Source organism: Paralichthys olivaceus, chromosome 8 (genome assembly GCF_024713975.1).
Source record: "Paralichthys olivaceus isolate ysfri-2021 chromosome 8, ASM2471397v2, whole genome shotgun sequence".
NCBI lineage: Eukaryota > Metazoa > Chordata > Actinopteri > Pleuronectiformes > Paralichthyidae > Paralichthys > Paralichthys olivaceus.
The window spans coordinates 12,253,345-12,393,528 of NC_091100.1; the positions used below are offsets into that span (position 1 = coordinate 12,253,345).

A 140,184-nucleotide genomic window follows, 5' to 3' on the forward strand; every position below is an offset into this window, starting at 1 on the left:
AAGCACTGTAGAGGCATAAAAATCAATGAGTCAATCCCTCTTCATTGTTAACATGGGCCTGAACTAAGAGTTTACGTCCAGGACACGTTCAAGTGTGACGAGAGGCCACATGTAAACTTCTTTTTAATCAAACCAGTAGTTTTTTCCCAAACTCCGACCACTTCTGTGGAGAGTCTGACAGTCACAATTCAAACTACCTGAACTACTCACACAGACTCACACACACACACACACACACACTGTGATCAACAGTCAGTCAGAAAAGACTAGAACAAGAGAACAAGCCTGATAACACCTTTTCAGAATGGACCAAGTGACTTGTGTCTTTGGGGATTAAATTTGTGAACAGAAGCACACACACACACACACACACACACACACACACCAGCACCACACGGTGCCACAACACCTCTTTCTCAGCTGCAAGTATAAAACCACATTGACAGGAGCCTTGTCGGCTCTTGTTGAATGGTCACGCTGAAATGTTTACCTTTACATACAAATAGCCTGGTGTCATGTTGTGTCACATAATGTTTCATGGACAAATAATATGTCCCATTTCTCAATCCGCCCCACAGACCTTAAGCCCCCGTCCAGCCTCTATAGTCGCAGCAGCAACTCCCCGACACCTCAGCTGCAGAAAGGGAACCTTGTGTCCCAGCAGTGAAGTAACACCCTGAATTACATTGCAGGGATACAGAGGTGAGCTCACTCAGCCCTGCGGCTCTGAGTGTTTCGAGGAAAGCAAAGGCATCAGCACCAGAGGAGAGCTTAATGTAAGTATTAGTACATATTGGTTTGTCTTAATGGACTGAGAGGTAGATAGAAATTAGAGATGTTTGTCCCATAAATGAGTACTGATGAAACTGTCCATGATGAGCTTCAACCAAAAGAGTTATAGAAACATTAAACCTTGAATTGGGAAGATTTACTCATGTTGATTTTTTTTTAAATACAAGTAACAAAGTGCTTCACAGTATAAAGGATAAGAAGCAAACTCCACAAGTGCAAGAAAAATATAATTATCAAAACAGAATTAATAATGAAAGAACAAAATATAGGTTAGGATTTTTTATTTTGGAAGGACTGATGTGTGAGTGGTGGAGTTTAGGACCAAATACGACAAATGCTGCTTTCATTCTCAGCCAAATTCAGATAATGTTGGTAAAGGGCAACTGTCAATCATACAAATTCTGTAATAACTGAATTGTGGGAACAATAATGGAAAATAACAAGTACATGTACACAAGTACTGCAACTAAGTAGGATTTGGACCTTTGCACTTTTTAATACTTTTACTTCAATACAATTCAAAGGGAAATGTTTCACATTCATACTCTATTCTTCATTTAATAGTTGCACTTTATTACAATATATTATAATATAATAAAAAATCTTACACGTTATTGTATTAATGAAATTCAATCAATCAGATTGGATACATATATATATATAGCCCATATTTACAAATTACAATTTGTCTCATGGGGGTTAACAAGAAGTGATCCATCCTATGAACTGTGAAAAAACTATAACAGGGGGAAGAAGCATAGAAACCTCAGAGAGAGCCACATGTGAGGGGTCAGTATCATGTGTATAATAATATAAGACACACAGTGAAGATATAATAACATATAAAAGCACCATTCTGCATAATAAATACCTTAATTCTGGATCATTTATATTTTCCTCATTATTTTGTTACTCTGAAGTAAAAATCAGACTTTCCCCTGTAATGAAGTATTCCTTCTGGTCAAATAAAAGTGTTATGTTTTAATAAATGCTCTGCACACTTCCCCCATGAATATAAGAAAGAAGGTGGTCATGTGATTCTTTAACACGTCCACTCATCTTTTCTCTTGTCTTCTTCACATAATGTTTTATTGGTCCTCACACACTTGGTGTCTCTAGTTGACAGTGAATGGAAACGGTCTGCTGGAAGCCAAAGGTCCCACAGAGACAGAGAGCATCTCCTCCTGTGTTTACGTGTTTACTTATTGTTCCAATCGCCCCTTTAGTTCTTCTGTCACTCGCTTTAATGCGATTCTTTCCGGTTCCGCTCGGTCAGAGCTCGGGTCAACGATCCAACTACATCCCCCCTCACATTCATTACATTAATTAGCACGAGGGGGGGAAACAAACAAGTGATGATTAATATCCAAACTATGGCGAATTCTTTGAAAGAGGTTTTTATGGGCAAAGTAAATGTGGAGCGACATGAACAGACCTCAGTGACAATGCAGGAGACAAATATTATACAGGATGTTAAATACCAAAAAATATATTTCTGAACTAATGATAATAATAATAATACATGTGACAAGATATTAGAATTGTATAAACCTACTTTTAGATTATAGAATTGTTGTAGTCAAAATATGATTTGCATTTTAGCTCTTAAAATAGGAAAATAATACATGAGCTGTAACTGCATTAATTCATGAAACTGACAACAATCATTATTATTATCATTATTAATATTGTAGATATGACTAGATATTACAAAAATGTTGCAGACCATATTTTAGGATTTATAATTGTTTTAGTCTATGTATAGGCCAAATGAGAATTTGATCAGAATCGTTAGAACTGTGTTGTTCTTCTAAACTTCATGATGTTCGTGTAAAAAAATAAATGTTTGATTTTCACGTTGACACCAGAGTGACAGATTACCAGGCAAAACAAAATTAAAAGCCTTATATTATTAATCGTATTCTCCTCAAACTGAGTCCATTTCTTATAGGAAACAAATTCTTAAATCTTCCTTTTCTTCACCTAACAGGACAAAAAAATGAAATCTTCGAATACAATAACTTGGTGTCTGAATAGCAGATGATTGCACAGTCTTCCCTGAGAGCTCACACGTTTAGGAAATGCGCTGAATAATCCGCAGCCGTGGCCTTGCATACAGATTCAACTTTTGGGCCTGTGGAAAGATAAGGATGAGGCAGGTCTGCAGAGGCTTCACGATCTTGTAAGTGCCGTGGAGAGTTAAGACTGTGACTCCATCGTTTCTACGGCTGAAAGAAGCTATAAGAGCAAAACAATAGGTCTGTATATCAACATAAAGTAGGAATCGACAACAGGGGGATAGACGTTATAAATATGAATCTGTAATTTGTAGGTAAACAACTCACTTTATCCACGTGTCTAACTGGGAACACTCTGTAACCCACCTTGCCAAACATCAAAAATGAGTTAAACTTAAATCCCCTCCTGTGATTTCCGCTCTAACTTCAGTCTAAATCCTTGTCTTTATTCCTCGGGGTGGATCTGTGGCCTGAGGCTCAGATGAGCTGCTCCAGCGTCAGTGTTTCTCCCGCCACCACAACAGGAAACGTCAGTATGTATGTTGTGATGTTGTGGGCGCGCGCCGGAGGTCAGGGTCGTAGTGTTGCAGCGCGAGGCGACAAGCAGAGTCAAATGGCTCCATGTCTCGCGCTTTGTTCCGCACTCAATTGTCTCGGGGCTGCGCGTGAACCCTGAGACCGCAGCTGTCTGGAGCGCACACACACACACACATGCACCGACATGCACGCAGGGAAAGAAGGAGAAGTTACACACAGAGTAAAGACGCACAACCACTGTAAAAAATATCTTTTTGTTGAGGTTCTGTCGGAATTTGTGATGAATATCTCCTCCTTCCAGTGGTTTTGATTTCTGAATCAACTCTTATCTTAACATCCACCCCTCCCCCAGCAGCAAGTTAGGTTTAATTTTGCTTTGACCTTCCCACATTTATCCCCCTGGTGTGTTCACAAACTCATCCTCTCTGTTCGTTGAGATCTAACTGAACGCACTCATGCCTATAACTAATGAAATGTTTCCACCAAAGATAAACTTCTGCAGTTCTTCTTTCAGCTTCTGTCTTACACTGAAAAGCACAAATACTCACACATAGCAGGCAACACTCAGCGGCTCATGGTTGGATGTGATTACCTTTTTAATGGGTAAACGTGTTTTTTAAATACATTTAGTTTTTAACTTTTACGCATGTGTGGAGTGTGTGAAACCAAAAAGATAATTTGTTAAATCAAAGTGTGAAAATCGAGGTGACGAACTATTTCTACTGATTCACAATGAGGTTAGAGTCAAAGTTGTTTTATTTTATTTTTGAAGGGTTTAGCCTGTGTTAAACTATATGACTACTATTGGACTATACATCCGAACCAAAAGGAGTAAAACCTCCTCACTTGATCTAAAACGAGCATCTTCAGTGGATATTTGCTTTAATAAAACGAAAGAGCCGGAGAGAGCACACGTGCTCATTGTTCCGCCACAGAATAAAGATATGGGTAACAACCAAAAAAAGCGGTGAGTATCGGTATGAGTGGAAATTTCCACTCGGCAAATTAATATTTAAATGAAATGTTACACGTGCACAGGTGAGCGAACAATCTGAGCTGGCGAACTTTCCTTTTTGTGGCAAAGACTCGAGAGGAAGCGCTCTCCAATTTCAGAGGTGAAGTTGAAGTTGTTGGCCTGTGCACCTGCTCCACAGTCTCTCAGTTCGTGCGTAATGCGTAAAGATCACCGTGCGTATTAAGTGTATTCTGGGAGCGACGATTAGAGAAGTTTGGAGAAACTCCTTTCAACGTGTTTCGTGAAGGTTGCTAACAGGAAACCAAACATACATTTACTGAAGAACCAACCTTCTCTCGTTTATAAGTTACTGAAAACTAACCCAAAACCGGCCCTGACATTACGCACGAGCATTGGCTAATTTAATGTTACCTACCAACCTGCACAGCAATCTACGAGACATACCCCATTGGAAATGAATCTGACATACAAGAGGGGGGAGAGAGAAGGGTCTGATTGAGGGGTGGGGGTGTGGAAGACAGAGAGGGAGATTGGGGTGGGGGCGGGAAAGTTTAGTAAAGTGGAACTTGGGAACAGATGCGAGTGAGAGGGGCGCGGCCCTGGAGGGAAAGGTGCAGGTTGCATGTAGTGTGTATGGATGCGTAAAAGCGCGCGGGTGCATGCGTGTCGATACGTGCACGCGGGGTGTACGCGCACTGGGCTTGTGTGCGCAGCTCGTGCAGGAAAAAGGACATGAGCGCACATCGAGAGCGCGGCTCTTTTACTCGGCGTGATCATTTCACGCTTCCCCCCGAAGCCCTTTTTCCACCTAAAGCGTTTAGTTGCAGCTGACTGAGCACTTGCAGGGAGTGCAATAGGGAGCGGAAGGGTCGAATTATTTCAACCTACAAGTCGCCCCAAAACTACTGTAGGACGAAAGAACAAAAGAGAGAGAGGGAGAGAGGGGGGAGGAAGAGAGGCAGACAGTGCGAAAAGTTTTTGTTCTTTTCCTTTTTTCTTCTTCCATCGCCTCCCCCTGTTCTAACGGGGTAACATGGACCAGGGGCCCAGGAGTCCTACACTGCGTCTGGGGAGAGCAGGTAGGGTCACACAGGCTCGACTTGAGATCAATTTCACTTTTGTTAACTTTTATTTTTGTCCTTTGAACAAGTTGTTGTTTGTTGCTTCACTGGTCTGCTTTGAACTTTTACTCAACTCGTGGAAGTTATTTCTTGGATTGGAAGGTTTTGAAAAGTTGAATTTGCTAACTTTCTTCTGTTGTTTGGATACAACTATTCTGAATAATATTTAATTTTAATTTTTTTCTCTTATTTTTAAATTATTTTTAGATTTGTGGAACTTTTGAAGCCAGTATATGATTAGTTACCAGCTCTTTAGTGGAAACTTTTTGCCTTGTTCTAAGAAATTTACAAACCAAAGCAAAATATTGTGTAATTGAAAAGTTTGGCATTTATATTTTGAATAGTTTTGAATAGTTTTGTCATTAATCTAAAAATGTGAAATTTTGGACACAGTGAAGTGGCAGAATGTGTTGGTTTGGGTGGGTCAGCTCTGCTCTACTCTGTGTGCATCACCTGAGACCTTTACTATTCATGTCATGATTGATGCTTCTTTGGAAGACTGTATTTGTGCATCGTCACAACTGTGTCTGTGTGTGTGTGTGTGTTTGTTCATATATTTCCTACATGCAGTGCAGTCAATAGGCTCTATACTTAAATCAGCATCTTTGACTCGGTCCTATGAGGATGTGTGATGAGCAGGTGGAAGAGTTTTTAATTTCTCATTTATGGACAAGATGTTGAAGTCTCTCATCAGCCCAAAATAACTTCATAAATTTAAAGAGCTGGAGCTTGTGTCTCCATCGCCTCATTCAACAGGTTCATCTCCTATAGGCCTATTTATAAAACAGCGGGGTCTGGTACAGCAGCAGATCAGGCCATCGACTTTGTTATGGCACCCAATGGATATCACATCATTTCATATTGCTGCCTGCTGCGTCTGCATTGATAAAATGTCGTTTGTCATTAAGAAACAGTGTACAGGTGAACAGCAGCTATGAAATGGCTCTGGGCCTGTGAAGCCTTTTTCCTCTCCAGAAAAACAAATCTCTGTTGTAGCGGTGCTGGTTGCCTGTTATTTTGGATATGGTAATGAATGCATTGTAGATTTTTCTAAACATCAAACATTTTCATTGAGGACCAGTCTGCATTCTGTGTTCTTCATATTCATTTTCATTATGTTGTAGCAGGGGATTCTGCACCGATCTCCTAAAAGAAATAAATTAGCTTGTGCCTGGTCTTCTATGGACATATGTCATTAAATAATGCCTGTGGTCTATAAGACAAATAATGCCTCCTTTGCAGCCTTTTGTGGAGTGGGCTTTACCCTCTGATAACGGTGAAAGCAGTGGGATTTGTAGCAATTGGATAATAACCTTTTTAACCGCTTAGGAAATCAGAGTTTAAAGGAGGCCCTCCCTTGTTCATGTGTAAAGTCTTCAGGGCCCAGGGCCTATACCTACAGACGCTCCCTTTCCTCTCACTTTAAAATACGTGCTCGGGGTACAAAGGAGAAACCGTGAGAATGAATGTGGATCTAATGAGACCCCCTCTCTTCCCGCCCTGCAGGTTGGTCGTGCGTAAAAGTGCGTAAAGACGAGTTCTTTTCCAATGAGCAGGGCCGCCATATCTGTCAGCAGCGCCAGTGGCTGACGTTAGATTATTATTTTATCAATCAGAAAAATTAGAGAAAGGTCACTTTTCTGGTCTTATTGAAATACATGATCATTGACATATATTTTAAAATGCCTCATAAAGACGAGCCATCATTCCTCGCTGCATTTACAAGTGTTTCACTGAGATACACTTAGTTAGATTCCATCTTTAAGACACACATATACTTAGTTCCCTGGCCCATATATGCTTCACACAGTGGGTAATATCTGATTATCTAGTCTTTGGCAGATCGGAAACCAATAACAGGAGCGCGAGAGGTGGAGGATGCAGGAGACAGAGGAGGGAGGGGAGGAAGAAGGAGAGAGATGTGACCTCACATGGCATATAGCCTACATCCATTCTGACCTCAGGAGCCCCATCATATAATACAGGCCGTGTGTTCTGCAGCCTGACAGATGACAGACTGCTCTTTACTTGCGTTATCATCGCGCCAAATGATTACCAATATGTCCGTGTGATTACAGGCCTGTGAGTGGGAGAGCCACATGCAGCCAGCGCGTGCTCGCCCGCTCGGTTACGCAGCGGAGTCCACAATGGTTCACCCTCAACTCTATATATTTTATTTATTAGTAACGACTTTTATAAAAGCAAACCAAAAAAACTTAAGAAGAGATACGGGAGCATTCTCATTATGTTTACAGTCAGCGGGCGTGTAATAAACGAGCTGGTGGAGTTAACATGCGCTATTAATTTTTCATTGCTTTTTCGTTTCGAGGCTCGGGCGCGAAAAAAAAAAAGAAGAGAAGAAGCAAAACAGCCGAAGCTTTCACGGAGGATGGAGGGAAAGAGGGAAAAGTAGATGAGGAAGGAAAGAAAGATGGGGCACTTCAAAAACATCAACAACTACACTGCCTCCAATTTGCCTCCAAATCATTATCACGACTCTAACGCGTTTTTACTAATGTTTTTAAAGAAAGTATAAACACACACACACTCACACACACCCTTTCTCTCCCTCTGCACCCCCACGTCCTCCCCCATTTGCAGCACTGCAGAGGTAATGAAATATGGTAATGGTTTTGGACCCCCGGATTAAAGTCGTCCCACCCTGATGGAAGTTTTCCTCAAATTTCCAACCCTAAAGCAACAACAATTTGTATACATGATTGATTGTGTTTGGATTTTTTAATTGCTCATGTATTTAATTTGCAAATCGTGGAGACAAGGGCGCACGGCTGCAATTGACTTCTGTGGCAAAGAGGAGCGTTCGCTTCTGTATCTACATAAATAAAACCCGAGTCTGACTGCACAAGGAGAACGAAAACAATGAGAGGCAGAAAACAAAGCAATAAAAACTAAATTCTGCAATTTCATATGGTCATGCGTGTGAGGTAGAGTCTCTGTTTAAAGACCCCAAGAGCCAATTTCCATTTCTTACTTGAAATCTTTTAGAAAAAATGATTATAAATCTATATATTGAATTATGTTTATAAAAGATAGAGAGCATCCAACAGATCTCACAGTTTGTTGATTTTTGCAGCAGTGTCTCTCACAGACATTGCCATCATCCATATTCGCTTAATCTGGCCTAAATTCAGGCCTGTGTCTTTGTCGATTGATCCAACTCTGTATATTCGAGTTTCTGTTTCTTAAGCACATCTGGTCTCTTTTGTTCTATTATTTTTTCTAATTTAGAAAAATATAAAAACAAAAAAATCAATCTCGTTTGCTGTCTGTCAGATTTGTATGAAGCCCAATTCATGAATACTCAAGAAACAGATGTGAAATATGAATGAGGATTATGTGCGGATGCTTCGAGGTGTACTTTACTGTCAGTGGATTAAAGAGCAGGGACGTGGAGTCAATGAAGATTCATGAAGCCATATTTAGTGTTGGAGATGTGGGCTGAGAAATGAAGTGGATCGTTTAACAGCCAAAATACCACATATGTACTGATCCTGTGTTTCAATATGTTTAAACTACAGTTTGGAGTCTTGTCCTTGGGCCTCATGAGTCAAAATATGTTGGTGGTAAAGTTTATGCACGTGCATTTGTTCGTGTGTGTGTGTGTCCGTGTGCACATGCGCGTGCGTGAGGGCATGTGGCCCCAAGGTTGAACGCCCCCTCGTGGTTTGTTCGGCAAACATCCACAATATACGACAGAGAGCAGATTTTAAACCTCCCAGTTTTCTGAGATTAATTGAACAGGAAACTAAAGACCACAAGTTAGTAGAGAGTTAGTGTTTGTTTCATGGAAGTCAACCCAACAGCGTGAATACACCTGATGCATTTGGATTTACGACATTTGAACTAGTCCGTAAGTCTGAGGGCAGAAGAGCTCACTGTGATAGGAAACCAATAATGCAAAGCGAGAAATCCTGGCTAAAAATTAAATAAACTCAATAACATCATGCATTGACCTTTTCAGGATCAGATGCATTGCCTTGAGGTACATCAAGCCTGTTGGTCTGTCGAGGATGAAAACTGGGCAGAATAAAGTAAATATTGTTGTTGTTCATTAGTGTGCTACTGCAAATCACAGCGTCCTAAATGAAACTGTAAGTAGGGGTGAGATCTTTAATGATCCTGTCATTATAGGTGTAAGAATCAGGTGATTATTTCTGTCCTGTAATGTCTCCAAACGTGTTAGATGCACAGCGTAAACAGCGAGGAACAAAAATGATTAAATGTCTAGAAAGAGGAAGAAGGGAAATAACACTTTTTTTAATCATGCTCATGCTTTAGGCTATTTGCGTGGTTAATATTACAGGGGCGAGGCTGAGATATGCCCTCTGAAATCAGGTGGGACGAAACATGTATTGAACCCCCCACCCCCTCTCAGTTTGGAGTGTGAATGCGGAGCTCGCCAATTGCATTTCATTAAAACCACATCCGCTCTGATCCGCAATCAATTAGGTAATGAGTGGGAATGCATGTTTCATGTGTCTCCTCCCGGTTCTTCCTCGGAGCTAAACAGTCATATAACTGCGTGTAGGAGGAATGATCGAAACGATGCAGAGCCAATTGTTGACAGCTCTCCCTCCTGCAGGCCCATAAAGATGAGTGAAGAACAAACACCTTCTGATCTTTGACTGAAAATGTCACTGAAGTGTTTTACCACAACACTCCATGCCTTTAAAACCAGTATTTTTCGTTTATATATTATCACTTCTACTTGTTTGACCTAATCAAGAAAAAAAAAGATGATTTCTGTTCGAGTCACTGAGCAGCCCCTCTTTTTATAAAACCTTGCTGCAACTAAGCCTCATTTTAGGTAATACTCGATTAATTATCCATTTAATATTGACATGAATAAATTGAGCGCAAACGGGTATAAAGGCATTAGCTTTTTTACTTGGTTAATTGAAATTAAACATATGATCATCCACTCCCCGAGCCCCGCTGTCGCACCGCCGCGCCTCCCCCATTGGTGGACGGACAATGCGTGCGGGGCGTCATTGGCCCACGGGATTCGCATCAGCCTATCGCCGTCGCCCCCCGCCCGGTTCTAGCAGGGGCCGGCGGTGACGTGTCGGCAGCGCTCGCCGCCTGATTGGCTGAGCTTGACGTGAGTGACGGGCAGCTGGCCGGCGCGTGGAGCTTAGGGTTCCAGGGGGCTGGGAGCGCGGGCGCTGTCCGCACGAGAGCAGGTCCTGAAACGCGGCGTGTGCGCCACCGAGGACGCGTCAGGGCGCAGGCAGCTGAGTTGAAGAAGCGCGCGTGTGTGTGCGCAAATCCACACCGCTGCGTTGGTGTTTCCTGGCGTGAGCGCGGAGGAAAGTCGCCTCTGAATCTGGACGGGACTGTTTTCCTTTCAGGCGAGAAGAAATTCTGATCTCAAAACTCCCAGACACCCGAGGAGAGTCCCGAGGCTGCGCTGGTGCGTCTAGACGAGGAGAGAAGAGAGAGCAGGATAAAAACTCTCCACTCAGCCTCTGTTGCTATAATCCACAATCCTGTTTTCGTTTATTTTCCTGCTGCGTAATTTTCTGCCTTTCTTTCCTTTTTCTTTTCTTTTTTTCTTCCTGTTCTGGCATGGTGGATATGAGACTTCAAAGATGTGAGCGCTCACTCGCTTCACTGATGGGAGATTTATCAAGTGTCAGTGTGAGAGCAGCAGCAGCCGAGGACGATGTGCGCAAATAACCTGGAAGAAAAAAAACCAAACGAGGATCTGTAACGAATATTTTTGTTGTTTAAAAAAAATAGGATTTTTTTTTTCCTGCTATTTTTTCCTGCTATTTTTTGACAGACTGAAAGGAGAAACTTCACCCCCCCCCCCCCCCCTTTCCCCACCATCACAGTTCAGGGGTCACAGCCAGCGGACCGAGAAGGAGACAGGGAGGGAACCTATACTTTTTTATTTTTTTGGCTTGCATGCATATTTTTTAATTCTTTTATTTTTGCAGAACTTTTACATTTTCACATGCCTGGACTGGTACAATGAGCTCCATCGCTGTCTCTCCCCTCCTCTGGTTGTGTGGACGCCGGGACAGAGCAGCTGTGGTGTCCCGACCCCAGGAGGAGGGAGCCCGGCACTGATGCGTATTTTTGACGCCGTCCACCCACAAAGCTTCCGTTTTAATTCGAGATAAAGTCGCCTGTGAGCAGCGTGACTCCATCCCTCAACTGAAGCTTCATCTTTTTAATCAACCAAGAAAAGAAAAGTTGAATTTCTCTTGAAGGGGGCCGGTCGCCTGCCTTTTCCCCTGTAACGGAGGTCAGGGTCTGCGGGCCGTCCGGTGGTATTTTAAGAGCCCTTACATCTTACCGGGGCCCTGCAGCCCCTCCTTACATGATGGAGATTCACTGTAAGCACGACCCGTTTGCAGCAATGCACAGTAAGTTTAAGCGTTTATAATTTCTTCAATATGCATGTTCCCATGATCTGCCCTGAACTCAACCAACCCCCTGACCAGCAACTCTGCCTGTGCGCATTTTGAGGGAATAACAGTGGAGAGCAGCATTTAAAGCTGCTGAGCGCTGCACACAAAAAAGCCTACATCCCTCCTCCAAGTCTTGAAGTCTGTTTGAAATCTTTTTATTCATTAATCTGCTGAAATCACACAATTCTGCTACAGCGTTGAAATAATGCGCATGAGCACATCAGCCTGCTCCAACATTTAAATCAAGTTTTTAATATTGGATAATTAATATTAAAATTATAATGCTGTGATTTATTAGAAAATATTTTGAAACACGTGAAAAGGAACAATCTCTTCTTGTATTGGCACAAAAATAAATAATTAATAACTTCATCAGAGAAGGATTTTTTCTGCAGTGATTTAAATCGGGATAAATTCAAAACTTAAAGCCTGAATCATGTTGTGAGTTATTATCTTTTCATTTTCGATTCATCGTTCCACTAGATTTTCTTAAACGTCTCGTCTCTTATTATTCAATAAATGTGCACATGTCGAACAGAAGTAAATTGACAGAATTACTTGTGGAGCGGAAGTGATTTTATTTTAAATTGTGAAATGCATTGCAATGCTGCAGGACTGCATTCTGTCATATGTGTTGTGTGTTGACGGTCTGCTGTGTTTTCCTGTTTGAAGGAGAGAGGAGGCGCAGGGGTCAGAGAGAGAGAGAGACAGTGAGAGAGAGGGGGGGGGGGAGAGAGGTTGGGTTAACAAAGCATGACTAAAAGCTGAACTTGATCCACAAACAGCGGCGGTGTTTGTGCACATAACCAGGTTTAGACAGACAAATACACATGCACAGGTGCAGGAGCAGAGCTGCCCGGGTCTTATAATAATAACAAGGTGAGCCTCTGTTGATCCCCCGCAGGGAAATTCTCCTTTCACTGCCCAGCAGGACACACACACACACACACACACACTCACACACACACACACAGGTCCGGCCTCGCAGCATGTCACCACCGCTGCAGCGTCTTGCTCAAGGGCACTACTTCAGCAGAGCAGGTGCTTTGGGGACGTATTTGGCAGCACATATAAATGGATGAGGAGGACACACACACACACACACACACACACACACACACACACACACACACACACACACACACAGACACACTTGGTCACTCAGTCGTGACATGGCGGGCCCTGCTTTGTTTTCCACTCTCCCTCCCCAGTTACCATCTCTCTGTCTTATTTTAGAAAAGTGAAACTATTCTGCATGAAAGCTCACATAAATAATTATCAAATAAATAACACATTTATTTTTATTTCGTTAGATAAGCACAAAAACTGTAAACTTTAAAGGAAAACAACTTTAGAATCATCTCCTGTTTGGATACAATGGACGTTCAATTAACAATAATTAAAAAATAAAAAATGTCTATCCACTTTCAACAATCTTTAAGTTATGATTGTTTTTAATGCACTAACTTTATATAGCTTAAAAACCGATGTAGCAGTGTGACAATCTTTTATTATGCCTCCACTAAAATCCACAGAAATGGCCCTGCAGTGTATCATCGTGTGACTGAGCAGATTATATGTTTTACTGCAGTTTAGTCTTGCAGAGGAATTAGAGGTGTTGTGTGACTGACAGAGGTTCCCACGGTGCGTTATCCTGCGGGAGAGGAAGAAGTCAAATAACTGATTCAAAAGCTAGAACGAATCACGTTTCCTCTTCTTCTCCTTCTTCTTCTCCTCTGTCGCTTCACCAAAGCCAATGATCCGCAGTGCTGACGGTCAGAGCGCAGCTAAAGTTATATATGTCAGAGCCAGGAGACGCTTTAAAACGATTACACCCGAAAAATGTCAAGGGAGAGAGGGGAAGAGGGTGGGGGAGAGAGGGAGAGAGAGAAGGAGGGGGAGAGGGTGGAGGAGAGAGGGAGAGAGAGAGGTTGGGATGAGTCTATTGCGAAGTGGAAATGTTGGGCCATGTGTGTATGTTCTCTCTCTCTCTCTCTCTCTCTCTCTCTCTCTCTCTTTGTGTGTGTGTGTTAGGCCTATATGTGTGTAACACTTTCATAGTGGTCTAAAATGTCACAACGTAAGTGTATGTGTGTATATGTGTGTGTGCATGTGTTTTATGTGTGTGTGTGAACTCCCCTCAACACTGAACGTTACATACTTTTTTTATTATAGTTTTTTTTGTTTATCAGTTAAAAGTTGCCCCCCCCCCCCCTCTCTCTCTCTCTCTCTCTCTCTCTCTATATATATATATATATATATATATATATATGTATATATATTATTCATATCTTTGGTGACACACCGTGACTGTTGGGTTTTAACTTTGCTGACTCTGGAGCGTGTTTCATGGTTTCATGGCTGGTTTTCAAAGGCTGGCAGTGATGTTTTAAAAATCTATAGCAGGTAATTGTGATGATAATGAGCTGAATTTCATAATCACGTATTGTAATGGTAATAGTGATGTTGAATAATAAGGAGAGGCTGCTGTGGCCTATACTTAGTGCATGGTCCTCTCATGAGTTCGCCTGAGGAAAAGAAAAAGGAAAAAGGAAAAGAAGTCTGAGAATTTATTGGCTGGATTATAGAATTTTTTTTAATATTGTTTTAACTAAACTTTGTCCCCTGAAAATATGCAAGAAAAGATACAGAATGGAAGCAGGCGTCATTTATTCTTTATGTCCTCAAATATTATTTGAATCAAATCTTTAATCTTTTTAAACGAATAAAATACACCGTTTATTAACATGTTTTTTTTGAGTCGCACTTATAATCGACGAAATAACAATTATTCCACATTTCAGGATAAACTAACGCTATAGGTCTGAGAACGGCAGCGGGCACATCTCACAGATCTATTCATTGTTTGCTGAAGGAAATGTGCTTCATCTGTATTCTAGCGGGCGAGTTTCCAAACAGGTTTTCAGCCAAAAGTCATTTCTACTTCCCTCTTTTCTTTTTTTATTTATTCTTTATATATTTATTTTTTACACAGAAAGAGAGAGAGAGAGAGAAAGAAGAAAAAGACGCGGTGGCGTTTCTTTGCGATTTCTCTTTTTGCTTTATTTTTGAGTCGTCAGGCCGTGACGAGGCAGATGAGAGATGAGAGAGAGAGAGAGAGAGACATAGAGGAATGTAGACAGACAGAGAGCCTAATGGACCTTATTTTCTGGATGGGGGAGCTCCAATATATTCTGCTTTATCTCTGTATTTTTTCCTCCTGGAAACAGTGAATCAATCAAACATTTAAGGAGGTGCTGGGCTCTTAAGTCAGCTCCTATAAAGGCTAAATAAATAAAATACAACAGGGATGCATAATGACCCCTGCTCCTGTGGCTGTCTCTGTCCCTCACTGAGTCTCTTTCTGCAGGATGAAATTGAAGCTGCTGCCTCTGCCAACACTTTGCCCCTCTCTGGAGACTCTATAGTTTCAGCATTCATAGAAAGACCCTTAAAAGCCAAGATGACCCCCCCCCCTCCCTAATTTGGCAAAAATCTTTGTATAATTTGCAACAAAACCTCCCAGGCTGGCTGGTGTTCATCGAATTGTGATGAATTACTGGAGCTCTGTCACTAAAGCTGTGAGGGGACGTCAGTCCTGGATTCTTCATGTACGCTGACATGTTTTCAAATTATTTATTTTGGGCCTCTGACACAAGAAATGGTCAGTTTCTCTAGAAATGCAAAGTAATTCAGGTATTTTTAAGTATTTCTGTCTGTCAAAGTGATAAAAAACCACAACATCTATTCCTCTCATGACTAATATTACAGCTGGGCCTTTAAAATGAGAACTTAAACCACTTATTCAGAGAATTAAGCTACAGAGATAAACAAATTTATATAGAATGTTTGTGTTTGTCCATATCAGTATGTATGGGCTTGGAAAATAAATTTCAAACACATAATCCCCCATAGTGGCCTATACCCCAAGAATGGTGAGAGCCCGGGCGTCTAATGCCAACAGTAAACACACAGATAAGTAAATAAATAGTTATCTGGGGGGTTTTGTGGGTCACAAGTCATTCCTCTCCCCTCTGTACAAAGCAAGGCGTATTTCATGCCCTGGCCCAGATAGGAAGGGTGAAAGGAACCATTTCATTTACTCTTATCTGAGAAAGAGACAGAGAGAGAGAGAGAGAGAGAGAGAGGGAGGGAGAGTTGTCTCTGGAGATATACCTGTGGCAAGGAGGACGTAGCACAGTAGGCTTCTATAAACGACCCTGCAGAAACTGTGCTTTTTATTCAGAGGAGCAGGCGGCAAAGGTTTCAACAAATAATAATAAAGAGAGGAGGGAGGAATAATGCCTTTTTACAACCATGCACAGCATTCACAGCATTCACAGCCAGCGGACGAGTGTGTTAAAGACTTGAATTTGGCCATGTAGGTCAGCACGCTCATTCTTGCTTTGAGGAATATCTGACAATGTGTGTGTGTGTCTGTTTGTGTGTGTGTGTGTGTGTGTGTGTGTGTGTGTGTGTGTGTGTGTTTGACAGTTATTGCTTTGCATGTCAGTACCCAGAGGGACATTATGATCATCAGGATTCTAGTTAAACACAGGAATAAATCACACTAAATCACTGGATTACTCACACACACAGACACACACACACACACACACACACACACACACACACACACGCTGACCCAGGAGTTGAAGTGCTGAACCTGAACCACCATCAGTCTGGCTGGAGATCCTCGTTTTATGTTGTTCCCCATCTCTCAATTTGTGCGACTATATCAGAGAAACTGTGGATTTCAGCAGAGGTGGAGTGGAATAAATCCAAGTACCTGCGGTGAATCAAGGGTCGGAGGACAGAGGGTGTACATGCTGCATAAAATTGTGATTTGTAATAACTAAAATTTACATAACTCAGTCTTCATGCACCCATTAGTATTTCCTTCTAACAGACTTCAATTATTTCAAACAGCAGGTGTAGGGAACAAAAACTGTTTCCTGATGTTGCGCCTCAAAGTTTGTACAAATATTACACAAAACAACACAGAGATCTGCAGCAACATGTACTTTTTCAGTTGTGACCCCATGAGAGTTCTGGTTATTTTGTGCCCACTATGCTGTGGCTCTTGTTTCGTTAAAGTCCGACTAACACGAGCGCACATCTCCACCAAGGCCCAACAGTCTCCTTATTCAATCAAACTGCACATTTCACACACTCATGGATATACAGTAAGTCCCCTAAAAGTGCTTGATTCTTTCAAGATCTATGAATTATTCCATGAAAAAAATCGACAAAAATTATATGTTGTTAAAGAAAGTGAAAAAACATTCCTAGATCTCTGAACCCTGATCAGAGCACCACATCTTGTGGTTATTCCCCCAGAAGTTATTATCTGTGAGCTGCTTCACTGTATTGAAACACAGGTTTTTCAATTTTCAATTAATACATTTCCTGTACTAAAGAACAATGTGCATCACACATGTTGTTAGGTCTGTATTGCTGTCTAACAGAAACAGTAAAGGCATAAAGGAATATTCATATTTAGAGTATTAGTTAAAAAAAACCTTCATTCTAACTGCCACCTTTGCTTTGTTATTAAAGTCACTAAATAACAGACAAAAAAGATTTAAGTGAAGTTAGAGAACAAGTTTAAAGGGTAAATTGGCTGAATTCCTCTTTAAAATCTAAAATACTGAAATGGAAGGTGAATAGTTTTAACACAGCCATAATGTCATTATGGTGTCTCTACAGTTTGATTGTTACCGTTCATACCATTTAGTCTTTGAATCTGGGTTGAGCCCAGTTCACAGGGACGTGGCATAAACAGAAACGACTCTGTCTGTTTATTGCTGCCTTTTGTATAGAGCGATTGCTTTTTAAATTGTAATGTCTGCAGCAGGCACCTGTATAATGAAGCTTATTCTTAAATCTTAAAAAATAACAGGATGGAAGACAGGGACCAGACATATGGGCTGTTTGGAAATAGCTTTGTTTGATTTCACACTATTAGACTTTCTCTATTTATCGTTCATGTGTTCTGTTTGTGTGTGTGTGTGTGTGTGTGTGTGTTGCTGTATTTTATGCTGATGGTGAACAGAAGAGGACACAGGGACAGGTTCAGGGGACAGCTTTGTGTTTTAGGGGGTATCCCTGCTGGGGTAATGTGTTTAAAATCTATTACCCCCACAGCTAGGATTAGTGTGTGTGTGTGTGTGTGTGTGTGTGTTTCCCCTAAAGACGTAATCACTATGGTAATACAAAAGCCAATGGATTATGTGGTGGTGAAATTCTGGTTGATTTATACTCTGCCTTTGGTGAGATACACATATACAGTATATAAACATACTGGTATTGAGCTGGAGACATTTTTTTTATCAGGAAAAGTCTTCGTTGCCTCTTTCTCTCTTTTGCATCTTGGTGCGTTAACGTTTTTTTCGCTGTCGCCTCTAAATGAAAAGTTCCTGCTCTCAGACCCGGCTCTTTCATCAGCCTCCGCTTGGTGTATTTATTGTCCCAGCTCGTTTGTTAAAAAGGGAAGTTTGTCAGTCAAATTAACAGGAAACTGATTTTCTGAGTCCTGTGACTAAAGTAGTGCGACTGCAGGATTTAAACAGAGTAAAACATTAATGAAACTACAAGTTATTAAACTATGTGATGATTCAGCTTTTCTATTGCAGTTCATCCTGGTGCATATACCATATACTAGTCTCACTCTCTTACATTCATTTCTTTCAATACTTTCATCCCTCTATCCCTCAGGGGGAGTAATAGTGGTATCTTTCGGTAAAGGACCAGAGCAAGGCCGCGGTCAATAATTAATTGAAATCCCTTCATTTACTTAAGATCTTAGTGTATCTGCTACGCCCTAGGCGAAAATGGGCAAAGTTTGCACTTAAGTACTGTCCAACTGGTACTATATAATATGCTGAGCAAGACAAATCAGTTGCAGCAACGAAATAACACTTTTCTGATGTTATTTGACTCTGGCCATGCAGAAATACTAGTAGATGAATGAAATTGATTTCTTGTCTGTTCTTTTAAAAACTAGAATTTCAAATGTAAAAAAGTAAATAAAAACACTGTCAGTAGTGACTCAAGTGCGCTGAGATACTGATTAGATGTAATCAAATAATCTTAATAAACTTTTACCAAGTGCTAACTCGCAGACATGGATACAGAGAAGGGTTATGTAGAAGCTTTACTGAGCACTTTTCTTTCTTTTAGTCTTCTGGACAAGAAAAAGCCATCCGGGTGAGAGGAGGTGGTGTTTAGCAATCATGGACTGTGGACACTAAAAGCTGCTGTGGAGTTTAGCTACTGGAAAAAGATTCTGTTTAAACTGCCCTTTAGCAAGGTACTTGACCTCCAAGTGCTTAAGTTGAGTTGCACAGTGGTTAGTAATAATAGAAAGATTTGTTGTTACAATAATAGAGTTCAAAATATGAATATATTTTCAAATTACAAATAGATTATCTAAGGTTGTAAAAAACTTTGATCATTTTGGAAAAACGAAAGACAAGGTCACTTTGACAATAATGAAGAAGTTGATTAATATGTTCTATAATTTATTGTTATTGACCTCAACACTTTGTCTGTTAAAACAGGAGCTAAAGCCACAGTTGCTCGCTCACATTTGAGTGGATCCACCTCTGTTAAATTGTCTGCAAACCAATTTATATTCACTTATATTCCTTTATATTCTTTCCCTCTCACTCATCCTTGAACTGTTTCATGAACTTGATTAATTTAAAACTTTTCTCTCACTTCAATAGGACATGGTGGCGTGAACCAGCTCGGAGGTGTGTTCGTAAACGGCAGGCCCCTCCCAGACGTCGTGCGACAGCGAATAGTTGAACTAGCCCACCAAGGGGTTCGGCCTTGCGACATTTCACGCCAGCTACGAGTTAGCCACGGATGTGTCAGCAAGATACTGGGCAGGTAACAAGCACACAAGGACATGGAGATGATGTGAGCTGACACGTCACAGCTCAGACAGTTGGTTTGACACCTGCCTTCATGTAGAACATCTGAAGTGTGATGTAGCTTTAAACATCTGCACCAACCATTTGCAACTTTGCACATCTCGTTCATCTTTAAGTCCTTCAACTCAACATGTGTCAAACTGAGGCTCCTGCAACGTGACACTCATTCATTTAGTGTCAATTCTGTCACTGATTCAATCCCCTCAACATGCACAAGCTGCATCTCTCAGAACTGACTGCCCTCGTTTCCCTTCACCTCTTATTTCTCTCCCTCTGTTCTCTGCCCTACCTCTTCCCCCCTTTTCACCTTTCTCTCCTCTCTCTCTGTATCCTGTATTTCTCGTACTCACCCCCCTTTTCTCCCTCTCTCTGTCTGTCTCTGCCTTTTCAAAGCTAAATTCAAGAGCAAATCCCTGCTCGTTCCGTCCCCCACAGAAGAAAGGGGCACAAAAGGGAAAAGATTCATCACTTTTTAGAATTAGCATCAAAATGAAAGTGGCACCATATTTCTGCAAACCCACCCCCCCTTAAAAAAAGGACAGGGAGATGGAGAATGGGAGAAAGACAAGAACAAGGAACACAATCAAAAGGGAAAAGGCGTGTTAAAGAAGAAGAGTGCAGGAAAAAAAGAAAAAAAAAAGGAATGAGAGACAGAGACCATTTGTGGGGACGGAGGGGAAGGATTAGCTACAGCGACCCTCAGCTATATCAAAAAATGTGTAGCTCATTGTTCTCCCTCTCTTCTCCTTCTCTCCCTCTCATTCTGTCGTTCTCTCTCTACCTTTCTCTCTCTCTCCCCCGTCCTGGCCGTTCAACTCACTGAAGCGTTACTGTGAGGGGGGAGGAGAGGGGATCGAGGGATGGAAGGAAGGAGGGAGGGTTGTTTTATCCTTTCCTCTCTGTCTCTCTGGTGCCAGCAGAACAAAAACACCAACTCTACCACCCTGTGTGTGTGCGTGCATGTGTGTGCGTGCATGTATTGGCTCATCGTCTTGCGGATATCAATAACCATGCTCGTTTATTCACCAATGATTCAGCTGTGAATAATTTAAATAGTTTTCCATTTGAAAATAGATTGTTTTTTCCTTTAGCTGTGTTTATACTCCAGCTGTGAATCGTCAAAATGTGCAACACACCCACATAGTGCAGCACGCACGCACACCCACACTTAAAAAGAAAGACAAGGAAATGCACATTTACAGGAACACACATCTTCACGGAGGGGATTACTCTACCATACAGCACGGAGAGAGAGAGAGAGAGAGAGAGAGAAGGAGAGAAAGAGGGAGAGAGAGAGTGCAGCAGGTTTAAGACTGACTGACAGCTTGCATCCACACACAGCATCCCCCCTTTTCTGCAAGCTGAGTAGCGCATTTGCTGTCCTCCCAACCCCTGCCCCCATGCCCCTTCTGCATGCAAATACATTCATGAAATAGCCATGGTGGACGAGAAACGCCTGAATCCGTGAGTGTGTGTGTTTGTGTGTCCATGCCACCCTCCTCTTACCGTGGTGTCACACTGTGAAATTGACTAAAAAAGCAACAATCATGCACAGGTGGAGTCAGGTATTAGAACTGTTTCTTTTCAGGTGTATTTACCTGTATGTTTATTCATATAAGCGACACAGTAAATGTATCTGCAGCAGGTTCTCATGACTCCAACATTACAACTAGTAAGGCTGTTCATATTTCACCTTTGGGTGAGTCCCACTGAGACCTGAGACCCAGTCTATGAGGGAGACCTGGTCAACAGCAGCATAAACTGTGTAGATATAACTAAATTCATAACAATCAGACGAAATCAATCAATCAATCAATCAATCAAATTTTATTTGTGGAACTCATATTCAAAAATCTCAACTTACTTCATGGTTCAAGGAGGTGCAACACTCTCTCTACTTTACAGTGTGCAATAGATTGATTTACTAAATGTCATTGAGAGAAGACAGCGTCTAGTTTAAATGGAGAGGTGTATCACTGTCCAAAGGTAAGAAACTAAACAGACCAAAAAGAACAAACACAAATCCAGTCCTTTGATACAGATGCTCAGCTGAATCTTATATGAGGCTTCAACAGTCTGAGTTAGAACAATCGGGTATCTTCCAAAGTTATAGTCTTTAGTATGAAATCCCCTTTTACTGTGACTCCCTTTGTCTTTGTCCTCGAGACAGAGGGAATTTCATACTAAAAAGACTGTGACTGTAACATATCCACTGAATTTGTTTGCCTTTACTGTAATTGAGGATATTTCTGCACGGAATGAGGGGTGTTTACCATCCCACCGATCACTTCATTTTACTTTGTCACCATGGGCAGCAAGGACATTTGTAGCCCGTAACTCTAAATCTAAATTGACAGATGAGTATTTAATTTTTTAAGACGGACATTACATTTTTGGGAATCTTTTAAGAGACACAGAGCAGGAGAATCATCTCTTAAAAGATCAAGTGTAAGTGGAGGAGGAGGGCAAGGGTTTTGAATTAAAGCCAGAACGAGATGCTGAACAAAGTGGAAAGGTCATCGCTCTACCTCGAGAGCCAGGAGGGAAAACATATGAGACCGAGTGGAACCATGTCCAAATCACCGCCAGCAGGAGGGGAACGAAAGGGCCAGTAAAACAATAGAAAGGTGTTTTTTCTTTTAAATGTGCCAACTCTTTGTCCAACGTGACATCAGCAATGAAGAGAGGCTGATTCTTTCCGAGCCGTCACTAAAGTCATGATGTGATTTCAGCAGGGGTGTTTTTAAGTATAGTAGTATAAGTAAAGATAGAGGGATAATCAAATGACAGATTTTCAATCTATCTTCAAACCTAAGTTTGATGTAGTTGAATCCTCTGAGCTTCATCGATGTCCAGAAACCTATAAGTGACAGCTGAGGGACATCGATGTAAGATCAACCGATCAGGTCCCACGATAATGAATGTCTCAACTTCAACCTCATAAAACTGCTGAGCTTTATCAATCATCAGTGTTGACGTTGCATTCAGGACTATTAATATCACATTATTTCAAGATAATATTAAAACCACTTTAAACCTGTGGGACTTGAAACAATCCACAATTAAAATGACAGAAACCCTCCAACAGCTTTTATCTAACACTTCTAGTATCTCTGCAACCGTATCGTGTTGCTCCCTATGACCAACGTTGAACATCTGCCCTGCTTTGATTGGCAGGTACTATGAGACGGGCAGTATCCGCCCCGGGGTAATCGGGGGATCCAAACCAAAGGTTGCTACACCCAAAGTGGTCGACAAGATCGCCGATTACAAACGCCAAAACCCCACCATGTTTGCCTGGGAGATCCGGGACAGGCTCCTGGCCGAGAGAGTGTGCGACAACGACAGTGTCCCCAGCGTCAGCTCCATCAACAGGTATGAGGGTCTGGGTAATTTGTGTGTGTGTGTGTGTGTGTGTGTGAATTTATAGCAACAGGTATGGAGTGTAAGTAGAGCATGAGGAGCAGAATGCTGTTTTATGTGTGTGTGTGTGTGTGTGTGTGTGTGTATGTGCCAGTGGAAAAGAGAATAGCAAAGAGGCCCCAGTCTCCATATGTATGAAGTGGCTGCAGCTCAGTGGTTCAACACGATGGTACAATGACAACCCTTTCCCCTGAGCATAGAGGCAGAGAGAGGGAGGGATAGTGAAATAAGAGAGAGAAGGAGTGAGCAAAAGAGGCGGACAAAAGGGAGGGAAGGTGTGTGGGAGCAAGGAGGGAAATAGACACAGAAAGAAAGGGAAGAAAGGGGAAGGGAGGAGAGGAAGAGAAGGAGAGGAAAAGGGGAGGAAGGGAAAAAGAGGGAAGGAAAGAGGAAAAAAAGGCTTGCATGAGCAGCCAAGCAGGAAGTGTGAGGCCCCTCTGCCATGTCAGCCTGCCTCAGCCACTTCACACACACACACACACGCACACAGTTTTGCGCTCCCACGATGGTCATGTTCTCTCTGTCACTCAGAATCCTCTCTCTCTCTCTCTCTCTCTCTCTCTCACACACACACACACACACACACACACACACACACACTCACTAATAACTCCTCTCTCCTCCTGCAGGATCATTCGGACTAAGGTTCAGCAGCCCGGCCAAACGGGCTCAGTGTCGGCTCACAGTTTAGGTAGGTCGCTGCAATAAAATCCTGTTTCAAACTGTCAAAGCAAATTTTACCGAGCAGATGTGGTGTGAACGTCTCAGGAGTGGAGACCGTGTGCTCGACTGTATTTTGGAGACGCATTGAAATTCTGGACCTTAGCTCACAGCAAAAAGCCTGCATGCACAGAGTGTGAGATGTTGTGTGCCACAGAGTTCAGTATTTGAATCCACAAATCATCAAAATCAAAGCCAGTTAATAAAGGAAGTAGGATTTTGTTTAGACCAGATTTTTTTTCCACCAGTGTTGCTCTTCAGCTGAGCATTGTGTGACAGTACCTTTCAACCGTATTGTCGTCTGTACAGTGGAGAGGTGACATGTAACTAAGGCTTCCTGCCACACTCAGGGGACATTGCTGTCACATGGACACAGCGTTTTAAACCAGTTCACTACCAAGGACACTTCACAAGTTCTACACAACGACAGGGCTCAAATAAAATTATGAATTTAGCAGCTGATGTTTCAGTGGGACGTTCTCCCCAAGCTTTAAACTGACAACCGTATTCCGAGCAACAATAATCAACATGAAGGCTGCTGTACAAGCCAGAGCATCGAAGCATTGTATCATAAACTTTTACATCACAAAAAGGAAGATGTTTCAGCAGCACAATACTGGATCCACAAACTTCCTCCAAAGATCTAAAACAATGTAATGCTCACTAAACAAAGCTTATTAACACCTTCATCATAAGCACTAAAAGGTCCGGTCATTAGAGATCATGATGTTCAAAACAAGGCTGGATTATGAAGAGTGCAAAGAAGTCTGCTGCCAGAGCCTCAAGGTTCCCATTCCCTGTGCATCAGTTGGCTTTTGGTTTGAATATTTGAATATTCCAACCAAATCACCTCATCACCTGCGACTACCTTGTAGCAGCTCAGGCATGTTTGCCTCTTGTGTGTGTTGTACCTTGCAAAAAGACTTGGTGCATGTTCCTAAATGATTTTGTGTTCAACCAAGAGCCCACAGGTCAGTTCCCTTCAAATTAGAGTAAATAAACAACAATGGCAGTAACGTGTGACAATGCACACAATCATGTAATCATTAACAATCTCCAAAATCAAAAGAAGAAGAGAATCATAATAGTTATTTTTATTTGATTTTGAAATAAATAAATGTCATAAATATCCACAAACACGAATATGGATGTTCATTTAAAATATATCATGTTACATGTGAAGCAATGATATCTGTTTTAACTATATGACTAAAAGACTACTTTTTATTCAATGAATATCTCAGAGTAAATAAATATCAGCCTCCCTCTCTCGCTCCCCCGCTCCCTCTCTCACTTTGTCCTGCAGTGGATTGTGTTCCGGTGTCTCTCATATCTTCATAATCGCACATTGTCTATTAATCTAAATTAATTTCACACACACTGCTCCCTGACTCCTGCCTTTGACACACACCTAAACCCTCACACATACACACCTACACCCGCTGAGAAGCACACGCACACACACACACACACACACACACACACACACGCTTACACACTCACGCACACTTACAGATTACACAGATAAATGGGTCCCACTCCCAGGCGGAAAATTGAACATTTGGATTTGCAGAATAAAAGCGTTACGTTGTGATAAAAAAAAAAAAAAAAAGACTGAAAAGAAAGAGAAAGGAAAATCAGATAATTGAAGTGCTAAATCAAGTGATGGGAAAAGGAGGGATATGCATTCATTATACTCTCCCTGTCGTTAGTGAAGGAGCAACGGCTGGAAAAGAACCTTGATCCTCTGATTTGTTGTCGTTTCTTCTTTTTTAATTTCCCCTTTTCGGTCTTGTCTTTCTGTGTTTGGGGGGTCTGCTGGGAGAGAGGATTAGGATGTCTGTCTCCACACCTTTCTGTCCCTCCTGGGATACCATACTGTCACTCAGCCCCACGTCCGCTTACAGGGGCACAGATAAGGGACCAAGGAGGAGGGAGTGACTGTATGTTTCAGTGTGTGCGTGTGTGTGAGTGTCAAGAGGTTGCATGTGTGTGTGTGCGTGTGTCACTGAAGCGGTGACAAGTATGTCGCTGTGTCGCCCAGCAAGGAACTTGTCTCCTTCAGGGGGAAGATTAGAGAGAGAGACAACATGGAGCAAAACACAGACAGTCCTCTCTCCTTTGTGGATTTTTTTTTTCTACCTTCAATTGAGTCTGTAAAGCCCAGTAAAGTTTCAGAGGATTAAAGTGCTATGTTGAATTTATGGAGAGAATAAACAGGTTATAGGATTTCTATTGTGTGTTTTTTATTCTCTACAGTATCTGTTGTCGTGAAGGCGTCACAAGTAACATGTGAATGTCGCTCTTTAAGTAAAGCAAACGTTGATGTTGTGGGGGAACGATTCAGAAATGTTTAGTTTACAGATCATTTTTGATTTTTTTAACCAGGCTCAATTGTCATGCAACATCTCACATGCAAACATCTTCTACACAGCGCAACTTGTGTTGGTGAATAGTAACTTTACCAGTGTATCCTATGAAAACTCTTGACCTATCTTCACTGAGAGGCAGTGAGATTCTGTGTCTTCTTAATATTACATAATTTTTTAAATAGTACATCACTGTAGAATAAAGACCTTTTTCATTTTACATGAGTCCAACAAAAAGTCGTTTTATAGCGGAGAGTTTAACCTGAATTTCTCAAAATCCCACTAAGCAATATCTGATGCAGTTTAGTCTAAAGAGCAATTATTTGCTGAGATTCTCTTGATTCGTTCAGCTCACCCACCACTGCAGGTCCTTCAATGATTTTAACAGGGTTTCATGTTTAATTGAGACAAAAGAATCAATAAGTGGAACATGGCAGCAGAGATCATTCAGGCTTCAACACTAATCCTGTCTGTGGTTGTCAGATCTTCAGGTGGATCTTTCAGTATTTATGAATTTCTGTGACAGATTTGAAATTTTCCTAAGAAATGGCATCTGAGGAAAACAAAGAAACACTTTCAGTGGTAGAAAAAACAGGAACAATCTTCTTTATTTATCTGTGAATCTTGTCAGACATCCAGGAGTCGTACAGAGACATACAGTAGACTGGACTTGCTTGTGTTTCGGCAAAATCTTCTGTGCCTTCATTACAAATTCTCATTGCATCATTCAAACTGTTTCTGTTGTGGTGTGATCTGTCCGCAGCGACATCCGTGGCCGCCACACAGGTCTCAGGAGTGACCAGCGACTCGGCTGGCTCCTCGTACTCCATCAGTGGAATTCTGGGTATCAGTTCAGCCGCTGATGTGGGCAAGAGGAAGAGGGACGAAGGTGAGCACAGGAATGTTTTTGTATATTCTTGCAAATGATTGAATTTTACAGTGTGAATCTGCAAATATGCATTTATTCCTATGTGCACGTATATAATTAGACAACACACGTAAACACATTATTTGCCGATAGACAGCCTCAGAACCCATCCTCCATACCAGCATGGAAACATATTCAGCAAATGGGGATCCATGACAGATGTATGTGTGTGTGTGTGTGTGTGTGTGTGTGTGTGTGTGTTATGTTCTTAGCCAAACATCTTCATTCTGGAATCCCTATTTATTAACTAACAGAGCTTCACTGGTGAACTCCCAGAGAAGTTAGTTTTATGTATGCACTATTGATCATATATACGCTGTGAGCTGGATCAATGTTATATGCATGTTAATAGAGGTGTGAGCTCATGAATGTGTGTGCACGTGAGGGGGCTTTCACCACTACGGTATGAGCATGTTTGTGTGCCTGGGTGTGTATGTGGCCGAGTCAGTGGCATTAAAAAGCCATCACACAGACAGTCTCCTGCGGTAAATGAGACAGGACCAGATGTCGGAGCGAGGGGGGGTGACAGAACGCCACCAGGGGCTATTTCTCGCTCACTTTCACACACTCTCACACAAATATATATACACACACACACACACATGTACACACACACAGATACAGTATGGGGTCCTTTTCCCACTGCTGATGAATTTCCAAAACACGTCAGCAGGTTCCAGGATGAATCCCAGGTGCATCTTGAGCGCTCTGATACCACCCACTTAACCATCAAGTTTGACACACACACACACACACACACACACACACACACACACACACACACACACACACACACACACACACACACACACACACACACACACACACACACACACACACACACACACACACACACGGAGTACAGATGAATAATGATGTTTGTTCTGCAGACCTTTGCTTTCTCCACACAAGGGTAGCTGATCAGTTCACATTGTTCAACAAAAGTTTTTATCCCTCAATATTTTACAGTTTTTAGCTCAGATGAAGGTCAGTACAAAGTTGGATACGTTTCTGGGTTATCCTCTGAGATATAAAGTGTTTTTTAAATACACATTTAAAAGGAGAAATGCTAGAAATTGTCGAGGTGAAAATGTATACACGAGGCAAGTGACTAACTGCAGTTTCTGCTGCATTCAAGAGACAAAACATCAGATGATGAAATATCATTCACTGAATTTCTTTCTTTTTAATTCCGTCATTTCAATGCGCCCTGTTATATATCAATGGGTTGATGGCACCTGACTGGAGAATCAGCGTCACATTATTTTCCTTTTCATAGCAGATATTTAGATTTTGTTATAGGAGGAATAGAACAGGTGAAGAAGATGAACACGCTGACATGGTTTACAAAGAGAGGAGCCATCAGTATTATTTCCAGCTGTGCTTTTCCTGCTATAATAGGTCAAATCCTCTGCTGTGACACAGGTCTTTCTAGGAGTCTATATCTCACTGACAAGAATTATGGGTTGCTCACTGTTATGGGCTGTAATAGTGTCTGTGGCAAAGACTTTGTGGTTCAAGTAAAATCTCTGTATTCTAATTAGCAGCATTATTACTTCACTTTGTTCTTTATGTGCATGATGTGTTGCACCATGTGCTACATGTGTGGTCTATTTGTGTTTCACTACAAGTGGACCTTGTGTTTCGTAATTCATATCGAGAACATGGTATCCCTTCACGTTTCACTGGAGCATTCACAGAGCATCATCTGAGCGTTGTGTCGCAGAGCGTCACAGTTTTACTTGTGTGTGTTTTATCTGCAGTGTTTCTGTGGCAGAGGTCTGCGCGGTTGGCTCTGTGGTCTAATTAACAGCATTGCTAATCACAGCTTCCATTAGAGCAGCCCCCGCTGGATAATGACACACACACACAGCAAGGGGCGACAGGGGGAACAGCATGCGCTGACATGGACAGACAAACACATACATAAACACACAATAATGCAAAGCTTCTCAAACACACACACACACACACCCATATGCTTGACTGTACACAGATGGAAAAAAGACACAAACATGTGAGACCAACACTCACACAGCGTTCTCTTGTTGACTTTGTTGTTAAATCTGTTTCTATGCAGCTAAATTTGTCACATATAGTAATACACAGTCACAGCCTCTGTGTCTTTCATGTACCTCAGTGCATCAGACCAGGTTCAAACCTCAACCTCACATATGTGAAAAAAAAGATTCAGGAAAAAAGCAAAAGAATTCCATTTAGTTTTGTCTTCTGTGTGACCTTGATACAGACCAGGAAAAACTGGTATCACCTCCTTCAACACTTGGATAGAACTGACTTTATTAATACGATCTTACTTATTAATTCCATGATTACTAAAAATGCTTTGAAAGCTCCAAATCATGTTTTATCGTATTGTGGCGTATCGTATCATATCATATCGTGTTTTATCGTATCATATAGAGTCATGATGTATTGTATCGTATCATTGTCTCGTATCATGTTCTATTGTATCATATGGCGACGTATCATATCGTGTAGTATCGTGTTGTACTGTATCATACTTGATCACACTGTAACATCTTGGGTTGTATTGTATCGTGTCATCATGATGTGTTGCAGGAAACCTCTCATTTCTGCTGTAATGCATATAGTATAGAAATGCCAGCTGTGCAAGTGATGGGAACACAGGAAGGGTCTGTGTGTGTACTGGCAGCAGGAGTGTGTGGGGGTAAAGCCCTGTGGTGACCTGTGGCCCCAGCCAAAGAGAGGGGAAGTGGGGGTCTGACCGGGGACAGAATGTAGATGAATGGAAGTGAATGGAAGAACTTGACTTGTGGGGCCAAAAGGGGACTATTGTATCTTAACCTATTCTCTTACACACAGAGGCCATGTGTGTGTGTGTGTGTGTGTGTGTGTGTGTGTGTGTAGCATACATGTGGAGGGCAGAACAGGTGGTTTCAGTTATTGAAGGAAATGTTTCTTTCTCTTTATGTTTGAAGGTAAATCATAAACTGCATACTGTAAACACTGGTTGTTAGACAGAGACTTTCGCATAAAGAAGAAATAGTGTCAGTGGCATTTACCCAGAATGCCATGTTGACCTCTCACCCTCTTGTGCATCCACTGTGACATGCAGCAGCTTACCAGATAAAAGACGCTGGGAGCAAGCAAGAGACGGAGGACCGAGGCGAGGAGGGAGGGGAGCTCCGCCCTTCACCCTGAGCTCCTCTGGGTGCCTCCCTCCACTGAAAACTTTGATCTTTGAGTTGAGATGGAGAACACACACACACACACACACACACACACACACACGCACACACGCACACACACACACACACATGCACACACACACACACACACACACACTCACCCACACACATGCACACACACACACACACACACACACACACACACACACACACACACACATGCAAACACACGCACACACATACGCACACATGGAGTGAAACATGTACAAAAACTCACAAACAGATGACTAACCATCTCATGTTCAAATGTATTTGGATCAGCTGTTCTTGGGTTGTTGGGAAATGGCAACGGCAGGCCGAGTCAAAGGGAGTCAGTGAGAGAGAGAGAGAGAGAGCAAGAGAGAGAGAGAGAGAGGACCAAGAGGAAGGGAGAGAGTGAGTGAGCAAAATAGAGAGACAGAGAAGGCGGAAGAGAGAGGAAAAAGGCAGAAAGGAGAGAACAATGAGGGCTCATTGTTTGTTTTGTTCTGCTCTGAAAAAGAGAGAAGAGAAGCGCTTCCCTTCTGAGACTGACTCACAGAGATAGAGGCAGCTGTGAGTGTGTGTGTGTGTAAGTGTTCACGTGTGTTTGTGTGTGTTCGGTGTGCACCTGTGTGTGCGTGCATGCGTGTGTATCCGACAGTGAATAGGATTTAACCCGTCACGGCAATGAGTTTCTTTACCCATCCATGGATACAATGAGACCAGCCGGATATCAAGATACCCACCCACCCACACCCACATCCACACCAAGACGCACACATAGGAGCACACACACATACACACACACACACCTACACACATATTAGTACAGATGAACGGACAATATTAATGATCAACAATAGTAGTAAATGCTTTGTTCTTGCTGCTCGATTGCTATAGGTTCTGACTTCTTCTTTACTCCCCATCTTTCTTTGGTTCTTTGTGGGCACTGGGCTGGGGTCAGTCTTTCAGGGTGTGTTTGTGTGTGTGTGTGTGTGTGTGTGAGTGTGAGTAAGCGATAGACAGAAAGCAGAAAGCAATAAGCTGGCTGAAATGGTGCCATCAGAGCTACATGATTGATCAATTGAATTCCATCATGGAGACTGGCCAGTGGGATTAAATGGGTCGCCGTGGGTTACCAGGCTAAAGCATCATACTGGCTTTATCTCCCCCCTGATTGGTCTGTCACCAGAGACCTGGACCATGCACTCACACTGCTCCCAGCATCTGTATATGAGTGTGTGTGTGTCGCTATAGAAGTGAATTGAGATTATGATCAAGCAGTGTGTTTGTAAGAGTGGGTGAAAGAGGTTTTGTGTACATAGAAGGTATGGGGAGGTTTTATGAGTTACGGAGCTCGGTGTGAGTGTGAAGAGCTGAAGTGACTTATGATTTGAGGTTTACCTCAAATACATTCAACATTTTATGAAGTCAGCATCTTCTATGTTTCACAATGATTTGTTGAAACTAATTCCACTGGAATGGTGAAACACCATTTGGTTACATTTGTCACAATGTGTGAAGAGACTAGACCTATGTTAAATAATTAGTTGACTTGTGCACTTACATAATCTAATGTAAATGTTCCCAACAGTGTTCAAGAGAAATCCCCAATTTTATTAAAGATAACAGGACAGTTTCATTTATTTTTAGTTGGGCGACTACTTTGTGGCCGAAGTTACATATTGGACGCTATTGCAAGTAGAGTTGTTGCTTCAGTTTACAAAAGTTGTGTGGAGTAAGATAGAAGTGAGGTCATCAGACCTGTGGCCCACTTCTCATGTCTGCTCAAAGCTCCAGGGTTAGGTTACATTAGCTGCAACAAGCATAACATGTTAAAATCTTTGACCAAATGTTGGGCTGTAAGGTTGCATTGTGGGTAATGTAGATGCCAGGTGCTGACAAGAAAGAACAACAAGGCCAAGGAAATATTGGAGCAATGCATGATCAAAAGCCAAAGGTTAATTCATTCAGTCTCCTGCCCAACCAGCCCCTTAAATGAAACGGTGGTGTTAATCATTAGTAGTGAATATAAACTGTAAGATGAAGAGTTCTCGACATAACAGAACATAATTTGTAAAGATACAGACGACACTACTCAGCAATAAGATCATGTTTCCAGATCTTAGCAATTATAGTAAATTGGAGTGTACAATGTTGTCATAGCTGAAAAAATGTCAGCCAAAGCTGAAAGTACGATCTGAATTACTGTGGTGACAAAACACAAGATGAATAACACTATTAATAATAACCCCAATGCTCTAAAGCACTAGCTTTTCTTTCTTTCTTCCTTGCTGCATCACTCTCAGGACCAGTCTGGCACAAATGGATCTTTATTTTCAGCCCAAATGGAAAAAATAAATAAATATATATTTGAAACCCCCTCCCCCCTCCCCACCTGTCTGTCATATCACTCCCTCTGCTCCTGGACACAGACACTCTCTCTCTCACACACACACACACACACACACACACACACACACAGTGACCCCCAACACTAAAATAGGCTCTCAGGAGCGGTTTGGAGGAATGAATTGGCTCTATAGCAGGGATTTTCACCCTCATCCCCTTTTTCTCTTTATCTTTTTCTCTCGTTCACTCTTTTCTAATCATTTGTGGGCCGCGACTCTTCAGAGTTCTTATAATTGTCTCGTTCAGTCTCTCGGCCTTGCAATAACTGCAGGATACGAGAGCTCACAGTCTAATACTGATACCACAGCAATATATATTTGTGTGTCTGTGTGTGTATGGGCGATACGACAGGAGAGACGGAGGAATGCGTATGTATGAGAGGCGAGGGTGTACTTTTGAGAGATCAAGAAGGAGAGACAGCGCGCTCTTGGTAATAGGTTGAATTTGTGTAGCATTTTCTCAGACTCTTCACAATCTATGAAGTCACTTGGTGCTAAATCAGCTCACAGGAGTTCATGTGAGTCTACACTCTGCTCTGACTTCTTTCTCCACATCTGCCTCAGTAATTTATTTTATCAACCCACGTCTTCACTCCTCCCTTCATCCCTCTATCATCTGGTTTCTCCCTCTGCAATAGACCTCTTTAAAACTCTTCTCTTTCTCCGTTCATACTCCCATTCCTCCTTTAAATATCCTTCATTCACAGCCCCTTTAACCTCTCTCTCCTGTCTTCTCTTTGCAGGTCTGCAGGAGTCACCACTGGCCAACGGGCACGGCCACAGTGGGCGGGACTTCCTCAGGAAGCAGATGAGAGGGGAGCTGTTCTCACCACAGCAGATCGAGGTACTGGACCGCCTGTTTGACAGACAGCCTCCCTGTCCAATCCAATCCAGCTCTGACCTCTATGTGAGCCCTGACTCTGGCAAGGTAAGGGCGGGGCATCATGCAGGCTCTTGGCTGAGGCCGAGTTTGGGAACAGGTCAAGGGTGAAAAGACTGTAGGGAGCTCTGATGAAAGGAAGGGCTGAGGAAGTCTGTCCATGAAAAACTCACCGAACACATGCAGATGTGGAGTCAAGGGGTGTCCTGGCACTGGTCACCACACACAGCCTCCACTTCCACAGCACTATTGCTGATGCTTGCACTTTTTCTATTACGTTAAGTTGAGTTCAGCTCATACAGCCATCTTTACTAAAACGTTTCATAGTACTGTCATGAATAGTTTACTTTTAGTTCATTTGGTGTGATAATATATGTTTTTCTTCTTTATAAAATTTTAAAAAACTAATTAAACTAATAGAGCCAACAGCATTAATTTTATAAGTTATAAGTTTGTTACCCATTTCTTTTTTTAACTTTCAATATCTTAAATGTTCAAAATAGGTTGATGCTCCACAAAGACCTACAGTTAAGATAAGACACAATGAAAACCCACTAAACAAGAACAAGTAAACAACAAACAAACAAAATGATAAATTATGCCCAGCAGTTGTCACTACCAGTTGACTTTACATACGGTTTAAATGCATTTTTATCTTCAGTAGGCTCAAATGAGCTTAAAGGCTGAGAACCAATGACTCAAAGAAACAATAACTAACTAATTCTAACTAAACTAATTTTCAAGCAAGTGACAAGACATCAATTCTTGTGCCACAAAGTGAATAGCAGTCTCAGCCTGACCACCACCATGAGAAGCAAATAGAGTAATCCTATTAGTGAAAGCTGAAACAAAATGTAAGAGAAAGAGAAGATACCAATGACAGATAAAACCTCATTTCATTGATAATGTTAAATCCACGATGCTGTGACTCAGGATCAAAGTTAGCTCCGATTCATCAGAAACCACACTTTAGTAACACAGTTGATTGTTTGAGCTACTGTTTATATATTTTATAGAGAAAACCTAATGGCTCTAATTTAATAGAGGATAGAAGCTTCATTAAAACCTTTGGTAAGCTGTCGGCCATATTTGCAAGCTAAAGTCAGTGTTTCAAGTTTGATCTTTTTATATGAAATGCTTGTCGGCTTTCAGCTAAAAGCCTGTCCTGCCTGCTATGCCTTGCCATGCCATGTCAGTCTTGATGAAAATACTCACAGTGCGCATTGTAATTTCATAATTCCAAATTACATTTTATGAGGAAATGTTTAACCAATGCATTCACCCTCGTGTCATCAGCTTCACGTTGTGTTTTGTCTGTTCGCCTGACAGACGTCTGTGTGTCTCTTCTCACCCTGACACACACACACACACACACACACACACACACTGTACCAGCAGAGACCCACTCAGGCCTGGCCTATTGATGTTCCTATAATCTAGACCCACTGCAGGGGTTAATGAGCGTATTGACCCAGCTCTTATTATGACCTCACTTCCTGCAGCTCAGGGACACTCGTCGGAGCCGTCCGCGTGCTGACGTGTCTTGGTAAAGTGCTGCATATGTGTGTGTTGTTAGAATGAGAGAGTAAAAGATGAGAAAACAAGAGGGACAGTGGGTGTGTCTGCGTGTCTTCATGTTGCATCTAAATCGACCTCCCGCCCTCTCTCCCAGCAGTAAGTTAATATAAATCTGAGTGGAATAGAAAGGTGTGAGCAGTCTGCTGCATAACAAAATGACGACAAGCTGGCATTTGTATTCTCGCCACCCTCCCTCAAATTTCTTCTAATCTGCGGCCCTCCGGTCAATATTAAGGAAATATTTTACCAGCATCGAAAAATGACACTTCTTGTTTCCACAAACTTTAAAATATCCTCACTTTCGGTTTGTGTATTCGGTCAATGTCAAGGGCAAGAGGACGCACACTTGATGGTGGAGCGGTAGTAAATGGAACCACAGACAGGCCACAGCCTTAGACCTGCAGGGCACAGTTTGGCTTTTTAACCCATTCACCTCCCTCTGACCGACATGTGGAGTAGAGTGGCACAGGGCGAGAGGTCGACAGGGATTGGCTGTAGTAGCTCTATAGACTACGACTTGAGACTATAATACCCATGATTCATAGGTCAGTGTCCTCTGAGCCCGGTCAAGCCACTGGGGTCAGGGTCGGGGATAGGGGGCTTTACACTTCAGGTCGCACTGGGGTCAAACTGGCTTTAGGAACTGCATTACAAAGAGATGCATGTGCACACACACACAAATACACACACACACCACTATCTGTCCCTCTACCTCCGCTTCTCTTTCTCATCCTGTCTAATAACCCCCCCTCCCCTTTTCCCAGTCTGCATTTCCCAGAGGGAATGATTGACAGTCATACCCTTAACACTGACACCCTGACAGCTCAGCCTCTTTGGTATGTGGGCAGAGGGTGTGTGTGTGTGTGTGTGTGTGTGTGTGTGTGTGTGTGTGTGTGTGTGTGTGTGTGAGGCTGTGTGTGTGTGAGGCTGTGTTGGTGGAGTTATGGTCAAGGAGGGTCACGCTGTGTTGTGACTGACATTCCAAAAAGAAGCCTGATAGACTTGGCCTGCTGTTGTTGCAGTGTGTGGACGGGGCTTTTGTCAAAGTGTGAGAAATGGTGTGTGTGTGTGTGTGTGTGTGTGTGTGTGTGTGTGTGTGTGTGTGTGTGTGATCAGAAAGCATGTGTTTCAGGTGCCAACAGTATAAACAGTATATTTTAATGATGCACTAATATTCTGTGATTTCAGACATTATTTCAAGCCCTTCGTTATCTTTCTTGCTCTAAAACAAAAGCCTCATTCATTATTTATCTTTTTCCTTCAGTCCATGTGAAGAGATAAAAAATGTAATTGTTCATCTTCCTTACAAGCAAATCTTAAACAGCGGCTACTTCTCTATCCTTCTCTTTTTCTTTCATCCAAAACAATCCATCCGTTTATCTCATCTCCCTCTCCCGCTCTTGTTCCCTCTCTCTCCCTGTAGTCTATTAAGCCCCACTATTAATTTGTGTGTGTGTGCTCATATGTGTGTGTCTGCATGTGTGCCTGTCAGAGACAGTTCATTTGAATTTCCCTTCAATCACTTCCTATTACCCAAGTGATAAATCAGCAGTGCTGACAGAGCCCCTACCCGTCCATGCTGCGCCGGGTCCAAACGCCCACCCCCAGTACAAACGAGCGATATAGAAGGAAAGAGGGAATGTTATTATCCTCATTGATAAAGCTTGGAAAAAAGCAGAGAGGTCAAAGATGATCATCTCTGGAGGATGCATAGATAATACAAGTAGGACCAATTCATTTTAAATTCTGCTTTCATCACAAGAAAAATATTAACTATCAATAACCTAATCTTGTCAATTCTGTCATCTGTATTAATCATTTCTAAATTACATAATGTCTCTTTTTAAGAACCTTTGCATCCTCTCCTGGGGAGGCAAAGGTCTTTGATATTAGGGCCGAGCACTGATGGTGCAGGGACCCTATTGTTTTTTTGGAAATGACTTTCCTCCCCACCTCAGCCACGCTCAGTTTGAGCACAGATGAATTCTTTCCCCACAATCCTTGTCTCAGTTTGTGAGCCTCTGAGGGAAATGTACTTGTTTATAGTCGAGCCTTTTCCCATCAGGAGTACAGAAGACAACGTGAAGAGATTGAGAGAGAGAGGGAGCTATTTGGGGAATGGAGAAAAAGGGAAATACTATTATGCAAATGTGCAAACCAACAGGGCCATCCTCTGTGTGTGTCTGTGTGTGTGTCTGTGCGTGTGTGTCAGAGGGCCGATTAGGGCTCATCTGTTAGTGATGTGAGATCTGGACCAAACCATTACCTTCCCATTTCTGAGACAGTAGACCATGTGTGTGTGTGTGTGTGTGTGTGTGTGTGTGTGTGTGTGTGTGTGTGTGTGTGTGTGTGTGTGTGTGTGTGTGTGTGTGTGTGTGTGTGTTAGAGAAAAAAAATAGTAAAACTGCTGTAAATACCTCACAAGTCTACTGTCCTTTTCTATTATTAGCATTCATTGTTATCAGACACTGGAGGGGAAAGTGTAGGGGAGCACACCATAATAAGAATTAAGTATATATATATATCTATATCTCAAATAAAGTAATGTTAAAATGTGTTTTCTCTATCCATTCGTTTTTTGTACATCCTCTTCACTTTGCAAATAGATTTCTGTCTACAAAATAATTTCTAATTTCTAATCAACAACATAGAAAACCAGTAGAGTTCATAGCTCCACCAACAGCTCCCTCAAATTCAATCAAGCGGCACCAACTATACACATTTCCCAAATGATCAGCTCCCTAAATATTTCATCAAGATTCATGAATTACTTCCTTGGAAATCAGTTAAGATGTCAAAATAAAGCTCACAATGTTAAAGAAAATGATGAAATAATTCTGGATCCACCCTCGGATCCAGAACTTACCTGACCCATACCACATCCTTCCACCAAGTTTCACAGAACATCCATCCAATAGTTTTTGCTTGATCTTGTTTATAATCAACCAAACCAATCAACTAACAAACAAACAACAGCGTGTTATGAAAGCATAACTTTCCTTGTAGAGGTAACTGAAATAATTCAATCTTGGCCCCTCTACTGTTACAGCTGATAAAGTCCAGGAAGTTTAATTACAGTAACAGGTCAATGGATCTGATGATTTATCAGATGAAATAAAATACTGCAAAAAGATGTATAATACTAGTAACCTGAAAAGTTAGTGGCGGGAGTCAATCCCGCTCTTGTCTTCTACAGATGTTATTTATATCATCTCCTTCTTCTTTCCTGCCCCAAGTCCAACTTCACCCTGACACCTCCCCTCACCCCGTACAACTACCCCCACCTCTACTACCGACCCCCCAAAACCCCAACCCCTCCATGGCCCGGCAGCTGCGTCCCTCCTCTTTGATGAGGGCTGATGGCGCTGTATGAGCGGTGGAATTGACAACATTTAGGGGGGCGAATGAGAATGATCCATCTTCCTTAGCGGGCCTGTCACCCCACTGGCCAAACTTCATCATGGCCAATTACCACGGCAGACCCCGTCTTCTCTGCTGCCGCCGCCGCTGCTGCCTGGCCCCCATCTACATGGATACATGGACACATTAGACACCATTATAATAAGACAGAGAGCAGCCAAGAGAGGGAGGGGACGGGATAGCTTGTATCATTGGACAAAAAAAAAAAAAACTACAAGTGTGATGTGGAAGGGGGGGTTAGGGGGGTATTAAGAGAGAAAAGAGCTTAAAATGTGTCTGAAGACTAAGAGAGAGAGAGAGAGAGAGGAGGGAGAGAGAGAGAGCAAGAGAGAGAGAGGTGTAGTGTACAGAGTAAGCTCTTATTTGGCAGGTCACAGTCCAGTGGTTGTGTTGTGTGTTGACGAGCACAGGGGTGTTTAAGAGGTCAGTGAGCACAAACACACGCCTGCACTTACACCTACACACACATATAAACACACACACACACACCGACACACACACGCAGAGGTATTAAAAGGGTCAGTGCAAAACTCTCACCTCATCACCTAAAGGAAATTCTGATTGCTGTCATTAGTGTGCACCCCCTCACGCGCACACATACACAGGTGTTCCATGTAACTTAGTGGGAATTATAGATAATTACGTACGCCATATTCATTATGTGAGTACATTGTATTAATTTACATGTTTGCTCAAAGTGATTTTGATCATTACGGCTTGATGGCACAGTGGTGGTTAGCAGCTCAGGAGGGTCGTGAGTTCGAATGCGTGTGTTGTTGTAGTTGTGTGTTTCTAGATGTCTGCCCTGTGATGTCCTTTTGTCCAGTGTCAGCTGGGACAGAGCTGGGACTGTCTCTGTCCCCACCGTGACCCTCAAAAAGGATCAGCAGTATAGATAATGCATGGATGTTAAGGATGATGGTTTATCTGCAACTTAATTGAGATGTCAGTTCCTCCCTATTCCATTTCATTCGAGACAAGGCCACATAAACTTCTTCATGCAACCCTGGTGAGCTCCCCTTAGAAATCGTTCATCATATAATAAGGAGCTGTTAGTTCGAGCCCTTTTAATGATTCTTCAAATTAGCCTCTGTGCTAAAATCAAGAAGGTAAAAATTATCACTTATCTATTTAATGGATCTATAACCCTTTGTTTTCTCGAAACACACAGTTCTGCAAACACTAGTACGAAATGACTACGCACATGCACACACACAGTCAGTAGGCAGGTCGTTTACCCATCATCAGCACAGTGGCCCTGAGAATATATGGTTGGTTATCAGGGTCAATACTTTACTTAGAATTATTACACACACACACAAAGACCTGGCGAGATGAGGACAAATGGGTCATGGCTATGTGCTGGGGTCAGACACAGGTGAGGGGCCGGTTTCCATCCATTTGTCTGCATTTAGTGAGTGTGAGAGAACAAGCTTTAACCAGGTTGATATTCAGAAGATAAGATATTGACTTCATTACTGGGGTTCATCCAAAGCTCATAATCTTTGTTGTGGATGACAGATCTTTCATTTTGCAAAATCAATCTGTAGCATTTTCATGTTTTTCCTTTGGCCCAAGAAGAGAAGAACTTATGGTTTATGTTAGTCACCTTGAAGTAAACGTTTAAAGAAGAGCAACCAAAAGGGAAATGGTGACATTTTTTAAATAACATCCTAGTATTAAACTAATTTCAATAAAGCAATCATCACTCATACTTTCAGCTTTTACTATTGTTCAATGATTTTGCCATTCATCAAAACTGGATTTATGTGTTTTTCTTAATTAATTGTTAATAATTATGGTCACATTCACTATTCATCTGATTGTAGTAGGGAAAAAATAAAAATCCACTCCAGGAAGTGACAGTAATCATGACGTTTTTTTATTTTGACATTTTGAACTTAGACTTCAAGCTCACTATCAAATTCTTTTTGTCTCAAAAAAACACTTAAAAACTGTTCAAATAGACAAGCAGATATTGGTTTGTCACTTCAGTCCTCTCTCCTCTATACGATGTTAAACTTCTGTAGTGTGTGTGTGTGTGTGTGTGTGTGTGTGTGTGTGTGTGTGTGTGTGTGTGTGTGTGTGGGCATTGAGAGTCAGTGTGTTTGTGTGCTGAGATGATCACAGTTCTTATTGTTGTTGGTATCTGGGGAGACAAGAGGCTTTGTGTTAGCCATGGTCTGTAGATGCCACAGCATAGTGTGTGTGTGTGTATGTGTTGTTTATAAGTGGTGTGTGTGTGTGTGTGTGTGTGTGTGTGTTAGTGCATGTGTGAGAGAGAGATGAAGAGGCAGAGGAAGCTGATCTTGTGGTTATAGACTGTTGGACTTGGTTGTACAGTAAATCCCTGTCTATGTAAACAGATCAATACACTCAGCTGTAGGTGTTTCTGTGTGTGTGTGTGTGTGTGTGTATGTGTGTGTGTGTGTGCTCATACCTCTTCACTTTGCTCTCTGCTATGAGGGAGCATGTCAGAAGTGTAGCAGGATTAATCAGATGTGTCAAACATCCAGCACTATTATATATTCACACTATATCAGAAAATGTCATGATTTGCTTGATGCTCTGACTCATTGAAGCTCTTTCTCCACTTCCTTTGCCCAGACGTCAGATTATTCGGCCATGGCCTCACTAGCGGGCGGACTGGACGAGATGAAGAACAGTTTGGCCAACCCTGGTACAGGTGCAGAGTTAGGAGCCAGTGTTTCCGGTCCACAGTCCTATTCACTTGTTCCAGGTAAGAACGATGACCAACAAATAACAGCACTCCTGCAGAATAAGACAAATCATAATTGTACCAACATACGTAACAGATATATGCAAACTTAATAGATCCCCCCAAAAAACAATTTATTGTGTACAACTCACAATCTGATGTAGCTGAATTCAGTAAATCTTTTCTAGGAGCCTCTGGTTCATGGTTGTACGTATAATAATGTGTCTGACAAGTTATTCTAGTGTGTTGTTGTTTTAAGCCCTCTATACTGTAAACGACAGCCAGTAGATTGTCCGTCTGTCTCAGTCTTGTGAACATGATATCTTGAGAATGCCTTCAGGAAATTTTTGCAACTTTGGTGCAAACATTTACTTGGACTCAAGAATGTTCTGATTTGAATTTGGTAGTCAAAGGTCAAAGGTAAAGGTCACTGCGACTTCGCAAAACCGCCTTTCACCTTGTGAACGCATTAACTTAAGATCACCTCAAGAGAATAATTTCAAATTTGGCACAAATGTTCATTTAGACTAACAGATTAACTGATTAGAATTGGATGGCCAAAGGTCAAGGTAACAGTGGCTTTACAAGATGTTTTTGGCCTCTTGAACATGTTATCTTAAGTCTGCTTTCAAGGGATTTCTTCAGATTTTGAGCAGTCGAGCTCAGTGGTTAAAGGTCACAGTGACCTCATATGAGTCATGAAGATTGACTGAAGTTGGGTTATGTTACAAATTTGCAAAAGATGGATTATAATGGAGACAGTTTGAGTTGTAAACTATAATTTTAGTTGCTGGTATTAAATGAATATGTGTAAAAATCATTGTGATGTGATTGTGAATTAGGGAACGACACAGCCAGAGCTCCAAAACATAAAATCAAGCCCAAGTCATGGTTCTGAAAACCATAAAGCTGTGATCCAGAGGTTTCCTCATGTCTACATAAGCAGTGACGGAGGCTACATGGATTCTAATTGATTTAACCTGTTTAAAGAGCTCACAGCTCTGGATCTCAGGAGAGGTGGAAGCTTGGAGGAGACGTGAGAGCCTCTTCTCTTCCTCAGTCTCCATTCAGGGGCACTGGGAGAGGCAGTGGTTAATTAAGAATAGACCAGGGAGCACTTGGACAAGGCTTCGCCATTCCTATCTGTAATGAGGGGAATCATAGAGCTGGGAATTTGGGGATATCTGGGAATGGGCTCTTCTTTTTTTTTTTGTTTAGCCCCCTGAAATTACTGAGGACTATTACCTGCTCACGCCGAGAGACACACAGACAGAGCGGGAGAGGGCGAGAAAAAAAGAGAGAGCGATGAAATTTCCATTTCTGCTTATGCATGCAAACACACACACATTCCTATTCCCACATTCTTTATAAATATTATGCATGCATTTCCTTGCCTGTCTTTTCCCTCAGAATAGAGCTCCCTCTAGGGGATCAGAAGTCAGTGTTTTTGATGCTATGTTATTGCATCTTTGATGGGTTGATACTCTGGACACTCGCTGAAGATCTGCATTTAATCCACATTCTCCATTTTCCTTTCCGGGGTCTTTTCCATATCGGTAGGGAATTTTAATTTCCCCTCTTGAAGTTCATCCAGTCAATGTGATCGCAAACACAAAGAGACGCGCTGTACACCCTCGATCCCCCCAGGTTTGACATGTGTTGTTCTGATGGCTGTTTGATAGGGAAGAGTTGGATAGGGAGATGGTGAGGAAGTGAGAAAGAAAGTGTTCATATGTAGCTGCAAGTGAGCACAGAGGAGACTTGTACTTGTTCGTTGACCTCTACGACAAAGCTGCGGAGAACAGCAACACAACTGGCATAAATATGCACAGGCACAGAACACACACACACACACACACACCCACCTCAGAGGATCTGGCCCTGTCTGCCCCCTCTAAGTTGGGCTGTAGAGAGTCCATCTCTCCTCTCTACCAACCTCTCCTTCCTCTCCTCCTTGCCCTGTGCACTGACCCTGAGCGGATGAGTAGCCCGTCTGCACTAATGCCTCGCTGTCGCGTCAAACACAGAGAAAAACTTTACTACACCGAGACAGGAGAGAGGAGGCGAGGAGGGACAGAGGAGGCTGGAGCCAGCGAGGGAATCTGGGAGAGAGAAACACAAGTAGGGAGGGATGGAAGCAAATATTAAGTGAAGAGGACAGAAATATGAGAGGATGAGATGCTGGAGCATTGTAACCACACGTTACATGATCCACTTCTCTGCCTATTTCTGTTTCCATTTGTGATTTTCCAGTAAAGCTCAGTTGATACAGATTGTTCAGGCTGACCAATAGTGATAAATTAGAATTTAATTAGAAATAATTAATTTGATTTTTTAGCTGTGGAATTAGCATGGCTCTATGACAATGTGGGTCATGTATTTTGGTGACTTTTGATGATTTATGTGAATTTCAGTTTTCACGATCCCCAGACTTTTTTGTCTAGGTTGAATATTCCACTTCATGATAGCTTCTGAGTTGAGAAGATGATCCCTAAACTTTCATTTATTATCCTACGATGGAAAATAACAAGTTCTCATTCAAGTATATTCATTGGGATATATACTGTATTTATTTATCCCTTATACTTTGCAGTTTAAGCTTTTACATACAAAATGTGATGCAACAGAATAGGAACTATTTCAAATTAGTTTCACCATGATCAACTACAACATTAAAACACTGCTCAAATATCAAATTATCAGTAATAATATCCTAATAATAACATTTTTTATGAAGGTGGCTCTTCCAATTAATTAATATTCTATGTTTGTACTTGAAATATTTAGTTGAAAATACTAATGTATTTTTACTTAAAGACAAATTTGACTTAAAGAAACATCTTCCACCACTGCTCCACTCTATTTAAACGTCACCACTTTCTCGTTCCCTCAATTCAAACCACTTTCTCTTCTACTCTTCTTTTATGTTTTCTTCTCGACATCACTCTCTCCTCTCCTCCTCCACTCAGTTAGTTAGTTGTGGTTAAGTGGAGGGGAAGTGAATGGGATTGATGGTGTTAGCATCTGAGCTGTTTATGATGATGATAAATGTGTGTGTGCAGGGGGGTGGAGGGGGCGTGCGTGCCTGCGTGTGTGTGTGATGATGATGAATGGAGGGCTCCCTCTCACCGCACTCCCACTGTCTACTGCGTGCAAACACAGAGAAATGATTTGGGCCGACACACTGTCATGTAATCTAATGCAGTTATATATCCTATCCACCAAGTGACAGGCAGAAGGAGGAGGGGGGGCGGCGGTGGTAACGATAGGAGGGGGAGTCGGTAAATTAATAGATGCCAGCGGATGGAAAACAAGCAGGAGAGAAACAAAAGAAAGAGGGTCGTCTGGAATGTGCTCTGCCAGGAATTTTTCAATAAACATCTTCTGTGACACGAAGCATTTTCAAGGTGATAATTGTAACATTTTATCATAAATCACTACTGTGTTAATTCAGTCACTGGTATGAATAGTGTCAGAAGTGGAAAGTACATGTCATAGGTCATTTTCACACACAGGTTTAAATAATTACAGAAATAATGCTGAATGAAATGTCCCCCGTGGACGACTGTTTCAGTTACACCTGTAAGTTTCCTGCTGATTGATTTGATTTGAGTTTGTTATCCTTAAAACATCACCTCTAAGAATTGGAGAATGGAGAGTTTTTGTAAACATGAAAAGATACATGCATTTCTTATACATTTATATTATTTTCGATAAATAATAGAATTATTCCTCACCAACAAACTCCATCTCTCAGATCCCAAAGTCCATCTGTGGCTCCAAATGCAATCGTTCCTACTGAAGACAGAAATCATAAAACCAGAAAGTCACAAACATATAAAAGCTGAAATATCTTCTTAAAACAATAGTTAATAGTTTTAAGTCAACAGATATAAATTGCACATTTAAGGGGACTATTTAGCTACTGATACAGCAGCAGAACGATGCACAGGAATGAACCTAAATTAACTACAGTACCCATCATCATACAAAAGGAACGCGTGACCCAGTGTGGCTCATTAACATGCTTTTAATAGCTTTGGACCAGTGGAGGCTACATCAGGCTTCGGATAGTGCTCGTCAGTTGGATCAATTCATTGTTGGTTTTGGGCTTTTGATGGGATTTGTTGGCAAAATTTAAAAAATGCAGACCATTGCCAACTTCATCCTGTGAATGGTTTGTTGTCTTCATGGTCACAAGGATTTTTAATTCTATGACCAATGTACCAAAGTAGAAGAATCTATTTGACAATAATATTCTACCAAATCACAATCTATTATCTTTACTGTACCAGTGGAACCACTGGTCAGATGCTACAAATATATAACATGGGATAATGAAAGAACATGACAGGTGATAATGGTAAATCTGTGTGTTTACAGGTCGAGACATAGCCAGCACCACTCTGCCAGGCTACCCTCCACACGTTCCTCCCACTGGACAGGGCAGCTACTCCACGCCTTCCCTCACTGGGATGGTACCTGGTGAGTCTACACACAAAACCACACACACAAAACCACACACACACACACACAAGTTTTAAGAGAAATTATTAAGTAGTTAATTCGTCTCTCATCATCTTCTCACCAGATGTGTAACTGTACTGTAACTGTTTGAATCCCCACCGGATAAATGTGTTTCCTGTGTGTGTGTGTGTCTTCAGGGGGTGAACTTAGCTTTGCCACTTCCTCTTTCTTGTCTTGTCAACACTATGGCTGACAGTGCTCCCAGGGGGTGGCGTGTGTGTGCTTTTGTGAACATATATATGTGTATTTGCTTGTGTTTTGTGTGTGTGTGTGTGTGTGTGTGTGTGTGTGTGTATCATTAGAAACCAGCCACAGTAGCACAGCTGTCCCTCCTCAACGTTAGTAATTTGTTTTTAATGAGAATCACCAGTGACCCACGACTAATTCATTCATTCCCTTCCACTCCGCCTTCTACGCCGCTTTTGTGTTTCAATCCTGGACGGCCATTCTCTCTCTCCCTTTCTCTCTCAGTTTTGCAGTGGTCATCCTGGTCAGTGTGAAGTAAACTGCAGGGGAAATAAATGGAGAAGCGCAAAAGCAACAGCAGCGAAACAAAATCAAAACAATGTTGTTTACAAGTTCTTGTCTCTGTGTATTCCCAGTCATTCAGTTTGTGACTGACACACACACACACACACACACACGCACACACTCTCAGTGGACATGTAGGAACAGCACGTCTAAAGATGTGTAACCCTGTCGCCCTGTCCCCCTGTGGTCACCCCGTCCTGTCCTCAGGTTTGACAGCATATTTGTGTGTGTGGTTGTGTGTTTGAGTTAGTATATGTTTATGTGTGTGTTGGCATGCGATTGTTTGTGCGTGTGTTTGTTTTTGACGGTGTGTATGTGTGTGTGCGCGACCTTGACACTGAGCTACACAAGGGAGACCCCTTAGCCTCCTCTTTCCTCCCTTCACCCACTTCCCTCCCTCGCTCCCTCCGTCTCCTAAACAACCTGACACGTTGCCGTCACTACGGTGATGACAAGGGGAGGATGTTCGCACCCAGGGATGCCATGGAGACCACATCCCGACCCCACCTGACAGCTAAACACACACACATAACCACACACACACAACTGCACAAGAAAGAAAACTTGGGTCGTACATACATACACACACACACACACACACACACACACACACACATGTGTACACACAACATCTAGATTCCTCTCAGTGAATATTGGAAGCTGCCTGACTCCATGAGCTGACTAAAACGAGTGGAGGAGATAATCTCTCAACTTTGCTTCTCCGGCTCCACCGTGTTTTTTATCTCAGCACTTCTCTGGCAAATTATTCTCCTTTTTGTCCGCTCTGTCTAATATCATACCTTCATTAAGCAAGCAACTCTCTTCTGCTGTTCGTCTTTTCTCCCTCTCTGTCTCCGTCTCTCTCTCTCTCTCTGCAGCAGGGGGGCTGACACTCAGGGGGGGTGTAGGAGAGCAGTGAGGCAGAACCGACAGAACGAGAGGGAAAGAGGAGGAGCGGGTGGGGGGAGGCTTGAGGGAGGGAGGGGGGGCATCAGGGTCTGTGACTGTCAGCTATGGGAGAGGGATCCCCCCGGGAGGAGTGAAGGTTCAGGAGAGGAGAAAGAAAGAGTGGGGAAAAAATAAAAAGAGGAGAAGCGATGGGGAAGAATGTTGTTTTGATGTGAAGGGTGACGAGCGGGTTAGAGTCAGGCGGGCCAGAGGACGAGAGGCAGAAAAGTAAAGAGGAAGGGGTGAAGGGAGGAGTGGGAGGGGGAGACAAGAGGAAGAGTACACCCCAGACAGTAAGTAGTAAATGAGGGAGAAAAGCTATGCCATCATCCACTGTATGGCAGGACCAGCACAGTCTCGCTGAGCTCTCCAGTTGAATCACTCTCCACACGCTGTTCTTCTGGAAAACACAGAGCAGCAGTCGGTCATTAAACGCAGCACATCCACCATCACCATGGTTCAGGTTTGGTTGGGTTGGGGCACAAAGATTAAAACATTGCTTGGTTAAGTTTTTGGAAAGATAAAATAGATTTGAGTTATAATCACACAAGTTTTCTGAAATACGCAGAAAACAGGTAATTACCAGTGTCAGGGAATTTGCGAGGTCTTGAGAGGTCTGAGGGTTTTATGTTTGTGCTAGAAGTCGCCTTCTATTCCCTGGCATTGGTATAAAATGTACCTTGAGAAAATCTTAATTCTCAAGAGAATTATAACAAGCTTGACTTCTGGTGACCCATACTTGAAGCTTTTTGGTTTTGACTGTCCGCATGTACATGTACACCAAGAATCTTCTCTGTTAACTCATCCACGTCGTGATGAAACCGAACGAAACCTTGATGCCCTTGACAGGATAATTGTTTTTACACATCACATCTGTTCCTGTTTGTTTTATTCTTTGTCCTCCAGGTGGAGATTTTTCTGGAAGTCCATATTCCCACCCTCAGTATTCCACATACAACGAATCATGGAGATTTCCTAACCCCAGTTTATTAGGTAGGTGAATCCCATATCTCTGCAGCCAGCTCTGCTTAACTGGACGGGATCAATACGTGCTTCATTTCATTCTCCGTCAAACACAGTTCCAGCCTCTCTAATACTCTATGGTAATATGTTCATGCTCCACTGTTCATTTTTTCATTACATTACTTTTCATTCTGTATTGTACTGTACAATACCTCATAGACACACTGATGGTTCTGTGCAAGGTTTTTTTAAAGACTGGCAAATTGGGGTGAATAGATTTGAAGAAAAGGAAGACAAGAGTTAGAGAAAGAGAGAGGAGGGAGCAGATTAGGAAGCTCATATATCTGCATATGTACCTACTCAATGTGTGTATAACATGCATGGTATATCTATGTATACTGTATCTACATCTAATCAGCAGTGTATAACAGGATAGTGGGTTTTGATGTTATATAAACTGATCCTGAATCACTGAAAGTACAATCAAAGAATCAAAGATGAGGTTGAAAGTTTGTTCATGCTGCGTTTAGGCTTAAAATCTTTATTCCAGCTCGACCCTGTTTGTTTCTGTCATTTTGACACAGAGCTGGGTTACTCTTAGATGAAGGATTAGACTGTGCTTCTTTTATTGGAAACAAATGTAAAGTTTATTTTGAGCTACAATAACTGTTCCCAATGTCCCCAAAATGCACTTTATACTCTTGAACTGCAATTAGAGAAGCATATTATATATACTTGACCTGTTTTTAAATATTTAAATCTTAAGTAGTGACCAATGGGCTTTGAGCTGAGAGCCATAGACTGTACATGAACAAAGACATTTTTAGTTCTGGTCTTTTATTGGAATTGATTGACAATCAGACAAATATAGATTATAACTTCTTCATTAATGTCAGTGAATCATTGACACCACCAGTTACTAACTCATGACATTACAAACAAATCCCAACTAGAAAGGAACATCCCTACAATGTGTCATTGTCAAAGTCATTGTCTTGGGAGCCATTTCCGGTGTCTTGTTAAAAGGTTAGAGGGTCGGGGGGGTGATGGTGTAAAAGGTCAGTAGGTGAGAGGGGTCAGTTCTGCGCTGACCTGAAGTGCCCCCCACCTTTTCCTCTCCTCACGTCTCCTTTTCCCTCCTTCCCTCTGTCCCCCAGTGTTTCAGCAGGATTATGGGTCTCTCCTGGGGACGGAAATCGGCTGCTCCTCCAGTCTCTTCACCAGCCAGGCAGGACAGATGCAAGGTAGGTGGAGAGAGAGAGAGAGAGAGAGAAAACAAAGTAGAAACAAACTAAAAGTATGTGTGATGATTCAGACATATGTGTCGAAGAAGGAACAAAGATGGTGGTCGAGCAGAGAGAATGTAAGAGACTTGAGCATTGAGCAGACACATGAGGACGGGATGCACATGATAGGACAGTGAAAGATTTAAGGTTCTTAAACAGAAGCTGTGATGCAGAGGAGAGGTGGAAGAAAAGGGAGCTAAAAAAGGGGAGAGAGGGCGTCTGAAGTCTTGAGTGAGACTAAATAGTTTGTCAGGCCAGCTTAATGCCTCACTTCCCCAAAGAGCCTCCTGAGATTACCTGGACTGTGGACAGACATAACCTGTCAACACACAGCAAGGCTGATTGATGGAAGTGACAGAGACAGGGTGTGTGTGTGTGTGTGTGTAGGTTTTTTCTGTGTGTATCTAGGTGTGTGAGTGTGGGCTGCAGTGTGTCTGTGGGGTTACAGTATTGAATTGACCTCTTCCCTGAGGAGAGAATAGACTCAAGGGATCAGAGGTAGTAGAGCTGTCCTCAGTGTGTCATCTTAGACTGTCACTTAGATCGTGTGTGAGTTTCTCAGTGTGTGTCTGTGTGTGTGTGTGTGTGTGTGTGTAAGAGAAAGAGAGAGAGAAGGGAGGTCGACATTGAAAGAGACGAGCGTAAGGAGTAGACCGAGTCCTTTTTATTGGCAGGGAGACTCATTTTTTTCTGTCATTAGCTTCATCGGCTCATGTCATCTCCCCCCTGCCTTTCACTATTCATGTTCACAGTAAAATATAATCTTGCTCATTCCACATTTACACTGGATTTCAGTAACCCTCATATTTAAAGGATCATTCTGATTCATTACAACTTGGCTCTTAGTTTCATCATTTCAAACGTCAATCCTGTCTGTGATAAAAGAAATTGCACTCTCAATTCCAAAGACTAATAGGGACAGAGACACAAGTAGAGCCACATGACAGTGGAATCCACAGAGACAGAGAATGGCACACAGTTGAGCGTATACCTTCACCAAGGCACATCAAGCCCCCCCTTGAATTCAAATAAGCCTTAAGGCCACATTACATTATCTCAGCTATAGAACCAAATAAAAATCTACTAGATTCAGATTTTTATTTGGATCCACACACTCAGATTGCAGTTCCCTAAATATGTTTATTTTCTTTCTTCAATGAATTATTCCTTGGCGAACTGTTGACAATGTAAAAAAAAGCCCCATCTCGCAATGTTCCTAGATCCACCACTATCCAGATTCACACCAACATTGAATAGGTTCTTTCTTTGCCCATGTCTCATCCTTCCACCAAGTTTTATGGAAATCTGTTCATAAGTATATTCCTGCTGACAAATAAACAAACAAAGTAATTATCATCCAACTGTTTTGCAGTTGTCCTTAAGTCTTTCAGCTCATTGTTTTGGTTTTAGACACCACAACTTCACTCTTTTGTTTCTCTCAATGTTTCTATCTTGTTGTAACATTTGATAATTGCAGGTTCAAATAATTTGGTTAAATCGTTGGCTTGTTTTATAAATGTCACCATGTTCACTTGTTGAGCACAATATTACCTTGACCAATAGAAATTAGACCAACTATAATAAGTACCCAGGTTGAACTGAACTGGACTCACCCTTAAATGCTCTTATTCCGCAATCTGTGTTTTTGTTGAACTCTTCAGCATAGTAAATAAAACTTGGGTCTGTGTTTCTTCCCAGGATCACCGTACTACTACAGTGCAACATCACGGGGGACAGGCCCTGCAGCCACGGCAACAGCCTCTGCCTACGACCGCCACTGACCCGTCCTATTGAGAGGAGGAGAGGGAGGGAGGGAGGGATGAATAGCACCATCACTGCTCAGTACAAACCTGCCTACACACACATTTATGACGTCAGTGAAATTTGAATCTTCTTTGACTCACAGTTGCACCAACAAATGCATTGTTGGGCTGCAACATAGACATACGGTATTGATACTGCATTACTGTGATCATCAGGCATAGCAGTAATCCAACTGGTATTAGACTGATCAAAAGATTTAGCATATGCATAAATTTGGACTCTTCCATAACATATGAAGACTTTGTATCAATAATCCTAATTTCCACCTATCTAGAAATCCAATAGTTCAGTGGACTATGAGTGCAGAGGTAACTGAAACTGTAAAAGTCTGTATTGTGATCTTCTGGGTAAAATGTTTTCTGTTTAGGTATTTTTTTGATGAAATTATTTGAGCTTTTTAGAGCAGGATCACTTTTTCAAATAGTCTTTTGATGAGCCGACATTAATCAAACACATTCTCTATGCCATGCTACGGTGAAGTAAAGACAATCCAACTCTCATAACTTTGAATGACCAAAATCACCCACATCATTATCACTCTGCCGTAGATTCAACACATTTCCCTTGGGATCACAATGCTTAATAATCAGGATACGATGAGTTTCACCAATCAGTTTCACAAATGTTTGCTAAGTCCCACCCCCTTTTGCTACTGTTAGCCTGTTGACTGTTTTCACTGTGGAGCTTTCCGCTCTCACTCGGCAGACATGCAATTTACAATAATTTACAACATTTACACCAATATTTTGTGACATGTCAAACAATGTATCATTAATATCAGACCATAGTATAAAACAAAATTCGCCAGCAAATGTTGCTGAGAGAATTTATCTACTGCAGCTAACAAGCCAATATAAGGCTTTTGAGATCAGACGGTGTTTGGCAAATGTAATTCTGTCATCGGTAACACTGAGGCTAACTTTTCATGTGACACTGGAGGCACCAGCCAGTAAAATTGTGTTTAGCGGATGCGGCCAATTGAATGCAAGAGAAGCGGCGGGAGAGGCAGCTGGCTAACCTGCTGCATGCTCATATGGTTGAGGATTGTATTTCCCGTGTACTTCTCTTTACACTGACAGCCAACATGGCACGTTAACATGAAAGCCAGCTATGTTGTCCCAAGTATGAAACTTTGATTGTTGTCATTATGATTATCGTGCCAGCATCAAGTGTTAACCACACATGCTAACATCTGCAGGTTACGTACGAGGAAATAAACCCAATTTAATATTATGGTTTTGAAGTGAGAGACAGAGGACTGCTCTCACTGTAGCACCGTGCACGTTGCTTCGGCATGTGGAGGTATCTAGATTTTGACAGATCTGCTGTGCCTAGTTACGGTTGCTAAGCTATTATGGTTGCTAAGTTGGAGGTGGGGTTTAGCAAACAGTCCATTTTCAGTCGTCGTACACAGATCCCGATGCGTGTGCGGTGTCATAACACGGAAATCTATCCTCACATCCACACTTGCATTCAAAGTGGTTTTAAAACCACTGACCAATGGACAGGCCTTTTACTCAAGCACAGCATCAAATCTGAGTCCTCTACTGTAAAAAGGTCAACACGTTCACATCAGACCAAAATCAACCAGGGAGTCATACTGTACAGGAAGGTGCTATCCTACCTCCCCAGCCAAGATTGAGTCCTGATCAAGAGCTATTTATAATGGAGGAGACACAGAGTAATATATTAAGAAGCTTTTCCGCGCTGCACTCCACGAGAGTGAATGCCTGTAATGATTTATAATATGTGTCACGCTGTTGTGCTAGAATAGTGATGATGATGATGATGATGATGACGACGACGATGCAGTGAAATATGAAATCTTAAGAACTTTCAATATGAAAAGAAGTCTTTGTTTATAAATGTCATCTGACTGCGATTTTCTTGTTTATAGTTTGTTGCCTGATATCAGTTGACGCCGGTGCCACTTAATAAGACGCCATTTTTAACTGCTTCCTGAATTTTCAAAAGAAAAGCCAGGAAACAGTGGCACCCTCTCTTTCTCCTTCTCTCTTTCTCTCGCTCTATTTCTCTCTTTAAACTCCCCAAAGATGGGCCCCCCCTAGTGGATCGGCTGACTAACTACAAAAGCACAAAGACTCAATCATCATTTAATGGCGCCATTTTACTTTTATGACTTCCTTTTAGAACCATGAAGTATTTCCTCTCCTCCCCTTCTTGAGTGCTTGTCCTTGTGCTGTTTGACACCCTGAAATTGTTTCTATAAAAACTTCGCTTTCGTGAAAAAACAAGTGAAACTGTTTTCTTTTTTTTTTTTTTGTTTCTCTCCTACAACAGTTCTGCGCTGTGACAATGCATGACACCAGGGTTGAGGCCTTACCCGCTAAATGTACAGACAGAGCAGGAGAGATTTGCCCTGTAGCACTGATTTGAAATCAGTGCCGTTATCCCTCCCAAATGTTTGAGAGCCCACCATGTTGATCTTGTGTGAGGGCAATATCCTCCTAAACCTGTACGCAACTTTCTGTCTCATTTCTGTCCATACAAGATTTGTACAGTACTTAGCGAAAGAGAAGAGACGTCACAATGTCGATAGCAATTTTAATTATTCACATTTGACTTTAGATTTTAGTGATGGGACTTTCTTTACGAAAAAAGATTAAGAGGTTTGTGGTGTTGTTTTAGCCATCGTCTGCAAGTGTTTACATATCTTTTGTTTGATTGTTTGTTTTGGGTACGTGTGGCTGCATGTAGCACTTGATTGCTACTGTGTAGTTTTACGAGTTAACAGATTGGAAGCACCAAATCTGCAGCGCAAGACATGAAATATAGCTATATAAACTTATACCTATGAACACGGAACAAAACTGTTAGTTTCTCAATCTTTGTTGTTTCTGGGTTTTGAAATAGTGGTAGGGTGGATCCTTTTACATTTGTAGACCTTAAAAGTTGTGAATGCACAACTCTAAAGAAGATTCTTCTAACGGCTCATCCGCTGTGCTGCCAGCATGCACCGCAGCAGGAGCCGCTCCTTATTTCTGTCTTTCTCTCTTGATCTTTCTGAGGCATTATTGAACCTGAACCACACCAGCTGAAAACAAGGACAGTGCCTTTAGTTTTATATGTCAACAACCCCCCTGACTGACCACGAGTCACTAAAAGATGATTCACTATCCCTCCCTGCGATTCCTTCAACAAATCTCTATCTGCCACGGGGGTGTCGATTAAACCCTCCCATAAATATATAGCAGAGAGTTATTTCAATACCAACATCAGCCAATAAGTTTCATTGTATAAATAACATTGCAGCTGTTACAACCCAACATACTCCTGACCTAGGACTGTGTATCATGCATCACAGTCCTGCATATCTCCCATCACGTGGACATTCAACATCACACACACTCTCAAAATTTGCAACAAAGTTGTCAGACTTAAAATCTTTTTAGTTGTCTATCAGCTTTGAAAACAAATATGAAATCCCAATTGATTTGAGTCTATGAAAGACATCAAATATAGCACAGGACCTCTTCCTCACTTGGCCCCAGTTGTGCATTTAATACCTTCAATACATTTTTCTCAAAGATGGTTTCTGACACATTCTTACCACACTAATGTCTGATGAAGTGCTCATGTTTCCAGTAAGTTTAGTTTTTAATATATATATATATATATATATATATATATAGACTGATTGGTCGAGTGTGTGTGACATGTACAGATGTTCATGTTCACCTAAAGATAAACTGTTATCACTTTGACGATTCCCTGATTTTTCAACATTAGTTTGTTGAAATCAAACTGTGAACATGGTTAACAAAGCAGCTATTAATGCATCTTAGTATTGTCACTGTGAGCATGTAGTATGCTAATGTGTTTAGCATTTAGCTCAAAGCACTGCTGCCTCACAGAGCTTCACAGCTGAAGACCGTCTTACAGATACCCACCATTATAATCTTAGGATATTTCCTACCAACCCCTGAGTTTGTCCTTTATTTATAAAGTATACATCTGTGACTGCAATGTCCACACTTGGTAAGATCTATGCAGGACAATGATCTGTGGTATACAGTTATGGAACAAGGATACACAGAACCCACCGGCACAGAAAAGGGCACAAAATAAACAAAAAGGCCAAGTAAGCAACAGACATATTACAAATCTGTTCATTAATATTGTTTTTTTTGTAACCAGAGCATCTTAAAATGAATTACACCCCTCTCAAACACAACACACCACACACACTATTGTAAACATGAAGAGTTATCGATTGGAAGCCGTCCGTTCTCCTTGAGGAGGTGAATCCGTGCCTCCCGTGTCCGCTCACGAGAAGCAGTGACACCAAACGTGGCCAAACCCGGTGCCCGTTCTCCGGTGTAGCCAAGAATTCAGAGATACATTAACAGGATTAATTGTTAACTATGCATCTCGATAGTGACACAGCTTGCCTTGCCATTGCTTTGACCTGACTGGTTCACATGGGGAGAGAATGGGTTCCTGTTGGCCCACAGTCGTTTTCGATTGGCAGCTGTGACATTGACTGCAGCGACGAGGGGGGGGGGGCTGTCATTGTGGGTGGTACAGTAGGAGGCATGGCAAGCAGAGGCCACACACACACACACACACACACACACACACACACACACACACACACACACACACACACACACACACACACACACACACACACACACACACACACACAAATAAGTACAGACACACTCTCCCTCCCTCCCTTTGTCCTTTGCAGAGTGGTGATCGCCCCTCCTCTCATGCCCCTGTGTCCCCCAGGGGAGGCCAAACCTGCTGTGCCATCAGAAGCTCATCCCAGCTTTTTTCTCCCCCCTCCCTCAGCCCTAATCTCATCATATCTGCAATCGTCTTCCCCCTCTCTCCTCCTCTCCCCTCCTGTAGCACTGCCACACTACCAGGATTAGGAATATTAAAACTATTCTGTTGATTCCAGGCCTGTGACCTTCTTCTAAAAGTCCTCCCTCTTTCTTCAGACAGACCTATTAATCCTTTTTCCCCCCTCTCTTACGACGTAATGCTCACTGTCCTGTCAGAAATTCTGCATAGGAATGAAGCAGGGTGTTTTGTGCCGAAGCGAGGTCATTTCAATGGCAATATTGCTGCCTGGATCTTTATTTGGCCGAGAATATTCCGTGAGATCACATCTCACCTTCTGTTTCCTTTATGTAGCTGCAGAGCGTTTAAAACACAAAGAAACACTAGTTGGTCAAATGTTTTCTTTCCAGCACTGCCACAGTTTACTGTCCATGAAAATACAATTGCATACTGAATATTTTTTTTTATCCCAGTTCCAAGTAAAATAGGAAACTGAAATAAATGCAAATTCGTTTTTTTTCTCCTTTATTATGATTTCTCACCGAGTGTGCACCGCCTGTATCTCAATATGAATCCATGAAGATGGCTACTGCCTTTGTAAAACCTGAGGGGATTTCAGCATCACATCTTGACAGCAATTAGTAGCACAATCTGTTTCATGCTTGCTGATATAACTAGGCTCTGGACAGATCTCATACTGAAGTGTTACAATGTTCTGTACATCTTAATATTATTCAACTGTGGAAGAGGAGAAACACACACGACTCAGCCTACGAAAATCGACTGTGCTTTTTAAGCAGATGTTTCAATCAAAAAAAAAGACAAAAAAATAATAAACATGATTTTTCACCTTACTGTGGCCTTTCGTGTAACAATCTGGAGTTTTTGTGTCCATGGCTTCCTATCTGGGGTGTTCAAGAGATATTTATATCTGTGACGTTTCGGGGAAAAAAAATATACAAATAAACGACAGAAAGAAAAACATCAGAGTACAAAAACACACGTGAAATTAGGTTTTAAACACTTCATCTGTCTCTAGTCTTCAAAATCAAATGCGACAAAAAGAAAACATATCTGTAACATTCACCAAAGCCTGTGATGCCTGTTTTAAATGATAGATTCTTGTACAAAAAAACATATAAAATATCAGAAAAGACTTAGAGATACAAACACAAAATGAAGATAAGAAATGCCTTCAAATATTCTGGAGGGGAGGATTTAAAAAAAAAAGTAAAAGAAATGCTTCTTTAAGAAAATGTGTATGTTTTTTATTCGATTTTCTAGTAGTTGCAAACAAAAAACTTGGTGTTTTTTCTCTTTGTGTGTTGTGTGTTGTCTTAATATTTGAATGTAATTTACTGCAGTGCAAATTTGCCAAAGATATCATATCAATTGATTTCTCTTCTTGAGTTTTTTTTGTCTTTTTGTTCCTGAATTGTGACCAATTTTGTTCAGAAAACTGGAAATAATGGTGAATTTGATATTATGCTTATTTTTTCATATTTCTATTGTTAATAATATTGTTATTTTATTTCCTGGTTTTTAGTTTACTGTGAAATATTAAATTGCAGTTTGCTTGACGCATCTCTTCATACTCTGGTCTGTGAACCTGTCCATCCGTCCACCTGAGTGACTGTTGTTGGTGAATTATTCCATTTATGTACCTGTAATGTGAAGCTAAGAAGTAATTATTTGTAAATATTTGCCATAATTTTATTGGTCCTTCAGAATAAAAAATAATTTTTTGGAAGTTAAAGGTTCTGTGTTGATATTTGGCTGCACGTTAACATGACGTTAAAAACATACAAACAACGCACACACATAATTATTGCCTGTGTAAACGTCACATTCCTCAACATCTAACCTCAGTCTGGACAGTCGGAGACTTCCAGAGCTGGAGATGCAAACCTCATCTTACGGTGTCTGTCTGGAAGTGAGGGGAGGGACACAGCTAACCCCCCCCCCCCTCACCTCACCCAACCAATCTGAGTGAATGAAGTGTCCCAGTGCTGCAGTCTTGGCTGCTGGCCGAGTCCAGGAAGGGACAGAGGTGTGTGTGTGTGTGTGTGTGTGTAGGGAAGGAGGCGGAGGTGAGAGGGGTGATAATAGGACACAAGCCATGACATGGCGACAACACGCCACACACACAGAAAACAGCACATACCCAGCTTGAGAAGCAGGCCGTGCTGTCCAGGGCTTGGGTGCCTGCCACCTTTTCTGTGTGCGGGTCCAGGCTCATTTTGGTTCCTTGCCAACTAGGCAAGCGTGTCAGGTTATGTAAGAATGCATCATATGATAAAAGGATAAACAGTTGAGTAAAAGTTAACCAACGCAATTTAAATTTGAGAGGATTTTTGGCTGCATTGGGGGACTACTTTATTAGACTCATAGGGACTAAAAGACAGGATTGCCCCCCCACCCTCTTCTACTTTGTTTTTTAAGTGATCTTTTTTTTTTATCTGTCTCTTTAAAATATTAAAGGTACTAAGTTAATTTGGACACAGTGCTATTCAGGCATCAAGATAAAGGTGGACAAACTTGATCAAAACCTTGCACCTGAAAACCAGGTAATCATCATGTAGATGTTGGATTTCATCTGTATTTGAATACAGCTGCCAATAAAACTGTTCCAGGCTGTGGCTTGGCAGTTTAATGAGAGACACAGAGAGGCAGGCCTGCAAAGAAAAGCCCAACCACGCACTCCTGAGGTCATACTGATAACTTTCTTCTATGGAAATGGGTTGAGAGAGTTGTTCGTCTGTGCTTTTTAGAAAAGTTGCTCACAGGTCTGAAAAGTCAGTTAATGTAGCAACAAAGGTGCTTAGTGAAAGACACTGCATCTAAATGCAACCCCCTCCAGTTGCAAGAAAGGACCAGGGGCCTCATAGGATTCATACTAAAAGTGTACGTACGCACAAAAGTTGAAAATGCTATACGCAAAAAAAGATGCACACACGCACCTGAATGCAGAGTTCCCTTTATAAATCCCAGTCCAGCTGGAAACATGCGTATGTGGATCTGCCTCATATTCCGCCCTCTACACGCCCACATTCAACCATAAATGGTCAATGCAAAACCACTAATGAATATTAAATGACCCGGGGGAACAATGGGTTTCTTTAGAGAATAATGGCATCAAGCGATGAAAAGAAGAACTTTTCTGGCACTGAAATCGAGGAGCTTGTGAGTGAGGAGGAGGTGAAGACAGAGACTGTTCGGAGCCCACTGCAGTGATGTCATTAATAAAAGAAAACACACTGTCATTCACTGCATTAACACAGCAGCAACATGTGACCAGAGAGGACAGTGTCTGAAATACAAAGTGGCCAGATTTAAAGCTGGAGACAACTGCAATATCCTCAATCTATGAAATCTAAAGAAACATTTTATTGGGTTTAAGAAGAAAGGTAAATATTATAAATTGTATACCTGTCGGCTACTTTACAGAGAGTGCTGAGTACTTGTGTTGGGATGGTTCGGTTCCGTCGGGTCAGTCCGTTTTATACATGACTCAGTTCAATCCAAAGATCATAGCTCTATAGAATCTAAATCAGCAAGCAGTATTTTTTATTTACAGCAATCGGACCAATTACTTCACACGTAAGTGGTGTCCTAACCTGCTGTCTGGGACGTCATTTAGAAATGGAAGTTTGAAGGTGAGCAGTTTATTTCATATTTTTGCAAGTGGTCTCCAGTGAGCTCTGTGCACCTTATTGTACAGTCATGTTCACTGCAGTGATTTTACACACTATATGAACATTTAGGTTATGCTCATTGATACAGGCACAGTGTTATAGAAGATGTTATTAAAAAGCATTATTGACTCGGTTCTCTATCTGTTATTTTAGCTCTTTATAGAACTCAACTCATACAAGGGACTAAAAGTCAGGGTTGGACAAACATTGAGTGTCAGTGTCAACGTTCGTCGGACAGATGCAGCTCTCGTGTATCATCTGTCAGACCAACGTCTGCTTGAAGAATAGAAGGTTTGACAGTTAGAAAGCAGCGTGACCCTCTCTGCTCCTGCTGCAGATTACATAACATGACTAGGTACTAAAAAGTTCTACCTCCTCATCCCCTCCTCTCCCTCCTCCTCCAGCTTCCCACACAGGAGCAGGAGACAGACAACAGTGGTACTTAAGGGGGCCAAGAAGTCATGCAAATTAACGTCAGTCAGCATTGGTATTTTTTGGCCCTCCAGAGCCCCTGTAGAGGGATGTGCGGGGCCAAATGAGTATAATTGGGCCTCAGCTGATTAGCGAAGAGGGTCTCTACAGGAGGGAAGGGGGGGCGGTGAGAGGAAGAGAAGCTGGAGAGACGTGAGGAGTGAAAGAGCAGGGGCTTTGAATCAAACAGGAGGAGAAGGAAGAGAGGAACTGACAAAACACGCAGAAGAAGAATTGGAGAGAGCGAAAGAGCGTTAATACATGTAGTTCATTTTCATCTCTGCTGCCGTGTTCTCATCCTCTCCACTTTGTGCTCTGGCCTGTGTTCGTTAGTTGTGAGTTAGAGGTGAGGAGACATTAGGACTGAGCATCCAAAGTTTGTATTCAATGATTTGAAGTATTCCTCTGCTTTATTTATTCTCTTATAAACAACAGCTTGATCAGGGGAAGATGGTGGTTATGGTTTTAAGAAGTTGAGCATTGAATGCAGGTCTGAGTGAGTGAGTACTAGATGATTTGATCTTTAGATCCAGGGGTCACAAGTACACAGGACTTGCCTTTGTACACCATGTTTTTTTTTTGTGCTTATTAATATTCTGTCAATGTTTTTTTATAAACCTGACAAAAGTCGATGCAAGCTTTTAAATGATGTTGGATATTTGAAGCTTTTATTTTTTACAGACAATTTATTTTAAATGTCTCTTTCAATATGAACACATCGAACCAATCAGAATGTGTTCACATCGTAGAACGTCCTCCTCTATCCTGTCTGATACACAGTTTTGTTCATTTATTTAATATGTCTGTAGCCAATCACAGTTATCAGGTGACCAAACAAAAATGAATAAACCAAATGCACACAACTGGAACTTTCGACAAACAAACCTTTGTCAAATAAAAAAATGCATTTGGTATTAAATGTTCTTATACGTCCTGAAGCGGCTGTGCTACCAAGCAGTCAAACTCTCTTCATCAATAGAGGAGAACTTCATCATCATCGTTCCATGTTGATTCCATCTGTCTTTGCCAGAGGCGCAATCTTTTTTCAATCCTTATAATTTATTTGCGGAATAGAGTTACTGTGAATAGTTGCCTTATTTGTGCCATTTGTTCACATGGCAGATGATGTACAAAGGTCTTTATACACATCTCTCACCTTTAATCATGTGGTTTTAACACCGTGCAACTAAAGCAAACATTTCTGAAAATCCTTCACCGAGAGAGAGAGAAGGGAGCCGGTCCTCTGCTGTTCCGTCGTGAGACAAAATCTCAACACTAAAAAGAAGTGGTTTGACCTTATCACAGGAGACATTTGGACTTCACAGAATGAGCTTTTACATGCTTCCCATTGCCCTTTACACACACACACACACACACACACACACACACACACACACACACACACACACACACACACACACACACACACACACACACACACACACACACACACACACACACACACACACACACACACACACACACACACACACACACACACACACAGTTTAACTCATAAAAACCAAACAACTGACGAGGTGTGTAAGAGTCACTTATAGCCCCTCCCCCCCTCTGCCCATCACTCACAATCACCAACACAGATACTATATGTAACAAATGTCAGATATGTGTGTGGGGGGGCTCGGACCACTGACAGGCGTGGATGCAGCTTGTTGAACTAATAGCCTAACTAATGTGTCTACATTCTCCTCCCCCCCTCCCCTTACCTCCCTCACCAACCTTCCCTCTGCAAAACTGACATCTATAAACTGAGCTGAGAAGCGAGGGAGGGAGAAAAGGGAGAAAGAAGGGGAAAAAAGAGAAGAAGAAGAGTGGGTTGACAAGCGGCAGACCCTCTCACCCTCCCGTCTGACTGTCTATCTCCCCCTTGCTCCCTGAGGGTTTGTCTATGAGGATGGTGCTATGATGAATAGACCTGTCTGAGCTAACCTAGTGGAGACCAATTAGAGAGGGAGGGAGAGAGAGAGAGAGAAGAGGAGGAGGAGAAAGATAAACAGAAAAACAAAGAATGAAAGTGAAGCGAAGGAAGAGACAGAGGGACATCTTGAGGAAGGGCAGAGGACTGAGGTAAAGTGGGTAGTGTAAGACAATGCATGTCTGTGCGTGTGTGCGTTTGTGTGTGTGTGTGTGTGTGCATGTGAGTGTGTATGTGTGCGTATGTGTGTGTGTGTGTGTGTGTGTGTGTGTGTGAACGAGCTGTCAGAGCTGAGGGAGAGGCAGTGAGAGGGCCCGGCCTCCCAAGTCTTAACCTCATCTGCTGCTGCAGGAGAGGCTTTGACAGCAGAGACGCACAAACAGGACTGACCCTCGCAACAAAACGCTCACTGCTCCTCTTCCTCCTCCTCCTCCTGAAAAACCTTCCACTGCTGCACTCCTTGTTCCTCCTTCCTCCTTCCCTTGTGCTGATTATTCTGTTAGTCCATAAACTAAACAGCCTCACTTTCTTTTTTACATCCCAAGTTAAGCAAACACATTAGGATTCAACGACGGGGTGTGTCTTTTATGTTTTGTATATGTGTTTTCATATTTTCAATAAATACAAAAGACAATACAAATATTTCCTGTCTGAAATCAGACTTCTGAATCTTTTGCAACCAAGTGCTTGATATTTCCTTTGACGTGACGTTTGATGCCTGTAAAACCTTCCACTATAGGACAAAAATAGCACAACTGCTTTTTCTACAGTGCAATGCTTTGCTTTGAATAAACCATAGTGATGTGGACAATGATGATTCGTGTTTGTCTGAAATTACAGAATTAACTTAAGTCTTTGTTAACTTAATTATGTACGAATAGAGAACGAGTGTGTGGTTTCATTCATGGTGTCTAGTTTGTAGACAGAAATCCTGCACAGCAGAAAGTGATGATTTAAAGGCAGCAACAGGTTTGTCAGCAGAAGAAGAAGTCAGTAAGTTAAGCTTTAGCAGCAACTGTCAAACCAAACTGCACTGATGAAAAAGAAGATAACTAAGAGAGAGAAAAAGATTGTCCTTTTTTTGGAGTAGAAAATAACCACTTCAACACAATTTTCTTAACTGTTCTTGAACCCCCTGGCTTTTCTCAATAACTTCTGCTGAGTTCACGTCAATCGAAGTTATAAATATCACTTTTTACTGTGAATTATTGGTTTTTCTAGTTCTAATCACCATAAGTGAAGTATTTGGAAAGCTCAAACATATCATGCTCATTTCACTTCCTGGGTCAGAAATGTCTGAAGTTATGGCCGAATTGTTCAAGCAATTAAAAAAATTAATGGACAGTGTTGTACTTAGTTTCAACCCTAAGTACAAATATCCAACCCTATTCAATTATCTGATGACAGGAATATTAGTCTTGAACATGGGAACCTTTACCCCCTCGAGTCCTACATGATACAAACACTGCAAACGTTGGCGTCACATGTAGCTTCACTCTGGCCTGGGATCAAATCCTCACCAACTCTTCCTTGCCTGTTTCTGCCAAGCTAATTTTCCTCCTTCAAACATACATGTGATGAATGGCCTCCTCACTCGCCACTTTCAAAATAGAAAAAAAAAAAAACTCTCCGTTCTCCTTCCCGCAGTCGATCTCCGTCGGCCTCTCCCCCATCTCCGAGACAATTACAAACATCCCTCTTCCCATTTATCACCAACAATTAAACAGCATGGACGCAGGCTACTTCATAAGCAGCGAGAGGAGCGGGCGAGGGGAGCGGGAGGAGACGAATGCGAGCGGAATGAAGTAGAGTCAACAGTGAGAAAGAGAGAGGAAGGCTGACAGCACAATTAAGGTTTTTAATTCTCTGCTTGAGTGGGCCGGTCCAGTCTTTATGCTAATAAGGATGCCACGGCCATATAATAAATCTCTATGATCCAGCCTCATTTCCCCTCTGTCTCTTTTGTCTGTCTCTTTAACACACACACACACACAAACACACACACACACACACACACGAACACACGAACACACACACACACACACACACACATAGAAACTTCATCCATTACTTTTTATAGCTACACCCTTCGGCGGGAGTGTTAACAGTTTTGATAAAATTGTTTCTTCTTGCCGTTTTTAAAGCATCCCTCAGATCTGAGAGCCACAGCGTGTCAGCACACACCGTTTACTGGTTGGCTGAGCAATTGCCGCCCTGGCTCAATGCCAACACCACATCTAGTTTCTCTCCCTGTTAACTCCCTTTATTAGTGTTTTTCAGGAATGTGGTTTGCATGCCTTGCACTGCTGGACTCGACTCTGCGCACACACACAGCCGCGCCGACACAATGAATGCATAAGATTTTCTCTTATTCCTCTCCTTTTCTCTTATCCGCTCATCTCCATTTGACAGACATGTCTAATGATAACATCTGCAGATGTGAAGCAAACAGCACAACAATCCGCTGATAATTGGGATCCATGTTTAAAGACGAGGAGAGAGAGGGAGAATGAGAGAGATAGATAAGTGGACGGCAGCAGGCTGTTTGTAAAAGAGGCAACTAGCAGAAGTATTTTCAACCTCATTTAGGTCACAAGGACACACACTAATCAGTGTTTTTTCTCCTTCCATCGCAAAGCCAATTTAAAAACAGTATCTGTGTGAGAATCAACTACAGTCAGGTTCATTAGATAAATGAAGGTGGTGGCAGGTCCAAAGCAGGTTCTCTTACTCACAGAAACATAAGATCATTTCACAGAAGAACTCACTGTGTCTCCGAACAGCCTCAGTCTGGTTTTGGTGTGACACCTCCCCTGGTTCTTCTGCTGGTACAACACTCTCTCGTCTGCGGCGTCACTTTCAGCCATTTTGTGTCGCGTGAGGGTCAAAATGGCCCCGACCCAAACCACCAGGGCCAGGTGAAGCAGGTACAGGGCCACGTGGAGACACGTCAGCAGCACCGAGATGCAGACAAAGGCAAAGCACCAAGGCCAGGCCAGGAGCAGCAGCACTGTGTTCTGCAGGGAGCTGACCACCAGAGCTGGGACAGACAGGATGAGTCTGAGCAGCGTGGAGGACAACCAGGAGTACAGAGACAGAGGAGACAAGAGGAAGGACATCACTGCCTCACTCAGGGATACAGCCTAAACAGCAAAGTGGACATGGGACATAATAATATTGGTCAGAAGGAACTAATATATATAGCATAGCAAAGCTGTGGACACAAAAAGGACAGAGTTTTAAGTTCATAAATTAAATTTGTGAGTTCATGTGGTGTCCAAATAATCAGAAAAATGTGTTCCTCAATGGGACAATTCATGTGAACACTAAGTCGGAGGAATAAAACATTTTTGGGTCAGGAGTTGTCGAGCTGCTGACGTCATCACTAATAAAACTAAGAAACAAAATCACTGACGTGGACACACAGGTCAGTGTTAAGAAGGGATTGTATTAAACCAATGAGGAGGTATAACTTTAAGCAGTCAGCCTGACCCTCAGGTTGGGAACCACTCCACTGTATGTGGGACTAATTAGTTTCCCCATCTATTTCTGCCTCTATATTCCCTCACCTCACAGGGGTCTCCATGAAGAGGGTCACTGGACGTCTGATTCTTGAGAAGCCCTGAAACAGATACGCAGACAGAAGAACACAGAAACTGGACGTGTCATGCAGCTGCCTCACAAATAAAAAACACACACACAGCAAGCAAAACTGTTGGAGCGTATCAGAGTAATAGCACTCCTCAAGAAACATAAACTCACATAGGAAAAGAAGGATGAGAGCGATCGCCAGCAGAGGCCTCATTTCTCCCACACGCCTCCACACTCAGAGCTGAAAACACAAAGTGGGTGAACACAGATCTGCTCCAGTGTTCAGGACAGTGTCTGAACATTGTATGAACTTGATGACAGCAGTTTTATCAGAACTGTACGCAGCACTGTCAGCTCACTGCTGATCCTCACACGGTGAAGGCCTCACCTCTGATTCCTCAGCCTCACTTCATTAATCCTCATCAGGCCAGGGTGCATGACTTTTACTCCAGTCTTCCAGCAGGCATGGACTGAGCTCTACACAGTGCCCCCTGTTTGAATGGAGGAACAATGGCAGCAATTGCTTTCAGTGCCTTTTCTTGAAAGATGAAATTCTTGAATAACTCACCGACGTGGTTCATTTTGCCTCCATTAAGAGGTCAGAGTGACTGGGAAGAATACATGGCACTAACTTTAGGATACAAAACCAAAACATCTGATTACAAAAGTCAGTGGAGGAAATAGAGGGAAGTCTCTCTGGAACCAGTGGAGGTGGTGGGACACAGGAGGATGTTGGTCAAACTGTCCTCCATGATGGAGACGGTCTCCCACCCCATGCAGGACAACACTGAGCAGCTCCTTCAGTGACAGACTGCTTCACCCCAAGTGTGTGAAGAAGAGATTCAGGAAGTCCTTCCTCCCTGCTGCTGTCAGACTGTACAACAAGCTCTGCACCCAGTAGACCACCATACACACTCCCTCTCTGTCTCTCTGACTCTCACACACACACACACACACACACACACACACAGAACCTCATCATGTACAACCAATGTCAGAAATCTAAGTGCAATTTGTATATAGTAATATATCTTGTTTAACTTATCTTTACTCTATATTCTTCATTTTTCATGCTTGTTGATTATCTTGCTGTTGCAATGCTGTTAATTTCCCAATAAAGGAATTCTGATTCTGATTCTTTCACTGAGTTTCCTGGAAATCTGTTGACTAGTAATCCTGCTGAAAAGCCAACAAACAAACGAACACCAGACAGGGGTCAAAACATAACCTCGCTGGTTTATAGTGCAGCTGTTGTCACACACACACACACACACACACACACACACACACACACACACACACACACACACACACACACACACACACACAGACAGCTCCGAGCCCAGCAGGAGTCTTTACCACCACTGGAATGATAAGGACGATACAGGCCGCCGCCTATGGGAGGATTTTTCTTGTTACACCCTCCAACCTTCACCTCTGTCTTAAATCACCCCCCCACCCTCTCTCAGAATTCATTAAGGTTAAACCCTCCTTATCACCACCTCAACCCACCATCACTATTACCCTCCCCCTCCCTGCTGAGACACCAAGGAGAAGTTGCCACAAATAAATTCCCATCAGCTGCAACTCCGTCATGACCAGCTGTCGTCTCATCCAGGAGCTTCTGTTTTACTCTCTTCAGATGTTGCAGGCGATGATCATCATAGCTCAGTCATAACAATCATGCTCCTACTGCAGCTTCTGCCTTAACAATCATAATCCACCATTTTACCATCAAAGCTTAGCAGTTACCCTTCAGTGTCGTTATCAATTCACTTCAGAACTTACAAATACCTGCAGTTCAATAACCATAAGTTTTGATTTTCATTTAACTCTGTGCCACAGCTTTGGCATTACCAGTCATGAGCACCACTTCTGCATGAACAACACAGATAAGGATGTTTGAACTTAGTTTCTATGGTGAAAATGAGATGGCAGAGTTCACACCTCAGCTAAGGCCTCAACGGTCCCCGAATTGAAACCACATTCAAATGATCTATATCCATATTTTAATTTGGACCTGCACTAAGTTGCACACAACCGTAAATATCAGTCCTTTAAAGATACCAGAGTATTTTTCATCAAGATCAATTAATTCTTCTTCACCCTATCTTGCGATATTCCTGGATCCGCCCACTGCTCCAGATCCACTCCAAATTGTAATGGTTTCTTCCCAAATACAAACAGAAACATCTTTAGAGTAAACGAGGGGTATCATCAACATTTGAGAGCAGAATATGAGTTTGGCGTCTGTAAGTACCTGAAGTGAGAAACACTGTAGATATCTGACACCTTTCACCTCTAATCTTATTGTTGGTAAACGCTCAGAGACTCTGTCACTGAGCCAAACGATCACCATCAATCTCTGCACCCGAGAGGAGTGAAGACGATGAACATAAGGATGATGACAGTGTAAAACACACGACTGAAAAATAATCAAGCCCCTCAATCCACTTCCTCTGTCTCCACACACACAGACACGTTACACTCAGCAGAAATCATTTATTTTGCTCCCTTTACATTGTCAGTAGAAAATCTTACAGACACGACGTGACAGACAAGAAAACATGAAACACCTGGACAGGTAATAAAATCAGACACTTCATAGAACCACGTAAAAACATCATGATGGAGGAAATGTAAACATACATAAAAAACAATGACAGTAAATTAGTAATGCTCAGCTCATTTATGTTATTAAATCAAGTTTTACACCTACAGGGAAGAATAACATCATGACATAAATATGGTAATAAGAAGCCAGAAGGTAAACTGTAAATACATTACACACACACACACGCACAGACGTGCAAACACACACACGCACACACACCTCAAGAGGGTTGACATGGATCCTATTTAGCCTGATAGTAAAACAACAATATTCTACATAAAACAAGAAACAGTATAAAGGATCTTGACATGCAATTCTCATAAATTCAATGTAACACATATTCTGGAGATTGCAGACTGGCCTAAGGAGAATTTTTAATATTCATGAAAAATAATAAGGACTGATCATTAAGGCTAAGAGTATTTACATAAGACAGACGTGTAATTGCTGACAGAGGGTCAGTCTATTGACTTGGATAGGAAGTGAAAAGTGCTTTTAAATCCTGTATGCGGAGAGGATGTCCTCAACCAGGTGCTTGTAGACCCAAGCGTCTCCTTTCAGCCTCTGGCGGCGGACCCCGACCACCTCTGGCCTCTGCAGTAGGCACACCTCCAACTCAAATGCCATCGTCACCTTCCCAAAGTCGCCCCAGGTCTGACACTTGAGCGTATATCTGAATGTAAGGCAATAAAACACCCAGAAACATTAGGATTTGAAAACTGAGTCGTCTGGTCAGAAAATAAAGGGGAAATACAAGTTAACCGATAGAAGGTTTGTGCTCTTACCCTTTCTGTGTGAAGTCAACGTTTTTCTCCGGCAGGATGGAGAGGATCTGATTAAGTACCTGGTCCGGGTTCGTTTGACTCGTCAAAGTCACGTTGTATTGTGCCTACAGGAACACACACACTGATCAACAACGTTGCCTCGTAATGTAAAAATGATTTAAATATTTGTATTTAAGTCATTTACCAAAAAAAAAACAAAAAAACTTTATCTGGTTCCAGTTTTGAGGATTTACACTTCTGTTTTAAACCATTATAAATGAAAACTTTTTTAAATATTGCTCAATTTCAAGATTTAATGTTGTCAAAGGCAGTTTGAAACATTTTTCCTTCGACTCATCGTCTTATCAATGAATCTATGGAGACCATAACTGTCTGTAGCACTGTGCTTACGTGCGACAAAGCACAGGTGACTCAGTCTTCCTGCCTACCTTGATCTTGCGAGGGCCGTCCCGCAGGGCTCGTCTCTTGCTGGGAGTGAGCATGGTGATCACCTTATCCAGACCTCTCTCCAGAGAACCAAACACCTTCCCTCCTCTCTTCTTCTTTCCGCTGTCTCCTGTAACTGCCATGTCCAAAGACCGAGACCTGCCGAGCAAAAGGAGGCATGTAATCGCTCCCGGTTGACATCTGATCCAAGTTGCTCTCACCTGTCCCTGACAGAAGCTCACATATTCTTTCAAAAACCTTAGACATCAAAACAGTAACTTTTCATTCTTGTGCCCCGTAGCATTTCTGTCTGGTTCTTGACATAATTTAAGTGATTCAAACTGTCTTATCAGTGAGTCGTGCTGTTGATGGACATGCATTTAGGTTTGGAATAACAATTTTGGTTCAGTCTGTGCAGCCCATGGGCCACCATAAAATATCCAGTAACCACAGATGTGTGAACTTCAGTCTTCCCTGAGATTTAGGCTTTACACTGTGCTCATACACTTCCTCCCCCTTTCTTTCTCCTCTCAGCCTCACCCATCCCTCAGGTCTCTCACCTTCTCTCAGGACTGAAAGCCAATATTTCAATGTTTGCAGGCTCCTTGTTCTCGGCTGTTCTCTTCTTGGTGTGTTCTTTAGAGCCACTGCCTCCATCTACAAGACGCAAAGGAACACAAATGATTTAAACAAGCTCAGCAACTCCTGAGAGGAAATAAAAAAGGGGAAACTGTATAGGATTTGGATTAAATGTACAAAGTCATGATTGCAGCTCTTTGATTGTATGCATGGAACTAACTGACTTTCACTCTGGAGTAGTGGACACAAAGACTTTGGTGTACACAAACATAACTAGTCTGACACACACACACACTTCTATCTTATTGAGGACACTCATAATGGATTTGCCAGCCCCTTACCTTAACCATCATAACTAAATCCTGACCTTAACACTAACATAAACCCAAGTATTAAACCTAAAACAAGCAATTTAAATAGTGAGGACAAGCCAAAATGTCCCCACTTGCCAAAAATGTCTTCACTCCGTAAGCTCTATGCTCAAAATGGTTCTCACAAGTATACAAGTACACACACACACACACACTCACAGGTAGGCTTTAGTGGCAGGAGAACACATGTCACTACAGCCCACGAGGGGCAGTGAGCAGAGGAAAGAGACAGCTACACCTGTCACAGCACACGCCTGGGGACAGACCACTGTGCTCGCATGTGTGGACAAGTATGTCAGAGGCAGCATGTCTGTGCTGTAGACATGCTGCGCCAGAACAGGCGACTGTAAAGAGAGCAGGACCGAGCCGGGACACTTTAACACCAAAGAGGTCTGTGGTGGAGCGTTAGCTCGGTGGTGGTTGAGTTTATAGTGGAAACTAATGAGGCTGGACATCTGAGCAGAGGACTCACCTTGACAAATAATTAAGACTTTAATGATTCTCCATTCATATTAGTGTCCTTCATTTACAGATAAGTGAATAGAATTAGCTTTTCTGATAATAACCTCACCTTTGAGTTGACAGTGATAAGTGTGTGCGTGTGTTGTCCATTCACAGTGGCGTAATGACAGCTAAATCATAGAAATATGAGTGGCTTTGGGATAAAAACAGGTCCAATAAATGAGTTTATTACCAGAAGACAATTTACTTGCAAATGTGTGGCATGTGGATGTGGCACTTGTGATTATGAGAGCTGCATGAGACGGGGAGAGGGACAGATAAATGAAACAGGCCATTGTGCAGAGGGCCAATTGGCTGAAGCTAATAATCTAATGGAGATTGGTCTTAAAGCTTTTTTTTGGTTTGGAACAAAAACAATTACAGCACAAACACAAATTGCATTTTAAACTGAGACTACAGCCATTTGTTGAGTAACCAAGAGATTCTTTTTACCTTTAGGTGTGAGGGCGTTGTTTTTGCTGCTATTGACGTTAGTATTTTGATTGGGCGTGGTCAACACATTCTTGTGGCGTGCATTCTTCCTACTGGACACTGGGGTTCGAGGAGGAGGCAACACAAAAATGTCAACAACTTTCTCTTGAACAGCAATATTCTCCTTGTTCTCAGTGGTTTGCTCTAGTTCTCTGTCCCTCCTCTCCTGGCGGTGCTGCGTGGTTGTCCGCCCCCTCTCTGGAGTCGGGCTGTAAGCACATCTTCTCTCCACTGATGGAGATGCCAGTCTCTTTAGGAGGAAGAAATGTGGCATGAGTTTTTTTTTCCAGAAGACTTATTAAACATGGCCCAACAGAGAGGTTTTTATCCAAACATGCTCCTTTTTCTGAGCCTTCCCTGATTAGGACACAAGTCAAAAACATATAACTCTCACACACCTTGTTGCTTGCACATCCGTCTGGTTGCCCTCTGACCCCCTGGGGTGTGTGTTTTTTGACTGACAGCCAGGGACAGTCATCAATGTACTCCGAGCCAAAATCCAAAGAACCCACAATCACAGCATCTTCATCCTCGCTATAATGAAGAGCTTCCCTTGTCTGAAAGAAAGACAGGAAATCAGAAATGGAGAAAACAGGAGGAAAACATTTGACACTTATTGAAAGACGCTTTGGATAAAAGCTTCAGCTAAATAAACTGTAATGTAATGGTAAAGAGTGGGTAAAACGCAGGGCACACAGCAGAGAATTGTGGTCCTGAGTCTGACCTGTAGTCCCTGTTGTGAGGGAGAGCAGGAGTCCTCGCAGACAGTTGGTTCAGGGCGCAGACGGACAGGTTTTCCCCTCTGTTTCTTCGACAGCAGCAGCAGGTAGGTGGCTGTGGTATGGTCATACCGCCACTGTGGGGGGTCAACATGTATGAAAACAAGGTAAAATATCATGTTGACACGACGTCCAAATTTTTGAATTTCTATATATAAACACATAATGAGTTGACGGAGATCTGACCAGCATAATAAACGTCATTGTCAACATTAAATTGTGCGAACATAGTGGCACACACCTCCGTCACCAGTGCTGTGGTGCTCTCTCTCGATCGCTTCATGTTGACTGCCATCTCAGTGATGCAGTCCTCATCTATGTGACCAAGCTACAAACAGAACACAAACTGATCACTGAAAGTACGAGACAGACACGTTCTTTAAATGTGTGAAAACTAGAAGAACAGTTCTCAAAAAAGAATGTATTATATATTTTCTGTTGAGGATTGTGGTGCTGTTTTATGGAAAAGTACTTCTGCTGTGACTGGAGCTAATTGGAGAGAAATAAACTCACAAACAGAATCAGATACTGAAGTGTTTGTTATTGTGCATTTCTTTTGTATTAATGTGAAAATATAGATTTATTACACAGCATATATGTGTGTGTTTGTGTGAGCGTACCGGCTGCCTGCTGAACCACTCCACAGGGCTGTTGTAGTCTTTCAGCACCCAGGGATGGTCCAGCAGATGGCGAACAGTAACACGCCGCTTGGGGTCCACCTACAGGACACACACAGAAACTACAACTGAATTTGCAACATAATACACACTCAAGCAGCCCGATGTTTCTGAAAATCCCAATTTCTTTCCAAGTTTAATTTAAATTCAAGCAGATCAAATCCAGTGGTCTATCATTAAATGATGCAAAAGTCAGCAAAACTGAAAAAATAAATCATGTTGAGGTAAACGAAGCTTTGAAAGTTAATGCAAATAATTCTTAAAGTTGTCCCAGCTTTAGTGGATTATTTACAAACTCTGTTTACACAAGTAGTGATGCAACAAACTGCGTTACTGCCTCTGATGGGTTATTAGGACAATACTGTGTGGTATTCTGCAATCAGAATTTTATGTTATGTAATTTTAAAGTCATGATTAAATAATGGAGGACTGATCTGAGCCTGTCCTGGTTTTCCAGTCAGATTCTGATAAAAATGTTGAAATTATATTTGAGTCTGGGTCGGTGTTGTTGGCAGAACGTTCGTTTTCTCTCTGGCTTTTACAGGATCAGACATGGATTGAGTTTAACTGTGAAAAACAGTGGAGACCATGAAGCCTCATGAGAGGACAATAAATAAAAATAGATAAGCGGAAACTGAATAACCAAAGGATTTACCTGCATCATCTGGTTGAGGAGGAGGACACTACCTGGAGAGAGCCACCGTGGGTTATCGTATTTACCTCTCTGAAGATTAAACACATAAACAACCACATTATGAAACAGAAATACATCATAAACATAAAAGTTTCCCCAATTTAAGGATTCCTTTAAGTGGTAATATAATACAATACAATATAAAAACAATTATAGTGATTACCTCCAAATATTTAGCAGCAATGCAATAATTTTGTATAATTTTTATACAAAGAATGTAAAATGTCACCAACAGCAGCTCACTTACCATTATCTTCCTGTAGAGGACCATGCAGTTTTCGTCATCGAAAGGCAGGTATCCACAGAGCAGAGCGAACAGCAGCACCCCCATACTCCAAACATCAGCCTGGAGGTTACACATCACACAGCAATATTCCAACTTTAAGTGATACAGCCAGGATTTCACAGCTCAGTTGCACAGAGTCATGCACCAGTGAATATGCTCAAGACACCATGAAAAAGCAGAATTGTGGAACAGGCAACAGCCTAAGTGAAAAAAATTAAGTGTTGTGGGTTTAAATAAGGGCAAATCTTGAAAATGCCACCCCAATGGTTCTAAAAGTTATAAATAGCACACAGTGGACCTCTCTTACCTCTGAGCCGATATACGCTTTTCCCTGGATGAGTTCAGGGGCAGCGTAGGCAGGGCTCCCACAACACGTCATCAGCTCATAACTTAGACCTCCCTAAGAGAGAGACAACCACCGGATAGTCCGATCACACAAATGCATGCGCATACTGGGTTTGTATTCTTTAATGTGTATCAGAACCAGACTGATACTGCAGATGGGGCCAATGCAGATTTTAGGAATTGAAAAAAATTAATTATTATTAATAAATATATAATATATATATCGTTCATATATATATACACATGTATATATGCACGTGCTACAGATGCTGCTGTGTATTGTAAATAAAGAGAATCAGAGCACCCCCTGGTGGACAAACTATGTGATGACACCATATCAAAATCAACCCAAGCAACGGCCCTCTCTGTATTGCATTCTGTAAAATCATTTTCAGTGGTGCACATTGGACAGCAACCAATTTAACTGTGATAGACCAATGTGGACTACTAAAAATCAGGTGATCAATATCAGTCTGACTCTAAGAACTGTGTATGGCCTCGGGTATCAGCACCCAGTTGCACCCTGGATAGCTTTGTTACCACTCACTCTATCAACCTGTGACAGGACTGATACAGGGTTTGCCAAATTAAATTCTGAGTGGCAATGGAGTTGCCAAACAGTTCCAATCTCTTGCTGCCTTACTGCCAGCTGGCTTTAAAAGAATCATATTTCATTACTTGATTATCTTTCAAAATGTCTGTTGAGGTTTGTGGTGTGGAACTGTTTTGAAACTGCCAGACCAGTGAGGCCATTTTAGTAACATGAACAGAAACTGTCTCACAAGTAATGAGTCCTCTGATCAACTTTCAAAGCCCACTGATCAAACTAACCAGAAAGAATATCAGATGTTAATGATCAGTTACTAATGAATCAGGCCAACTCTAATAATTTTGTACTTCTTCCATTCATTTCATATTACAGGTCTAAATAGTTCACAGGCTAAATATGTTTGATATACACAGAGTAAGACAGGAAGTGTGATGTTTTACCTTAGGTTTGGCACAAAGACCAAAGTCTATGAGCTTCAAATTGTGGTTTTCATCAATCAACAAGTTTTCCTATAGTTCAAGGAGAAAAATATTGCAGCAGCCATTAAAATCATATAAAAAAAGCAGATAACTCGATACAATTTGCTGCACATTCGGTCAGACAGTGGTGGTTTTTACCGGTTTGAGATCTCGGTGTGCATATCCCTGACTATGGACGTAAGCCATCGCTGACACTATCTGTCTGAAGAACACCCTGGTCTCCTCCTCTGTCAGACGGTCCTTTGCTATGATGTAATCAAACAACTCTCCACCTGGGCAGTACTGAGAGAAGAGGGTAAGAAGAGAGGGACACAAAGGAGCCAAATGACTGAACATGACACTATCACACACACTCAAACCTATTATCTGTTTGCATTGTGTAATATTGTGTGCTTACCTCCAGCACCATGAAGATCTGTGTAGAAGTCTCTATGACCTGGTAAAGACGACACACATGCTGGTGACTCAGGTTCTTCATGGCCTCAATCTCCACCTTCACACGCGGCAGATCATCCTGGGGAGAGAGATGACAAATTGTTTTCTCTTTATTCTTACATGTACCTATGGGTGGTTTCCAAAATCCACTGAAGTTTGGACATTTCCCTGAATTTTCCCAGAGTATGTGAGAACGCAAATGCCTGGGCTGTAAACAAAACGTCTTGACTTCAGGCACTATACATCATGCCCTGCCTCCTGCATGCTCTACCCAGGTGCCATCCCTCACCTGAATGAATCTGAGCATTTTCCTGATGTTATTGTGAACGTGTCCAGACACTTTGCTGCTGCGTTACTTAAATGTGAAAGACAAATGTGCACGTTTCTGGAGTTCCTGTCTGAAAACAGCTTTTTATGGCTTACATCTTCAAAACATTGATGTTTATGTCTGGTGTATTCTGCCTGTCCTCTATGGAGTGAATTTTAAATAGTTTGTTTTTGTACTATTGTGTTATGAAGACCTCCTTGAAGATGAGCAACCTTCCCAATTTTGTGGTAGAAAAGAAGATTAGATCAAAAACAAATTAAAAAAGTGTCAATAGCAAGTAAATCTAAAAAACATTGACTTGTTTAAAAGAAAATGAATAAGAGAAATCCTTCTCTTGAAAGACAAACATGTCTTCCAGCTGCTGGTTAGAGAAAGAAGAAAATAAAGCCTCCATCTGCTCTTTCAGAAGTGATCTAAAATTCAGAGTCCGTACTTTTAGACTTTGCTGGATAAAACTGCCTCTTTCTGACTTACCCCCAAATCTTTCTTATTCATGATTTTGATGGCAACCTTCTCTCCGGTCAGGAGGTGTCGACCCAGCTTGACTTTAGCAAAGCCTCCTGAAACACACACACACACACACACACACACACACACACACACACACACACACACACACACACACACACACACACACGCACACACACACACACACGCACACACGCACACACACACGGTTCACAGCTCGCAGTGGAGATGATAAGACACCGTCAGAGCGATAAACAAATCATTCTTATCGACGTTACCTGAGCCGATGGTCTCATAGACCTCATAGTATCTGTGGAGCTCGTCAGCCCCGCGGGGCTCGGTCCTTTCCACGGGCATCGTCCCGTCCTCAGCCGCACGGCGATAACACTTCCTGCGGCCAGAGAACAGGGCTTGCAGCGGCAGTTCTTGCACTCAACTCACTGAAAACACTGAAACAAGCTTAACGGGAAAACTATCTTAGTGTTCAGCATCAACATTAGAAAGTTAGCACCGAGTCTGTCCAACATGCTCTGGCTAACTAGCTAACTATCTTAACCTATGCAGAGCAGACCGGAAAAAGTGGAATCACAGCTACAGACAACAAGCTCTTAGTGAAGCCGGGGAAACTACGAGCTGACTGACTGAAGTTACCTGAGTTAGTGTGAAAACTGGAGGCGAAGTCCGTCAGCAACCATGAGCCGAACGAGCAGACGGAGCAGGAGGAGCAGAGGGAGCAGGACACTCAGCTCGGACACAAATGTTTCTCACACAAGTTTGAATTTCGTACGTTGACGTTGACTTCACTTCCGGTTTCCGTTTGGTGCTTCGTCCGCGCCCTTGCGGTGAATAATAGTTACTGCAGCCATTCAAACAAAAGGTCTGTACTCAGATGAAGTGGAAATAATAAAGTACTTGTATAAAACTTTAGAAAGTACTGCATGAAAGTATGTTTGTATTTAAGGAAAATATAGATGAAGTCTTGAAAGTAAAAGCATTAAATGCAGGGATTTGGCTCCGGTGATTGTAGGCGATATCCAAATTCAAATAAATAGACATAAATGTACTGAAGTAAAAGTAACACACTAACGTTTCTAAATCAGTAAAAACAAATGTTCTTTCTTTTAAATGTTGAAAGTTCTCCGGGAGAGTAGCTTATTCCTTAATGCAAAACTACACTGTACCTACTGTATATTCTGTATATCCTTACCCATGATGCTGCCGTTGCAGGAGGTGGCGTCTAATTGCGGAGTAGAAAGGAGTACAGAGTACAGATATTTTCTGATAAATATGTCGTGGAGACAAATGTACTTAACTACAGTAAAAAAGTAACTGAACTTTGTTACATCCCTCCACTGGGTATACAATCATGGATTGATTACTGAGCGGGCCTACTGTTAACCCTGGAGTCAGGGGGGGTCACCCTGGGGGTCAGCTACAAAACAACCACAAAGACACCTAAACCAACAAGAGAAGTAAAACAACTACAACAAGACAAAAAACACCATGAAAAAAAGCAAAATTACTACAAAGAGATTTAGCTCGACCACCAAGTCATGCAAAGTGACAAGAAGAAGAGACGAGGCAATCACAGTGAGGCCGAAAACAATCACAAAAACATGCAAAATGACGACAATGCAAAGCTACAAACTGTTTTTTTGTTCTCATTTTAGCGAGGGTGTCTTGGTTTGATAGGAGGGGTGGGTGGCCTTTTACTTTGCCTCTGAGCATAGGCAAGAACATGTAAGTTGTGGTAAAAAAGGAAAAGCAGCAAATAATCAGAACAGAGAAGCGGGAACGATTGAATTACATGTACTTCATAAACCTTTGTGTACACCCTCAGCACCACCCCTGGGTTTGACTGCGGCTTTCAAAATGAAATAACACACTGTACAAACAGAGCTACACTGCATGAGGACAGTAACAGTTTTCTGAAAGGTAGTGGTTAGTTGAAAGATTTACCTGCCAACGTACTTTCATGTGCAATCATGTGCAGGTACACGCAACCTGAGGGATGGAAAAGTGTGTGTCGCAATGTGCAAACTGTTCAGCTTGACCCCGTCGGTATGCAGTCGCAGTAGCTGACCAGAGAGGTGCCTTTATGGTGTCAAGAGATGCGTGTGGTTGTGTCTTCACCTGCACCAGTCTTGAGCCTGTAATTAGGAAACAGTGAGAGGTGAGGACAGAGACCCTGACTGGGTTATAATAGACCCCTGCCTACCTGTCAGCCATCAGTAATGACTGTGTACACTCTCTCTCTGTGGAAGTTTGCGTGATGTACAGTAAGAGCCACATGAACTCATCCTGTCTTGATCACTGTTCTTTCATTAGATGCATTGGCAACATACAACATACTGCACCTGGTCTGTTAGAAGACCCGCGACAAGACATCATGCCTTTAAGGCCAGTCACGCATCAGCCTGTAAAATGTTTATGGAGTGAAAATATCACATCTTGACACAAGTCCAACATGGACAGAAAGCTGCCGAGGAATTTCCGTGATTGATCAGTGGTCGTCCTGTGTTTCTCATGGTCGTTAGGGAAGGAGTTGGTCGTTAGGGGAGTAACCAGTGGTTAGGGGATGACCAGGTGTCAGCGGGATGACAGAACCCCTCATTTGGTTTCTGGGGCAGCTGGCCAGGACGGGACAGAGGGACATCAAACAACCCACAGCTGGAGGAGGAGAGAAGGGAAGGCGAGTGAGAGGAGAGAAGAGAAATGGGAAGGAGAAGGGGAAGAGAAGGAAGTGGAGAAGAGAGGAACATTTAGATGGAATGTAAGGGAAACAAATCTTTAATTTTCAGTGGTGAGCTTGATTTCAGTTGACTGTATTGTTCATTCTTATGTCTTTTACTATTTTGTCTCCTTTTCCTCTGTGGTTAGTGTGGCCAGCAAGGACGCACACACACGCACGCACACAAACACATACACACACACACACCGAATTATAAACAATACAGAGAAACACTGACGAAAACACATTTTAAATAGTCGCACATGGTCGATTCTCACGAAAAATAACTGAAAAACCGTTTTGAGGCTTCATGTTTTGTTTTGTTTTTTACAAATCTATCAGTGAGAGCTTTTTCATTCCCAAATCAGTATGATCTCACAATTTTACTGCACATTAAAACACATTTTCAATGTACTGGAACATACAGCCGGTGGGTGTTCCCCCTCTGGGTCCTTTTATAAGATGCAACTCAACTTTGTGTTCGCTCGAGAATAAAAATATAAGCAGTTGTAATGATTTGGAGGGCAAGTTCTGTTACAGTCAATGGTTTTAACAGACGGTTTGGTCATGGAAGGCCTTAGCGTTTGCCAGTTACATTTTTTTTTAGCTAAATCCAGATATAACATCTAATAGCTCCATCATCTTTACAAAATGCGATATTATTAACATGTATGTTTTCAGATTGGTAAAATATAATGTTATGGTGTACAGGCCTGTGTTCATGGCCCTGAGCTTGTACATGTCACAGTTTGAGCAGATCCATGTGTTAAGGAGCTGCTGTGCCACTTCCAGCTGCTCTCGGGGACTCACAGCGTGTGTGAGTGATCAGACGTGGCAGCAATTAAGCTGTCACAGTGGAAAACAGACATCGAAGCCTGAACAGCGCCTGTCGTGCACAGTATTCCCTGACAGACTTTTGGAGGCTCCCAGAATGCCTGTGTCATAGCTCCGTGACTACCAGCTATTCACTCTTGGGGGGCGACGTCTTAGATCTGGATGTGCGCCAGAGAGGAGGAAGAGAGAAAAAAGAAAAGGAGAGGCTGCATGGGATGTGCAGCTTTGAGGTTTAATGGGGTTCTGCTGCAGCATGCACATCAGTGCACTGGTCAAAGGTCAAAGGGCACAGAGCCAGACACTTACATGGAGACGCAGACACATGTAGGAGGAGGAAACAACACGCTGGCATCATCTCTCTGCTGCCAAGCGTCTTCATCCTCAGCTTCACAGGTTTACAGTCAACTTGAATCATGGTGCTTCACCCACACATGTGACTCCTATACAGTATCTTCCACACGCACACACACAATCGTGTAGAACTACTTCAGGTTCTTATAGAAGTCATGAAAATCTCATTCCTGGCAATTTCACACCCATGTTGTGAGCAGCTGCGGTGTGGATCAGCTGGGGGAGACGTTCTTTTTCAGACTTTAACGGCGGTTTCTGCTCACACAAGCACAAAACAGGTAGGAAAATATATTGTCTCTGCTCCATCCCACTACATTTCTCCATACGGCGACATTAGGCTGCAGTTAAAAGACGATTCTGATATTTATAACTCCCCCTCTTTCCTAATTCCCCCAACATAAAACAGTGGAAAGTTGGGGAGCCAGGCGAGCTTCACTACATTGGTGTGTTTGCACGGCTCAAAACACTCCTGTGCCAGAACTAAAACATTCAGCCAGGGGAATATATTGCACCCATGTGTGTTTGAACTTCTCCAAATCATTTATGTCCATGAAAATATTACCATAACCCCTCTCGATGAAGACGTTGGGATGTGTCACTGTGGGGTTTTGATTCCCGGCCAGAGGATTTATAGTAATTTCTGAATCTGATTTTTTTTTCCCTCTACATGGCACAGTGGAGAAATGAAGTCACTACAAAATCAGCATTCTTTGTGTGTTGAAGGCAAAATTAAACAATTTAAAGAATAATAGTACTCTTCATGTTTTGTGCTTTTTCTGTGTAACTGATGTGCTTTTGTCCATGACACAGAGAAAATGCAATAAATTGTGCAAAGATTAGACATATTTTTTCGATTATCCTCAATCCAGGCTCTTTCTTACTGTGGTATTTTTAATTTTGATTCCTTTCTTTTTTTTTATCCTTCATTTTTTCCATCATTGCAGAGAAGAAAAGAAGAATAACTGAGAACAAGACGAGCCTTATAAAGTGAAAAACAAGAAGAGGGTGGAGAAGTGAGAGCAAGATCAAGAGTGATGTGCGTCCAAAGCCTCACAATCTTGCATGACCATTCACAGGCAGAGATATTGGTTTTGGATGAGCTGTAGGATACAGGGGCCAGTCTGCACACACACACACACATATACACACACACTCACACACACACAGTTGTCACAACATCCAAAGTTGAGGTGCAAATGGGAGTGACCTCAACTTGAAGTAACCGTGCCTACACTTTTCAAACACTTTCTCTCAACATCTCTCCTTTGTCTCTTTCTTTTCCCTCCCACCCCTCAAGCCAACCCCACCTCACAAACACACACACACACACACACACACACTCCCCCATTAAACATGTGTGTGTACGTGTGTTTGTGAGTGTCCTCCCTCAGTCTCTCCATGGCTGAATTGTGGCAGCAGCTCGGCTCCCCGCGGCAGCTTCGAGCTCTGGCTCCCCTCTTCTTCATTTGTCTTTTCTGCCCACTCTCAGGTGCTCTTCCCTGGGATAACAAAGCCAGTGCATCCCCTCTGGAGGTAAGACATCCACATTGTCATTTAAAGGTGTAAATGCTGTAATTTGATAGTATGTGCATGTTTTTAAAGAGTTGTGTTTGCATTTTACAAATGCTGTTCCTACACACACGACAAGTAAAATCGAATTAAAATGTGGTAGTGAGGAATAGCTGCATGACAGTCCACCAGTTGTTGTAGATTATGTCTGTCTTTTTCAATAACTAAAAGCTAACAGATCAAGCTATATCAGATAATGAATAAAACAGAAGAAAAGAGGAGCACAAGAGGCTTATTCATAAAAAGAATAGTAGAAATAAACTCTAAACTTGCTAAATATGCAGAGGAGGAATGGAGAGAAACACAAGAAAGGTTCCCCAACTCAAACCAACTGTTGGACTGGACGGAACAAGCGGTGGGATTTCCAGGAGCAGAGAGGGAGAGAGTTGAAGAGCGGGATGGATGAGTGAAGCAAAAAAAGAGCAGTGATGTGATCCAGTGGAATTTATGATTACACCGCTGAAACTCATTCCTGTGACGGTGCAACTGTGCCACAGGAGTGTCTACATGTCCATGAGTGGGTGCATACAGTGTTTGTGTGGGTGGCTTTGTGTGCATTAGTGTGTGTTGTGTGTGTTGGCAGGGGTTTAAGGTGGTGAAGGGGAATTTCTCTCGGACTTTCCTGCGCGTTGGCTACCACAAGATTGCCGAGATTCCAGCAGGAGCGCAAAATATTAACATACAGGAGACAGTGAAGAGCAGAAACTATCTGGGTACTGACACGAGCCCACACACACACACACACACACACACACACACACACACACACACACACACACACTCACACACACACACACACACATACACACACAATGTTTGTTTAGCCTGACAAACAGTGATGGATGATTTTCCTCAAGCTCTGCAGACCCAAACTGGAGTGTCTATTATCAACGGAAACTGGGTGATTGACAGGCCTGGGATCTTCACCGCCGTGGGAACACAGCTGATGTACCGACGTCCCAATGAAATCCGCTCTCGCCTCGGAGAGTCCATCACTGCCCCTGGGCCGCTCACTGAGGACCTGCACGTCTATGTGAGATGCAAACACGTTGAAAACAGCTGCAAATACTTTCTACTAAGTACATAATAGCTTTCAAATGACATTACTAGATATCATGATATATCTAATCTCTTTTCCATAGTTAATCTACCAGCAACCAGGTCCTGGTGTACACTATGAATACAGTATACCTCTACAAAACACAGAACCCACTCCTGAACCACATGCACCATCAGGTATACTTCCCCTTGGTAAGTGCACACACTAACACGTATAAACAGCCAAACCTGCTCCTAAAGTTGCTACCGCGACCATAAAGGACCACAGCGCCGTTTTCTCATACTACAGATTCTGCTTTTGCCCTTGGGATCGTAACACAGAACAGATGCGTCTGTTTGTGTCCTCATGCAGTGTCATAGTAACACCAACATGTATCCTTTATCCCTTTTGAAAATTTGATTAGGATTTTGATAACATTCGATACAGCAGGCGGGCGGCCAAACTTACTTCTGGTGCACACTGAGGGAATAATTGGTCACTTGGGCCATATTTCATATCATTACCTAATATTTAGCATTAATTAAAGAAAACATTTGTATCCACCGACACTGACAAATAATTACTTAATTATAATGGATCTCCTGAAAACAGGCGTCGTCAGTTGTTATGGCGTTAGAGGATTCCAAGTGTTGGTAAGAATGACATGGGTGTTAATTTTCTCACTTGATGCTCACACTGGATCATTTATATGCAACATTCTCTTCTGCTTTGAGATATTAACATGCCTTAATGTTTTACATTAGCAAGGAACGAAACATTATGCGCAGCGCTGGACGTCACGAACTGCAATTCTGCCATTGTAAGCTGTAAAGAGAGATTTCTATGCTTTCCAAATATCTAATAACGTCTTTGTTTTCTGAGGTGTTACTGGGCTCGTTTCGCCAACATCCACAAATTTTTGATTTATTCCAGCTGTAAGCAGCTCATCCGTTTCCTTTGTGCATTGCCAGAGTGGTGCACATCAACAGCACACTTCATAGTCAGGATTTTTTTGTTTGAACGCTGACTGAGAAAACGATTTTTGATATTTGACAAATGTGAACAAACCTGCTAGGAATTAGAATATTTGTGATTTACGTCAGCCTTTAGACACCCACACTGTCTTCAAACACATCTAATCAGCCATAGCCATGACGGCCTTTCTTCTCTTATACGTCTGTAACCATTTTCTCCCTCCAATTACTTCTTTCTTGTAGAGACAGTAGATCCATCCCTCTCAGGCGAGAAAACACACCCAGGTGACATGACCAACAATGACATCACCAAGGAGACACCCGATCGCAACCAGGTTCCCACTGAACACACCATGAACGCAGACCTTCAGCCTACTTATACCTGGACGAGGAGTGGCCACACAGAGTGCAGCACATCCTGTGGCACTGGTGAGAAACACACAGAACACAAAGAAACATTATAATAAGACAGAACATATGGTTATTTAGCACTTACATATATATCTGTAGCTTTTTAAAAACATTTCAAACCTTCACAGTATATTGAGATCTGCAAACTTCTCATTGCCGCATAAATAAATCAAAAATAATTTATAATAAGATGTTACAGAGTCAAAGATGACATAAACACAGTCAACAGGAAGTTTTTTAACTGTTAGAAGAAGTTGTAAAACACCCACAATATAGAGACTGCTGGAGAAATACACAGGCCTCGTACATCATTCTATGAATGACAGCAATTTCATTGTCTGTCAAAATGTGAACGTATACAATCAAAACACACATTCACTTGCTTAGTCCTTTTCTTGTGTGTGTGTTTGTGTGTGTGTGTGTGTGCATGCGTGCGTGCGTGCGTGCATGTGTGTGTGTGTGCGCACTTGCCAGGAAGGCGTCAAGTGCTCTTGGAGTGTGTTGAGAAGGATTCACAGGCGACTGTTCCTGTTGACCTCTGTGACCCTGCACTTCAACCGGTGAACCAGGGAGAAGACTGCAACACGCAGCCCTGTGCTGCTTAGTGAGTAATCCACACACACACACACACACACACACACAAACCACTATATGTTACCAGGATGTTGCGGGGCGCTAGTGTATCATTGGTATGTTTGGTCTGTTAAATATTTCATCCACAGTGGCAGTGATCCATGATAACTGTCAGTCTGAAACACGCATGTTTCTCCTGGGACTACATCTGACCTTACACAATAACTGTGGTCAAAATGAAGACAAGAGATCTGGGACATGCTCTGCTTGAAGAGAGACATTGTTGACTCATTTTTTACCATGAAACCATTTCATTTGTGGTGATAGCAATTGCTCTTAAATTCCCATCAGCCTCTCTCTTCCTCTCTGTGATTGCCTCACAGCTGGGATTTGGGGGAGTGGTCGGAATGCAGCAAGAGGTGTGGGCCCGGCACTCAGCACCGACAGGTCATCTGCCTTCAGGTCACTCACGTCCATGCCAACGGGACAGAGTCCTCGGTTACCGTGGCACCAGAGCTGTGCGGGCTGTCTGATAAACCGGTGACCAAGTCTACCTGTCAGCTGAAAATATGCAGCCAGTGGGAAGTTCGATCTGAGTGGAGCTCGGTGAGAACACACACACACACCTCTTCAAAAACATTTATCATTAAAAAGTTTAAAAAAATGTAATTCTCCCCTCCTCTCACCCGCCTCCCTCTGCTCCCCAGTGTTCAGTGCCATGTGGGGTGGGTCAGCGCAGCAGGGAGGTGGTGTGTCTGAGTAACCAGGGTGATGTGGAGGAGGATGAGGAGTGCAACATGAACCTGAAGCCAGACACACTGCAAAACTGTGACATGGGAGCGTGTGCACGCAGCTGGTTCACCTCCCTCTGGAGCCAACGGGTAACACACAATTAAAGTCACATTTGAGATATGTTCAAGAGGCCAAAAATAATGTTTTGTTAGGTCAACATGACCTTGGATCTAATTCTAATTATTTAATCCATGAGTTTAAGTGAACATTTGTGCCAAATTTGACATAATTCTCATGAGGTGTTCTTCAGATAAAATGTTCAAGAGGTGAAAGAGGGTTTTGTAATGTCACAGTGACTTTCAACCACCAAATTCTAAACAGTTCATCCAAGAGTCCAACTGACTGTTTGTACCAAATTTGAAGAAATTCCCTGAAGGAGGTCTTGACATGTAGTGTTCACAACAATGGGATGGAGAGATGTATTAACAGATGGGTGGACAACCTGACAACATAATATCTCTGGCTGTGAATAGGCATAAAGAGAATGAAATCATGTTGAAATCTTAAAATGATGCAGATTTACCTTGTACGTGCATGATACTCCTCAGTGCTCTGCAGAGTGCGGTAGAGGCAATCGAACCCGGACAGCAATATGCCTGATGGACCATGTGACTGACCTTCCATTGGACAGCTGTGAAGGGGAACGTCCTGTGGAGGTGACATCTTGTGACCCGGGCCCATGTCAGAACCGTCTGGAGTGGTACACAGGACCGTGGGGTCAGGTAATTCACGTACACACAAACATGGAGTACTCACAGATACTGTAAAAGGAACATTTACTGAATGCAGCATTTTGTGTGTGTCACTGAAGTGTTCTGCAGAGTGTGGGAATGGCACGCAGACCCGGAGCGTGGCTTGTATTTTCAACAACAACGGTCACATGGAGGTCACGGACCAGGAGAAATGTTCTAATCTGCCTCAGCCAATCACAGCTCAGACCTGCAGACTGAAGCCATGTGGTGCCCAGTGGTATGTCACAGAGTGGAGCGCGGTAAGTGTCCCAGAAGTCTCTCTGTCCTCCCACAAAACAAGCACAAACCTCTGTTTTAATGTCTTGCATATAAATAAACCAATCAAGTATTTGAGACATTTGACTCAGCCCACAAAACTGAAGCTGCTTGCATGATCAGATTGGGTTCGTGAGAAAATATTTCTTTAATTAATACATTTGGTGAACACCGTAGAATGATGACATCCTAGTTTGGCAAACCTGAGCATACTTTGTTAAGCATATTTATGTACAATACAACAACATTGGTACTTATATGGCCTCAGTTGCAGTGTCTAGATGGTGTCCTCAGATTACTGTGACTGTTTGTCTGCCGCTCCTCTCCCTCTCTGTCACTTCAGTGTTCTCGCTCCTGTAACGGTGGCTACCGCGTACGAGAGGTCCACTGTCTTGCTGACAATATCGCCCCGAGCGACCGCTGCGACCCCAGTTTGACCCTGGAGAGTCGAGAAGAATGCAATAAACAACCTTGTGAAGCTGAGATAAGTGAGTCTGAAGAGCAGTTTGACACTGTGTCCACTGTCGGTGTGGCTGAGGTCACAGCAGGGTCAGGGAGGACTTGTTTGGGGTGGGATGAATCTGTGATACTGTCATTGAATGTTGCCATGGTGAAGATGTCCATCGGCTCACAGCAAAAAGGTTTGCAGTTCAGATCCCTGAGATACGCTGGTGACAGCTGGGATTGGCTCCAGCTCCCCTTGTGACCCTCAGAGAATAAGCAGTATCGATAAAGGATTGATGTTTTGACCAGGAGGAATCGAGGGGAAACAAGGAGGAAAGTGCACACATGCAAATACAGAACTGTGCTGCAATTTCCATAAGTGAACGAAATGTTGAGACTTAAGTGATGAACCACTTTATAGTTTAAAGCTTTGTGAAGTTAATGAAGTCTGCTACTTGTCAGCGGTGATGGAAATTCACAGGTTCATTTGTTTTCTAAATTTGCAGTGCATTGAGCTCTCTCGGCCACTGTACATTTGTTTAAAAACTATTTAAAAAGATCAGTAAGTTACTTATTAATGCACAAAAAAGACAAGAGCAAGAATATTACACTGTCTTAATCATTACTGTGGTGATATGTCTTGTGGAATAAGCTGTCAACATAAACATGGCACAGAACATTAGGAATATGTTACATGATGTTAACAATAAATAATCTTATAGCAGCTCTGGCTCTGCTTCCATACAGACACAATGTAACCAGCCTACCACTGGCTCTGAGCAGAAGAGTGGAGTGAATGACACAAAAGAAAAGAATAACATTCATTTTGCTTCCCTTATTCATTTCTCTCTTATGTTTCTGTTTCCCTCCACAGGTCCATCATGCAGTGACCAGTATCATAACTGTATGGTGGTGGTTCAAGCCCGACTCTGCGTTTACAACTACTACAGAGGCGTCTGCTGCGCCTCCTGCTCCCGTGCACAGAAAAGCTACCCCAACTCATTTCAAAAGAACCACATCCGAAGGTGATGCCGCCTCAAGAGGATTAAATTCACTTCAGGTCAGAGCTCCGTGTGGGAAATAAGTGAGCGCTGTGAAAAGGACTCCTAGTTCTGTTTGGAGAGAGATTAGTTTATTATTCAGTCGCTCGGTCTGCGACAGATTAGCTGACCAGGTAATCAGACCCAGTCGTACACTATGTATAGGTCCAGAGTGTTTTCATTCTCAGTTTAACTTCAAACTGGACTGGTCACGTTTGCTGATGTACTTAATCTATATATTTATTCTTAATAAAACATTTATAACTCGTGGTACTCAGTGGATTTTGTTATTTCAAATGTTACAGAAACAATGCAGTTGTTTCAACCCTCCACTGTGGGCTATTAGAAGATGCTGAAAAGGTTTGATAATTACATCAGGGCATAAACTCTGATCAGAACCTTATGTAGCTTCTGGTCAGTTTGGTCACATGGAAGAGTAATAAAATGACATCATCCTATAAAAGGTTACGGACGACCCAAAATCAATAGGCTGCAGTCATTAATTATACACAAACATAAATGGAATATTAGATGATGGGTCCCACGGTCCAGGTCCTAGAAGTGTTTTCTATACAAGGACAAATCTATGAATGGGATTGCCTGTGATGAGTCATAATTGTCAATGGACAAATCATTGGCTTTTAGCAACACAGCGCCCCTCACTGGTGACTGTGAGCAGTGCTCTCAGATCAGTCCTGCTTCCACAATAAAAGCATCATAGAGACTGTAAAAGTAACAGACACAATCATACTCTAAAGACACACAAGGTCCTGTGATACTGAGCTAATGCGCAGAGCTTGTACAGGCTAGTCTTTTATATTAAACTGAATCTTTTAGCTTGGACTGAATGAGAGGTGAATGTTGTTGCCATAGGAATGGTCACATGCTCACTTACTGTGAAACATCCTGAAATATCTTTTTGAACAGCTGAGCTAAGATTAAAGAGATTTAACTACAAAATCAATTCAACTGAACAAACCCGTTTGAATCAGCAGTGAGTTGTGATTTCCACTTCTAACAGATTGCACCTAATTCTCTGTGGATGCACATAGTCCATGAACCAGATCATCTTTGCTTTTTAAACTGCACAAACACATTCAGCCTTAGAAACTCAGAGAATGATGGTGTGGTGATCAACAATTGATATCAAAAGACATTTAAAAAGTGAGGATGACAAACTGCACCACTATATGAACTGGGGCACCTCAGCCACATCTGGCTACAGTACCAGAATCTTACCTGTGTTTTGTGTGTGTTGCTACAACCCACTCGAGAACTTAAAAACACAGAGTACATATTCATACTGCACATGCACCACTCTATTCCGTCCCAAAGAGATGAATTCAGCTTGTTGAAGATAGTAATACCATTGCTTTAATGGGACAGCCGGGCTGACAGCATGTAAAAGGCCAGAATTCAATCACGAGAACTTAAATCACAAAAAGAAACATTAACTCAACAACAATGACAAATGCACATTGCATTTTCTGTTTCTCACAGAACAAATCAAAAACAGCATGACCAAAACTCGTTTTACATACACACTCTCATATTTTGTAGCTATACATAATCTTCAGTAATGTTCCCGTGTTGCTCCCGAGTCTGTTCGTGGATGCGAGGCTGCACTGATAGGTCCATGCTAGTGGGCTGCTGAGGATGTGTGACAGGAGAACATGTTTAGGGTGAGCCTGGGCCTTTGGCATTGAGGGATGCAGGGTCCACATTCACCAGAAATATCCACATCTGTCTTGACAAAATTGTTTGGACACCATTACCCCGAAAACATTCAAGGCTCTCTGACCATGCTGAAAAATCTCAACCCATTCTCAATATGTTTTAAACTTCCTGACACCAAGCTGGGTTTTTTCTTGATAGTTTTTTTTTTTTTTAATATATCCTTGGCATTGGGTACCAGACATTAAGACGTTCATGCCACTGTTACTGAAGAGTCTCACAAGCTCTTTAAAGCAACCCCGACCCCCATATTGTCCTGGAATCAAACAATCACCATTTATACAAGTCAGCTCTGAAAATACAATGGCAAGTGACATTTTTCCACTAAAGTTTCAATGTGAACAACAAAAAATATATTTCACTCCCCATCTGATTTGTTCAGCTTATCAAATGCAATAACTGGTTTGTTTTCTTTGTAGCATCGTACCAACATTCACTGATTTCAATATTGTAGAAGTTTTACAAAGACATAAATATTGTAGGATACAATACAGTAAAAAATACAAAATAAACTTGATATAGTTTTTTTTTCTTAAATGATAATTTACCAGAGGCAAACCCAGAAACGGATCTGTGACACTAGGCAAAAAACACTAGAATTACCCCCTGAGGTCAAATGATAAAAGAATAGCCATGTCTCAAACCAGAGCTTAGTCCCTTTACTACTACTTGTTTGTTATTCTTAAGTAGTGTACTATGTACAGGACTATAGGCAAAACGTGGGTGTCCTGTGTGGCACATAGTAAATGTGAACTATGCCAGTGCAATAGTTTGGGTGTTATTACTATACTAGCGAGACGTTAAGCTAAGGAAAACTTGAAGGCACAATTATCTCAGGAAGAATACGCCTTGAGATTTAAACACAACAGTTGTGGTTTCAAAGGTGTGAGATTCTAACGAGAAGAAGAACAAAAAGGGGAATAAAACAGTTTACAGCTACAGGTATGGTTTAGGTCTGAGAACGACGAGGCAGTGGATCAAGTTAAGGCCAAATTACTTAAGATCGTCCAAACAGAACGCTCCAACAGTAAAATGATGTTAGACCTGACAAATCACAGATTTGCATTATGATATCAGTTTTTACACCAGAACTCTTCATTATTTTGTCATAGCCTGGCTCGCTACATAGATATTTCTTCTCAAGGATAAGTCAATTATATTAAACTGCTTTTTTTGCTCTTCTTTTAGAGGTTGTTATAATGCACACTTAAGTATAAATGTATGGTACAAGAATATACATGGGCTTCAGTCAATAATATTTCACCTAGGAGTACATCCAAGCATTCAGGGTGAGGACTTTGGCTTTGAAAAGTTAGTCACAAACATGAAAACATATGTAAAAAATGCACCAGAGAAAATGGAAAAAATAAGAAAAACAGAAATGGACTAAATGGCTCACACACCATCACTTATGGCCAATTGTTCACGCAGAACCATTTCCTCTTTAAAAAAAAATAAGAACAGAAAGGTTTTCAAGTTTCACCTTGTCGTACCCCTGACAGTTGTCCTGTGACCACCAACTTGTTCAGGGTCGAAAAGGAGCATGAATTAAAAAAAGGAAAACAGACAGGGGTTTGGAGGGCTTCAAGGGGTAGAGTTCAGGTTTGTCATTCCTCATGTGCAAGTCAATATAAAAATGCTACAACTTGTACAACGCTCTTGTCAACAAGACAGGTTCAGGGTAGGCCGAGTCCCCCTGTAGCTTTCTAAATAAAAATGGGCTTGGAAATTGGCAGGACAGCTTGCTCAATCAGCAATGCAACACACACTCCCTGTATCTCTTTTCTTAACCTCCAACATGTATCCACTCCAGGAAAGGAAGCGCAACTGTGGGAGTCTGCATCGTCACATCAAGAGCCAAAACAAGATTTCCCTCCTTTGTCTCTCTTATGGCAGAAGAGTCATCTTCCTCTTCCACTGTTCGGTCCTATGACTTTAGTTAAGGTTGGCTACCCCATCTGTCACGTTGTACCTCCATGTGTCCCTCATTCGCTGTCAGTCTCTATGTCTGAGTCAGACCACTGCACCGGGCTCAGTTTCCCATGGCGCTGGGCATACTCGATGACTGCCGTGTAGCAGAAGTAGTACTGGTCCCAGGTCTGGATGCTGAAAGCCCTCTGCGTACGCATTCGTCGCACCGTCTGACGGACATCTACTGTGCCGATGTCCTCCAGCCGGGACAGGCAGATGTCTAGTGTACAGAATGTACCTACAGAGAAGACAGAGTTACTTGATGAACACCCACACAGTTATTTACACTTACTGACAGGCTCTTGACTCTTGACATGACTCTTGTCAGGTATACCTATGTAGAACCAGAGGGACCTTTTTTCCTTCAGAGCAGTCTGAATTTTCAGTTGCACAGGCTCAATAATAAGATATATAGTCACACTGAAAAAAGTTGCTGCAGTTGTGTCTCTGCCAAATGCTCCATACACTAACACTATGTTTAGATTCTGTTTGTATAACAAGAAATGACTATTTTACTCTAACTATAAAGGAAATGTACACTAATGGATAATTAAAAAGAACATTCACGCCATCATATTGTCAATATTGACACCCTATGTGTTTACCTGTGCGGCCAATGCCAGCACTGCAGTGCACAACCACAGGGGGGCCCCCTGGAGGCCCTGTCCAACTTGATCCCAGGCTCTGAACTGCAGCGTCCCTCCTCTGAAGTACATGCTCGCGGAAGTCAAGCATAGCAGAAGCACTTTTGGGCACTCCGAAGTCTGGCCAGCTGACGTAGAGGTAGTGACACACCTCCCGTCTCTCTCCAGACTGACAAAAGGTCAGACAGGGTCGAAGAAGAACAGAGATAGACTTTAGGATCAACTAGCATATTAAAGTGAACTATTCTTGTTGGAACACACAATATGGTTTTCTTATGAATGAAGACATTCCACCAACAAAAGCAATTCCACAATCTAAAATCATTAATTTATATCAAGTTATTTTGTTAGAGATTGAAATATCCCCCAAACCATCAAACTGACATTAAGGGCCATTTTATCATGTTACATTAATAGACCTAGTTTACGGATATTCAGGTACTCGTTATGACTTACCTGTGTGTTGTAGAGTTCGAGAAGGGAGAGTTTGAAGTCCTGGAACACCTGGATGTGTGTGTTCCTGACCAGGAAGTACCCATGCTGCTCAGTCCTACCCTCCTCAAGAGGCCAGTACTGACCACACTTGACACGTCCACGCTCCACCACCCTGAGTAACACAACACATATCACAGCCATTTAATCCCTCTCGTGACATTGCTTATTCTACCACCTGTGCATGTAGACATGCTTTGTACATCTCTCAAACTGAGCAGACATTGTGCATTTTTGTGAGTCTTCATATTTTGTGTTAGCTCACACAACATGCTGTGTGCCTTCTTGCACAGCTAGAATCTGCCACTACTTCACACTGTATGGATCAACTATCTGGATTTTAAGTGGGTTCTCACATTGAACCCCCTCCCCCAAATAAATTGGGTTGACTAATTCACGTAGATGAATTCATAGTAAACCTCAGGCATCAGAGTGGCAGGAGTCTCACCTGGTGGTCATGACAATGATAAGTACCATCTGCTCCCAAACCATCCGCCAGAAGTCGCCAAATGTTTTTGGCAAAGGACCTGTGGGACATGAAAATCTGTCAGGCTTTGGTAGCATCAGAGTGTACTGAGTTGAGTTTAAGTACAAACATGTAGGTAGCACAAAGGACTTCATAAAGAAAATAGTGTGTGTTTCAACAGCTGCTCACCCTGAGTTGCAATGTAGGCGTTGCTTCTCTTGTACCCATCCATGAAACTGGCATTAATGTAATCTGATGTCTGCAAAAATAAACAGTATTGATGAAGTGAAACTAACTGCCTTCTGTTGGATGCTCAACATATCTACACAAATTATTAGAGTGGGGCCATCACTATCTCTGACTTCTCTATAAAATAAAATGTTATTTTTGCCACTTACTTGTAGTAAATGAGTAAACATTAAGACAAGAGCAGCATACATATATTCTACAGATGAGATTCATACTGTTGCCAATCTCATGGATTGTATGATCATAGTATTAACCATTATACGATTGTGCTCATTTAAAAAGTGACAGCTTGTCAAAAACCGGCCTCTCATTCAAAACAATTAAAAAATGTATGATACTGTCAAACACAGGAATCAGGAGAAGGATTGAAGATTAAATGATCACCTCATCCTCATCATCAGAGAGCTGGCAGAGTCGCACCCTCGACTGGTCCAGGCAAAGAACGTCGCTGTACCTGTTCTTTATTTGATTGGATAATTGCCTGTGAAAGCAGAGTTGAGAAACGTGACAGACTGAAATACTGGGCTGATGTGCATCTGTCATGAGATTTTCCTACACCTTGTTAGCGAGAGAGAAAACAACGAGCAGAAAGACAGTTTAAAAGGACAGTTTGCTGGATGGAATATATTTTTCATCTCTTACTTGGAGTAGTCAAAGGTGCCTGCTGGTGGCTCCTTGCGGATTTCCTCGTACTCCTGATAGATGCCTTTCTTCTTCCTCCTCTTCACGTGTTCCACAAGCTCATGCACCATCATGCCTCCCTGCTCCGGCATGTGAACAGACAGCTCCATGCAGCGGTCGTCGTCGTCGGGATCACACGATGAAGACAGGGGTGGGGATTGAGAAGAAGGCTGGTGGGGCGGTCGAGGCAGAGATTTCTGGGGCAATGGAGGCACCCCTTCCTCATCCTCCTCCTCATCCTCCTCCTCCTCCTCCTCCTCTTTGACATCCTCATTTTGAGGTCTATGGGCTGAGTCTGTTGTGGTGCAGTCCACCGCATTTTCATCACCTTTCTGTGAGAGCGGTGTGTCAGGAGGCGTGTCTGACTGGGGAGGGGCTTGGCGGCCACTACCATTCATGTTAGCATTGAGGCTGGAGCCACTGACGGCCAAGTTGGCTTCGCTCACAGCTGAGCCGTTCCAGTGTTGGTGGTTCCCCTGCAGCCTATTGGCAGCAGAATGTGGGCTCTGCTGATACTGGCCTAGGCCTCGAGTCCTGCTCTCCACCACACTGCAGTGATTGTGTGGGTTAGCATTATTATCATCATAGCAGTTAGAGTTAGCCACAGCTAGCTCAGAGCCTAACTCCGTATTTATATGGGTGTGGGACAGTGTAGCACCTGCGTTTGTGTTGCTGCACTCCAAGCTGTAAGAGCGTAGCAGGCTTCCCACACAGTCATGTGTGTCATGTTCTTGTGTGTCACCCTCAACAGTGTTTGTTTGAACATTAACACAGGACTGGATCCAAGCCACGTGGCTGTACTGGGATGTCCCACCAAGGTGTTCAGGAAGGGAGGAGACTGGGATGTGACTGGCCAACTCATGAGCTTTTACCGTGCACACCTAGTGATTGCAGAGCAAAGAAAAAAACGATTCAAATAAATAACAAGCTTATTAAACATCATGACAAACCTGACGAAGTCAGACACACACACATACCCTTTCTCTCAGCTTCTCACGCACAAAGAGGCGGAGGACCGCGAAAGGTGCTCGAAACCAAAGAGGCGACGACACAATAAAGACACATTTTAGACGAGCTGGAAATGCCCCCTGGAAAATACAGAGAGAGGCAGTTTAACACTAGAAACCAGAGGGCAGGCAGAGGAGAGCAAGAGAGGATGATTTTTACCTTCAGCAAATTGAGGATCTTGACACAGAGCTCATAGTCAAAGTTACCATAGCTGGAGTTGGTCATGTCGTAGATAAATATGAGTCCATCTCTTTGAGTTTGTGCACTACAGAGGAAACAGGAGGATTTTTCATTTAAAAGCAGAGGTGGAGCTTCAAAGAAAAACTTTATAAAATACACTTGAATGAACTTTAGAATAAGCCAATATATTCTTTAAATATTTATATTTTCTCCTGCCACAATCAAAAAGAACACAGCAGTAAATCCTACACCTGCTCAGTTTTCAGTCTTCGTAGCCCACTTGGCTTCTGAGTTTCAGTGAAACTAAAGCCATGTTGAGATGTTAAACCACTGCCTTTAGTGATTGTCTTAATGGGGCTTTATAAGTGCAGTAATGTTATTAACATCTTAAAATCAGGTTTCATTTATTGTGTGGTACATCTTAATATGTTTATACAGGTTTGTGGTTTTCTTTCCAGTGACTCTGTAGCCTCAGGGGTTCTCTCAACAAAGCTACACACGCGCGGTTTCTCTCACAGATTTCTACTTGAATTGGATCCAAATGTCAATCCCTTATGTTGCTGTCAGCTTCTTCTCCGTTCTCTGTATGTTACCCAATCTCTTACAGCCAGAACATGTAAGTGCAGAGCTAGGCTTGATTTATCACTGTTCTCAATGCAGTCACGGTTCTGCTGCTGCTGTGCAGAATCAGCAGAAAGATCATTCAAGCACACAGCAAGAGAAATGGTTTTTTTTTTATTATGTCACTGTTTGAAACAATGTCTACATTTTTAACTGCATACTTAATCTCATCTACATCAAGTATGTTGCATGTTAACATAGTCACAGTTGGTTTTAATTATGTTGGTGCTTTCTCATCTTATTGTCTTTGCTTTTGTATGTATGTTTTTGTTAACGAAATTAACACTAATCTGGGAAACTAACATCACTAATTAGCAACAAAAAGTCTGAGATTGGAACTGCAAAAATGAAAAATGTAGAACAAGTAAATAAAATGACTAATTGCAGAACAGAAGGGACAGGTGTACCACAACACTAAAGTTAAGTGATGACGGGGGAAAAAAGTTGTAATGACAAATAGTTAAGAGTTAGGGAATCACCTCTCTATGGCTTTATCCAGCTGATAGATGATGGCCTGAAGCACAGCTTTGTGGGTGGTGACGTCTGGCCGATGGAGACGAGCAGTGAAGAGTGCTAGTGCAGCACCTTTAGCATCACGACCAGGCTGGTAGAAACAATGATAGGCCATCATATATTATACACCAATGCAAATTCAGTCTGCATCCCTGTCATGTTATTCGTGAGAGGTTGTTTTAAATTCTGATTAAAGATACACTATTTACATTTTATATGCATCATGTGTCATGTAATCATGGTTGTAATTGCTAAATGATTAACTCAAGCTCTTTGCTCTATGTGGCTCAAAATGACTTCATTACTCACCAGGACTGTAAATTTGCCATTGAGCAGCTCAGAGCGAAGCGGCTCCTCATCAGGGTTGATATTGAAGATGCCCTCCTTGATTCTTGTGTTCTAGAACATGACATAAATGATGCAGCAATGTCAGCAGGTAAACACTAAACAGCACAAGAAAACAACTTTGATTCTGTCATTGTTTATTTGCTACTCTATGTGTTAAAGGACTTGTCAATAAATGTTGGAATAATATCAAGTTATAGGTGTGTTTTGAATATCAGTGGCCGACAATACTAGTGTTTGTTGTTGAGATTTTACATTGGTTTATAGATTGTATGTAGTTCATGATACAATGTATTGCTCAGAGTCCTCAGTGGACTAACTGTCTCACTGAATAACAAGTTATGACGCATTATGACAGGACATAGCTTTGACTGCTACAGTGCAGTCTTCAAAACATCCTGGAGGGTCGTCAGCCACGCTACAAAACTTTACACTGTCAGGTGGAAAACTAACTGTCAATGAAAATAATGCCACTTTAATATGATTATTTTTTAATATTGAAAAGGGAAAGGGAGCTATAAATAATGAAAACAAGTACCTGCAACTCTGATTGCTTCTATTTTTTTTTTTACAAATGTATTATATATGTATACTGTGCACATCAGCAGATGAGCCTGGATCTTATTTGGTGGTGAAGACATTTCTTGTAATTGCAACACTGCTTGGAAAAATTACAATTTCATATTTTTTTACTGATTATTTCTATTTTAGCCTTTTGTCATGTTTATATGAGAAATAAAGTCTTTTCACTTGTGCCATCAATCAAATACAATGCTGTACCTTGTATGCTTGGAAGAGGTCGATAGCTCTGGAGACGTCAAACTTGCGGGCCATAAGAAACTTTACAGCTGTAGGTTGAGAGACAAGCCCAGCACTGTGAGGCTGCTCCCTGCTACGCACTTCACTCAGGAACTCCTCCACGGCCTGACCAGACGTGAGGGAGGAGATGAAGAGAAAAGGTGAGGTGTCTGTGTGAGAGGAGAGGTTAGAGCAGGCAACCTTAAGGAGAAATACTCAAAGGAGGAGGGACTAATAGAAAGCTTGGAATTTAGGGAGTTGAGAAACAGGAAAGAAAGACTGATAGATGATGAGGACAACTGACAGAAAGAGACACACAACTGTCACCCCCTTCAGGTTTGTAATACTTGAGATACAGACGTAAGCAGACTGTCCCCTTGAAAGATGTAGTTGATGAGAGCACTCAAATGCCAGGAGACAACAGTCTGTTTGTTTCCGCACAAGTGAAATGCACCTCCAAATATAAAACCAGCAGGAGGAGAGCACATGAATGGGTATCACAGATTACCTCATCCACTACACACAACACCTGAATGGACTCTCTCACAGGACGGGAAATAAAAAAGTGGATAATGTAATCAATCCCAATACAGGGTTTCCATGTTAGTGGTTTGGCAGACGTGAGTCATCCTGATGCATCTCATGAGCAGTTTAGTTATTAGATGATGGATACATATGACAATAGGCACATTCATTAAATATATAGCATCTTCTGTGTGAAGTAGGAACTCTGCTCCCTTAGGCCTACGTTTTATAGATACATATATATAGAGACAGATTATATAGATAGACTTTGTCATTTAAAGGTCCAGTTTGTAAGATTTAGGTGAAAGGGATCTATTGGCAGATATTCAATGGAGAATAATCCTCATGATGTTTTCACTAGTTCATTTCCATCTAAATTGTATGAATTGTAGTTTTCTTTATCCCAGAAAAGGCCCTTTATATTTAAATACTTTATATTTACATCAAGGGGTCCTCTCTACAGAGGCCGCCATGTTTTTTACATTAGTCCAGACTGGACAAACTAAACACCTTTTGAGTTTTTATGAAAACTAAAGGCTACCACAGTTTCTTTTTCACTTTTGGGAGGGTGAGGTGAGGGGTGTTCAGCTGCAACATGCAATTTCAACACTAGATATCACAAAATTCTACACACATACCTTTCACAAGTCATAACAACTGAAATATTTGCGACTCTGAATCTGTGATACTGCCAAACCTACTGTATGTGCTAAGAACATACCAGAGTCAATGTTGTGACTGGACTCATGTTGCAGTCAGATAGATACAGATTACTCCATTAAATTTGGAACTGCCCAATGTAGTGCCACTAATACGCCTAAAGTTTAGTATATTTCTTATCACGTATTAAACTTTGATCCAATAGTAGCAATATACCATCTCTTGTAAGTTGTATTAATGCACCACAAGATTTCACAAGAAAAACATGTCGATCACGTTTCTAAAACAAGGATTCAATTGGATTTAAAGTGGAATAAATTGTTTATATTTGGTGCAGGGTAAGTGAGGTGGTACCATTAAATCACGCCCTTATATCATGGACAACCTGGTAAATGAAGGACAGTGGTACATATACTGCACTTTTATGTCTCCACCAGTAACAGGACATCAGCGCCTGGATACAGATGCAAGCCATGGTGGTGGGATCGTACAAAGACAAGGCAACTAATCAGCAAGACGAATGTGTTCTCCTCCAAGTGGCGTCAGGGCAGAGGATCGATTAAGGAGACTGAGTGTGGGAATGTTTAGCCATCAAGAAACAAATCGAGAAAAGTGGGGGTGGGGGATTGTGCGCCTGTCCCGTTACTCAGCCTGATGATCAGTGAAACTTAGGATGAAGACCGAGCAACCATAAAAGTGAAGTAAGCTCCAGAATCGTGGTGCTACATTTGCTGCTTCCTGTCAATGTCAAGCCCTCCTCTATACTACTAAGTGGTGGCAACAACAATGCTAGGAACCGGAGCCTGAGTTCCGTGAATTCTCGACCGTAAATCTGATAGCTAGCTGGTGGGCTCATCGCGCTGAGCCTCATGATCCTATTCTGTCTTCACTGTGTCACAGTCCGTAACTACATTAGGAATTCAAGACAGGTCATTTTTAACCTCTATACCTGATTAAATGTACTTTTTACCGTCGGACAAGATAGCTGTCGAGGAAATTCCCTGGAAGTCAACAATAGCTATTAGCACCGACTAGCGGCTAGGTTACATGTGGTGGCTGGATGGCTAACGGTGGGGTTAAAGACACTTGAAGCACCGCGTATCGGGCGGACCGTGTGTAACGATGTACTGCGGGTTAACTGGAGCGATAGGGGCATAAGTGAGTGGTCCGTTTAAAGATGGGTAGTCCAGGGAATTGCTGTTCGAGATACATAGCCGGTAACGTGCTAGTAGCTGCTAGCCAACGCCGTCGTGCTAACACACATGCTAACTGCTGTCAGTCACACCGAAGTCAGGGTGCGAACGGGCCAGTCGTGTTTACTACAGCACAGCGTTCCCGGGAACAACCGCCCCGACCAAATATATGGAAAAAATCCCCGGTTACAGGAGAAACTGAATATGACATTTGTACACACGGAACACTGCGGGGAGATGAGAGAAAATCCGCTGAGAGACCCTTACCAGCTGCTCCTGAGTTGTCAGGGCTTCCGCCATCTTGAAGCCTCGGCAACGTCGCAGCGGGCGCGCCCACCAGCCGCTCGCTCACGCCCGAGACAGAGGCCCCGCCCACAACCAATCACTTCAGCACCAAAAATGTGTCTATCAATATTTAAACCCCACACTGATCAAAACTTTATATACAGACACTGATCAAAACTTTACATACAGACACTGATCAAAACTTTATATACAGACACTGATCAAACCTTTATATACAGACACTGATCAAAACTTTATATACAGACACTGATCAAACCTTTATATACAGACACTGATCAAACCTTTATATACAGACACTGATCAAACCTTTATATACAGACACTGATCAAACCTTTATATACAGACACTGATCAAACCTTTATATACAGACACTGATCAAACCTTTACATACAGACACTGATCAAACCTTTACATACAGACACTGATCAAAACTTTATATACAGACACTGATCAAACCTTTATATACAGACACTGATCAAACCTTTATATACAGACACTGATCAAAACTTTACATACAGACACTGATCAAACCTTTATATACAGACACTGATCAAAACTTTATATACAGACACTGATCAAACCTTTATATACAGACACTGATCAAAACTTTATATACAGACACTGATCAAACCTTTATATACAGACACTGATCAAACCTTTATATACAGACACTGATCAAACCTTTATATACAGACACTGATCAAAACTTTATATACAGACACTGATCAAACCTTTATATACAGACACTGATCAAACCTTTATATACAGACACTGATCAAAACTTTATATACAGACACTGATCAAAACCTGGGTTTATCAATACATTTTTGCAACACATGGATCAATTAATGTGTTTATCAATATATTTTACAAAACGCTGTTCAAAACTGTCTTTATAAATACATTTTTTACCACACACTGATAAATACTACATGCAACTAAAGAACATTAAATGATAATAAACAGTTGTATACTCAATTAAATACATTCTACCACAGACCATACAACTTATACTATAAACACTTCATAAAACTAAACCTAATTTAAAACTACAGTTTACTATTGACAACTTAAAAACTGAATTTTGTCATTCACAGTTAATCTATAAATACAATTTACCACAGGCAGTTTATTAATTGATTATAAATGTATTATATCTAAATAAAGGTCAATCATTTTCCATATACTTTACTATTAAAAGTTCATGAAGTCTATAACCCATTTATTATTAGTAGTTGTAATAGTAGTAGTAGTAGTAGTAGTAGTAGAAGTAGTAGTATTAGTAGTAGTAGTAGTAGTAGTATGCAGTATGCAGTATGCATAGGAACAATCGCATTTAAGCATTTGTTTCGTCGAGCTGTTTTAGTGTAACACCGGGGCGGAGCAGCGGACTTTTTGATTTCAGAAGCTTCAGCGCTGCTAAACAGAAACACAATGTTTATACTTAGCGACCAAAATAATGATTCATGTATAAAATAACAGTAGAAAGTGTATTCACGTTGTTTAACACAGTTTATAAACCTGTGTCATGTTGATCAACATCCAGCTTCTCACACGTCTGTTGGAAGCAGCGCAGCTTGTTCACTATGAGCACCTCGGGTCCTCACAAGAGGAAGAGCTACATGGGTCAGCACCAGATCAAGAAGAAGAAAGGGTGAGTCACAGTTTTCACGTCACAGTGTTATTCCCCCTTAACATCTCATTTCTATCCAATGACATAGAAACAACATTTCTGTTTGTGCTCATGGGTCTGCCAACATATATTTCCTCCTCAGCTTCCATGCGCCCGAGGAGCCTCTGCATGGAGACAGACCGTCAGACAGGACAAACAGCACAGCCAGCCTCATGGTGAGTTTACAGCAGAAGGTGTTTCTCATCGATTTTTAAAATATTCCTCATCACAATTAACCTGTATTATTATCTATCTTAGGGTGCAGGTGCAGTGTTCCCACTGGGAGAATCCACATTAGCACTTGATGCAGAGTTGCTCCAGGTGATGGACGCCGTCGACCCTGTGAAGCCTGCAGCTCATCCAACAGCAGTAGAGAGAGATGCACATGAGGAGCCGGCATCATCAGCTGCCTTTGGCCCTGAACACTCGCTTGCACCAGTTGGAGACAATAAGCGAGAGAGCGACAGAGTACCCACGGGTCAGGGACCCCACGGAGTCCTCAGCGCCCAGGAGAGAGTCTGTTGGCGTAGTGTTGATAGTAAGAGACCAGGTTGGACGGCTGAGTGCAAAGATCTCGCTCAGAAGCTTCTGTTCAGTGAGGATTTGGAGGAAGCGGAGAGTGCTCAGAAGGGTCCAGAAAGAGACCAGCCGGTGCCTACTTCAGCCGACATTAATGAGCCTCCATGTCGAGAAGTAAAAGACAGTCAGCGAGCTGGCAGCTCCAGCAAGTAAGTCTGGACCCAGTTGTTGTTTTCTTTCTTTTTCCTTTCAATTCTTTGCTGTTTGCAAATGTCTCTCACTCTCTGTGTTTCAACAGGAAGAAGGGTGCGCCCAGAAGAAAGAGCCCTCCTCTTACTAAAGAGGAAAGTGGATCAAGTAAGAACGCTGCCCCCCCTCTTGATGTGTCCAGAGACTACATCTTGTTCAGCCCCACGTGCCTCGCAGCTGCCATGAAGAGGGCCAAGCTCCAGCAGTCGTTACAGAATCAGTCGGCCTCTGTGCTCACAGTCCCCACTGGATTGGAGCTCAGTACTCTCAGTGACACCTTACCTCAGCCAGGTGAATCATTTTAAGCACTGTCATGAAACCTTCATGGTTGACATACGCCCAGTCTAATTTTAACTGAAATATATTTATATCTTAACATGTGTTCTCAGAATAGACCTTGATGTCAGAACTCAAACTGCCACCAGTGTCATTTCATGTCATGTGTAAATGCAGAATGTTATGTGTGTGTGTTTGTAGGTGTTGCCTTGTGTGCTCCATTGAATCAAGCTGAAATGCTGCAGTTATCCAGTTGGGGATTGCCTAAACCCGTCCTGGAGCGCTACCAGAAACACAAAGTGACTTGCATGTTTGAGTGGCAGGCTCAGTGCCTCGCTGTGGGACACGTGCTGCAGGGAGGTAACCTGGTGTACTCCGGTAAGAAAATGTTACAAAAAATGGATTCATAGTTTAATTTCTCTAGTTTTGTAGCTCCTTTCAACTTTATCCTCTATATTTTTATTCTTTTTCAGCTCCCACTAGTGCTGGAAAAACTCTGGTGTCAGAGCTGCTCATGTTGAAACGTGTTTTGGAGACGAAAAGAAAAGCTCTCTTCATTTTGCCTTTTGTCTCTGTGGCTAAAGAGAAGATGCACTATCTTCAAGTGAGAAGTGGACAGAATAATGTACTGATGTTGTCTGTGAGTTTATCTCCATCTAAAAGACGTGTGTCTCTGCACCTCTAGAGTGTATTTGAAGAGGCAGGAGTTCGTGTGGAGGGATACATGGGCAGCACTTCAGCTGCTGGAGGGTTCACAGCGCTGGATGTTGCTGTTTGCACCATAGAAAAAGCCAACTCTCTGATCAACAGACTCATTGAAGAGGACAGTATGGGTCTACTAGGTAATAATCTGCATCTGTGGTAATTGTGTATAAAGCTGAAAAAAGTAGTAGAATGAAATAAAATGTATTTCTACAGCTATTTTTTAATCAATCTTTCAAGTCATTTAAATGTGCGTGTTCTTTCACTGTACCTTTAGTACATTTGGACATGTGTCTGTTGGTCGTCCAACCAAGTCTTTTGAAGACTTCACCTTGAGATCTTAAACATTGTGTTTTGTGTTTTTTCACCATTTTTTTGCCTTTTTATAGATCAAAGGACTAATCAATTAAAAAAACAATAGATTCATCTATAATTAAAAACTAGAATGGCACTCAGTAAAGCGCATACCACCAAAACCCAGCAGTCCCCTTCAATTCAATCATGCTGCACCACATATCACACGCTCATAGATATCAGTTCCCTAAATATACCTTTGTTTATCAGGATCAATGAATAATTTCCCGGGTGATGAAAAAAACACCTTATTTCACAAAGAAAAATATTCTTTGATCAGCCAAAACTTTATGGCCCAGGTTCATCCCATCCACAAAAATTGGATGAAATCGGTTCCGTAGTTTATGCGTAATCCTGCTCGAGGCTATAACTGTTTAATGCAACCCTGAACATCTCTGTGTGTGTGTTCATGAATATAGAACATAAAGTATGAGTTTGACGTTGTATGTTGTTTTTATGCTTCCAGGTATGGTGGTGGTGGACGAGTTGCATATGGTCGGGGATTCTGGGAGAGGATACCTGCTCGAACTTCTTTTGACCAAAATCCGCTACATAGCCCAGAAACAGAACACCACAGGGTCCGTCTGTTTGACTCTTTGTCTTGTTGTGCAGTGTTTATAAATCCTGTGAACAGATCAGTAAGTCTGTCTGTGCATCTCCTTCCACAGGTCTTTGTCTGAGGGTGTACAGATAATAGGTATGAGCGCCACCTTGCCTAACCTCTCCCTCCTGGCCAGCTGGTTAGGTGCTGAGCTTTACCAGACTGACTACAGACCTGTGCCCCTGCAGGAGCATCTCAAAGTGGGCTGCAACATCTACGACAAGAGCCTCTCCGTGGTGCGACAGTTCACCCCGGCACTCCAGATTAAGGTGATTGAGATGGAGGGCCCCTCCTGTGTGTGTGTGTGTGTGTGTGTGTAATCATTATTGATGCATACTTTCTCATGACTAGTAATATAATCATGTGCTGTAAATCTTTCCTGCTCTAAAGGGTGATGACGATCACATAGTGAGCTTGTGTTATGAGACGGTGAGAGACGGTCGCTCTGTGCTGCTGTTCTGCCCCTCGAAGAACTGGTGTGAGAAACTAGCCGACAGTATCGCAAGGGAGTTCTACAACCTTCGACACGCTGGTATGAGAAATTTGTAAATTCAATCAAAACGAATGCATATTTCCAACAAGGCCAGAAAGTCCCCTTGAGAAACCACATTTAAACTCACTAGATCCATATTTTTATTTGGATCGACATCAAATTTCACACACTCATAAATAGCAGTCCCCTCAATATGCCTGACTATTTTCACATAATTCATGAATTATTCAAAAAGCCCTACCTAACCATGTTGAAGAAAAGAGAAATTAAATTCTGGATCTGCCCTCTGAAGTATAATCTTGCCTTCAAATAAACAAAAAACAGAGGGGACCACATAACCTCCTTGGCAGAGGTAATGTCTTGCCTTTGGCGAATATTGTTTAGCGAGGTGACCAAAAACACACACAGGGAACTTAACTTTATGTCTACTATCCAGGTGATGTGGATAAAGACTTGTGTCCTAAATTCAGATCACAGTGTCTTTCTTTCAGATGGTCAGAGTGACACTAACCTCAGACCAGTGTGTCTGGATCAAGAGGGACTAGTGGATGTTTTAGCCCAGTTGAGACGAACTCCTGCTGGACTTGACCCCATCCTCCAGCGAACTGTGCCATGGGGCGTGGCCTTCCACCATGCAGGTGAACACACTCATAAGAACCCTTTGACAAGAACAAACTATGGGTTGAATGTCAGGGTGATTGTATCCTGCTGTGTGCTCTCTGCAGGTCTGACATTCGATGAACGTGATGTGTTGGAGGGAGCTTTTCGTCAGGGCGTGGTCAGGGTCCTGGCCGCCACCTCTACCCTCTCTTCAGGAGTTAATCTCCCAGCGCGCAGGGTGATCATTCGAACCCCGACTTTCAATGGACACCTGTTGGACCCGCTCACGTACAAACAGATGGCAGGACGAGCAGGGAGGAAAGGAGTAGACACTACAGGTATGGAGTAAAGATAGGGAAAAAAAACGAAAGAGATAAGTGGATTCATCCCTTGTTTATTCTTATCCTGGTGATGGGTAGAAGAAAAAAATCATGCTCAGCAGACTTTTCTGTGTATTTGAGCCCATTTCAATTGTAAAAATGAAATAAAAACAGCTCTCTTCCTTGGTATGATGTCATTTTGTTGTTCCTCTTTCAGGTGAGAGTGTGTTGGTTTGTAAGGAGGCAGAGCGTCAGAAAGGCATTACTCTCCTCAAAGGTGCTCTTCAGCCAATCAGCAGCTGTCTGGTGAGAAGGGAAGGTGACGGTGTCACCACTAGCATGCTGCGAGCCATCCTGGAGGTATGATGGATATTTACATTAACACTATCATTTATACAATAGTTGTCTTGTGTCAGTTTCTCTTCGATTTAATTTTTTTATGCCTATTTCATATCATCCCAAATCCCAGATCATTGTTGGCGGTGTAGCCAGCACTCCACAGGATGTGACATTGTACGCTTCGTGTTCTCTTCTGGCTGCCAGCATGAAATGTGACGGCAAACACAGATCAGACGAGGGGACCAACAAAGGGGCTATTGAGGCCTGTGTTGAATGGCTGATGGATAATGAATTTATTAGCATCCAGAAGGAGGGAGACGGTACGGACACAATTGCCCTTGTGCTGTTTTATTATGTACCATGCCACGTTGAAAATAGACCTCTGGGAATCAGACTGACCCTCTGATGAATATCATGTGATGTATCTGCAGATCCAGAGGAGCGATACTGTCCTACTCAACTCGGCGCTGCCACCATGTCCTCTTCCCTCTCCCCCCCCGAGGCTCTGGGAATATTTGCAGATCTCCAGCGTGCTATGAAGGGCTTTGTGCTGGAAAATGATTTACACATTCTTTATCTGGTACAACTTTAATAACTTTCTCTGAACTTCATTCACTACCAATTATCCCTTAACCCCTCACCACTACATTTCTAAGATTAACTAAATCTTGATTCTAGCTTTTGACCAGAAGTGTCCACTCCTCAAACCAATTTAATTTGTCCCCACAAGCAGAATCGTACATGATTCTTGGTCCTAACTCCTCAGATCACCCCATTGTATGCAGAGTGGACGACCATAGATTGGTATCAGTTCTTCTGTCTGTTGGAGCAGCTCTCGTCCTCGATGAAAAGAGTGGCGGAGCTGGTCGGCGTCCAGGAAGGTTTTCTGGCGCGGTCTGTCAGCGGCAAACTTGTCGCCAAGACAGACAAACAGCGTAGACAGATGGCAATTCATAAGCGGTAAAGCTCATTTTTATCTTAATAGTATTGTTATATACAGTATATACATATATATTGTATATTAGCCAGTACTGTGTATAGATAGTATGTGCACTACTGAAAAAACACAAAAAAAACAAGGTAGAGCAAAAGAACACAAATACACAGTATAATTTAGTGCAATCTAATAGCTCTTTAATCAAGACACTAATTACTGAGCATTATATTTTTTACTTAAAGATCATCTGTTTTACTACCTCAAATTTATATAAGGGATTTTGGAAGAGACAGTAAAACAAACCACTGAGCGCCTGACAGCATCTACAGAAAGACAAACAGTTAGTTTTAGAGATGTTTTTGTTCACACTGTGCTTTTACCCTTAACATCCTCTTTGTTGTCACTATACAGGTTTTTCACCACCCTTGTTCTCCAGGATCTGGTGAATGAGGTGCCTTTGGGAACAGTTGCTTCTAAATACAACTGCAATCGTGGGCAGTTACAGTCTCTCCAGCAGTCTGCTTCTACATATGCAGGTACACACTGAAGTCTACAACACAGGACATGTAGAACACCGAGAGTTTACAATAAAAATGGAGGGTAGTAACAAATGTAGTAACTTGATGCCGGAAGCAGCAGAATAATGTATATACAGAACAGACTTCATTCCATTAGCTGATGTTTCTGCACGGATATACTTCCTTCAGAGCTACATACTGTATCCATTGTTCATTAGTGCTCATGTCTATTGCATCAAGTTACCTTGAGAGAGTTCATGAGGTGTGAGTATGTAGACTTTGTAGGCATGTGCTTAAATGTGCTCAATCCTGTCTGGGTGAGAGTCTATATTAAATAAACCCACAGACACAGCAAGATACCCCAAGAAAACCTGAGCTTAAAAAAAGCTTGTTCATGTTGTGCTATCCCTCAGGTATGGTGACAGTTTTCTGCAAGCGTCTGGGCTGGCACAACATGGAGCTGCTGTTGTCCCAGTACCAGACCAGGCTGAGCTTTGGAGTCCAGAGGGAGCTGGTCGACCTGGTCAGAGTCTCCCTCCTGAATGCAACACGAGCCAGAGCGCTCTACGCACAAGGGCTCTGTACTGTCGCTGAACTAGCCAGGGCTACTGTGGCTGACGTGGAGAAAGCCTTAAGGAATGCAGTCCCATTCAAGAGGTGCGTGTGTGTCTGTTGTAGTAATAGTAGTCCCTTGACAACACACAGGCATAAAAAGGGCCGTCAGCTGAGAAAACATATAGCTCAGCGGTTCTGTTATTAGTTAACACACATCCACTTTCTGTGATTAAGTTGTGAATTAAAACTACACATTTTAAATATGATGAATGTAAGACAACATGTAGAGATGCTGGAACTTTTTAAAGAATACGTCCCATAATCCCTTAACAAGTGACTGAACAACTGAATTGTTGGCTGTGTCCAAAATTACTCACTAATCACTATATAGTCCACTATATAAAATAATGGCTTTATTTATTTTAAAGGTAAAATGTAAATATAATCATCTTTGTGAAGATTTGTCCTCATACTAATGCCCAAATGTAAAGTCTGTGGTCTGTTTTCCTCAGCTCCAAACGTGCAGTGGATGAAAGTGAGATGGAGGCGGTGGAGAGACGGAGCCTTCGCTGTGTCTGGGTGACAGGTGGGCGGGCCCTGACGGAGCAGGAAGCAGCCAACGAGATAGTTTCTGAGGCGAGGGTCCTCCTCCGGGAAGACCTGGCCAAGCTAGGAGTTCAGTGGGACCCGACCACACTTCCTCCTGGAGCTCCTGGTGTCAACAGCCCTGATGACCAATCAGAAACCTCATCTGGCTCAGATCTCAGGTCACACGAAGCACAGAGAAATAACAATAAAGAAAGCCAGGAGGGCGGCAGACTCAAGAAAAGTAAGAGTAGAGATACTGACGGACATAGAGAGGATGATTATAGAGGTGAGAAAAGAAAACAGGAGAAACCAGAAGGTGAAATCTGGAGAGAACCGGGGAAGTCCAAACCTGCTGAGAAGGAAGTAAACAAAAAGTTTGAGGTTCACAGAGAGGAAGATGGAATAGACCCAGAAATGAGACAAACTGAAAATGAGATGCCATCGGAGAATGGCAAAGAAACTGAAAAGAAAGCAGGGACAAATAAAATGTCCATGGCAAATACAACTAAAAATCTAAATGAAAAACTAGATGGGCCAGAAAAAGAAGAGGAGGAGCACAAAATATCAGAGGAGGGAAGCGAAGGCACAGTCTCAGCCAGACCAGTGGGTCAGCAGACAAAACAGCCCGCTCCTGAAAGAAGTCTGACACAGGAGTTGGCGGATATAGTGTCCAGCCCTCTGCCTCAGTCGCTGCCACATCCTCAGCCCACGCCTCCTCCAATGCCTCCTCCTCGTTTCAGAGCCCCGATATCCTGGGCGGAAGAACAACGTTCCATTTCCACAAGCACTTTAAAAAGAGACGGCACCACAGGGGGTGCTGCCTCACCTGTGCAGCAAAGTAGACTGAAGCACTCAAGGGCTCTGAGCAAAGTCCTGCACTCCATACAAACTGACAAATGTCCCCAAGATAACTCTAACACTGCACCAACATCCCATCTGACATCAGCCGACACCTCAGGACCTGCAGTCCATCGGTCGACTGCTGCTCAAACTACTGACCCTGTGCAACAAACTCCTCCCACAGTTTCTACTCCGACAAACGCAGCTACATCAGATCCTCCTTTATTCGCTCCGGAAGCCAAACGAAGAAGAGTAGAGTCCGGAGAGGTGGATAACTTTTCATCCCCGGAGCTGTATGCGGGAGATGTTGAAAAGGGAGAGGAGAGCTTTGGCGACAGCTTTGAATTGGACACTCAGACAGAAAGAATTCTTGTTCAACAGTCATACCAATTCAAAGACGGGAATCTGGTGTTAGAAACCGAAAAGACAAAAGAGGAGGGAATGGTAGAAACAGCTGCAGAGCTGAAGGGGGCCACAGAGGAGGGAGACAACAGACTTGCCCCTGACAACCCATGTCCCAAATTCAATATCTCTCTTACAGATAGCCAGATGGAGCTCATCCTAAACACCAGCCACCAGGTGACTCATCAGAATCAATTATAATAATTATTATGATGTACTGCAAATAAGAAAAACGATATAATCATGTGCTTTGCCTCTTTAATAAGGACATGCTGTTGTTTTCCCAGGTGTCTCCTGGTCCTGGTGGTGGTGATAACATGGATGAAGAGAAAAATGAAGGTGGTGATGATGATGATGATGATGATGATAATAACGTCCCTGCTGCCAATCAGGTTGCTTCTGAGAGTCCTAACAGAAGCAGCAGCTTCCTGTTCGACAGCCTGTATGACAGCGCCCTGCTGGCTGGTCTGAGCCCACACCACATCTCCCACCATTCAGACGAAGAGGAATCTGTCGGCCAGGAGCAGGAGCGCCCCCTTCCATCCACCCAGGAGCGACGAAGCAGTGAGCTCCTCGCCAACCAGGAGGCTGAAAAGCAGGAGGCAGTCCAGTGGGGCGAGTCCTCCTTTAACCTGTCGGAGTGGGGCGACTCGCTGTTTGTAGGCGAACATTTTATGGAGAGGCAGAGCTTACTCAGGCATACGGAGAGAACGCAAACAGAGGAGGAAGGCCGACATCGAGCTCAGGAACCCAATGCAGAGGAACAGTTTCAGGTTCAGTCAATTTCTGAACCTGGTCCGATACAGGCACAACCTGACAAGGCCACAGCCACACAGTTCACTAATGACAATAAAGCAAGTGGGAAACAAGGGGGTGAGAGTGGAAAACAGAAAGAGACGGAAACAAACATGAATGTTTTAGTTTTAGATAATGCACCTGAACGAAATCTTTATTGCAGCCCTGATTTACAAGAGATCTTTGACCGTTGGCCAAGTATGTCTGACCAGTCCTGCCAAAACACTACAGGCCACACAGACCCAATACACGCTGCTACTGCTGCTACTGCTGCTGCTGCTGCTGCTGCTGCTACTGCTGCTGCTGCTGCTGCTGCTACTGCTACTGCTGCTGCAGACACAGAAACCCCAGATCCACCTCAGCCCTCAATACAAGCTGGCACAAACACAGGAAAGCTGAATGTGCAACCTGATGCTGAGAGCGAACCTTCCAAACATGGCACTGAGAATGTCACAGAGAGACCCGGATCTGCTGGTGACCTTATTCCCCCCACCCAGGAAACACCACCGGTAACCCCCAGAGTAAAACTCACCACCTCCTCAGTCCAGTCGCCCCTCACCACCAAGCCCCTGAACCAGTCGACCCCCTTGATCCTTCCCACACGGAAACAGACAGCCCCAAAATGTCGTAAATCTCACTCAGGAAACAGTGATCATCCATCAGAAGCTACCGACACCAAACAGCCAAATTCAGTTAGGAGCCGCAAACAGCAGCTGGAGAAAACAAAATCTTTAACTACACTTCCTGAATCAGAGCTGAGGTCTGTTCAATGCTCAAGTTCAAAAACCAAACCCCTGCTACAAAGCGACCAGAAGCTCAGCCGTCCTCCACAGCACACCTCTCCCTCCTCTCCCCGACCAAAGCCTCCATCTGATTCAGAATCGCCAGTGATTGAAGGCTTCACTCTTCAGCTGTCCCAAGATGCATCACTAAATTCCTTCAACTCTGGGACCTTCTCCATCATAGACGTAGCGAGTGACAGGTGCCTGTTTGACACTTTCATCGGAGAGTGGAAAACTAAGGAGCGGTACTCTCTGGCGTTGGCCTGTGAAAAGAGGGAGCGCAGAGAGCAGCCTGAGGAGGAAATTGGAGGGAAACACAATAGAGGTAAACATAGAGGGGACATTAAGCTGCAGTAAAATGTGATATAGAGTGTTAAACCCCAAATTGACTTAATCTACCAAGTACTGCGCAGAGAAATCATCAACCCTCATCCATGCATGTATTCATCTGTACAGCATCAGCAGCTCATCAGAAGCTCAATGGATTTCCAGTGAGAAACAGTGATGGGCTGGTGCTGATCGGACTCTCGGTCTGCTGGGGAGCAAGAGACGCATACTACATATCTCTGCAGCAAGAGCAGAGCAAAGGTATCGGCACGCACACGCACGTAACTGCACACAATCCAATTGAAACGTTCCCTTCATTCAATTTGTCTGTGTTGCGCTCAGGTTTGAGCTCCAGTCTGGCTCCTCCCCTGCTGGATGAGAATTTGCCAGTAAGTGACAGGCTGGAGCAGGTGAGGGCTTGTCTGAGCCAGCCATCGAAGGACCTCGGTGGGGGTGTGGTTGTCACTTATGACATCATCCAGGTGTACAAGACGCTAGTACTGAGCTGTGGCATCAGTTTGGAGGGCAGCTGTGAAGACCCCAAGGTGAGAAAACGGGACTCACACAGTGTCCAATCACATGCAGATCTACGTACTCTGCATACTTTGCATCGAAATGGCAACGCAAGGACGTCTTATTTATGTAGGACAATGTTCACCACAGGTCGCATGCTGGCTCATGGACCCTGGCAGTGAGGAGAGGACTCTGCCCAACATGGTGACTGTCTACTGTCCTGAAGAGCTACCTTTGCTGGAAGGACTCGGAAATGCACACGCGCATTGTCCTCGTGTCAGGGCAGCGACCAAGAGCGTGCTTGTGCATGCTGTCATGAAGCACGTCACCGGGCTGCTGGAGCAAGACGGCATGCTTGGTATAAAGACTGTCAACCGTGCAGTATTGTAGCAGTGGGCAGAGCTGTGGCAAACATCAGTGGGTTAATGTTTTGTTTGCATGTGTCAGATCTCTTCAGGAACATTGAGATGCCTTCTCAGGTGTGTCTGGCTCTGTTGGAACTGAATGGAGTGGGCTTCAGTGTTGAAGAGTGTGAGAGACAAAAACACGTGATGCAGGCCAAACTCTCAACTCTGGAATCTCAGGCGTACAACCTGGCTGGACACAGCTTCTCCCTCACCAGTGTCGACGACATCGCACAGGTTTGACACGTTTCTCCTCTATGTCAACAGTGTTTCGGAACCAAACTCCAAATTCAGTCTCAGTTATGTCAAATGTATGTATGCTAGGTTTTGTTCTTGGAGCTTCACCTGCCTCCAAATGGTGACGTGGGCGGATCAAAAGGAAAGAAGACTCTGGGCTACACCAGGAGAGGCGCCGGTGGCAGAGTACGACTTGGAAAGCAGTTCAGCACCACCAAGGTGAAACTACCTTGCATTCACAAAATTATCAGGGAGATTAAACATCCACTGTGTTTAAACTAAATTAAAAATATGTTGGCAGGATGTTCTGGAGAAACTTCGCCCCTTGCACCCGTTGCCAGGTGTGATTCTGGAGTGGAGGCGGATCACTAATGCCCTGACTAAAGTGGTGTTCCCCCTGCAGAGGGAGAAACAATATCATCCTACTCTGGCCATGAACAGAATCTACCCCGTCGCACAGACACACACAGCCACAGGTAAAGCACATAGAATTGAATTATTTTTGTTCAGCACGTTTTATTTTGCAGTAAATATAAAACATGCAGTGACCGAACTCATTCTGCTGTCAGGTCGAGTGAGCTTCACTGAGCCCAACATACAGAACGTCCCCAAAGACTTTGAGATCGACATGCCCACGGTGGTGGAGGAGAGTCCTCCTTCACAAAACGGCCGGCAGAACAAACCAGGGTGGGTATGATCTATCAGCCAGCTGTTCTCAAATAGGGGGTTTGGGGTCACCCAGGGGCCACAGTACGTTCTCAGTAAGAACTGTTATTCTAATCATACCTTCCTCACTTATCATTTTCACAAAATCTGTCTGCTTGAGAAAGAAAAAGTCCATAAATGTTACATTTTGAGCTGTTGCATGTAAACACTACAGAAGATACATTATATAAAAGTTGAATATGTCAATATAAAAGTAAATGTATGTATTTGTGTGATGATCAGTCACAATCAGAGGCAACCACATAAAAGCCTTTGTTCGTGATGTGTCCACTCTTTAATGCCAATATTCATAATACCACATACAATTATATGAGTCAGGTATTACAGTGTCATAAATTCAACAAGTGCCAACTCATACAAGTTGAGTCCGAAGGTGTAAAGTGAAACAAGTCTTTTAAAAACCATTTTCTAACAGTTGCTGGAATTGATAGAATTAGATGCATTTTCATTACAAAGCTTTTACTGTTCTGTTACAGGAAGAAGAGACGCTCTGCAGTGCCTTCAGTTACAGCCGGAGCTGCAGGACAAGGCCTGACTTTCTCTGTCAGCATGAGACACGCCTTTGTGCCGTTTTCAGGTGACTATAATGATGTAATTGTCTAGTGTTGAACTGTAACTTCAGTCTCAGTCTGTTGTGTCAAACTTGTCTTTTTGCACAACACTGCAGGAGGAATGATATTAGCAGCAGATTATTCCCAGCTGGAGTTGAGAGTGTTGGCTCACCTGTCCAAGGATCAGCGACTTCTACAGGTCAGTGGTTTAAAGCAAATAGTAAGAATGTATGTTAAACATCGATATGCAGGTAAAGAAACGACAGAGCCTCTGTGTTCACCAGGTGCTGAATGGAGGAGCAGATGTGTTTCGCTGCATCGCTGCTGAGTGGAAAAGTATCGACCCAGAGACGGTGAATGACAACCTGAGACAACAGGCGAAACAGGTACGAGGCAGGAAAGAGACGAGAACCAGATATGCATCTAAGACGGGAAGCTCACCAGCGTGTGACACATAATGTGTGTTTGTCTTTGCAGATTTGTTATGGTATAATTTACGGGATGGGAGCCAAGTCTTTGGGGGAACAAATGGGAGTGGAGGAGAATGATGCTGCCTGTTACATAGAGAGTTTCAAGTCCAGATACAAAGGTAGGCACATTTCCATTTCTGCTTCAATGACACTTGTACAACTAATGGCACAGAATGTATTGAATACAGTGTATTTAAAATGTAGTTGCAAAAAGTGGGTATCCACAAATACTTAAACAGATTTTGTGGAACGATTAATACAATTACTGCCCACATTGTTGCAGTTGAGACATTAAACTTCCATGTTCTGTTTTTTATGTTTCAGGCATCAATGCTTTTCTTAAAGAAACTGTGAAGAACTGTGTAAAGAACGGCTACGTTCAGACTCTGAAGGGCCGCAGGAGATACCTCCCTGGAATCACTAACACCAACATGCACATCAAAGCACATGTAAGCAAGCTGCTCCACCACAACTTACATTTCTATGTAAGCTGAGAAATGCATATGATTCTTTTGTTTCATTTGCTCATAACATCAGTTGCTCTCTTGCTCCCTCCCTCAGGCAGAGCGTCAGGCAGTGAACACGACTGTTCAGGGTTCAGCAGCAGACATTGTTAAACTTGCCACCGTGAACATCCAGAAGAGACTCAGGAAAACATATCCTGCTGCTCTGCCGTCTCACCAGCACACACTCTCAGGTGACACACACTCATCATTCTCACACCACATACAGACAGTGAAAGCCTGTAGACTAATCACGTCTGACTAGTCAATGCTGTTCTATTATACAGCCAGAAACCAGAGCAGGGCTCGGACATCTCACCTAAGAGGAGCCTACTTTGTCCTGCAGCTGCATGATGAGCTCATCTATGAAACCACAGAGGACGACCTCATACAGGTATGGAAATTATTTACTGGATTGTCAGTTACTCAATTCCTCTCCTGCTATTGAACTGAGTGTCTTTAAAAGACAGAAATGTATATTACAAAAAGAAACTTAGAGACATCATATGACCATTTTTCTTGAACATAGTGCATTTCCTGCACATCTCTTTAAGGACAAGTTAACAAACAGGACAGCACAGTCTGGAAAAGACTTTATGTATGTTGCAAACGACCATGCCACCGGGGTCTGACACACAGCCAGAGACGAAACTGTTGCTTTTCAGCATTTTAACTTGTTTTTTTTAAATCAGTAAACATAAATCAAACTTAAACTCCCTCAGCTTTGCAGCTCTGTCTCAGCGTGACGTCTCTCATGAAGTCTGTCCCACTGGGCAGCTCTTCTGCTGCCTTTTAAGCCTGAGGATCAATCAGCTAACAGCTCTCACCTGCACTGATCGATCCTCTGGTACAGGTTGCGGTGCTCTCCCAGCCACCTCCATGCCCACAACGTATAATTCTTGATTTCTTTCCAAACCCTTTGTCAGGTCGCTCAGATAGTAAAGAGAGAAATGGAGTCAGCGGTAAAACTGTACGTAAAGCTCAAGGCCAAAGTGAAGGTGGGACCCAGCTGGGGGAACCTGCAGGACATCGATCTGTAATATTTGAATGTCTGATACCAACATGTCGTTACTGTAGCTGTGTGACGTGTGTAAATAACATGATCTGTTCAAATATTTTTAATCAACATACTTACAGTAATGAAATGTAAAAATATAAGATAGCCATGTTAGCTCTATGAACTCTAAATGAACTATTGAATGTATTTATAACTCTACTCTCTTGTTTAGTCAAAAATTATACATTTGTGAAAAGAATCAAATTTTATTTATTAATACTTGAAATGATATTTTATGTAAGATGATATTCTGTTATTTAATAAATTGAAAAATGAATGGTTATTTTAATGATTAATGTGTTGATTATTTTCTTAGTCATTTTGTCTATAGAATAAAAAAATAAAGAATAAATGCCTCTTTTCATTTACATTAAATATTCAGTTCACTGTAATATGGCAAAGAAAAGCAGCAAATCCTCTAATGTAAGAAATTAGACCTGGAGAATGTCGCTTGAAAAGATCAGAAAAGTTTCAATAATTTTCGATCGACTCCGAAATTTCAAACAAAGACTTGGAGCAGCGCTTATCTGGAGGACATCCTGAATTCTCACATTTTATTGGACCATTGATTGAGTTGTCTGTCACAAGAACATACATCATTATCATTGTAGCTCATTAGAACTATTTTGTTTTACACTTATGACATTCACTGCACAATAAGTGTTGTCAGTATGAGAGACATTTTCTTCTGCCAAGAGAAATTTACCACCTCTGGTAATGGTCAGAGACTTGAATATGTCTGATAACTTCATTATAGAAACTGGATCTTTTCATTATTTGATGAATCCACTCAAAACTACATTAACGTCTTTGTTAATTTGCACAGGCCAATGAGGACCATTTCAAAGATCCTCGTCACAGCCTTCTACTGAAATAAACAGTTAATCAACAGCTGGAGGTGTGCGATGGACACCTCCAGCTGTTGATTAACCAGTGCACCAAGACTCAACAGAGCTCAACACAGGCTCAGTTTGACACAAAAAAAGTGACAAAAATGAGTAACAAGTAAATAAATACCCGGCATGGAAACATCCATAAACAAATGCAAGAAATACATTAACAGCAAAGAATTTGTTTTCTTAAAAAAGGTGTTTTAAAAGAGGAGTGTAATTCCAGATGTGTTTTCATGTCTGTGTGAAACATTGAACTTTATTATTTAACATGGTTTTCCCAAACGTGTTAACGAAGTGGTTACCTAATGAAACAGGTAAAACGAGCAGCTACAACTAGAGGTGGTTTTCCTCTCATTGTTAAGTGCACCACACATCATCTGCATCAGTTGACTGGGAGGCAATATAATTAAATTGCTGCTTTTCTGAGACGCTGATGCTCATCGATGAAGACGCACATCGAGATGCAGCTGTGTGTGTTGCCCTTTAATGTTTGAGCAATACCAATACCTTGTGATATACATGTGTTTGATGATGCATTCAATGTGATGATGAAAAGAGAACAATCGTCTGCAGACTCAATGATAATCAGTATCTTTGGTGGTTTCGCCACTGTCCACTGACCTGATGAACCTTGAATTTAAAAACAACAAATACTGGCTTGACCTGTTGCTATGAGGAGAGATGACCGGCAACTGGATAATTCTGCGGTCAGCAATATTTTCAAACCCAAGGAGAGGACTCTGAGGAAGAAGAAGACATGATGCCTACAAATCCACCTCATTGCTCCGGCGGTCCGAGCCGATTTAAAACAGATATGAGACTCATGGGTCTTTATTTCGGGAGTATGCAGGTTTCTGTAAACATAGTTTTTAGTCAGACTCACTGCCACAAACAGAAAGAGGTTATTTATCAATTAAGGCATCGACACAGGCAGAGCTGTGCATTTCACCAGTAGAAAACAGAACAGAGAAAATATATGTACACAGGTACAGGTACGTGTTACTCGAGCAGTCTCGTGTTCCACTGGCTAGAAAAACTGGGACCAGGACTCCTTCTTGCTTCATGAAGTACAGGGGGAGTGGGCTTGTGCTGGGGCCAGGAGCTTTGCCCTTGCCAGATACAATCCTGAGGGAAAGCTCTTGACCCCTGGCCCAGGTTACTGGGGCACAACAATTTACAGGAAGGGAAGTAAGGACACAAAAGGTTTACGGACGACTTTTTGAAAGGTGTCATGGCGTCTCTCCATCGCGGCTGAAGTAGTACCTGACGGGAGGACCAGGGAGGTCTTCGTCTCCATCTGCTTCCGGAGCAAATGACACGGTCAGGTCGACATAGCGGCGGCCCACTGATGGCTTGATCAGCTTCTGCATCCTGCAGAGAGTCAGAGTTTAAACAGTCTGTTTATTGCAGACAACAGATATATTTCTGAATAAATTTCCAGCACTAACACTACATTTGAAAGATAAAGGGGGAATTTTCATTATTTTCAGGGAAGGAACTTACGTCAATTTAAGTCTCTTTGAGTGTCCAGGCATCACAGGCACATAGAGCATTTTCACACCGTGGACAACCATAATGGGTTCAATTCCATACTTCTCCTATCATAAAAAGCATCAACGTGTTATTTGACACTACAGGTAAGTTACATTAAAAAAGCTCAGGGAAAATACAAACATACTTTTTTATAGTAAACCAAAGTAAGTAATGTTTCTTACCCTCACTGCATTCATCAAGTCAGAGAGAGTGAAGTCCTCATGTCCGAAAATAGTCCAACAGTCCCAGATGGAGAAGTAGATGTCATCCCTGGGAAAGACATCACACAACTGTCAGCACTTGACGATAATAAAAAAACAGGGTTAACTCCTGCGCTTGGTGCCTGCTTGCAACGTTGTTGTTGTGATGCTGCATCAGTGAGGTGTACGTAAGCTCTTACCTGATGAGTGTCCGTTTAACTGGTGCAGGCTCGGTGAGCACCACTACAGGGATGGCCAGGTTAAAGAAGCAGTTTTTGAAAAATTCAAACCCGTAGCCTCCAACCACCTTGACTAACTCGAGAGCCACCTGAGTACACCAAAAAATAAAAGATAAGAAGTCTGAGCAGACAATACACAAAAACGCTGATAGTCATATGATAAGCATTGACACAGGATGGCAACATCTCAAACATGCGTGTCTGTGAATTATAAAGAAAAGACAGACAAAGTGTGTTGTGTCTCTCTTACCAGTCCAGCCACAGCAGCTGTTGCCGTGGCAATGGCAGGGATGATCTTGCCAGCGATGCGTTTGGTCTTGAGTCTGTCGGCCGGCTCGATGGAGTACATCAACGCTCTGAGCGCAGATGCTGACGTGATATAGTCCATGTGGCCGTTGCTGTCATCGTCCTTCTCAAACTGCAGCAGCCGCATCTGTAATCTCTCTGCAAAGAGATTAACACACAGGAGTTACAATAATATTACTATACATTTATCTTTAAATCATAACAACCATCTTCAGTGTACATTCAGTTATTATTCTTTATTCATGTACCAGGGGTGACGCCATCAGCAGCAATGGCCTGCTCTAGCTGTGTGATGGCCTCCCTCTCCTCATCACTGCTTTGAGGCATCTTCGTCTGATCAGGCTTCCTTACCGTCTCGTCTGTCTCTATACACTGGGAGGGAAAGATCCACAACAAACAAGTTCAGGATTTCTTGCTCTACATTCACAAATCAAGCAGCAGAGAGTGGAGGAGCTTACTTTCTCTGAAGGCCTGTACTCAGGAATCTTGACATCTGAGAGAATCCTGGTCACTGCCTCTTTGGAGAGGTCCTGATGGATGAGAAGGTTTAGTCACTAAGTCGGTTAAGTGTGTGTGTGTGTGTGTGTGTGTGTGTGTGTGTGTGTGTGTGTGTGTGTGTGTGTGTGTGTGTGTTTGTGTGTGTGTGTAGATGGCCTACCTTTTCTGAGTAAGGGATGTTATAAATCCCTGCAAAAAGCCGAGCAGTGCTGATGATGAAGGTGAAGTGCCTGATGGGAACAGAGGAGGGTTTGACAAGAAGCTCAGATGTGAAACATAAAATAAAAAAGAGGGTTGAACTGTAATATGAAATAATGCAGCACTCACAAAGAGTCGTTCAAATCGAAATCAATGGGTGCTGGAGGTCTTTTAGGGGATTGCCAAAACAAACCTAAGGATGAGGACAAAGATTTCAGTATGTACATACATTTTATACTGTAGTTATATGAAATTGCTGTGAAATAAATGTAGAGGCAAATATGTGTTTAATAAAAACTTACTTCCATCTTTTAACCTTGTGTCCAGGGGGAAAGAGTACAACAGTTGGAGAGCCTGGATGAAAAGAAGGACAAAGAACAATAGTTATCATGTTGCACCAACACTTGATTGTTATGAGTGTGTAGTTTCAGGTAGAGATTTATTACCTTTCTCTTGAAATACTTTTCAAACTTCAGACGGGCTATAGCAATGCATTGTTCCCATTGACTAGGTCGTCTGCTTAGGAGCTTAATGACCTGAAATGACCCCTCCAGGCTATCCCCTGCCTGCATCCTCTGCAAACACACAAACAAATGGTCTTTCAATTCCGTGTTTATTGAATGTACTACAGTAAAAGATTATCTTAAATAAATGATAAAAACACGATTTACAAAGTCTTACCTGTAGCACCGCTTCAGCCGAGAAGTGGGTCTGCCAGAACAAGTTGTACACGGAGGGTTTGTGGGCAAATGCATTCTCAAACTACGTAAACCCATGGAAATAAAAATCTAAATTAGGACAGTACACAGACAGACAGCTTCGAAAATAAAAAATAATCATCACGTGGAAAATGAAAGAGGGATTTGGTCAGAAAAGCAAACCTTGTCTCTGGCCCACTGGATGGTGTGCTCGATGACAGAAGGGAAAGATTTGAGTGTGCAGAATGGGATTTCCTCCTCTGGGGGGTCTCTCTGGAAGATACATGTTTAAGCATTGTACTTAGAGTAAAGTCTGTGTTTGAACAGAAATATGGTTTCAAACTCACATGGCTATTGTAGGACTCAGTCAAATTTGGCACAATGACTTCTGTGTGTCCTTTAGTTCCCATGGTGCCCGAGTCAAGGAGAGGTCTCCGATTGGATACACAGCGACTGAAATAAAATACATGCAGAAACACATCAGTACTTAGTTATAACAGTAAGTACCACATACTTTAGTTTTTAAACAGAACACTTGAACACACCGAACACTTGAATGTGTTTTTGAACTCTGAACTAAATTATATGACTGTTTGATGAAATACATTAATGCAGGTTTTAATATAATTTTATTATCACATTCATAAAAAAATATATTTTATTTTATGGACTCAACATGGCTCATAACACCACCTAGTGTTTCAAATCGTCTTGGACCTTGCAGGGCCAATGTTTAAATAGCACTATCCTCTAAAGGCATTTTTTTGAATTTTCATATAGAGGCACATCACTTCACTAACTCTACATTATCGTTTAGACCAACCTGTCTACATATCTCCGGGCCTCCACGTTGTCCAGCGCAGTGACCACCAGGTTCAGGCGGGAATAGAAGGAGTCACTGTAGATATTGTCAGTAGCCGGACACACCTTGTTGAGATGAGCATCCACCTGCAGGTCGGGGTTGATATCGCGAGTTGCTTCTGCTGCTGTGGTACTCTTCGGTTTCTGAGACACAGAAGAAACACAAGTACGATTGAGTGTGTTTACAGAATGGTGAGTGCATAGACTGTGATTCATGTAAATGGAAAAGGATGTGTATTCACTTGTATATGATGTGGTCTGAAGAGAAACTGCCTGTTGAGGTTCGACTTTTCTATGAGGTCCGGGTCGGTAATGCAAACCTGAGGAAGGGCAGTGTAGTAAGTTTCAGTAAATTGTTGAGATGCAGTAAGACAGAGGAGAGTAAACAAAATGGGAGCGAATACACACCTCTCCTGAGCACTTGGCCAATCCAACCCCAAGCAGAGCAAAGTTCTTTAACATCTCACAGCCTATGGCACCACAGCCGACCTGAAGGAGAAGACATTTTCTCAAACACAAACTTCAACTTCATGCAACATAATAGATATCATCAAAATGCTGAGAAAGTCTTACCATGAAGACTCTGAGCTTGTGCAGTTCAAGACACATAGATTCACCAATGCAAGCTCGTAATCCGTCATACCGGTCACCCCTGGGAATGAACTCCTCTGCAGTAAGAGACTGAAGTGGCCTAACAACTTCGATGGCATCGAGGTAAAACTAAACAGAGATAAAGTTAACAGTTAAATTATAAAAAAGAAATATTTGCAAAAGCTATTAGAGTTAGTAGTTCCCATAAATGTGTTGCAATAGAAATGGAATAGACTGTGCTATTGAACTCTAAAAGGAACATTTTGCTCTTGAAAATAAGATCTACTGTGGTGACCTACCCATTGCTGTAGTGGTGCAAACTTCCCTGTGATGGCCTTGAGAGCTTCCTGGCTGGCTAGGCCTCCTACAGCTGCAGCTAAAGGAGGAAGAGTTCCCATCGCCGTCCTCGACAGGCAGCTCACCAGCTCAGCATTAACAGGAGCCTGGAAGGAAAGAGGGAGAGAAGAGGAAGGAAAAGGATTGAGTGTTCATCTCTGCTGGGAATTAAAGGGAAATTAAAGCACAAGGATATTAAAAAAAAAAAAAAGAGAAGACTCACTTTGTTCCTCAGAGTAGCGTTCACTTCCTCAGTTAGCTTCAGTAAAACCTCAGCATCTTGTAAACACCTGATGGCATCAAAGTGAAACTGCTCACAACTGAACATGAAACATTTCAACACAGTGAAAACCACAGACAGGGCCCAGTGATATCCTCAGGTGCCGTGCAGGAGTATAGAAAGAATAGCAGCAGACTGGATGTACACAGCGAGCAGCAGAGAAATACTGCATTTACCCGATGTTGGGAAGTCTGCTGTGTTGCTCCTGGAAGGTGTCCAAAGCCAACATGGCCGCATGGATCTGTAGAGGAGCCTGATAGGTGGAAGAAAAGATTATGAGAAAACAATTGACAAAAATAACAGGCATTTGCTAACTTGAGTATATATTACACAGCTAGGATAACAAAATAAGACTTAATTAATGAGTAATCTCTTTTCTGGCTTCACTTGTATTAGCAACTCTAAATAAGCTGGTTATTATAAAAATAGAATAGAATAAACTAAGAAGTCTGATTATGTTACTGCCCACACGTGTGCTTCTTTTACTTTTTTAATATAATGTGAAGCTTAAGGTTTTGACCATGGGTTAACTGCCCAGGAACAGCTTCAAACACTCACCTCTGGTTTACTGAAGTCTGGTGTCAGGACCTGAGGATCACACAACTGCCTCTCTATCGTTTCCTGAAATACAGAAATATGAAGGCGCTCAGGATGTTCATTTGGAAACACCATGTTTGTTTTCAGGTTGGACTGTGATATCTGTGTCTCATGTTACTCTACTTACAAATGTGTATGTCTTAGGGGTTTTCACCAGGACGAAGAAACCTCCATGTGCATATGGTTGTAATTGGGATGTATCTCCTATTGCAAAACTATGAGGGGAAAGGACTGGTAACAAACACACACACACCAAAAAAGAAACAAACATGACTTAGATTAGATCACTGTACTTTTGTCATTTAAACAGAATATATCTCATCAATTCTCTCGGAACAACTCAAAATGGAACCGTACAAATAAATGACCGTATTCATACTGTGGTTGCATCTCTGATTTTTCAGGTATGCTGCTAAAATAGATTTACAATAATACAATTACAGAAAAAGCTCTATAAAAACCTTCAATGTACCGAAATCATTATCTGCAATGTTGACATAATACCTGAGACCTGTCGTGCAGTGCCGTTGAGTTCCACCATGCCATTGACCTCTCTGAAAACAACACTCTGGCTGGTCTGAAGGCCGTGGGGTTGGTTGTCCATGCATGTTACCACACCTGGACTGTCCTTAAGGGGCAGGAGTCAAGAGTTTATTTGTAAATGTTTAGAGTAACAATGAGTTTAGAATAACAAAATGGCAAATCTCCATGTTGCAGAAATCTACCTGACTGATACTTTGGATGAAAATTTCCTTGGGCTCCTCTCCTGTGGGATCGGACACCTCAAACTCGTCCCCGAAATCGCAAAACACCCGCACACAGATGCCGTATGTGTCACAACCAATGAACTGGCAAAGACAAAAACAGTTTGGTTAGTATACTGGTTAGGGCTGGGAGTTATGGCTTCAAATCAATATCATGATTCTTTCCAACCTTAACCTTGATTACAAATAATGAACAATTATTTTATGTCACCCATCCCCCACCGGAGTATAATTTTTTTCCAATGTGTTTCATAAACTCAGGAGTGAATCAAACAAACAGAATAAACTTCCTGTATGTGTCCTAATAACTTCTGATCAGTGATGGTGTTTACTGTAAATGTGTACAGTGAGTGCAGGTCAGCAGGGGAGTGAGGAGGGAGGACATCCAGCAGGGTAATATGGCACAATACCCGGATCTCCTCTGAAACATTAACTGTATGGAAACCTGACAGTTTGGGAATGCATGTAATGGGGAATGTATTAACCGAATTGACCGACATGAGCAAGATTAACTTGGTTAGAGGTTATAAATGTCTCTTTCACTACATTTTGGTTAATTGCCCAGCCCTAATACAGGTAGTTATAAATATTTGACTGTTTTTGTGTTCCACATCCACATGACATCATAATCACATGCTGTGTGATGTCGAACCACTGGAATGAATGCAGACTTACTCTGATGGGGGGTTGTTGTGAGTGGCAGAACTCATTTACTCTCTTCTGTAGGTTCAACCTGGCTTCGGTCATAATCACACACTGCAGGAGAGAGCAGAGCAGACAGATATTAAATGTTACCTTCAGTCTGCAGCAGAGTCTGAACAAGAACATAAAGCAGATGTTAATTAAACTTATGTAACATCTACACATAAAGTAAGCAGGTGATGCATAGAGCCACTGAGATAGACTTTTATGAATCCAAACTGTTTACAGATTCTGTTCTACATAAAAACAACAAACTTTACAGCCACATTTCAGGTCTATAGCAGTTGAGCATTTTTAAAAATTACATATCACATGCAGGGGCAAATAAAAGTAAGTGAGCCATTTGCTATTGTCTCCATCTATGTGTAATATATTACAAACAGCTGAATCTCCATCCAAGTTATTTTTATGAACCAAATAGATTTGAATAAACTAAACACATTGTTTTCTTCTTGTCCATATTGAACACATAATTCAAACACTCACAATGGTTGGAAATCACAAGACTAATGAAATGTATAAACCTGTAGTCCAGTCAATGAAAAAAGAATGTGGTTAGATGTATAAGGTGATTCCACATAGTTTACATTCTTTTTCTTGTCACTGGGACATTCGTGTTTCCAGTGCAAGAAAAATTTTTTTACAGACTGACTAAGAACTCATTTAAAATGTCAATGTCTTACCTGATATTTGCTAAGAAAACTGAGATCAGTGTTGTCATCCAGGGCAGAGGATGACATGTCAACATGAACATAGGGGTTCAACTCTGCGACCCGAGGGCACACCGCCTCCACCCTGAGGATGGATGGAAACATTTATGAAACAATCAAAGAAAACAGAGATATAAAGTATAGAAACAGTATATAAAGATCACAGTCAGAGTGTGATATTTCTGCGTGCAAGTATAGTCTATCCAGATTTCTGTTGTACATTACCTCTTTCTGTTGTTCAACACATCCTCTTTGCGGATAAAGAAGTTGGAGCCCAGATCCCAGGTCTCACATTGCTTTGTGTCATGAAGGGTGACTGCCTGTACACACACACACAGAGCACATGTGAGACAAGGTCCTGTTCAGACCTAGTATAACATCCGTCCTGCACCAAGTTTGCCTGTTTCAACCTGGTATTGTATGTGTCTCCTGTAAGACCTTGATTGAATCTCACTTCCCCACTCTATTAGCAAATACACATGTAGGTCAAATGATATTATTTTAAAGCGGTATAAAGATGTTGGATGACAGTGGTTGTGTGTGTGACAGCGAGAGCAAGTAAGAGAGAGAAAGAGAAGATTCAGGAGGTAATGAATGAATATCTGATGTGAAATAAGCTTTTAACAATTTACAAAAAACAGATGTTAACACCAGGGCTGAGCTGAGTCTAATTTTCAAGAAGCTCTGAATTAAAACATTATATAGTTGTTGGACAATCACGTTTAAATAGAGGGTGCATACCTTCACACCGGCCAGGACGATATTCTTCGCTGTAAAACCAGAAATCAAGTTAATCACTTTACAAGAACTATATGAATACAGTGGTGTTGAATATTTTTAAAGTGCTGCAGTGCAACAATATGTGCTGGTTACCTATCTCCACTCCCAGTCCTCCCATTCCACTGAGAAAGACTGACGACTGGGCCATCTGGTGCATAGCACTGTCTCCCAGCACATATCGCTGGCGGCTGCAGGGGAAGGAGCACAACACAACACTGTCACCTCCTGTCCTGACTCCAACGTGATCTGCAGCATCATGAGCAACAATAAGAGAGTGAGCCTGGAAGTCTTGCCTGTAAAGAGAGTCGTCAATCTCCATCGAGTCTGCAGCCATGCCGGGAGGGGAGGAGGGGGGGTCCAAGTGTCAGAGAGATAGGGACTACACCTGTCAGGCAAACAAAAACAGAATCAGTGTTAGGATCTACCAACCAACGCCCCGCTGCCGGTTAGCTAACAGGCTAACCGACTCACGTTATTGACCTGACAGCTGTCAGCCGCGCTACAAGCTTCACAGACAACCGGGATCTAACACGGCGACGTTTTGTGACAGTCAAAGATGCTAGCTGTTAGCTTCCGCCGCTTTGGTTATGAAATGTGCTGAGGAAAGGTTTAGCTCGCTACAGCTAGCTTGCTAGCTAGTTAGCTAGCTAGCTAGGAGTGCCACCGCTGCCCGGCGCCGGTGGCGAGGAGGAGGACACTTGTCATACACTCATTCAAAGTGATGACACGCACGTTAGGCTACAAATAACTGCCCGGAGAGGAAATACGCTTCCGGTTTCATCTTAGCGGTGAGATCAAATTCTTGTTCATGTTGTTTTCAAAGAAGAGAAAGAATGATAGGAAGCCACCTGCCAGTATGAGCGACAAGCTACAGCGAATGAATGGCTGCGACTGGTTAAAACCTGGACTGCTTCCGGGTTACCGTGGTCACGTGACCGATGTCACACACTACTTCACTCGTGAAAATTCTTATTTTACATCCATGACTTTACAGAATTGTATTTATCATCACAATGCACTTTACTTCATAACACCTCTGTACAAACCACTACAGTGAAAGGTGTATTTATGTGAATACTCTGCATTCATTCTGACCTGCCTGCTGCTGAATATCCCCAGTGTGTGCATCAATAAAGTTTTATCTCATCCTATTTATTTATTTCTGAAGTGTATTAATATTAAACACCAAATAAAATCTGTTAACATTTCAGAGAATAAACCACTTTCACATGATCACCTGTTCTAAAACTGTATATCCTGCTGGGGCCAATATATATATATATATATAAACTGTTAGGGACAGATTTCTGAACCAGATCCAGCTGGACAGACAAGACAGAGTGTTCAAAGGAACAACGGTCAACAGCCAGGTTAAACATTTACATCCTATTTAGGTTGACAATTATATATCACAAACACATGCTGTCTTAAATACCATTTATGTGTGTGTGACAGTTTGTCATTCGGTTATGTTTGTGTACCTTTGGTTTAGAAATAACCTTACATTTCAGGACAAAGATTTAGTCAGTCAATTTGTTTTTGTTTTCTCTGGGACAAAACCTCTCGACTTCAGACTTTAGAGACACCCTCCCTCTCATCACATTGGTCAGAGACCCACACAGGGACCACCCCTCTGCTGAACTGGAGCCAAAATCATGCTCATGCACACATCAGACGGCAAACTCCAAAGCACCACTTTCATCTCTCCAACATCTGCCCCCAGATTCATTCTCTCCTGGCAATGTGGTGCAGTCGCATGGCAGTGCGTCGGCTCCAGCGGATTACTCCACTGGCTCTAGCAAGCAACATGCAGAGGGAGATGTCCACCCTATCACGGGTGTACGTCACCAGACAGATCCCACCCGAGGGTCTGAAGATCCTGCGTGAATCTGGACAGTGAGTGTCCTGTTACTTCATTTCTTGCAATGAATTGGCTGCTGTAGCTCATTTAACTGTGATAGAGTTATGCAGTTTGAACGTCTGCTTTGTAAAGTTCATCATTTACTCTGAGTAAACAGAACTGGTAACACTTGCCCTGAGGTTGGGCTGATAAGACATGTAACCTGAGGGGTGTTTCACCACAACACATTTGAAAATATATCTCACTACCTTTACGTCCCAGTATTTCTGAGAGGACCTGCACTATGATAAATGCTGTATATCGAAGAGAGGGCTGTACCTGTGTGAAGAATCCCTGATATATGTGTATTGTGTCTGCATTTGACATACATTGGTTTTGCTCGTGTGTATTTTTCTGTACCACTGACCAATGAACTTCCTTTGTGAAAGCCCCCTCATCGCCTGCTCATCTGCAGGTGGATTGGACATGTGACTGTGTTTTAATACAGACAGATTTGAAGCATGTGAGACACTTTTTTGCATAAAAGTCATGGCTTCTATTTTCCCAGGGTGCAGTTCCAGCTGTGGGACTCAGATGACGTCCCTGTGCCCAGACAGGAGTTGCTTGAGAAGGTCAAAGGTGTTGATGCACTGCTGTGCGTGCTGACCGAGAAGATTGATGCAGAATTGTTGGACGCCGCAGGTCAGAGGACATTCCCTGAGCTGGTTGAATTACCTTCATGCAACGTACAGTGATTTTATTTATGTATGTGTTTCTGTGCGTGTGATACTTACCTGCAGGTCCAAACCTGAAGGTTCTTAGTACTATGTCAGTGGGTTTTGACCATCTCGCTCTGGAGGAGCTGAAGAAAAGGTGATCGATTAACACACATCCATTCAAAAGTGTTGATTTGTGTGTATACTTGTGTATATTAATTATATCTCAATTAAAAAGTTGTGATAAAACCAAAGAAAGTGTTTCCAGGTCCTAAAAGTTCAATAATATGCAAACACCTGGTGGCACATGCACTGTGTGTAATGTCTGTGTTTCTCTCCAGAGGAATCCGTATAGGTTATACTCCCGATGTTCTGACAGATTCTGTTGCTGAACTGACTGTAGCTTTGCTGCTCACGACCTCCAGGAGGCTCATAGAGGCCACGCATGAAGCCAAGACGTAATGTTAATACACACAGACAAACCCATCCACGCAAACATTCATAGATGTTATAAAAAGAAATACCCCTCTCTCTCTCACTTGTGTCAGAGGTGGCTGGGGCACATGGAGAACCCTGTGGCTGTGTGGATACGAGTTGGCCAACAGCACTGTGGGTATTCTTGGCCTGGGGAGGATCGGTGAGCACAGTGTCTAACACACATCTACACGCAGCAGGTACACCGGCTTATCAAAACCAAACTGCTATTTCCGTCAGTCTCAGACTTCTTCCGCTGTGTATTTGTGCTCCAAGGTGTTGCTATCGCTGAGCGTCTGGCACCTTTCAAAGTAAAGAAGTTCATTTACACAGACGTGGTCCCCAGGCCTGAGCTGGCCAGTATGATCAATGCAGAGTATGGTAAGGACCAGATTGATGATGTCAGCATTTTCTTTGTCTCACAGAAGGAATTTTGTCACGGTAGGAAAAGCACAAGTATTACTCCTATGAGGCCCAACAGTCCTGCAACAGTCCTGCAACAGTCCTGCAACAGTCCTGCAACAGTCCTGCAACAGTCCACCAAATTGCTCACACTCGCAGATATCAGTTCCAGAAATGTGCATGAATTTTTTCATTGATACCCGTGTATTACTCCCAGGGAAATTGGAAAAGTTAAAAAAAAGTGAAACAAATTCCAGACCCATGTTAGAATTTGATGGGTTCTTTCTTAGGCCAAGCTTTGTGGAAATCTGTTCAGTGGTTTTTGCGTAATCCTGACAAACAAACCAAAGGACAGTATTGAAAACATAACCCCCATGTGGGAGGTAGTGATCAGATAAACAATGGCTGAATTCCATTTCGCTGCTCCATGTTCATGGTCCTGGTACACCGTCGGGACTTGGTATTTACACTGTTGACGTCTGTGGTAAAACCTGTGCTTTTTCTCTTTTTCTGTCACAAACCAACTGTCAATAAAATGAATGGAGGTTTACCTGAGTTTTACAGCACTCACATAACTTCATTTCCTTTGACCTTCCACATGCTAATCTTAGAGATATTAATGAGTTTGCTCTCAGACTTGTTTGTGTCATGTGACATGAAGTCTCTGTTTTGGTCGTAGTCTCCTTCGATGAGCTGGCGAAGCAGTCTGACTTCCTGGCAGTGTGTTGCGCTTTGACGCCAGAAACAAAAGAGATCTGCAACAAGAACCTCTTCTCCAAGATGAAAAACACTTCCATCTTCATCAACACCAGCAGGTAAAGCTGTTGCCTGTGAATGAGGAAAGTCCACTGAGAGCTATACCTGTGTTGTAAGTGTGCTCTCTCCTGTGTCAGAGGTGGGGTAGTGAACCAGGACGACCTGTATGAGGCGCTCTCCACCGGGCAGATTGCAGCAGCTGGTTTAGATGTCACTGTCCCTGAGCCCCTTCCCACCACCCACCCTCTTTTCACTCTTAAAAACTGCGGTGAGTCCATCACACATTTTACTCTTTAATATCCCACTTGGGCAATTCTGCTCTGCCATTGTCTCTCACTTCCAATAATTTGTCTTTTTTAATCCTCTCTTCCCACAGTGATTCTTCCACATATTGCTAGTGCCTCCTACACCACCCGTAATGCCATGTCTGCCCTGGCGGCAAACAACCTCCTCCTCGGTCTGCGGGGTGAGCCGATGATCAAAGAGCTCAAGCTGTGAGAACACAGTGGTTCCACTCTGAGAACTGATGGACAATTAGTCCCACCTACTTATTATTTTTAAAAGGGAAATAAAACTAGTATATTTTACCAGTTTAACAGGATGTCCTTGTTTCCTTTTGACACATCACTTATATGACCTCTGTGCCATTTCATAAACATATCACCAGCTACAAAACAATTTTCATCTTTTTTTTTAATTCAATCTATACAACGACTGAACATACTATACAATCTTCATAGCCTTCAAACATTTAGTCCATGGTAACACTACGTTAGATATACAGGAACAAAAACAGAAATCCTTCAGATTTGGCATATCAACAAAAGCCCAGCTTTTCAAGCTAGAGTAAGGCAGTGACTTTCTTATCAATTTGTTTTTTAAAGTTTGGCATGTTCATACACGGGTAATATAGTCAGTGCATTTTTCAGAGATTCACATCAACAGCTTTGGAAGAGCAGGATTTGAATTCCTAACAGGCCACTATGTGAGACATGAAGGAGTGTTCCTTCACCTCATCATTTTTACAAACCACAGCCTGCTCTTTCCATCATGACAGAGGAGGCAGCACAGGGACAGATGTCAGATTCCAGATTTAACCATCAGCTACAGTGACTTTACTCCACAGTGAAGAGAATTACTACCTACTTCCTTTTACAGGGAGAACATTTGAACATCTTCTATTTGAGATTATGCTTAAAATCTGTCAAATTAATCTGTCATTTTCTACAGGCTAACAGTGCAATGACTCTACAGTACAGTGGGGAAAGCAAATGAAAACCAAAGACCACGTGAATCTCTTTGACAGTGTAGGAGACACGATATAGCAAGCAATCAGGTATATAAAAAGGCATATTTAAAGTAATTTTTTCATTTAAGTTCACTAAAACAGAACTTTACAACACTGCATGAACATTCAATGACCAGTGAAGCTGCTCTTATTTACAACCTGCTGGAAGTCAGACATTCTCAGTCAGGTTCATGTCAAAATCTTCTGTATATTATTTTCTCCAAGTTGCAAATTAGGTTTCCTGTGTGTTTTTTTTTTCTTAAAACAAAATAAATTCTGAATTGAACAATAGTTGGGAAACTTACAGCATCAATCAAGGTAACGATAGACATTAAAGTATATTTAAGTAAAAAAACTCCTTTTACATTTACATGCAAAAAGAGATTATGTAAAAAATCTTTTGTTTCAAAATGATCTCCATGTGAAATATTCAATGATATTCAAGTTTTGGAAATGTTTTACGACTGAGAGGAGCAAAACTTCACTTCAATCCAACATAAAGGTGAAGTAACAGAGCAGGTAGAGTTGGATAATTCCATTACGGCAACGTTTTCACAAGATTCAACATTTCAGTAAACGTGTTAGTTATAAAAGAGCATGATTTGTCTAAGTGCATTAGTAACAGATGCAACATTAGATGTAAAAAGAGACATTTATAAAGCACTGATGTCAAGTACAGTAGCAAACTTATACAGAACGTTGAGTTGTTTTGTCTCTTCTACAAGAGCAAAAGTATGAAACCAACCACAAATGTGCAGTATTTACATTTCCAAAGCACTTTTTCAGAACACGCTAAACCTCAATATCCTGTAAACGGTTTACTCAGACGACACAAACTGTACACACGCAGACACACACACACGCATGCACACAGATGATTGGACAATCAGTAAATGTGTTTGGCCACAGCTGAGTTTGTCTTCTGGTCCTTCCCAGTCAGGAACCAATACGGAAAGTCCCTTATACAACTATCAGTAACTGCACGTTTTGCACGTGACTGAAAATAAGGTGCATTTACAGCACATTCTTCAGTATTATCATAGCATTATAATACAATATCATATTATACTATATTTATCAAAATGAGACTGGAATGCCCAGTAAACACAGAACTGATCCTGCTGCTAATGCAAAGATGCTGCAAGTTGACACTCATCCCACTTTCATTTCTCAGATTATTTTGCTTCCTTAAACAAAGGGACTTCCATGTCAATAGAGTGAGCTGTAAACATAGGCAAGATGTGATTAGAAAATGTAAAGGTCCCCATTTGTCCACTAGTTGGACCTGACAGTCAGGAACAAATTTATCAAAGTAAGAGATTTAATTCTGGTTGTCATGTGAAGTGTGAAGGCCCTGTTACTTCATACTGAATTATCTGGCAGCTAACAAACATGTTGTCAATATTACCTAAGGTGGTTGAAAATGCATGAAATCCATAATTGGCTGTTTTAAAATGTTGAATTATTTTTTTGTTGGTGTTCTTATCCTGGTCTCTAACTCTAGCTACCTTTTAATATTGAGTAAACGAAAGAAGACCCTTCGAAATAAATACAGGAATTATTTCTTGCACCCAAACAGAAACCAGTTAGTTCACAGTCATGACTGTCATTGAACTGAACAAGCAATCGTCAGTATATGCACAATTGGGATCACCCATCAGTGGGATGCAGGTTACTGCTACATGTTTGGACTTTAAAATCGACACGTAAGCAGGTTATTTTACATGATGTCCATTTATACTTGCCCTTTAACTACAACCACTCAGAATGAGGGTTAGAATGACTGAATCAAATCTGCATCTATAAACATACAGTAAACTATAGATGTTCAGCACTAATGTCAACTAACAATTAGAGGGTCAACATTTTAAAACACAAAACCAACAGTGAAGCAGCTTTAAAAGCAACACCTGAACTGGCCTGGATCATATAATACTAAGTCCATTTGATTTTTTTGTTAATCGTATAGGAGAGATTACAATGTACATAAATGTTAATATATGAGTCAATAGCAATACATACATTTCCTGCATCCCTACAATCTTTCTACAGGTTAAAAGTGTTTACAGATACATTTACTGACTTGATATTATGGGTTACTCCTAAATAAAATGTATGATACGATATTATCATCCCTGTCTTTGGTCTGTGATCAGGATTGGTTAGTTTAAACATAACAGCTGATCTGGCTGGTCTGTCACAGCTTCAGAAAGATTCAAACAATTTTAGGGATTTTTATATTCTGATTCCCAATGTATTCATCCTACAGCAGGCCGTTGGACATGTTGCTGTTCTGCCAGCGCAGACAGGTGGTCTTGGAATGCTTGTATAGGTGGGAGGACTGACTGAAGCGCTTCCCACACTTGAGGCAGGCATAGGGTTTCTCCCCTGTGTGGACACGGATATGTTTCTTGCAGTCAGTCAGGGTCAGGAAAGTTTTGCAACAGATTTTACAGGCGTATTTCCGAGCTCCCTCGACCACCAAGACATTGTGCTCTGACAGAGCTTTCTTGCACTTAGACAGGACATCCGCTGAAGCTCGGGTGAGCTGAGGGGGGAGGGAGGTGGGCCTGCCACTGTTCATATCATACCCACCGCTCTCGTTGAGAAGCAGGGGACTTGCCAGACTTGAGGAGGAAGAGGCAGAATCCTGAAGAACCCCGCCTACACCTTCTTCTCCTCCTATACTGGCCATCATTTTTGGAGCAATACGCCTGTATCCTGGATAGCCCAGAGAGGCAGTGGCGGCTCCTCCGGCTCCTCGTGAGGGTCGCCCTAGAGAATGAAGCCCCAGGCTGGAGCGCTGGAAGTCCAAACCAAAGGGCTCAAACCCTCCATGCCCTCCACTCACATTTCCTCCACCTCCTCTGGGGTTCCCTAAACTGTCATGCAGGGGACGGAGGAACAGAGAATCAGGCTGCAAGTTGTCGCCAAAACCGTTGCGACTCTCACCACTGAGTGGGGACTGCAGATGACAAGAAGAAGCAGAGCCAGGTGGTCCAGCAGATTCCTGTCTCAGCAGGAAGTGATGCGCTACTGCATCCCCAGTTGTCGTGTTGGGCAGTTCATCTTCTCCCGTAACCAGCCCTGCACCCCCACTTCCAAAATCCTTTGGGTTAAGGAAGCTAGAAATACTGAAACCAGGTTTGCTATTTAACCCGTTATTACATCCAAAACCTCCTGCGACTCCGGCGCCTCCTCCCATGTTGCTTTTGATGAGAAGCTGGGAGCTGGGCTGAAGCAGAGAGTCAGAGCTGGGTTGGGGTTCAGAGGTGAAGCTGCGATCGCTGCTCTCTGGGCTCAGCTCCACCTTCTCCTCCTCCTCTGGACATCCAGGCTCGGCCGGGTCGCTGCCCTCAGCCTGCGATGTAACATCGCTGATTTCATCCGTTGGCTCAGGCGAGCTTAGCGGCTCTCGTTTAACCACCACCTGTGGGAAGCAAAGGACCAGTTTTAACTCAAGCCAAACTCAAGCGCATGTTTGTTTTTTTTAATCCAAGGAGCCTTCAAGGAAGCAGCTTAATTAGAGCAGAGGGATTTGGATTGGATTTTGTGATGGTCAGGATCGAAACATACTTACAAACATATTCATTCTTTTTTCATACAGACAGCAAGCCTCTTCACCATGAGAAAAAAAATGTATATAAATTTAAATTGAAAGCCTTGAATATTCCCCTAATTTATAACAAATAATAACAATAATAACTAAAATAAACAAAGCTTATTATTAACCAATCCCCTCATCATTATAATCACCATGGCTTGCTGAGACGTTTGACCTTTTTTGGTTTTCATGAGGTCATTGGCATATTTTAGCAACTGATCATGTAGAGTTACTGGAAATGACAGAAATTTAGATATGTACATTGTGCTAAGAATTAAATTTTACAAACGTGCAGCTTGCCCGAGTCTGTGCATATAACAGTTTGGTGGATCCATCTTGGAAAACTGGTGAAATGTTATCGCATGAGGTGAAGTGCAAGTTTTCAAAAACAAGAAGCATCAGTTTTACCTTCTGTTCTTGTTCTTCAGCCTCTTCTTCCTCTGTCCCTGATTTAATCTTCACAGCTAACCTGTTGTCCTGATGGTCATGGTCATCTATATCCTCCTCCTTGCTCACTCCTCCTTGCATTCTCCCCAAGTCCTCCCCCCCACAGTGTCCACTGTCTGACTGGCTGGGCATCTGAGGATCATCTTGGGAGACACCTACGAGGCCAGTAATGGCAGCATCTAATTTTGATTCATCCCCCATCTTGTGGGAGTCGGGGGACAGGAGTGCTCCTTCCTCTCGCTCTGCGTTCACCCCCTCTTCTCCCAACAAACCCAGGTTAGGGCCTGAGGTGCGTTGCCTCTGCCTGGGTCTCTCTTCTGACAGGTTCATTGCTAGAGAGGGCTTGCGTTTGTGGAAGCGTCGGATTGGGAAAGAGGCTCTCTGTCCCACCTCTCTATTGCCAACTATATTTCCCATCCCATCCTCCTCCATCCCCCCTAAAGCAGAGCTCACCAAGCTGAGTCCGAGCTGCTGCAAAAGGAAGGAGCGCTGTAACTTTGATGCAGCAGCATTTGTTGCAAGGTTAGCATTGGCTGCTAGAGTAGGGTTCGCTGCTAAATCTGCTTGCTGCTGCTGCTGCTGCTGCCTGCGCCTCTGCTGGTCCTGCTGAGGGTGGTGATGTATGGGTCTGTCGGATGAAGGTGACATAGGCAGCGTACGTGTTGTCAGGTAGTGTTTACAGGCTTTGACTACATTGTTGAGGTGCAGGTGTGAGGCAGCGAGGAGGATATCCATGACGTTGCTCTCCCCCAGCATCAGTGTGGACGTGTACATCATGTCCACCAGAGCAGCAAAAGCTTCAGCCGTCACCACCTGCAATCACACAAATATAATATAATGAATATCTTGTTGGTGCTATTTGAAACGGTAACAAAACAGAATTTAATATTTCAAAAAATTTCCATGTTTTTTACTGGATTACACTCTTCAACACCCTCTATGTCATCATTGTAAATTATTAAGATTATACTACATTGCTACTGCTTTTGACGAGATTTTTACGCTCCTGACCTCGCTGTCCAGCTGAATCATATTCATGCTCGCATCTCCCTCTGCCACAGTGAACAGGGCTCTGAAGTGAGTGCTGCAGGCTGCCAGCACAGAGCGATGGGCCTTAAAGTGTCGGCTCCCCACAACGATGACGCAATCGCACAGCTGGCCATGGACACGCTGGTAGTTCAACTGCTGGAAGAGCTGCTCAAAGTGGCCTGGGAAATCCATGTCCCTTAATACAAAAAAAAGAGAAAAAAACAAACTGTTAAAGAGCTGAAGCAATTAGTCCACATCAACACAGCACTGATAAACAGTCGGGCGAAAAGAACAAACATGTGCAGCTTCTTAAATGTAAAGTTATTACCACAGCCTAGGAGGTTATGTTTTCCCCCCTTATGTCAGTTTGTTGGTTTGTAAGAAAGCTAACACAAAAACAACTGAACGAATATCCACGAAATCTGGTGGAAGGATGCAGTTTGGATCAGGAAAGACAAGAGGGGGGTTTTCAACACTTTCCCAGGGAATAATTCATGGATCTAGACGGAAAAACATCAGGCACATGTTTAATGTGGTAACTAATCCACAGATTATTTAACACAAAAGATAAGATTAGTTGCTGCCTGAGGCGATGGGGACAGGGGGACAGAGAACATGGAGGAGATGATGGGGTATGAGTGAAGGTCAACACAGATGAAGATGTTTTCATTTGCTAAGTTTGTTAGAGGAGGTGCTGATGTGATGATGATGATGTAAAACAAATCAAAGTCTGTAGCTGTCATTCAGGGGACAAAGGCAGAAATCTGAGGGGAAACTAAAATATCAGTGGAGTTTATTAATCAAAATGTCAAGGGACAAACTCTATCTATCTATCTAGTGGGGTTATTAATCAATACTGTAAAGAACCAAACTGTAAAAAATACACTGTATTATGCACATTAGCTAGTTTACAGCTGAATTCATACCAGAGTAGCTGCTGAGTATTCTGTAATGATGATAAGACAATTAAACACAGCTAACAAGTCAAGGAGCAGCTAGCTAATGTAGCTGAACGAGCACGGTGACAATAGGAAGCTGCTGACGTCTAACGTTACCTTGAATTATCCTGAGAGCGTCGGTCCCAGGAGGCAGAAGAAGAAGAAGACAGGCCCCGAGCAGCTAAAGTTAGCTGGCTACACACCAGCAAATAGCCTGTTGGCTACAACGCTAGCATTAGCCTGCGGTTAGCTGTGGCTGCGCCGCTTCACTGTGTACACACTGCTGTTTATATCTTCAGATGTTAGCTCGCTAACATTTCAGGCTGCTAACACGGACTGTGTGGCTGTCACACGCCATGCCCCCCCACCCCCGCGGTCCAGTCTGCGCTGTGTCCGCATGTGTCTGGATGTGAGCTGCCGGTGATGTGTCCTCTCTGTGACCGCTTGTCTCGAGCATCTGTCGGTGTCCTCCCCCGGGCAGAGTCGGGTATAATACCAGCCGTGAATGAGACAGACACGGGCTCGATGTCCGGCTCCAGAGAGACAATGTTTCACTTTATTTATTCTCCCATCAGTCACTGTGCAGACGGCTTGTCCCTTCCAGACTCACGAGGTGGCGCTGTTCCCCATCAGAGCCACTTTCTCATCCTTCTACCACTTTACAGCAAAGTCTGTCTATCTATCTATCTATCTATCTATCTATCTATCTATCTATCTATCTATCTATCTATCTATCTGTCTGTTTGTATATCTGTCTGTCTGTCTGTCTGTCTGTCTGTCTATCTATCTATCTATCTTTCTATCTGTTTATCAGTCGATCTATCTATCTGTCTGTCTATCTATCTGTCTGTCTGTCTGTCTGTCTGTCTGTCTACCTATCTATCTATCTATCTATCTATCTATCTATCTATCTATCTATCTATCTGTATGTATATCTATCTATCTATCTGTATGTATGTATATCTATCTATCTATCTGTATGTATATCTATCTATCTGTATGTATGTATATCTATCTATCTATCTATCTATCTATCTATCTGTATGTATGTATATCTATCTATCTATCTGTATGTATGTATATCTATCTATCTGTATGTATATATATCTATCTATCTATTTGTATATCTATATTTTTCTATCAGGTTTCAAAATGACCCCCCAGGTT

The 140,184-nt window shown here is 42.4% G+C and overlaps 9 protein-coding genes across 21 annotated transcripts; 4 read left to right on the top strand and 5 right to left on the bottom strand.

Annotated features, from left to right (window-relative positions):
• The first annotated feature begins 5,029 nt into the window (after positions 1 to 5,029).
• Positions 5,030 to 58,104, top strand: pax5 (paired box 5). 4 transcript variants are annotated; one of them, XM_069529656.1, is made up of 11 exons: positions 5,030 to 5,402; positions 19,615 to 19,780; positions 23,002 to 23,199; positions 23,877 to 23,938; positions 27,100 to 27,225; positions 33,610 to 33,710; positions 41,352 to 41,484; positions 45,847 to 45,948; positions 48,376 to 48,462; positions 49,590 to 49,676; positions 51,417 to 58,104. In XM_069529656.1, the coding sequence occupies exons 1-11, from the start codon at positions 5,357 to 5,359 to the stop codon at positions 51,497 to 51,499; spliced, it is 1,191 nt and encodes a 396-aa protein (XP_069385757.1). In that variant the 5' UTR covers positions 5,030 to 5,356; the 3' UTR covers positions 51,500 to 58,104. The 4 variants fall into 4 exon arrangements, with proteins under 4 accessions (XP_069385757.1, XP_069385754.1, XP_019956013.1 ...); XM_069529653.1 differs by having other exon boundaries at positions 5,031 to 5,402; positions 33,610 to 33,794; XM_020100454.2 differs by lacking the exon at positions 5,030 to 5,402 and adding an exon at positions 10,455 to 11,839.
• LOC109637840 (uncharacterized) lies at positions 36,589 to 66,557 on the bottom strand. 4 transcript variants are annotated; one of them, XR_011243754.1, is made up of 9 exons: positions 66,436 to 66,557; positions 66,219 to 66,288; positions 66,026 to 66,078; positions 65,225 to 65,599; positions 47,322 to 47,869; positions 45,845 to 45,945; positions 45,201 to 45,261; positions 43,329 to 43,565; positions 36,589 to 41,516 (listed from the first exon to the last, which is right to left on the bottom strand). XR_011243754.1 is itself a non-coding variant. In XM_020100452.2 (4 exons), exons 1-4 carry the CDS (start codon positions 66,259 to 66,261, stop codon positions 49,603 to 49,605), a joined length of 516 nt encoding a protein of 171 aa, XP_019956011.2. In that variant the 5' UTR covers positions 66,262 to 66,429; the 3' UTR covers positions 49,253 to 49,602. The 4 variants fall into 4 exon arrangements, 1 of the variants encoding a protein (XP_019956011.2); XR_011243752.1 differs by lacking the exon at positions 66,436 to 66,557 and having other exon boundaries at positions 36,589 to 40,893; positions 41,185 to 41,516; positions 66,219 to 66,429; XR_011243753.1 differs by lacking the exons at positions 43,329 to 43,565; positions 66,436 to 66,557 and having other exon boundaries at positions 66,219 to 66,429.
• A 1,977-nt stretch (positions 66,558 to 68,534) lies between these two features.
• Positions 68,535 to 77,647, bottom strand: melk (maternal embryonic leucine zipper kinase). 2 transcript variants are annotated; one of them, XM_069530721.1, is made up of 18 exons: positions 77,508 to 77,647; positions 77,135 to 77,247; positions 76,863 to 76,948; positions 76,023 to 76,139; positions 75,764 to 75,907; positions 75,587 to 75,655; positions 74,559 to 74,651; positions 74,213 to 74,311; positions 73,927 to 73,995; positions 73,215 to 73,313; positions 72,836 to 72,922; positions 72,540 to 72,671; positions 72,214 to 72,372; positions 71,777 to 72,065; positions 70,433 to 70,529; positions 69,875 to 70,031; positions 69,447 to 69,550; positions 68,535 to 69,334 (listed from the first exon to the last, which is right to left on the bottom strand). In XM_069530721.1, the coding sequence occupies exons 2-18, from the start codon at positions 77,211 to 77,213 to the stop codon at positions 69,157 to 69,159; spliced, it is 2,058 nt and encodes a 685-aa protein (XP_069386822.1). In that variant the 5' UTR covers positions 77,214 to 77,247; positions 77,508 to 77,647; the 3' UTR covers positions 68,535 to 69,156. The 2 variants fall into 2 exon arrangements, with proteins under 2 accessions (XP_069386822.1, XP_069386823.1); XM_069530722.1 differs by having other exon boundaries at positions 77,135 to 77,315; positions 77,508 to 77,630.
• Positions 77,648 to 82,030: 4,383 nt separating this feature from the next.
• On the top strand, positions 82,031 to 88,754 carry adamtsl7 (ADAMTS-like 7). 2 transcript variants are annotated; one of them, XM_020100332.2, is made up of 12 exons: positions 82,031 to 82,305; positions 82,925 to 83,054; positions 83,199 to 83,374; positions 83,484 to 83,577; positions 84,598 to 84,783; positions 85,240 to 85,369; positions 85,722 to 85,944; positions 86,046 to 86,219; positions 86,679 to 86,852; positions 86,942 to 87,121; positions 87,481 to 87,625; positions 88,456 to 88,754. In XM_020100332.2, exons 1-12 carry the CDS (start codon positions 82,171 to 82,173, stop codon positions 88,608 to 88,610), a joined length of 1,902 nt encoding a protein of 633 aa, XP_019955891.2. In that variant the 5' UTR covers positions 82,031 to 82,170; the 3' UTR covers positions 88,611 to 88,754. The 2 variants fall into 2 exon arrangements, with proteins under 2 accessions (XP_019955891.2, XP_019955890.2); XM_020100331.2 differs by having other exon boundaries at positions 82,032 to 82,305; positions 83,484 to 83,592.
• A 1,215-nt stretch (positions 88,755 to 89,969) lies between these two features.
• On the bottom strand, positions 89,970 to 101,090 carry ptpn9b (protein tyrosine phosphatase non-receptor type 9b). Its single transcript, XM_020100379.2, has 13 exons — positions 100,969 to 101,090; positions 98,306 to 98,449; positions 97,490 to 97,579; positions 97,147 to 97,271; positions 96,026 to 96,131; positions 95,836 to 95,946; positions 94,820 to 95,739; positions 94,562 to 94,658; positions 94,118 to 94,187; positions 93,911 to 93,989; positions 93,427 to 93,577; positions 92,932 to 93,139; positions 89,970 to 92,564 (listed from the first exon to the last, which is right to left on the bottom strand). The coding sequence occupies exons 1-13, from the start codon at positions 100,999 to 101,001 to the stop codon at positions 92,341 to 92,343; spliced, it is 2,358 nt and encodes a 785-aa protein (XP_019955938.1). The 5' UTR covers positions 101,002 to 101,090; the 3' UTR covers positions 89,970 to 92,340.
• A 1,281-nt stretch (positions 101,091 to 102,371) lies between these two features.
• On the top strand, positions 102,372 to 117,620 carry polq (polymerase (DNA directed), theta). The gene is made up of 35 exons (XM_020100378.2): positions 102,372 to 102,661; positions 102,783 to 102,855; positions 102,938 to 103,407; positions 103,497 to 103,738; positions 103,925 to 104,101; positions 104,197 to 104,327; positions 104,409 to 104,565; positions 105,246 to 105,357; positions 105,448 to 105,649; positions 105,771 to 105,912; positions 106,365 to 106,511; positions 106,599 to 106,811; positions 107,011 to 107,153; positions 107,263 to 107,452; positions 107,564 to 107,712; positions 107,899 to 108,092; positions 108,481 to 108,605; positions 109,001 to 109,244; positions 109,655 to 111,149; positions 111,260 to 112,874; positions 113,006 to 113,137; positions 113,219 to 113,421; positions 113,540 to 113,747; positions 113,837 to 114,030; positions 114,118 to 114,249; positions 114,332 to 114,506; positions 114,600 to 114,717; positions 115,233 to 115,333; positions 115,424 to 115,506; positions 115,592 to 115,693; positions 115,785 to 115,896; positions 116,102 to 116,226; positions 116,339 to 116,474; positions 116,568 to 116,674; positions 117,207 to 117,620. Exons 1-35 carry the CDS (start codon positions 102,594 to 102,596, stop codon positions 117,318 to 117,320), a joined length of 8,331 nt encoding a protein of 2,776 aa, XP_019955937.2. The 5' UTR covers positions 102,372 to 102,593; the 3' UTR covers positions 117,321 to 117,620.
• Positions 117,621 to 117,860: 240 nt separating this feature from the next.
• On the bottom strand, positions 117,861 to 128,441 carry uba6 (ubiquitin like modifier activating enzyme 6). 4 transcript variants are annotated; one of them, XM_020100427.2, is made up of 32 exons: positions 128,372 to 128,441; positions 127,817 to 127,908; positions 127,617 to 127,711; positions 127,485 to 127,513; positions 126,969 to 127,063; positions 126,717 to 126,828; positions 126,007 to 126,087; positions 125,293 to 125,415; positions 125,072 to 125,195; positions 124,695 to 124,798; positions 124,529 to 124,591; positions 124,147 to 124,223; positions 123,914 to 123,980; positions 123,654 to 123,797; positions 123,337 to 123,483; positions 123,172 to 123,252; positions 123,006 to 123,083; positions 122,726 to 122,907; positions 122,250 to 122,355; positions 122,086 to 122,175; positions 121,886 to 121,966; positions 121,651 to 121,779; positions 121,507 to 121,558; positions 121,334 to 121,397; positions 121,167 to 121,236; positions 120,967 to 121,038; positions 120,757 to 120,880; positions 120,453 to 120,646; positions 120,164 to 120,291; positions 119,946 to 120,033; positions 119,734 to 119,828; positions 117,861 to 119,601 (listed from the first exon to the last, which is right to left on the bottom strand). In XM_020100427.2, exons 2-32 carry the CDS (start codon positions 127,855 to 127,857, stop codon positions 119,460 to 119,462), a joined length of 3,078 nt encoding a protein of 1,025 aa, XP_019955986.1. In that variant the 5' UTR covers positions 127,858 to 127,908; positions 128,372 to 128,441; the 3' UTR covers positions 117,861 to 119,459. The 4 variants fall into 4 exon arrangements, with proteins under 4 accessions (XP_019955986.1, XP_019955988.1, XP_069385759.1 ...); XM_020100429.2 differs by having other exon boundaries at positions 128,376 to 128,440; XM_069529658.1 differs by having other exon boundaries at positions 128,256 to 128,383.
• grhprb (glyoxylate reductase/hydroxypyruvate reductase b) lies at positions 128,173 to 132,307 on the top strand. 2 transcript variants are annotated; one of them, XM_069529659.1, is made up of 10 exons: positions 128,173 to 128,311; positions 129,247 to 129,419; positions 129,932 to 130,065; positions 130,164 to 130,236; positions 130,421 to 130,537; positions 130,628 to 130,716; positions 130,830 to 130,934; positions 131,635 to 131,770; positions 131,849 to 131,979; positions 132,088 to 132,307. In XM_069529659.1, the coding sequence occupies exons 2-10, from the start codon at positions 129,265 to 129,267 to the stop codon at positions 132,207 to 132,209; spliced, it is 1,062 nt and encodes a 353-aa protein (XP_069385760.1). In that variant the 5' UTR covers positions 128,173 to 128,311; positions 129,247 to 129,264; the 3' UTR covers positions 132,210 to 132,307. The 2 variants fall into 2 exon arrangements, with proteins under 2 accessions (XP_069385760.1, XP_019955989.1); XM_020100430.2 differs by lacking the exon at positions 128,173 to 128,311 and having other exon boundaries at positions 129,166 to 129,419.
• Positions 132,308 to 132,386: 79 nt separating this feature from the next.
• Positions 132,387 to 139,635, bottom strand: LOC109637806 (zinc finger and BTB domain-containing protein 5). The gene is made up of 4 exons (XM_020100375.2): positions 139,135 to 139,635; positions 138,062 to 138,275; positions 137,012 to 137,863; positions 132,387 to 136,429 (listed from the first exon to the last, which is right to left on the bottom strand). Exons 2-4 carry the CDS (start codon positions 138,269 to 138,271, stop codon positions 135,263 to 135,265), a joined length of 2,229 nt encoding a protein of 742 aa, XP_019955934.2. The 5' UTR covers positions 138,272 to 138,275; positions 139,135 to 139,635; the 3' UTR covers positions 132,387 to 135,262.
• Positions 139,636 to 140,184: the final 549 nt, after the last annotated feature.

Bases quoted from the DNA above. Each gene is read 5' to 3' on its own strand.
- pax5 (XM_069529653.1), top strand. From the start codon at position 5,357: ATGGACCAGGGGCCCAGGAGTCCTACACTGCGTCTGGGGAGAGCAG. The intron at 23,939-27,099 runs GTAGGTCGCTGC...ATCTGTCCGCAG, and splicing joins AGTGTCGGCTCACAGTTTAG to CGACATCCGTGGCCGCCACA. The intron at 45,949-48,375 runs GTGAGTCTACAC...TTTGTCCTCCAG, and splicing joins CCTCACTGGGATGGTACCTG to GTGGAGATTTTTCTGGAAGT.
- LOC109637840 (XM_020100452.2), bottom strand. From the start codon at position 66,261: ATGAGGCCTCTGCTGGCGATCGCTCTCATCCTTCTTTTCCTAT. The intron at 66,079-66,218 runs GTGAGTTTATGT...TATCTGTTTCAG, and splicing joins TCTCATCCTTCTTTTCCTAT to GGCTTCTCAAGAATCAGACG. The intron at 65,600-66,025 runs GTGAGGGAATAT...TTTGCTGTTTAG, and splicing joins TTCATGGAGACCCCTGTGAG to GCTGTATCCCTGAGTGAGGC.
- melk (XM_069530721.1), bottom strand. From the start codon at position 77,213: ATGCCCGTGGAAAGGACCGAGCCCCGCGGGGCTGACGAGCTCCACAGA. The intron at 75,656-75,763 runs GTAAAAACCACC...CTTGAACTATAG, and splicing joins CACACCGAGATCTCAAACCG to GAAAACTTGTTGATTGATGA. The intron at 70,530-71,776 runs GTAAAAAGAATC...TGCGTCTTGTAG, and splicing joins CAACGCCCTCACACCTAAAG to ATGGAGGCAGTGGCTCTAAA.
- adamtsl7 (XM_020100331.2), top strand. From the start codon at position 82,171: ATGGCTGAATTGTGGCAGCAGCTCGGCTCCCCGCGGCAGCTTCGAGCT. The intron at 83,055-83,198 runs GTACTGACACGA...ATTTTCCTCAAG, and splicing joins GAAGAGCAGAAACTATCTGG to CTCTGCAGACCCAAACTGGA. The intron at 85,370-85,721 runs GTGAGTAATCCA...ATTGCCTCACAG, and splicing joins ACGCAGCCCTGTGCTGCTTA to CTGGGATTTGGGGGAGTGGT.
- ptpn9b (XM_020100379.2), bottom strand. From the start codon at position 101,001: ATGGCGGAAGCCCTGACAACTCAGGAGCAGCTG. The intron at 97,580-98,305 runs GTACAGCATTGT...GTCATGTTCTAG, and splicing joins ACCTCTTCCAAGCATACAAG to AACACAAGAATCAAGGAGGG. The intron at 93,140-93,426 runs GTAAGTCATAAC...ACCTTTTGTCAG, and splicing joins TCGAACTCTACAACACACAG to TCTGGAGAGAGACGGGAGGT.
- polq (XM_020100378.2), top strand. From the start codon at position 102,594: ATGAGCACCTCGGGTCCTCACAAGAGGAAGAGCTACATGGGTCAGCAC. The intron at 104,102-104,196 runs GTAAGAAAATGT...ATTCTTTTTCAG, and splicing joins AGGTAACCTGGTGTACTCCG to CTCCCACTAGTGCTGGAAAA. The intron at 104,328-104,408 runs GTGAGAAGTGGA...CTGCACCTCTAG, and splicing joins AGAAGATGCACTATCTTCAA to AGTGTATTTGAAGAGGCAGG.
- uba6 (XM_020100427.2), bottom strand. From the start codon at position 127,857: ATGGCTGCAGACTCGATGGAGATTGACGACTCTCTTTACAG. The intron at 123,084-123,171 runs GTGTGTATTCGC...GCCCTTCCTCAG, and splicing joins TGGCCAAGTGCTCAGGAGAG to GTTTGCATTACCGACCCGGA. The intron at 122,356-122,725 runs GTTGGTCTAAAC...ATTTTATTTCAG, and splicing joins GCCCGGAGATATGTAGACAG to TCGCTGTGTATCCAATCGGA.
- grhprb (XM_069529659.1), top strand. From the start codon at position 129,265: ATGTGGTGCAGTCGCATGGCAGTGCGTCGGCTCCAGCGGATTACTCCA. The intron at 129,420-129,931 runs GTGAGTGTCCTG...CTATTTTCCCAG, and splicing joins ATCCTGCGTGAATCTGGACA to GGTGCAGTTCCAGCTGTGGG. The intron at 130,935-131,634 runs GTAAGGACCAGA...TTTTGGTCGTAG, and splicing joins TATGATCAATGCAGAGTATG to TCTCCTTCGATGAGCTGGCG.
- LOC109637806 (XM_020100375.2), bottom strand. From the start codon at position 138,271: ATGGATTTCCCAGGCCACTTTGAGCAGCTCTTCCAGCAGTTGAACTAC. The intron at 137,864-138,061 runs GTCAGGAGCGTA...GTGTGATTGCAG, and splicing joins TGATTCAGCTGGACAGCGAG to GTGGTGACGGCTGAAGCTTT. The intron at 136,430-137,011 runs GTAAAACTGATG...TGCTTCCCACAG, and splicing joins CTGAAGAACAAGAACAGAAG to GTGGTGGTTAAACGAGAGCC.